The sequence below is a fragment of the Nyctibius grandis genome, chromosome 10, assembly GCF_013368605.1.
Source record: "Nyctibius grandis isolate bNycGra1 chromosome 10, bNycGra1.pri, whole genome shotgun sequence".
NCBI classification, from domain to species: Eukaryota; Metazoa; Chordata; class Aves; order Nyctibiiformes; family Nyctibiidae; genus Nyctibius; species Nyctibius grandis.
Window position 1 is genome coordinate 22,828,388 of NC_090667.1, and position 109,012 is coordinate 22,937,399.

The 109,012-nt window shown below is 45.5% G+C and overlaps 2 protein-coding genes and 2 long non-coding RNA genes across 10 annotated transcripts; 1 reads left to right on the top strand and 3 right to left on the bottom strand.

Annotated features, from left to right (window-relative positions):
- Positions 1-2,340: 2,340 nt before the first annotated feature.
- Positions 2,341-3,925, bottom strand: LOC137667887 (uncharacterized). The gene is made up of 3 exons (XR_011048858.1): positions 3,838-3,925; positions 2,855-2,947; positions 2,341-2,487 (listed from the first exon to the last, which is right to left on the bottom strand). It is a non-coding gene; the product is annotated as an uncharacterized lncRNA (long non-coding RNA).
- Positions 3,174-72,621, top strand: MGLL (monoglyceride lipase). 5 transcript variants are annotated; one of them, XM_068409062.1, is made up of 8 exons: positions 3,174-3,253; positions 4,916-5,054; positions 25,913-26,019; positions 52,850-52,986; positions 54,476-54,586; positions 61,130-61,219; positions 67,615-67,830; positions 68,809-72,621. In XM_068409062.1, exons 2-8 carry the CDS (start codon positions 4,930-4,932, stop codon positions 68,932-68,934), a joined length of 912 nt encoding a protein of 303 aa, XP_068265163.1. In that variant the 5' UTR covers positions 3,174-3,253; positions 4,916-4,929; the 3' UTR covers positions 68,935-72,621. The 5 variants fall into 5 exon arrangements, with proteins under 5 accessions (XP_068265163.1, XP_068265167.1, XP_068265166.1 ...); XM_068409066.1 differs by lacking the exon at positions 3,174-3,253 and adding an exon at positions 3,276-3,594; XM_068409065.1 differs by lacking the exon at positions 3,174-3,253 and adding an exon at positions 3,454-3,535.
- On the bottom strand, positions 29,419-76,242 carry LOC137667888 (uncharacterized). Its single transcript, XR_011048859.1, has 6 exons — positions 76,145-76,242; positions 75,797-75,880; positions 68,222-68,346; positions 66,105-66,181; positions 46,605-46,756; positions 29,419-29,599 (listed from the first exon to the last, which is right to left on the bottom strand). It is a non-coding gene; the product is annotated as an uncharacterized lncRNA (long non-coding RNA).
- Positions 76,243-78,167: 1,925 nt separating this feature from the next.
- Positions 78,168-106,190, bottom strand: ABTB1 (ankyrin repeat and BTB domain containing 1). 3 transcript variants are annotated; one of them, XR_011048857.1, is made up of 13 exons: positions 105,988-106,190; positions 104,105-104,167; positions 102,938-102,993; positions 101,797-101,941; positions 99,630-99,789; positions 98,656-98,701; positions 97,530-97,646; positions 92,965-93,080; positions 87,383-87,481; positions 86,614-86,781; positions 83,390-83,590; positions 80,911-81,567; positions 78,168-78,651 (listed from the first exon to the last, which is right to left on the bottom strand). XR_011048857.1 is itself a non-coding variant. In XM_068409060.1 (12 exons), exons 1-12 carry the CDS (start codon positions 106,041-106,043, stop codon positions 81,361-81,363), a joined length of 1,434 nt encoding a protein of 477 aa, XP_068265161.1. In that variant the 5' UTR covers positions 106,044-106,190; the 3' UTR covers positions 78,168-81,360. The 3 variants fall into 3 exon arrangements, 1 of the variants encoding a protein (XP_068265161.1); XR_011048856.1 differs by having other exon boundaries at positions 79,789-81,567; XM_068409060.1 differs by having other exon boundaries at positions 78,168-81,567.
- Positions 106,191-109,012: the final 2,822 nt, after the last annotated feature.

Below are 109,012 nucleotides of genomic sequence, written 5' to 3' on the forward strand. Positions count from 1 at the left end.
AATGCCAAGCTAGTTAAAATTCCTCCTGATATTGTTAAGCTTAACCTGATCAATAGAATATTGTCCTTTAACATTTTCTTCCTCAATCTGGTTTGCCTGCCACCAAGTTTATTTTTTTGGCTGCAAGGCATTAAAATTGTTATTTTACAGGAAAACAAAAGCAGTTTATCCCAACTCCCACTCCTGTCTCATCCCTGTACATGTCTTATTCAGGAATACCAACAGGCAAGCAAAGGCAGATTATACAAATAAGTAAAGCTGAATGACTGGACTCTGGCTAGGGATAAATAAAAAAATCACTGAAGAGAAGGGCAAATCCAAAATAATGACTCTAAACTGACAGCTTCAGTGGCATTGGCTTCTTTGCTTTTCACTGGATTTTAATTCTTCCTCTTCATGCTTCATCTCCCATTGTTCCCCATGTGCTCTCCTGTGTGCACTGTCTGTTGCTTTCTCCAGCTGCTCCCTGACTACTGTAACTTCCAGCATTTTTCTGTTGGAGCGGATTCTTCCATAACCACATACTTCTTAGATATTTTATTATTGCGTCCTCTTCCTCTGTTATTTTTTTTCTCCTTGTCAGCAAAAGTTATCTTTGCGGTCCTGGTGAGCAGAATCCCAAATGGTTTAGCATCCACACCCCATCAATTCCACTTCTCCAACTCTTTGCGATTTAAGAGCATGGTATCGTCAACCAGAGCAGAAGGATCTCATAAGGTCTATTTACTGTTGCATGCCAACAAGATAGGATCTATTAAAAATTCATTTTGTGAATGAAAGCCTAACGACAAAGAAAATCCTACCTCATTCCCTTACCCCACCATCAGAATTACATGCCAACCCGCCATGCTATCTCCCATCCATCCTACTCTCTCCCTTCCCTGTAGCCCGTTCTCTCTCTCCCCTTGCTGTGATAACAACATTTAATTACATGTGTTTTCTCTCTCATTCCAGTGATTGATTATTTTCCTAAAATTTGCTTTAATTGAGGGTGCAATCCTTTTCTCTATACTCCTGTGGGTACCTTGGGAGTCAATGGAGACACTTAAACTAAGCAGGGCTCAGCCGTTAATAAACCAAACAGCTTTTTCTACAAGGCTTAAGCAATTACTGAGCTAGTGTAAAGATTCACCAAGTGTATTTCTATTTTTTTTTAAGAAGTTGATTTAGCTTAAACTGTATTTCCGAAACATATTTCACTCCACCGAGACAAGAGAAGATGTTACAGTCTCATAAATACTGCATGCTCAGACATCCCTTTGATTTCTCACAGGGAGCCTAATATGCAATAATTGCTCTGCTAAAGCCCTGTATATTGTTTGGGTATCAGCTAGGTGAATTCTGCAACCCAATCCAATTTTCTCAGGTGGCTTTTCATTCACGGCTTAAACTCCATAAAATAATAAGGTAACTAGTCAGCAGTTGCTTCTTATTCATCTTTATGATGTTATCACAAGATGGGGGAGGGTGTGCTATCTAGGAGAAGAAATGTCCTCAAATCCCTGGGGGCCCAGGGAAGCTGGGGAGAAGGGAAGAAGGGGTCGCTTGATCCTCCACTCCTGTGCAACGGTGAGAATCTGGGCCTAGCAGAGAGTGTAGGCTGGACCACAGTCCTGCTGCCTCCAGTATTACCTACACGGGGGTTAACGGGGTACCAAGGGAATCGTATCTCTGGGCTGACCAGGGCAAGCTGTCAAAGACAGGATCTCACCCTTGTGTCCCAACAAAGGTCATTTTCTTTGAGGCACTATTTTTATCCTGAATTTTAGAAAGAGATTTTTTTCCTTGTCTCCTCCACCTCTCTGTGGCCCTGGGAACTCGGATATTCCCAGCATCACAGCAGGAGAGGAGCCTGTTCCTGGCATCAGGTTTCATGGATGGCCGCAGGGAAGCAGTGAAGTGTTCCTGGCAGATAAACTGTGTGAGCAGGGGAAGAGGCTCCTTTCCTTCTTTCTTTTCTTCTTAATCCAGTTATTATCTGATCTGTATCCTTTAAATAAATATATATGCCCTTGCTTCTCCCAGCTCTGGAGCTGGCTTGTGATGGCTCTTTAATTCTACCCATCCATGCTTAGACAGTAGCTGGCCTAACAAATCATACACCTCCAAGTACAGCTGCCAGGGCTCTGGTTAAGACCCCATCTGACCTAAATCTTGCTCATTATAAACAATCATAAATGTTGGTTTAGTGTTTTTTCTTTTTCCAAACAATAGCAGTTACAGGAATATGTAATTTTGCTTTTGCATTTTACAACTAAAAACCCCTCTAGGGCATTTAATATAAATGACACCGAAAGAGGAAGAAGTCTGCTTTTAATTTCCTTTTTTATTTTTATATGGGTCATCTCCAAGGTTTTGCATTTATTATAGTTAGCATACATTTCGTTCCTTTCCTCAGCCTTTGTTCCCAGGTTTGGAGTCAGTGAGCACATCGCCTGGCTTGAAAAAATGTTCATAGCTTCCTCTTCTTAACAAGGCCTGAGGCCTCTAGGTATATGTAAGGCGTGTAAAAATCAAAGTTTATAGTCTTATCCTGATTGAACATAAAAGGTCTGAATCTGTACCCTTAAGATAAACAATTTAAAAGTGCTCAATAAATGCTAAGCACTTGGTAAGTATTAAATGACAAAACTCAGTATCAGGATGTCTTAAGAGAAGCTATTTTAACTTCGGGGAACCTTGCTGTGACAAGTTTTATAAGCAAGTATCATATACCATCAAACAGATCTCAGGTTGCACAGTTGCAACAGATGTATTGCATATAATCTATGGTGATTAGGTGCACTATTAGATTACATGTGTATAAATTATATACTGTATTTATATATTTTTTTTCCACATTTACTTCATTTACCATGAATGGGGGTGCAAAGCAAGGGCCTTGGGTGCTCCTATCTGAAAGACTCAATCTTCCCGGCGTGGCTTCAAAGCCCGAAGAGCCGCACATCTAAACGCGAACAGTGAAGTTTGGCTTTGGGAGTACAAAGCGCGGTGCGGTCCGGGGAAGCCCAGCAGGCAGCACGGCTCCACAGCCTCCCCTCGCTGAATTCAGCCTGGAAACGCTGTCCACGCTGCCGGGGTGTCACCCGCGGCCCCCGGGCCGGCTGGCAGTCAGCTGAGCGGCCGCTCCCATGGCAGGAGCCCGGTATTTCGGGTCTGTCAGCCGGCACGGGCAGCGCTGCGGCTGCCGGCCCCCCCGCCGCTCGCCGGCAGCCGTGTGAAGCCAGCGGGGAGGCAGACGGAGGCTCAGCCGGTGAGGACCCGCCCGCGGGCCGGGCAGCCCCGCACCGCCACCGTGGGGAGGGGGGCGGCGGGTTCTCCCCTCCCTCCCTCCCCGCGGTTCGGGGCGCACCGGGGGGGCTCCTCCGCTCCCCGCCCTGCCCTGCCCGCCGCTCCACCCGCCCGCCGGGCACCGCCGCTCGCTCGGCCGGCGCCCAGCACAGCCCAGCCGGGCGGGCAGCAGCGACCGCGTCCCGGGCGCGGCACCCCCCGCCCTCCCGGCCACCGACCCACGGACCCTCCCTCCGTTCCGCCGGTGCGCAGCGTGCGGTGGAACCGACCCGGCTTCGGCTGCGCTTGGGGGAAGCGTGGAGGGTGCGTGCGCGGGGCTTGCGACCTGGGATCGCGTCGGTGCTTGGAGCCCTCCTCCTCCTCCCCTCCGCGCCGCTCCCCGCCTTGCAGCGAGGGGCTGGGGAAGTTGCGCTTACACGCGAGATGGCTTCGCAGCGGGGATCGCTCTGAGAAAAAGGTCTCCCCCTCCCTCCCTCCTTCGCCTCCCCCCCGTCGCCGTGGCCTCCAAACAGTAAGTGGCAGGAAGGAAGTAAAGTTGCAAACAACCTGCAGCGGCAGGAACTTTCGGAGCTGCTCCAGCTGCATGTGTTCAAGGTGCCTTTGATGTGCGTGCAGCAGCTTCTGGCAAGTGGACTGCAGCTTTCCCACCCGTCAGCCCTCCCTCTCCCCCACCCTTCCCAACCTCCCCTCCCACCACCGCCACTTCAACCCACACACGCAATTTGTTTGAGAAGGAGGATTAAAAAAAAAAAAAAAAAAAAAAAAAAAGTGATGAAATGAACAAGAAGTGGTGAATTACCCAAGCGACTTTCTTCAAAAGAGCGAGCGAGGCGGGCAGAGGAGCCGCGGCGAGCCCCGCGCAGCCCGCCCGGCGCCCCGGAGCTGCCCGGGAGGGACCCGCCGGGCGCCCAACGGGGACCCTGGGGGCTGCGCGGCTGCCGGAGTGTGAACGCGTCTCCGCAGCGAGATGCCAAAAGCCTTATCTGCTTGCTTTTGACTTGCGATGCCGGCTCCTCACTAGAATGCAAACCCTTGCACAGGATGAAAGCAGGTTTGTTGCAGATTCTCCTGGAAATGTTTCTTTCCCCACCGCCGCCACCTTCCCGTTCGAGTTGTCAGAGAAGATCTTCGTGTTGACACGGTGGCAGATACCTCTGCTGCGTACCCTCCGCTGTTCTTTGGAGATGTTAAGGCAGAGATAAATCTTTTATGCAGCTGTCTTCTCATATCTGTAGCGGTTGCTGCACAATCTGCACTTGATTGCAGCTAAAATATTCTTTTTAGGATCCGTTTCACAAAATGATGCAAAATAAACACAGATGGGAGAAGTGGGGGAGAGAAAGCTGTAATGAAGTAGTGATGATGGTGACAGTGGATTGATCTTCCCTATTTCCCCCCCCCTCCAATGCTCTCCCCCAAAATGTGAGCCTTTGCTGAACACAAAATGCTACATTTATGTTTTAAAGCAGTAAAGATTTTGGGGGCTCTTTGGCTGGGGTTTTGGAGGGAGACTCCCATCAGTGGTGCTTGACCTGCTGGAATGTCTGTGGCTACCAAGCCCATCAGCCTCTATCTTGCCCTCACCTGTTTTAATGTATGTCTTTTTTCTTCCAACACCTTGCAGGTCATTCTTCCAGAATGCCAGAGGAAAGTTCGCCAAAGAGGAGTCCTCAAAACATCCCATACAAGGACCTGCCCCATATTGTCAATGCTGATGGGCAGTATCTCTTCTGCAGGTATTGGAAGCCAGCAGCAACTCCCAGGTGAGCACTTTCCAGCAAATGTCCTTTTTTACTATCAGTAAATAAGACTCTATTCGTGTAATTATTATTTATAGCTTGACTGACATTACAGGGCTGTGTGCAGGGAGCTTTACAGAGCCACTAAGACAGATTTTTCTCATCTGAGAGAGCCCCTACTGTAAAGACTGTATTCTCCAAACCTTTACTCACTCAAGCCGAGATGTAAAACACGGAGTTACCGTCATTGCATGCACAGCTGGCTTGGTTGGCAGTTCGGTATGCTACCCAGCAGCACATGCAGGTGGCTGATGTGTATCAGCAATAAACAACTATCTTCAAACTAATAGCACAGGCAATCAGGGAGGCATGGGATACAGGCTTAGGGATGTCTACTCTTCCTGATTTTCTTGGTGTCAACAACTTAAACATCAGCAACTGACTTCAGTTTCAACAGTAGCAGCCAAAATCTCAGGGCAACAGGCAGAATATGGTTTGACTGCATTGCTTTTTGACTGTTGTTTGGGGTTTTTTTTAATTATTTACAGTTAGTAAATTATTTAGGGAGCTCTTTCACTGGCAACTGAGATTTCAAAACTGACCTCAGTAATAAACATGGACAAGGAACCAGAGAAATTTCTTTCATGTTTTTTTTTCATAATTTACATAATCGCTTTACTGTAATAGCTTTCTATGCTGATTGTGTGCTGTTTATGATCTGCTATAGAAAGCTCTCTCTGTTCCTCACATAATTAGGATCTTTCTTCTTCCTCCCACTATCTGCTGGCTTGGCATGTATTTATGCTACCACTAGTAATATAGGTAGCTACTTCATGAAAATCTGGATACTGTTTTGTTGTTTTCTTTTTCTGCAAGCCAACAGGAAAAGCTGTGTTGATTTTATACAGCTAGAAAACAGTCACAGGAAAAAGTTGTTCAAGCTGTAGTAGGGAGTTAAACTTTTTCCTTGAGCACCCAACAGGTTAGACATCATCCCATGTCCAAATCGTCTGAAAACTGTGCTGAGAGATGAATATGGAGCTGGCCTTGGGTTTTATGGCTGCCAAACTAAGGGGCAATGGGAATGACATATAGCTGGGAGGTGGGCAAGCACCTAAGTGCACTGTCCTCGAGGGGGGGACTGTGCAGCCACCCCACTATAGCTCCATTGCACTGGTTGGGCTGTAGGACATGGGTCTCAGTTTACGATCGCCTCTCCACAGAGCATTTTATAGTTATTTCTACTCACCGCCTTTCAGAAACAAGGAGGAAAGTTTTTGGCACTGATGCTTTTACAGTCTTTTACAACCTGAAGATTTCCTCTACAGAAAAAAAAAAATGCTATCAAAACAAGCTTGTACTGCCAAACCAGGCTGTCTTGTATTGTGATGCTAATTAATCATTAACTGCCCACATCGTTCTTCACCCAGTTGTGGAATTGTTTTCTTTTTTCATGTTTAATTTCTTAGCAAAGTAGTAGTGAGTGGATGGGTCATTGATTCAGAAATGAAAGGATGATAAAGAGCTGAGAGTTAAAACTTAGTGTCTAAGTCCTCTGGGTAGTTAATTGGTTTTTAGGGCTCTGTGCACCAAGCAGTTAATTGAGAGCGAGAGCTTGCCCTAGTTTTGTGACAACAAAAGTGGATGTGATCAGTGTTGCTCATTTACAAGTGGTTCCTAAGTGTGTGCGTGCATGTGTGTGTGTGTTTTTACATTTGCATGTTTGTGTATAGGAGGGGGCATACAGTTTATTATTAGCTCTTTTTGCATTGTTATATATGAGAGAGATGGTAAGTGACTGAATAACAAGTTAGTGCCTGGATCCTACAGTCAAGAATGCTCTTGAAGTGCTTTGATAGGCAAACCAAAAATACATCTTTTTCTTTCCGCTCTCACTTTTCATAAGTAGCTCAGCTTTTTCTGCTTCATATGTAGAAGCTCAGCAACTTTCATCTAATTTTAAATGTTCAGCAAAAGTGATCTATATATATATATGTATAGGGAGAGAAAGAGAGACACCTCAGGGGACTTTTACAGGCCTGTCACAATTTATTCTATTTCAAATACTGAAGGCTTCTTCTAACTCAATTGTTGATGCAGGTTCAAATCTTAACGCTAATGAATGACGCTATAACTGTCAAATGGTGGGATCTTTCATTGATCCATTATGCATCTAATCCCAGCTAGGGCTATAGAAATACTTCTTCACTGCAGATGCCCACAGGTTATCATTGACTTGTCTTCTGTTAGAATAGAACTTACCATCCTTGATCCCTCCCCCAGGGAAGGGAAAAAACAGGATATCTGCCAAAGGAAAAATTAAAAAGTAGCCCTATCCTGGGGTTGAAGAGCAAACAATGGCTGGGCAGTCTCTGAGAGAGGGGCCTACCGACAGACATCGCCCCTCGGAGCTGGTGCTTCTCTTTTATCTCCTCAAACAGATCCACAAAGGTGGATAAAGGCTGTGCCAGACTAATGTGCTGTAGCATATTTTTTGAAAAAATCTATTTGTCAGGAAGATGGGGAAATTTTGTGAGGCTCTTTTGCTTCGTGCTCACAAATATCCAGGCTCTGATCCTGTGTGGTGTTGATCTGACTGATCAGCCCATACGGGTGCACATATGGAAGCTTTGTTGTAAGTGCCACTGAGGCCAAGGTTGTCCTGTGAGTGAAAGGCACCTATTGTGAGTTCCTCAGCAGGGTCCGCTTTGTTTCGCAAGGGGATTTAGGTGATTACTTCACAGGAAGCTGACACGCAAAGGCACTCAGATGTCATAATGATTAGATGGGGTAGATAGAGTAGGTAGTAATGGGACTAAGAAAGGAGGGTGACAGTGTTTTCCACTTGTTTTTTGGGTGAGAAGTCACCCCCAAGAGCAGAGCTGGGACTGGCTGTCTTCTAATGCTGTCTGCTGGCAGCAATGCAGGTGCGACTTCCCCATCCCGCTGGCAGCCCTGCAAGCTGCCCAACTTGTTGAGCCAGTTTCATCTTGAGATATAATTAAGCAGTCTTATTGAATGCAGAAGGGAAGAAAAAGTGGTATGTTCTGGTGTCGTGTTCACGTATCATGCCAACAGCAGGATTTGTGGAGCACGAAAACAGGTAACTTTGGCACTGAGTGCTCACTAGTGAGGGCAAAGCTTAAGATCTGGGCAAGGCAGGGCATTTTCAGGACCATGAAATGTTGTTTGGAGGAAGTAAATCGTTAGTACCAAACCAGATTGATCTCGTGCCTATAGCATGTCCCAGTAGCCGAGGAAATCCTACTTAATGGAAAAGCAGTCTTTGTGTAAACAAAAACAATGACTCCATGCAAGGTTAAAACCTCTGCCACCACCCCAAGCAGCCTGAGTCAAAATATGAGGTAATAGGAGGTGAGGAATTAAGAAACCATGCTCTGTTCCCAGCTCTTAGACAAAGCTGCTAAGAATAGAGGTGGGATGAGGAAGGGGAAGGAAAGCTGGGAGGAGAAGTCAAGACGTTTCCTTTGAGGCCCCTAAAGGGCCTGGAGAAGTTCAGAGATGACCTTCTTTTCCTCTCTGTTCTTTACCGCCATAGCCTTTTCTCGATGCTTCAGCTGTTCCTGTCACTGCCTAGATAAGCACAGTTTGTTCTGGGGCACTTTCAGCCCCTCTGCTTGACCTCAAATAAACCCTCTGAGATTTATTGACCTTGAGTAGTTTTTTCAAAGGTACTAATGGCCTGCAGCCATCATTGACTTCGGATAGAGAAAGTGATGCTCAACTCTCTCCCTGTACATCAGCCACTCTAGGTTGGACACTTGAAGCTTGAGACACTTGTAGTTAGAGGATGCTTTTGAAAATGTGGGTTCCAGACATCCTTGTATCTGAGCTTCCTCATGTATTGAACAGAAATCATTATCTGGCTAGTTAGCATGAAGCTTGTGTGTCTCTCCACGTAGTGGTCTCTAGGTGCACTTAGATGATTGCCAGCAACTGAAGTGGTCTGCCTGAGGAGGCTGCCTGAAGCTGAGACACGTGTGGGTCACAGATGTTTCTGGTTTGTTGTTAATGTACACTAAAATGGGTTGGCTCAACTTTAGACATCGTGACCACAGTTTAAGTGAACAGAGTTGCAATTTTCTGGGTAAACAGTGTCTTTGTAGGAGTTCTTTCAGTTCCGCACCTGACAAGTGTGATTAAAAATACAAAATTAAACAAACAAAAAGCACACGCTTTTCTATTTACTTTTAAAATTTGTTTTACTCTTTGAAAAATGCCTGTCATTCATTCTGACTTGTTAGCAATGAAAGGCTAAGCCAATAAGGAGGAAATGTATTTCTCTCTTCCCCAAGGACTTAGCAGAAGTGCCTGTGGTGCAGAAATACAAACTGCCTTTATATTTGGACTGGCCCTTAAATTGTGAATATTGCTTGCTGATTTTGGCACCTCATTACTGGCATTTCCATGGCATTTCCAGAAGAACAGCACAGCTCCCAGCATGAGCAGATGACAAAGTTGAATTTGACTTTCAGACCCTTCCAAAAAGAATAAATAAATAAATAAACAAACCAAAGTGAAGTCAAAGCAAAGGGAATCAAATCGCTAATTATAATGTCTTTATACTGTATGGTCTCTAGAAATACTTAAAGGAATTTCTAATTCAGTGTCATTCTGGAAGAACACTTTTGTTTGTACTAATGAGGTCAACTTCAAACTAAGGCACAAGGGCCAAATCGGTATAGTGCAAAGTGACTTATGTCAGCACAGTTTGTCGTAGGATGAATTCAGCTCCCTCTGTGTCTGATCATGTCACACACAGTGCACAGGGGAAATAACAATTATCCTTGTGGAATCAACATTCCAGCCTTCGCTTGCTGTATTGCTATTGCCTGAGTTTCTAAAGCCTCCCTTCTATTCATCAGCCATGTATGCGTTCCTTTAATGCCTATGTTCACTTTGCTCCATGTGACTGTCTTATTCACTGGGAATGGGGACATCCTTTTATGATTTCTTATGCATTTCCAGAGGATGGGCAAATTAGCAAACCAGCATCACGTAAGAGGGGCTCTGACAGACAGGAGAGCGACTTTGGTTCTTGCTGTAGATATTTCCAACAGGCTTTTTTAGTAGGATAATTTTTTTCAGTCCCCACAGGAATGTTCAACAGAAGCAAACCTGCCTTTTATTCCACAGAACCCAAGGAAAAAGGCAAATAACAAAGGGAATAACAATCGTAATTAAACTGCCCCTGTTGCTCGTTGCCCTGTTAGGATCAGCTGCTGAGCACAAGTGTACAATGTTGTGACACTGGTGTGTGGGAACAAGGTGATTTTAGGAGTTCCCTGTTGTGAATCTCAAAGCAGCAAATTTTCATCCTGGTCCTGAGACAGCAGCAAAGGAAGCAAAATCAGTCTGGTTCTCAGTGTGCCACCTGATGAACTCTTGGAAACGGTGCTGTCCAACATGGTGAGTATCAGAGGTAGAGGTAGAAATAGGAGAAAAGAAGAAAAATGGTCTTGTGATTCTGTTGAAAAACTCAACTTCTGCTCATAATTCTGCCAGAGACGGAAGGCTGAGCAAACCTGGCTTCTCTCATGCAAATAGTTCATTTCCTTATAGTGGGATTACAAGTGTGATGATCAGTACTGGCTTTGTACCATGACCCTGATGGATCCCCTAGCTGGTGTCACTCAGCAGTTAGAGGCTTGCCGGTCCCTCCAGGTCTCTTTGTCCTGAGCAGACCCTGCACTGGCTCTCCTCTCAGGTTCTGGTGCAGAAGTGTTCTTCAGCTCATCAAAATGGAAGCGCTCTAAACGAGTTGTTTGTCGAGAGCGACACAATAGTTGAAGCAGACAAACTCATCGTCTTTATCAGGGTTCCAGATGCAAGAGCACTTTACTTCACTAGCACGAGAAACATGTAGGTTTAGACAAAATAATAAAACCAGCTGCACACAGTTCCTTGCCTCAATTTCTTCAGCACTCTTGAACATCCCTTGGGAACACACAGCAGCTCTTTTAGATCATCATGAATACATCTATAACAAGAGTTGGCTGGCATAGTTGTACTGGCTAGAAGAGGGTATTTTTTTCTAGATGCCTGTTGCAGAGGAGTTGGCCTGTGTTACCTTGCAAGTTCCCTTCAAGCTGCTGTGGCTTTGTGCTTTTCAGAGCCAGGGTGAACATCTGATCTCTTTGTTCTTCTAGGGAAATTGCATTGTTCTAAATGCTGTCCCTGCAGACACATTTGGCTGAGCTGCCTTGCCTAGGTTCAGGCATGCCATTGTCATAATGTGCTTCCACTTGAATGGAAGCCATCAGTGTTTAACAACCTTCTATTGTCCCTTATCCAAGAGATGTGACACAACCCTGATAGCAAATGGCTGATTCTCTTGAGTATCCAAGGAGATAGTATTTCATCCTGCGCTTGAGATTCTGCAAGATATGCTTAGGCAGGTCCCTTACCTCATCACACCCCAGTTACATCCCTAACTATACCCATACATCCCTGCCCTGAGTCCACCAGGACAGACATTCTGACACTGTATCAGTATGGCCAATTATCCTATAGGAAGGAAATTAACAGCATCAGGCTAAAGTTTTCTGGCATCATTAAAAATGTATCTCTCCTAGGGTTTCTTCTTGAAGACCAATAACATTTCACTCATGTTAACTGGAAGAGAAATACTGGTACAGCAATCCTGAATACCAACTGTGGGCTAGTCCTGACCACAAACATCTTCTGAAGCAACCAGACCTGGAGGAGTCACTGGGTGGTAGTGTCAGGAAGGCATCTCAAAAGCTGACCAAACTCACTGTCCAGACAGTGGTACCAAGGTGTGGCCTTAGGGACAGGCAGGGAGTGTCCAGTGGAAGCAGTCCTGGTGGCCAGAGCGCTCCAGTCATATTTGCTTACCTCCAAGCACACTCCTGCGGGCTGTCCGCAAACAGCTAGGAGCAGGAGAGGGGATGGGTCTTCGAGTGTGCTCTACTTGGGGATGCGTTTGTTTTTCCTAGACAGATGCAGTGTGTTTGTGGCCAAAGGGATTCTTTATTTTTGCGGTAGCAGCCATGTAGCCGTTTTCAGAATCCCAAGACCTTGAATAACACCAAACTTCATGAATACTTCTACCAGAATGAAAGAGACTCCCCTTAGTGCAACAGACACTTGCTCTCCAGCCAGGAGCTATCTTCATTTCTGCTTGGCAGGCACTCACTTGATGATGGGAACCTCTGAATCCTCCCATACTAACTGATGGCAAAGGCAGCTTGCTAGACCTAGAAAATTTAGTGTCAGAAAACAGAATGGAGGAGACAATGAGGAGCAGAGAACAGGCAAAACACATGGTCAAGACAGTCATTAGGCAGTGACACAATGACCAGTGATCAGACCCTTAATTTCTCTGTGCTTTTGTTTCCTCATCTAAAATTGGGTGTAATCATCCAGGCAAGCGATATAAATTGGGTCTGGAGGCCCTAGATGAAAGTTGCCAGAGAAAGTAAGTTATTCCTTGAGGGTTTGGTGGTTGAAGAGTGCTTGATGTTTGAAGAGAGATTTTTAAAAAAAAAAAAATCTACTAAGTGATGCATTAGTTGTTCTCTGTTCAGCTACAAGTAAATTGTCTCAGCAGCAATCAGTTAAAAGAAAGAAAAGAGAGAAAGAAAAAAAAAAGAAAACAAACTATTGACAACTGGGCATTCAGCGGTAATAGTGTAGTAATCATTTGCTGTGTATAGATGGGTAAGGAGAAAATGTACAAACTGCTATAGATTTGGTAGGCAAGAAAGATTACCGATCTTTTTCAGCCATCTATCTGACCTATGATAAAAAGGGCTTGCTCTATATGTTTTCTTTCTTCCTTGATCAAGCTTGAAGCTTGCAGTGTGAGGGAATAAAACTTAAATCTTTGGCTTTTTTCTAGAACAGAAAGTTGGTTTAATTTGCTGTAGGTGTCAGCAGGTTGGCTGGTTCACCAGCTGGCAAGATGAGCTTATTTTTATATTTTTTCAACATATTTTTTTACTTTTACTTTTCAAAACTATCTCAGTGGGGTTGCAAATTCAACTGTCAAATTCCAGAAGTCTGCAGTGGCTTAATTTGCTGGGCTAAAGGCATGAGTGGTGATGAGGAAGCAGTAAGTAATTAAATTGCTGTAGAGATAACATCTAGCTGACTTAATGGTTAAGCTTTTTCTTCATTTTTTTCAATTTTGTCTGAGAGCTAGTCTACAATATTTGGAGCATTAAAAACTGTATTCTGAGCAGCATTCGTAATCTCATTTTATTAAAAGGATATTCAAGCCATCAGAGTTCAGTCATCCTCTGGCCCTCCGCTAATGATTTTAGCAAGGAGCACCAAGTATCTCAACCCAGGTTGTCCTGAAAACACACAGGTCATCTCTCTGACATTATTAGCTGCCCACAAGTTCATTAGGACACAAAGCTTTTTGAAAATTGACTTTTTCTTTCTAGGTTCACTCTGGCCTTGTGCATGTAGCACAGGGCTGGAGCTCAGGGAAGCCATGGTGAGATGTTGACTCTGCTGTTAAACTCCCGCTGATTGCTGTAGGGTCAGGTTTTGCCTCACAGTGTGTGCCCATCCTTGCCTCTGGCATGCTGTGTTGCCATGGGCAAGGCTTTGCACCTCTTGTGCTTCAGCTTAGGTGGCAGTGAGAGGAAGGGCTGATCTCTACTTGGAGCAGGGTAATGGATCACAGGACCTCTTGAGGTCCCATTCATCTCTACATTATGACTCTACAAGCCTAGTTGTGCCCTATGTAAAGCATTTTGGGTTTTGTGAATGAGGATTGTTGTACAAAAGCCAGCTGTTATTATTTATGCTGTTTATTTACTGGTCACATTTCTCAGAGCTGGGAAATGGGGAAAAAAAAAAATCGATCAGCAGATTCACTTTGTTTATATTTAATTTCACTTTCAGTGTTTCGGGAATGTTGATTTGTCAAACACTACTCCTTCCTCTAAAATCCCTACTTTTACCTAGCTGGTGGAAACATTGTCTCATTCTTACCCATAGGTGTACATTTCCCTTTTGAAGCATCACTTAAGGGTCCTGACCATCAAAGGTTTGCTTCCTACTGTGCATGTTCTCCTGTTGCTTTAGGAGAGGTGGTCAGATCCCCCAGCTCAGCTAAATGTAGCATCAAGGCTGGTTTACATTTTGCTAAGCCCAAACGTTTCCAGCCATGCCCCTGCTCGAGCCACCCCACAGCTCTGTAGGCAGTTCGCAAACCTCTGCCGCCCCACACGCCCCCGCCAGCTCCCAGGCACCACGCAGGGTGCCGCGGGTGCTCCAGCGCTCCCGAGCCCCATCCCTATCTTGCAACTGCAGAACTGAGGTCTCTCTTCCTCCTCATGTCCCACCCAGCACATGCAATGGTTCAGCCCTCATCTGGGAGCTCTGTGTCTCCGACACCGCGAGCAGCCCCGGTGTTGCGCTGCAGTGACGTAGTTGATGAAGCCTCCCTGTTCCCATTGCAGGCTGTGACAGATGCACCCCTCACATGTGATCCAACAAATGGTGTCTTGCGAGTTGCCAAAAGAGAAACTCAGGAGGAAAGGCAAAACATCTTCCCTGCTGCTAGCTCAGACATCAGCTCTGACTCTTTGCTGGCGATTGGAGGAGTCGGAGCCAGCCTGGCAGTGGCAGGGTTAATAATTGTGGTATTGAAAGTATTTTGTCTTGATATTGCTGAGGCTTTTTAAAAATGGTCAGAAATAGGTGGTACTTCTCAACTGCTGGTGAAGCGCTCCACACAAAACACAGCGTTCCCGCAGCAGAATAACAGCTTGTGGTTTAAATAAATGTTGTTATTTCTGCTCTGCTGTAGGTGTACATGTATGTTTTGGTTCAGTGACTGCCAGATACTGTAAATGAGTATTGATTTCCTTTTCTATTTTAAGCTTTTCTGCAGAAAAGGCATCCCACATGCCTTTAGCTTTCTTCGCCTGTACCTGAAGTGATTGCAGCCAAGGATTTATCTAACTAAATACTTTAATTTTATTGTTACCACTCATCCTTATTTTAGTAGTTTTACCCCAGGTGGGTTAGGTACCCATTCACCTCTTGGAGTTTAGAGCTTTTACATCTAGCCCTTCTTGAGAGCAATTCAACAAGACAATGTTTAAAACTCACGGGCAAGTAGTTCCTTATTTGCATTAGCATGGCAGTTCTCTCTGCCATAGATGAAGCTGCCTTGGTGCTAGAAATGAAAGAGCATTTTAGGAAGCAAGCCTGCCTAGCTAATGTCTTTGGACAGCCAGATTAGCTCAGTGTGAGCAAGAAATAACACAGACCTGGATTTGGCAACTATAGGCAGAAGTCTCTATCCATTTGTTAACTAGTAAATCATCCGTAGGTAAACCATTGCACCTCAGCCGTGGTTCAGATTTACTTTGGTTCAAAACATGAATAAACATTTCAGCCTTTAAAGCACATGGTGCAGCAATCACTGTCTTAGCAGGATTCTTGCATCTCATGTTTAACTGCTTACATTCAACTTTCTCTCCTTCCTCGGGTCTACAGCAAATGTGGAATAGTAAATTAATTGGAACATGCTTGAAGCCTTGGCAAATGCTTTGCCTGTGACATTACTGATTTCCCGAAGGAATAGCTGCTGCTATTGATTTTGACAGAGCCTGTAAAGCCTCTTGCTGCAAAGATTCCTCTCATAGTTGGGCAGGGCTGAAGTGCAGCTCTGGGATGTGCTGAGATAGGATTATTCATTGGAAATTAATGTGCTTAATATCAAAATATGCTAAAATATACATAAGTGCTTTATGATTAAGAAATCAATCCTTGAGTTTCTGTCTCTAAGTTTATGGGATAATTCCACCCTGGCTTTTGGAAAATCACACAGAAAAAGACTGGCTATTTGGAGACTCATGTTATCTGTGACATCTGAACTTTTTATGAGTTAGTTTGTGAAAGATAACCAATTAAGATCTCTGCCAACAGAGAGGACCGCAGACCAAATTGGATCAGAAAGGTAAAAGTGAGGACGGGTAATTGACTCAGTGCAGGAAGTAATCAAGAGTTCTGCATTACTGGGGGAATTGCCTGGTTGCAAACTGTACTATCAGGTCTCAGTATTTCAGGGAATTGAGGTTTTATGTTTTGCTTTAAACCATTGCCATACAACTGGGAATTGCACAGTCAGTGCTTTATTAAGACATAATAATATCACCCTATCTCATGTTCACAGAACAGGTAAAGTGTCATCCCCTTGCTTGCTCCTTACTTATCCACAGGTCTCTTCCAAGCTAGTGAAGATTTGCCCACTTAAGCCCAAAATACCTGATCAAAGACTTTTAGTTGTGCAGTTTTTATAGCAAGGAATGGTTTGGAAATGCTCTGACCCCCTTGTGCCAGGTGTGCGCTTTTCAGCTTCTTCCCCACAGAGGTGGTAGGGTGATGAGCTGAATTCTTCCTTTAAGAACTTTTTCAGTGTTGCTTGTTATGAGTTGTCTGTACCATCCACTCCCTGAAATAACAGCTTGAGACTGGAGGTGATTAGAGCCATGGCTAGAGTCTAAAACATGGACAATCCCATTTTTAAGAACCATTAATTTTGTGGTGAGACTGACTATGCAGAACCCCTGGTGAGCCCAGGTTCAGACCACTAGCAATGTCCAGCTCCTGTGTGAAAAATACCTCGTGGAAAAAAATGAAGTCAGAAGAAGTCTGCAAACTTGTCTTAGAGGACTTTAGGAAACACTGCTTAACATTAGATGTAGTGTCCTCAGCACTACTTTGTGATTTGTCTCAAAACTATAAGCATTTCTTAGCAAACATTTGAAAATAACCAAGCATGTTGCTATGGACTTAAAAGTCAGCAGGTACTTGTGTGGATCTAACCGAAGGGATGGCTTTACTAAGTAAAGTAATTTCCATCGCTTGAAACCTACAGAGGCTCAGCTAGAACTCCTCACCAATTAGACACCAGGGATACTGCTGTCTAATTCCATCTTCTGTGCTATGCAGCAAGGCGAGATTAACTGGTCACAGTGGGGCTAGGATGCCATGCAGGGAGCATTCTTGCATGGCTCAAGCTGATCCCTTAATCAAGCACACCTTGTTCATTTCTAGGAAGCCTGCTTGGTCTTTTAGGGTTGAGTTGGGTTTGTCAAGCTATGAGTTTATAGCAGCAATAAGCAGTGACTTGTCACTGGAACGGTGCTCCGAATATGCCGACACTGAAAGTGAACTCAGTGAGAAGGAACAGGTTTTGCACAGCTACTTTGAAACAGAGACATACTTTTATATAAAATTATTTGTTCAGTGAATAGGTTTAGTCCTGAACTAGTGAGTAGTACCGAGTTTAAGCAATAGTGACTGTGCAGAAGAAAGTGTCTGGCCCTTTAATTGCAGCTTTCTCATGCTCTGAAAAGACAGTCAGTCTAATTACACAAGCCTTTCTCTTTCCAAGGCTTTGGCTCACCAGGCAGCGCCTGCATTTTGGTTTCAAGAAGAAACTGCTACACGACTGGCTAAACAGCAATTTTTGTCCCTTGGAAATCATCAGAGGTTCAGTGCCAGTCCATGAAAGAGGAGGGGGAGCTCTGCAAAAACCGTTCTTGCTCTTACTCCCTCTTTATTGGTTCCCCATTGAGAATCATGGTCCTGCAGCCATCTTCCATCTGCAGTGGCTTTGCTTCCAAGTGAAAATTAATATTTAATAAAATTAACAAGTAGTATCTTATTTTTCCTGATTTCCAAGGAGATCTATGCCAGAAATTCTTTTGCTTCTTCGGAAAGAGAAGTCGTAATTCTTCTTTCAAGGATTCCTGTGCTATGTAGAGGGGAAGCAGAAGGAAGAAAGCACAGCTCCAACCCCTGAGCTGCCGGTGTCTCCAGAGTGCTTGTCTGCCTTGCAGATTCAGAGCAGCAGGTCTGGCAGCCAGTTCTGCCAAGGAAAATCCCATCTCTGATATCAAAGTGGAGGAGTGTCTCCCTGAGGCAGTGCATGTAACCCTAGAATCCCTTCTCTTCAGTTTTACCCAAGAAAGGGGTGGGAAGATCTGGCCCATGATTTTTAAGCTGCACACCACACTTTTCACCTCTGATCTCAGCCTTGTATCCTCTAAAATACTACTTCAAATCTTCCTGGAAACAATATGAAGCTAGTCTCAAATGTTAACTTTGCAGAGATTTGTCTAGAGCTATGCAGTTGCCAGGTTCCAATAATTCCTTCCCTCCCACCCCCACATGAAGTTTCCTTCCTCTTTTCCCTATATGAGACCACTAGAGTTATTCTCAGCGAGGTCTTGCTTTTTTGAAGAGCTACAATAAATCAGCATAAGCTGTTTCTCCACATTGTTTTGTGCTGGCTCTGGCTAGATCCTGTTGAACCTTTTGTTTTGAAATATATCTCTACTACCCAGGTTCTGTCTCCGCCCCACTGATTAACAGTGTCTACACTTTCTGGTATTGTTGAATTACCTCCCGATGTTACTCCTTCTGGAGGTCGTGGCAGTTCTCAAATGTCCTCCTGACTCTATGCCAATAAGGGATTGCTGTCATTTTGGGATGTTTGATGAGATCAGGCTTGCAGACATGTTGCAAGAGAGTTGGTCATGGAAGCTAATGCAGGTTTTAAGATTAGGCCGTAAGTCTCTATCATGTTGGGCAGTAGGATGCTGCCCAAACAAACAGCAGCCCCTTTGGACAGGCTTGAATGGGAAATTCCAAGCCTAAGTAAATGGGGGAAGAAAGTAGGAAGCAGAGTTTGCTGGAGGAGTTTATTTTTTAATTACTGGTTTAGGATCTGGACAGAAATTAAGGTACGATTCTACTAGTCTAGACCAAACCACAAACACAAATGTGCAGAATTTAAATCCCCACAAGCCCTATAAAATCAAGCAGAAATTATGTAATGTGAGCATAGTGTACAGTCCTTTTTGGCATATTCTGTTCTGCTCAAAGGTTTTTCACAGGCTTAACTACTACAGTCTTGAACTACTACTTACCTCAGTCTATCTGGAAGAGGTGAATTCCTCCAGATGTGGAGCTCTGTGAGATATCCATGCTGGTGCTACACTGTCTGTGATATTGAGATAAGGTTGATAGAGACTCCACTCCAGGCTATTGCTACTCTGACTTGCTTTTTCTCCCGAGTTAAGAAAAGAAAGCCATAGAACTGCTAGTTTAACATAACATTATTGAACTTCAATGATAGCTGAAAAAAGAGGTGGCTAACCAGATTTTTACCTACATGGCAAAGCTGAGCATGTATAGGCCTGTGGAGCAGAGGCTAAGAATGCATTTCTCAAAAAAACTGAGCAAGAGACCAAAGCTCATTGAGATGTGGCTTGGAATTGGGAGCAAAATCATTGCTTCTTGTGCCTTCAGAGGGACATAACTCTGCATGTTTCCTTGAGACAGAGGGATGGCATGAAGGGACACACCTGACACCACCATAAATTTTCCTGTCTACCCAGAGTCACCAGGCTGAACTCTTGGCTAACTGCATAGGTCATGAGCATGCACAACGTGAGAGAAATCTCCATAACTATTTGTAATCCCTCCCCATGGCCCAAGTTTTGCCAGGGTTGCTTCAGGACACAAATCACCTCAGGAAAAAAAAAGTGCAAAAGCTGACTCAAAAAGCAGACACAGAGACATCCCTCTTCCAAACTTCAGGTCTTACACACAAAGCAAGAGGCTCAAGAACCCTCCAGAGAAAAGGTCACCAATGTCTGTTACAGTGAACAAAACAATTCATTCTTTATTACATGTTCTTAGAAATGATTAGCTGGAAAATTAAAAAAAAGGTAATCTTTAACCAAATACCAAGGGTAGGAAATTGGAGTGACAGTTAAAGCTTGACAAAGTTACAAGCAGCTTAACGTGTAATCTTATTATGTGAAAGATAACTAATCTTCATAATCAGCAAGGACCACTGTCCCAGCTGACACAAGAATGCATACCTTTAATGCATTTTCTATTATAATATACTTTGGAAGCAAAACATACATACATGACAAGTTAAAAAGGTTTGTCACCAACTATCCAGTTGCTTGTCCAAAAATGCCACCAGTGAAATGGTTTTGATAAATAAAGGTTAATTGTTCACTGTGGTTCTAAGACTCAGGCTGATGCCAGCTACAAAGGAACTGATAAATCAGCTCAAGCACCACAACAAAATGTAATACTTAATATCAGTAAGCAAGCCAGTCATTTTTCTGGCAGCCTAGCTACTTCAGAGCTTTCCTGTCAGTTTTTAAAAATTACTTTAGGAATTTAGTGTCAAGTATTCAAAACTGCTCAAGTCAGATGTTCTTTGTTAGAGTTGATTTGGTTACAACATATATAACACCAAATGAAAAGCATAGTTGCCTTAGATAGAACAACATGCTATTAGCATAAGTTGCAAGGGCTTGATCTAGGAAATCACTTCTGCATGTGATTAAATTAGTCCTTATTCAGGACAGCATTTATAAACCCTTTTAAAACTTTTATCTTGTACTTTCTAAGTCCTACTGACTTTCATGGGTTGAAGGAAGTTTCCTGAGGTTAAGTAAGTACTTAAATATTGTTCTGAATAGGTGTTTTTGAATGGAGTGGAAAAGACTGCATTTTTGTATATGCAGTCATAGGAAGCTTGTCTTCAATTCTTTGGTCTAGTCCCAGGGTTTTGGGTTATTCTCTAGCTATAAAAGAGCATGCACAGAGTCCCACAGAAATACCTCTGTCCCCAGAGGACAGAAGATGTTAAAAATCATACTATCCTGCTCACAACCTTATTTGTCTATTTTGGTTTTGTCTCCATTCAGCCCGCATCCAGGGCTAAATAATAACCAGTTGTTCTATCACCCAAGACCCCTCCCCGGCCAAGAAAGGGAATTGGGAAAAGGAGAGAGACTCCTAGGTTGAAGTTTAAACAAACTTAATAAAATAAGAAAGCCAATATCAATGCTAATCAAAAGACACAAAGTTCTACTTACCCCATAGAGTGGTGGCAAGTTCCTTCACGGGCAATAACCATTAAGAAGAAGAAAAGCAAAGCAAAGACACCCCAGCAGCTTTCCCATTTATAGTGAGCTTGATGTCAATGATATAGAACACACCTGTGGGCCAGCCAGGGTCAGCTGCCCTGGATTTAACTGCTAATGGCCTTGATCACCATCCCACAGCTGGCCACAGACTGAAACTAAATGTAACAGAAAATGGATTCTATAAATTTTATCCCTGCAAAACCAGGACAGGTTTCAACATGATTTTTGTTGAAAATAAAGCTAGAATATGGGTTTTATGCTCAGCAGGACCCAAGTCCTGAGTTGTGTTTCTGGCCTGCCGGATTTCATAGCACAGCAGCTTTCTGAGTGTTGTTTCAAGGTGTGTTTCTTCTAATGACAGAGCCCTGGTTTAAGAGGGCTCTTGCTCATTTGCATAAGCCCAGTACTGCAGTTTATTTTCCCTGCAATTCTTCTCCTGCAATTGATTGTGGAGTTGCATCTCTGAACAATTGTACTGGCATGGCAGAGGGGGCAACATGTGCCCAGCAATAAAGAAGGTGGGAACCTCTAAAACTGGTTCTGCTCTTGCACCTAAACCTGAATTCCTGCCCTACAAAGCTGCTCCCCACACAAGAAGTGAACTATTAGAGGATGTGAAGTTACAGTGAGAAATATGGAAGGCCTGTAGACAGCTAAAGCTTAGATCAGCTGGTAGCCTCTCCAAGAGGCAGAACAGGAAGCCACTGTGTTCACATGGGTTTGTGCACACCGACTTTGCGTTCCAGCCTGGCCTCTACCACTCCCAACCTCCCTGATTCAGGAAAGGATGTTTGCACATGCCTTGCACCAACTGCACATGCCACATCGCTGTGTATTGCTTACTTAGCGAGATGCAACTGCAACACAGGAGGGACTGATACCAGCTGTGGGTGACCAGCACAGTGGAGATGTGGGAGCAGGGACTGGTCACTGGTATACACCATCACCTCCTAATGGGAGATACATAAACAAAGCCAGTAGTTGATTTGAACAGTAAAGATAAATATTGTCCTGCCCTCTTGTTGTAATAAGTAACTGCATCTGTTTGCCAAGCTGTGCAATAGCAGGAGGCAGAAACCTGCAGTGGGGAGGGAGGAGGAGGTGGTGAAGGCTATGGGAAGGGCAGGGATCTGTGAAGACTGTCTGTTGCTTTTGCAAACAGCAGTCAATAAACTGGTTTCCTTTAATAGCGATAATTGTTGTTGCACTAGTTGGGTGAGAGCAAGCACATGGATGCTCAGCTCACACCTTGGCTTTGTGTGGAGACACTCCTGTTGAGTGTGGGGAGATGGTGCTGGTGCGTGATCTGGTGCTTTCTTGAGCAGATGCCAAAGCAATGCTATTTCGAGATGTTCCGCAATTACAGTTCCACCAGCCAAAGCCAGCTGAAGCATCCAGAGATACACCGGGTTTCCCTACCTGCAGTTAGAGAGCCCCGACTTAGCGTGGGTTCAGGCACAGGTCAGTCTCCACCAGAAAGCTTTGCAGGCTGTGCACAGTGTTTTCTACCTGAGATGTGCGAGTTTCCAAGGATTTCACCAGTGCAATTGCAAGAGCTGGAGGTGAAGAAATTTCTCCCCAGGATCAATTTGATACGTGGCCAATAGGCAAACCTTGTTTAAACAAAACTTCCATTGAAGTCGCGCACAGAGGCACTGCAGTCCTGCAAAAGCTTAAAGCCTGCAGAGTTTCCATATGAATTTTAAGCGACTCTGTTGAAAGCAGCCTCTGATATTCTGTTATTCCAGCCATTGTGGTAGGAAAGAGCAGGCTGTGATTCGAGAGCAGGGGTGTCTGCAAAAATGTTTATATACAGTAAAGAACTGCTGTCAGTCAATCTAATCACTCGTTGTATTTTCATGCCAGCTTGCTAGTGAAAAGATGTTGAACCATGTATTTGTTACGCCCTCAGGTATTATTTGCCAAATCTAAACTTGTTTTGTAATGGAAAATGGGAGATAAGGTGAAAGAGCCAAATCCTTCAATACTTGCTCAGATGATACTCATACTAATTTCAATTTTTCAAGCTGTTGTGTTTACTGTATGGCCCCTGTGCTTAGACCAGAAAGCTGGAGCTAAAGAGCTGTGTAGACATGACCTAGATTTTAGTAAAGCCACTCTCACTTTTGATTGAACAAAAAAAAGATCTACTTCTGTTTCGACATAACAATTTGGAAATTTTGCTCCTTGTTTATGACTATTCATAGAACAAAACTTCCAAAAGTATCTAAGTCTTCTCCACACCTACTGTCATTAGGGCTCTTAAAGCACAAACAGTCTCAGGAATTTTATTCAGTATTTTGCAGACAAATAATAACCCAGGTCTCTTCCCCATGGTGTCCAAAGGCTCGGTTCTGCAATGCCTGGCAGTTGCTGTGCTAGATGAGAGGAGAGGGTGCAGGAACACCTTGCCTCTCTGAAGCGGTGAGGTTTTTTTTCTTTTCTCACTGGCTTCACAGAAGATGAGGGGGCTGAGTATCTAGCAGGAGGCTGTCAGGCAAAGTCATGGTGCTGCATCAGTGTGAATGAAAGCAAAATTAGGGCTTTGCTGTCAGGGGGGATGAAATAACAGCAAGAATTTCCTGGCAGAGATGTCATTGCCAGCTTCCCGTTAGGCTTCATTCACTTGATGCATTTCAGTGCATACATTCAAATAATATTTCTCTGAGAAATGAAGGGCTGTATTCAGTCAGCCAAGTTGCACCTTAATCTCTGTGCCTAGTCAGCAGAAAAAAAACATAGGTCCTCTAAAGAGTAACTGGGGGATTAAGTAAGACACTGACCAGGAAAGCTGTCAAGAGCCAGGTAAGAGGCGGTACACAGCAGAGAGACTTAGCCTGGCTGAGTCTGTTGGGTATCAAGGTGATGGGCACACTGGGATTTTCTCTCACCTTTCCTTAGTTTCTGCTTCAGGGTCCTGTGCGTGCAGTGCCACTGCTCGCTGTACCGCAGAGTCCGGAGCCTGCGGGTTAACAGCCTGGCTTTGCCTCACCCCTCTCCTCCCCACTGCATTTCTGAATGTTTGGCAGATCTGCCAGCTCCAGACTTGGGGACTGTGATGTCTCTTCAGGTGACCCAGGACCAGGGCTGAGGTACCAGACCATTACACGTAGGTGGAGGCAGAAGCATTTGGATGGTGCCTCCAGTTTTCAGGGGCACATATAGAATAATGACTCGCTCTTCCAGCAGTGGCCGCAGCGTTTCTGCTGGGCTGCCTGCGTCTGGGAGAGGGGGGACATGTAAAGCCATGATGCCTCTGCTGCAGAAAGTAAAAATTCTCTGCTGTAGAATGAGCAGTGTCTCCATTTCTTCAGTATTTGGAGCTGTAATAACAGACCATGCACTCTGAAAATCAGACTGTCTGGCAAGTGCATTGATAACTTGACAAATCTATTGACCAGGGAAGATGACAAAGGAAGAAATGACTGCTCCACACTGATCGTTTTGAAACCTTCAGTGATACTGAAGAACATTTGTAAGGCACAGCAAGTTAAATATGCTACATGACCTAACCTCACCCTTGCTAATTAGTATTAGACAGATACCAGAGCATCTTTGCATTGCTGCTTTTGTGTTTGCAGTATGCTCTGTAAAATCCTTCTGGTTTCGATGGATGCTCTCTTCAGTTGTCTAGCATGAGCAAATACTTTGAAGCAGGTGCTAATCAAAGAGCTAGAGCGGGAGTTTCAACATCAGCCAACATCTTTGTTAAGTTTAAATATATTAAGATCAAAGCAGTTCATTGCAGTGAATACACTGTCTAAAAAGGTATTCAAAACTCCAATCAAAATAAAGTTGAGGAATTCACTAGCTGCAAACTGCTGTCATTATTTTATGTTGTCAGTTCATTTAATAATTCACTGTTATTGTACTGAACATATCTAACTTGTAGCCTTCAGACTGTTTTGTGGTTGCTGATGTTGCAATGACAGATGGTACTTTTAAATGAACAAGTTATGTTTATGTTGCTAAAGCTGGATTTTAAATAGTCACCTGTCAAATTCAGCAAAACTTCTGTAATTTCATTGCTGCTTCTGCTATAGTTCTGGTCTAATTCTGTACAAACTTTGTCCAGTAAAAACACTGGGAAGGTTCGTTCAACTTCAGTCACTCTCACGTGATGCCATCCCAGTAAAAAGAAAGCATCATTGGTAAAACTAGAATCTTTGAAGATAAGTATTTGTGTGTCTTTCAAAAAGAAGTGTCTATTAGACTGGGGTTTTTTTATCATCCATGTCTGTAGTTGTACAGTGGCTATGTAAGAGTCGCTTTAATCACCAAAGTGAAGCAACTGTTTTGGGGCAGAAACTGGAATGGTAAAATTACCAGAATTTGGGTCCAAAGATAAAAATTCCAAACTCCAACCAAAGCTCTGGACTCTGCTTAATATTCTTTAGCTGAAATTTCATCTGTAAGAGTGCTCTGTAGCATCAGACAATGTTGCAAGTTATAAAGTTATGGACAGTGTTTGTATTTGAAACCACGGAGAAATACCAATCCCAAAAGAAATCAATGGCAACACTTACACTGTCGGAGCAGTGTAGACGCCTCAAGCCCAAGACGGAGTTATCCAGCTCAAGGATTGATGCTGATGCCCATCTGCATCTTCAACTTGCAGCAGACCATGGTGGCAGACAAATGGAAAGAGCAGTCTCTGTCCCATGAGCAGCTGACTTCCATGTGGTCTGTCCTACTACCACCTGGTGAAGACCAGGTTGATGGTAGGCCAGGTTGGCAACTGTTTCCCCTCTGTTCAAACCCACCTCAGCCATTATATACTTGCCTTGTATTTGCTGATGTCTGAAATGCTGTTGCTAAATTGAATATGCTGGTTTTACTTGCAGCTCTGAAGCCTTTGTGGGTTGATTGCCAAGTTAATGATTTATACCTTAATGCTCCATTTAGGGCCCTCGTGTTTATCGCTCATGGCGCTGGGGAACACTGCGGCCGCTATGATGACTTGGCTCAGAGACTGACAGAACTTAACTTGTTTGTTTTTGCCCATGACCATGGTGAGTAGCCTAAAACAGTACTTGATTTACAGCAGCTCAGGACTTTACTGAAGTAAATGCCATTAAAGCTACTCAGCAGTAAGAGAAGAGTCAATAGAATATTTACACCTCGGCATAAATGAGAAAGGGATCATCTGTTGCTTTGTGAGGATCTGCATATTGAATGTAAAAAGCTATTTCTGTTTACCTTGAGTTTTCCTCAGCCTTGTTGTTGACATTACTGCTGGTGCTGTTTTAACCTCTCTGTAAGGGATTCTTTCTCTTTCACCTACCTCTTGGGGGGTGAAGAGGTATTGTCCGCTGTGGGATTCATTGTCAATGTCCTAAATGATCCCAGAGGGGAGACTGAAATGACAGCATAGCTTTCATATACCGATACAACTCGACAGCTGCACCCTTGGGACATGGAGAGGAATGGAGGCATCACAGACCTTTCTTTGGACACATCTACACAGTCCGGCAGAGACACCAGAGCTGGCTATATGCACATCAGCTCTGACGAGAAAGTAGCCTGAATGCATGCAAGGCTGTGATAACACAGCAACACCACTTCAGCCCTCAGCCGGTAGGTCTGGGCAGTGCTGTGCCAGGTAGACTTACTGTCCCAGCCTCTTCTGGCTTGAAGATCTCTGCTCTGTGCTCCATTCCGTGATGTAGATATGCTGGGTATCACCAGATCTCCTGCCACGCATGAACTGGGACATCCCAATAACATATTTGAACCATCTATCCTTGTTCTTTGTTAGCCTTCTGTCACACCTGACTCTTGCAACTTCATGATTTCCTTGTGCTTGGAAGTCTTTGCTTTGTTTTTATCATTGCAGATCGCTGCCTCCCTGCAAGAGTCGCTCTAGATATTAGCAAAATGAATCAATGGGATTAATGATGGCAGTAGACAAAAGGCAAGGCCAAATTCTGAGCTGACAGGTTGAAATGGGATTAATCTCGGTTAGTGTAAATCTGATCTCCTTCTAGCAGATTCTCCACTGACACTGTAAAGTATACTGCCATACATTGGACAGTATACGGCAATTTACTTGGCTGAAGCTGGGACTCAAACCTGCCCCTAGATCTCCTCAGAGACAGGACTGCTTAATTGGAGCTTGAAGATCCTGACTGCATGTGAGGCATTGAACCATTTAGTCTGCGAGAGGAAAGGCAAAACCTTACTGAATTCAGGTAGCCAAGGCTTCCCCTCGCACTTGCTCTCATGACTCCCTTTCAATCACAGCAATGAACTTGATGTGCAAAAACGAACCCTGTATTTTCCCTGAAAAAGAGAATACCTAGTCCTCAGGACAGCTTGCATGGAAAATAAATAAAACCCATGCGATTTTTCTGGACAACTGATCACATGCCATATTCAGCGCTGGCTTTACAAGGACAGCTGACCTGTGCAGAAGTATCATTGCTGACCACATACTGGTCTCTTTCTCCCTATATAGGCACAATATTTCTAAGTGTTGATTCAGTCATTTGGATATACTTCCTTCTGAGTCAGACGTAGGCTAGCAGAAGTCTGCAGTAATCCCAGCAGAAAGCATCTCCATTCCTCTCTGTTCATCTGTATGGCATAAAGTTCATGAGAAGGGCAGTGGAACAGGCCACATGGTGTCCACTCTGCAGCTGCTGTTAGTGGACAACAGACAATATATACAAAAAGTTACTGAACTCCAGGACACACAAACAATTTGTTCAGAGCCACCGTGGGCCTATGAGACTGCGTTTCTCACTGTGCATGCTTAAAGTCCTCATTCCCTTAAAACTTGATAAAGGTTTTAAGAAGTAGAGTTAAAATAACAATATTTGAAGCAACAAACCTAGAAGAAATGATAAAACATTGTATTTATCACATGGATTTGACATGGAGAATGCCTCTTCTGTTGATGGAGAAGGGCCTTTGGGGTGAAGGTTCCTGTCAGGCGTGTTTTGTGCTGTATGAGACAGTTATTTCCTCTCTTTTTCCTTGAATATCTTTTTGAGTAGAGAAGCATAAATATTTTGTGTTTTTTTTGTATAGACTGATGTTGCTGGATTAATTAGTTCATTTCAATTAGTACAAATCTGGTTGCTCAGGCCAGTCAACCTACAGTTAACCTGTCAAACCTACAGTTTTCTTTGTAAATTCAGTTTGGATTTCTTGATCAGCAATGGAGAGAGGGTAAAGAGGAACCTGAAAGCAGAACAATGGAAACACAGTTGTGTTACACAAAGAGCTTATTTAACTGCGCCTAGATTCACTGTAAGTTAGAGAGACAATTAACATATATTAGGCTCTGTAAAATAACCTTTACACCTAAAGAGGTGAGCACCGAGGGCAAACTTTGTTTGATGGAATACAGGTTACAGCTTGAGCTGAATGCCAGCGAGAGCTGAAGGACATAAACACCTCCATTGCCGTGTTTACTCAGATTAGACTGGGAATTGTTTAGCTTTCCTCCACCATTTTGTCCATTCCAAATCACTTCACCAGTGTGTTCCCCCTTTGCGTCCCATCCTTTTGATATCTTTGGGTCATATTACTTATTCAATTGTGTTAGCAAAATAATTGCTTTCTGTTCCCCATCACCTACAGTGGCTCTTAGTCTTATGAGCTTGGCGTAGATTTCCTGACCTGGACATTTATTCTGATTCTTGTATTCTCATGGATAAAATTCCCAATATAGGCACATTATCTGTGAGATTATTAATGCAGTTACACAGCATGGCTAGCGTGATTTCCCAAATGAGTTGGGAAGTTACTGGGACTGTAGTATGCATTGCTTGACTGTTTTATATTGTGTCTATTCTTCAGTCAAAAGAAGGAAAAATAATTTCCATTTATATTGCTGAGTCTGTAGGAGCTTACACACTGGCTCTAAATCTTGCCAAAGGCCATTTCCTCTTATGCAAGGCTTCACAGAGTAACGATATTCATCCGAATTTGCGTCTTAGTATTGCCCCGTATAAGGTAGCACTGGCTCAGTTCTCTCAGCATGTCAGGATTCATGCATTTACTCTTTCGGGTATTTCATAGTAATCCCAGACCACTGGACCTCATAGATATGTATTAGAAATTTTCCACAGTGGTGGTGAAAATTTAATTCCAGAAGACCGTTTAACCCTACTATACATCTAATATTATTAAATTGCTTTGTTTTATATAAATCCCATGAAAGAGGAAAATGGTATTTCTTTGTAATACAGCATGTTTTTCTGTGGTCTCTTATATGGTGTTTTTAATAGGCAGGTAACTGTTTCCCATGATTTCTGGGTTTACTTGGCATTCAGCTTCATGAAGGCAGAGTTAGGGCAGCTGGGATGACCTTGCTATGCATTTCTGCAAGCTTTAGGTATTTTGAAATGACATCTCACTTTTTCAATTTCCTTTCCATATTACTATTATTTTATTATGGCAACATTCTGATGACAGAAAAAAAGAGTCAGACAAACATATTAGGTTATTGGCAATCAATTTAGGAAAGCCCTCTTAGAAGGAATACCCATGAGAGATTCATCAAACTGGAGTGATATTGTAATTCATCAGTCAGTCACAGGCAAATTGCAGCTCCTTTACTTATAATGCAGTATTTTTAGGGATCTGTAAAGCAGAGAGACAAGGAAAATGAGAATAAAGGATAGAGAATGGGGCTTTGTTTTCTCATACCAAGCATTTTCAGTTGGTAAAGCACATAATGTTCCAGCTATCCTCATCTCTCTTCCCGTAACATCTCATTTGCTGCGATCTTATTCTCTGTGGTTGCATTACATGGCCAGAGGCCAGAACAACCTCAATTTCACCTTCAAAAAGTACATGTCAACTAATAGCAGTTACAAAAGAATTTCCAAGATGCAAGGGCCACAAAAATGTATTTACTTCTCTCTTAGACCTTTTAACAGTAGTGGCACTGGTCCTCTTTTTCACTTGGACTTGCTGGTTCTTCTTATGGGTAATGTGGCTGTCTTAAGTGAAGATGAGGAAGGTGAAATACTTAGCCCTAACCTGGCAGCAGTTCCTAGCCCTTAGATTTGCTTGAGGACAGCCCCTCCAACCTCCTTCTCTCTCCAACGGGAATAAATCCTCTACCTGTCCTGGTACATGAGACCTCCGACTCTTTGACCCTCTTTGAAGCTGTTGAATTTCCCACTCTCGAGTTATGTGTAAGATCAGATCAAAGTGAAGGGAAAGGTTGCAGCTAACAGCTTATTCATATTCCTTAGATGTTTCTAACTGAAGTTCAGCTTTCTTTTTCAGCCCCGCTGCTGCTTGGTGTGTGGTGAGCATTTCTGATGGGTTAGCGGGTCCCTCTCACACACCTACTGCTGCTTGTGCTCCCCATTAATTTTCTGTTTTCTCTATTTAACGAAGCACTTATTTCTAAAAAGTAGAAAATAGCTGGAGCAGAAATTTTTAAATGCATCAAATATTAGCTGGTTTTTATTTGTTTTTTTTCCAAGTGATTGCTATGTTGTTCTTGCAACTGTTAAAAGACCATTTTGTTGATGAGAAAAGAAGGCTTTTATTTATTCATAGCACTGGGAAGGATTGATCTACACAGAGAGGTTAAAAAGGACTAAACATGGTCAAACTGGGAGGAGGGAAATAATTAAGAAGGATATCAGCATTAATAAGAGCAAGAATTAGGGTAGCACTACGAGCACAGCAGCACGAGGGAATGTTCCTGGAGAGCAGCACTCCCTGATGATGTGATCAGGCAGACTTTGGGGCGATCTCCAGGGATGCAGTCAGGAAAGCCTTGGCAAGCGTTATTTGGAGCTGGTTTGCTCACAGAGCAGCACAACTGTTCCTTGGTGACTGTTAGCAAGGCTGGGTGTGGGCCTGCTTACCCATAGCAATCTGTTCTCTTTCTGCTTCCTCTGATTGAGTCTACCTCACTAGAGCAAGAAAAGTTTAAACTGCTTTTCTGCAGAGACATGGGGAAGAATGGCACTCATTGTTTGCATTACCTTTGACAGGAGGCTTACAGTGGGTTGTGGGCATTTTTATTTATTTTTTTTACCAGAGAAGGGCTCCTGGCCTTCAGCATAATATGTGAACATTGCTGGGAAATAAAATCTTCCGTATGCACTACTGGAAATAACAACGGGTGTGGATGGACACATTAGCATTTGCAGGAGTACAAAATGACTGTTCTCCCCATGAATCCTGCTCGCATTTATGCCCCCCGCAGCAGGAAGAACCTCACACAGAATTGGGATTTGCTTGTACACAGAGTTGCACTACCTGAACCATACCAGGAGCCATGCTCTGAGCAGCTGGATTGCTACTGATGCACTCATCCTTAGACAGATGCTCTCCTTGGCTAGGAAAGAGAATATAGCACTAGCTGTGTACCTGTATTAATGCATCCTCTTTCGGGCTTTTTCTGAAGTGATGAAAGCTGTTCTCCCAGGAGAAATTCATAGTGCTGCCCAGCCCCAGGCATAAATACAGGTCCTGAACCTACTGCATGCTGTAGGCAGAGTTCCCATAGTAGGGTAGCAAGGCTGGCAGGCAGTGAGATCGGTGGTCATGCAAAACCAGAGTGTTTCCCACACACAAGTGTCGTGGGAGGGTAGAAAATGCTGTTACAGTTCACAGACTGGAGTGGTGGTTGCAAGGGCAGGGGGAGAGTCAGAGCCCAGCTGGCAGGTTGAGTTCCCCTCTCTCCCTGTGTATTTCCTCTGCACAAAACCCCACTCTTCAAGAGTCAGGAAAACTCCTCCTTTTAATATTTTTACTAACATTTCCAATCTGAAGACTCCTAGCCCGTCTGTGTTTGTCAGATGAGGACTGCTGCGGGGGCATTTGCTGCTGATAGTTTGTTAGAATTGCCAAGCAAAGAAGGAAGTTCTTCAGTGCTTCAGAAGGAACTGAATGCAAGTACATTCTCTATGGGGAAATTAGCCCTTTTGTTCTTCAAATTATCTTGACTTGTTTTTCAGACTTTTCTGATAATTCATTTGGAGTGGAGAGAGAGCAGCTAAAGGGTGATTAATCTGTCCCACCATGATACAAGTGTATGGATGTAAATCTTTGTGCGTATAGCTCTGAAAACTGCTAGATTGAAAGCTCATGACAGAGCGAAAACAACAGGAATATAAGGGAACACTTAAATGATTCTTTGACCCTTGATCCATGTTAAGTGTCATATGGACCCACGAGCCCTGTCTGGAATTCATCTGTTCTCCCCTTTTAACCCGGGGGAAGACTGAGTCGTAAACACAGCTGCGACATCCAAAGCAGGCAGTGATGTTTGCTGCATGGTGTGCGGGCAGACAGAAACTGAGGGGATATACCAGAGAAGAGTCATGCTGCTCTGCCCCACCTCTCACATTCTCTCTTGTAAGCGCCCGCTGTAGGTTCCTCTTAGCAGGGGGATCCCGGAGGAGGTGGCTCTTTGGCCTGGCTGGCAGAGCACTGCCGGTGTCATTTTATCCCTGTTTTGACTCTGTATTCGGTACGGTCCCAAGCCAGCCTAGCTCTCCCTAGCCTTTCCTTCTCCAGATGTTGAACGAAGGCAGCAGTCAGGCTTATCTGCCTTCCAGGGCAGCGGCGAGGAATGCTTAGCATGTGCGGGGCATGCAGGAGGTGAAACCACAGTGCGTAGTTACAGGGTGAGAGTTCAGATACTGCAGTACACCGTGGAGTTCCTTAGGTGGTAAGAAAACTGTAAGACCCTGGAGCAAAGTCCTCCTATAAACCAAATAGCTAACGAGTAAACTTACTTCTGCCACCCTTTTCTAACTCTGTTTCGGTTGTGGGGATTCTCATGTCAAGTGGGCCTACAGCGTGTGCTTCTCCCGACACAGACGTGAATTATGAACTTGAAGACCAAAAAGCAAGATTAGTTCAAGATGAACAGGGAGACCAGCCTGCCCGCCACTGATGAGCTCCAGCCAAAGTGAAACCAGTCGCTTCTCGCCTCCAGCTCTTCTGGAGTGACGACTAGTCTTGTAGCACTGGATCTCAGAGCAGCAGTGACAGCTCACTAAGGAAAACAGGTCATTCAGCTTGAGCTTCTTTGAAATTATAGGCAAAATGATTCATACTGTTAAGATGCAACTTTCTGCATGCATTGGACAAGCTCTTGAACATACTCTTTTGACTGGATAGTGTATTTCTCTTGCTTTCTCCCAAATTGCTGCATGGAGTTGGGCTCTGTTGGCGGTTGTGAGATAGTACCTCCCAGAGGGGCCACAGCTCGTGTAGGAAAAAGTGGTCTGGGTACACCTCCTGCAACACAACAATGCTGAAATATGCCTGTAATCGTATCAGAGTACAGTGTAGCCCAAGGGGAGTATCATGTGGCACAACAAGCAATTCTAAGTACTTTGAGATGGGTTTTATTAAACTGAGGTGTGCACGCTATTACTGATATTTTTGAGAAGCTCATTACAGACTTCTACAGCCCAGTCTTGCTCTGGTGAAGCCATCTCAGCAGTGATTCTGTCGCTTTAGCGCTCACCCTTCGTTCACACTGGGATCATACAGTCCCGAATCTCTGCCTGCACCCCATGCATCTTTCAGGGTAGTAAGCACTGTTTCCATTTGAGGAGAGCAACTACACAACAGCAGGAAAACACGAGGTGAATCATGAAAGCAAATACCTACAGTGTCTCATGCTCTAGAGGAAGCCACAAGCTGGGACTTGGAAATGCAAGTGCAGCTTATATTTTTATTGTCTTGTGAAGGCAGATGAAACAATGCTGTCGAGCCAGGAAGCAGCTAGACCACAGCAAACTAAAAATAAAGAGACAGTGAGGCTGCACACAGCTGATGTGTCTGACAGTGCACACATAAGCCGCAGTGGAGTGTTCTACTTAAAACATTTGGGTTAGGAAAGGGGCAGGGGATACTCGGAGGTGTTTCCCCTCCACTCCACTCAGGGGATGAGACTTTCTTTGTTTCATGGACTTCCCAAGAGTAATACTGGAGCCATGCTGATGTAAAAGTGGGGAAAACATGGTCCTGCACCTATCTTTTAGGCAAGGGGGTTCAGAAATTGCAAGGACTGGATACGCCTTTAGCACAGACACATAGAGGCAAGAGCACCTGAAATCAGACATGTAGTGTCATCTAATGTGTGCTGTGAAAACATGCCAAACCAAACTTGGGCTGCTCAAAGCAATCTATTGGGTTATCTCACCAATTATTTTTTAAGTCAGATTTAATCGTGGTATAATCAGTGACATAAGATAGGCAGATAAGTTCTGAGCTATAAACCAGAGCTCGATGCAGGCATTGTTTGGATGAGGGGGAAGGCAATACAGATGCTCCTTCATCGCTGCCCCTCTATATGGACATCACTAGATGATAATGTTGGACTGCAGTAAAGATTGCAAAAGAATGGTTATGGTTTCCTTAGTTCTCCCAATAACTCTGCTCCTTCCAACCACTCAACCATTTCCTTACTGCTCTAGATCATTGAATAAACAACAACATATCCAGTCAGACAGGATCTTTGGCTCAGGTCCTGGCTGGGCTGAGCTTGCTCTTCCTGCAGCAGAGGTGTAGGTTTGAGCTCCAAGCATCCACCTTCTGGCACAAGCTGTTCTCTTTCCTTGCTCCATCGAGGTGATGAGAAGAAGGTGCTACAGAGCCAGCTGCCCTGGCTTTGCTGCAAGCCCGCTTTATGAGGGAATCCCTTTTGGGGCACACTGGGATCTGAGGAGCTGGCTTTTTACCCTGAAAGAAGTGGGCCGTGCAATCCGCCCTAGTTCTCCTAATTATTCTCTGCTTACTAATGAGCAGAGAGAGAAATGTCAGTGGGTCATGCCATGAGATAGTACATCTTCTCAGCAGCTGCCTCTTGAACAAAGCCTCGCTGTTGGCCTTCACACAAGGAGGCGTGAGGCTGTAACAACAGGCCCCAGTGAGAGGGGACACAGCAGTAGAAGGAACAGAGTGCTCCCTTTTGAGCATAACGACGTTGAGCGTGGAGCTGTTGGCACTGGCCACTTTCCAGACCATGCTTCTCAACCTGTCACTGTTAACTGTTAACAGACAGACTGCATGACAAAGGAAAGACATCATTCGTTCGGGAAACTTAAAAGGCTTCCTTCTTCCCATAAGGGTTGAGTCCTTCTGGCTTCCCTTCCATGATTCTGCCTCTCAGATGAGAGATACCCTCTGTGATAAAGAGGAGTGGGCCACTAAATTTGTGCGGAGTACCCATAATGTTGGGACTAAGTGACAGGAATTTTGGACGACTGGTCCTGATAATCAGGAATAAAACATCCTTTATTTGGACAAAGGGTTCGCTTTGGTGAATAAGAGAAACTGAAGAGGAAACAGCCTTGGCTGAACTAAGCTCATTTAATCTTACAACCCGTTGTTTTGCTTCTATTGTCTCAAAGATCTGTGCAATTGTCATCTGTACTCAGTTTTACGTATATAAATTTATCCCCACATCAGGGGTCAAATTCTGCTTTCATAGCTGCTCAGGTAAATCCAGGATAACCCTGTCACCATGTCAGAAAGCACGTTCAGGCATGTAACTTGTAACTGCATTTCCTGTTAGTGAAGGAGGGTTGGCAACCTCATGTAATGTTTTCAACAGCTTACTTGCTCTCCCATAACCAGCTTTGCTAGCTATAGGTGTATGTCTGCATGCAAGATGGTTGAGGGTGGAAGGACAAGGACCAGATGGTTATTAAATAGCTAAGGCTGAAAGAACAGATTTCATGTTGCTAGCTATGTCTGTTATCTGGGACTACTGGACAGACATCAAACTTGCTTCAAACTTTGTTCCAGGGGTCATTTCCTTTACTGACTTCCTTAGTAGGACATTAGTTCATATCAGCAAGGACTTTGGCCTCAAGAAGCATCAGAGGAATCTGTATTCTTCAAGGGAAAAAAAATAAATAGATGTTGCATATATTATCAGTGGACCTTTTTCATTAATGGTGTGGATGACGGGATGGAGAGCACTTGCGGCCAGTTTACAGGGGTGCCAAATTGTGAAAAGTGAGCATATGCTGGAAGGCTGCTATTCACAGGGACCTTGACAGGCTGAAGAAACAGACTGGCAGGGACCTCATGAAGTTTCAAAAAAGGCATTTGTGAAGTTCTGCATCTGGGGTGGAGTTACCCCATTCAGCATTAACGGTTGGGCACTGAATGAATAGAAAGCAGCTTTGCAGAAAAGGACGTGGGGATCCTTGCAGACAAGTTGAACATGGGTCAACAGTCTGACCTTGTGGTGAAGAAGGCCACACCATACTGAGCTGTATTGGAAAGATTATAGCCAGCAACTCAAGAGAAGTGATTATTCTCCTCCATTCAGCATTTTTGAGACCACATCTGAAGCACCGGATCCAATTCGCTCCCCAGTAAAAGGAAAACATTGACATATTGGAGCAAGGCCAGAGGAGGGATGTCAAAACAATTAGGGTACTGGAGAACAAGATATACGAGGAGAGGCTGATAAAACTGGGTTTATTTAGCCTTAGAAGAGAAGGCTAAGAGGGGGTCTTATTGCTGTCTATAAGTCCCCCGTGGGAGGGTGTGGAGACAGCAGAGCCAGACTCTTCTTGGAGGTGCACGGTGATGGAATGAGCAGGAACTGACACAAGTCACAAAATGAGAAATCCCAATTATGTACGAATGTATGCAAGGAATCCCAATTATGTACATGGTTTTCACCATGAGGGCAGTCAAATGCTGGAGCAGGACCGACAGAGGTGGGGAAATCTCTAGCCTTGGAGATATTTAAAGCTCAACTCAACAAGGCCCTGAACAACCTGATTGAATGGGAAACACTTTGAGTAGAGATTTGAACTAGATAATTTCCGTATGTCCCTTCCAGCCTCAATTATTCTTTATGAACTAAAGAGCATCCTAGCTGCTAGCATTTGGGATATTGCTTCCAAAATTAAAGCACAGAAGATTTTGAAATGGGTGAAGAAATGACCCTCTTAAAAGCAGACTTTAATGGTATCTATAATTAGGAACAGCTTCATCTTCCGGGAGATGCTTTTTGATGTCTTTTCACAATGAGAAAAAGGCAGCATGTTTATTTTCACCTTTACAGGGACAATTTTTTCCATAGCAACAGCATTTCATTAATGTGACTAGCTTTCCTATTGTTTATTTGTCAGATGTGTCTAATTTGGAGGCGGTTGTTTCAGAAGCTAATTACTGATGATTCCTCACCTATAAATGTATCTTCATGCAGATGTGGAGTTTGTCATCCTATTGAGTTACAAATGACTGTTCCAAGTTACTGAACGCCATTTGAAAAGTACAGAAGAAAGAATGTTTTGTGTATATAACTCCTGTTGGATTAAAACGTAGTCTGCTTTCCTTCAATACCTTTTTAAATAGATAACAGGAGTCAAAGGAGCACAGTCCATCTCAGGTTAGTGTTTAGTTCAGCACTAACCTGGAGGAAAAGCCTTATTAAGGAGTGCGGTACTCGAAGAGAGCTCTTATTTGCACCAAACAAAGGCAAAGGACAGGCAGCTTTACAAAGAGAAGTAAAATGTGTAACCAGATAATAAATGCCCTAAAACTGCCATTTCATCTTAATTTTTAGTGCACTTTGTGCCCTGCCTATACTGGAAACTACTGAATAAAATTACTCTTGCTGAACTGAACAGCTACAGTATCAGGGGAAATTACTCACTAAAGCAAGCAAAACTTTTCAAAACTTCTAAATGAGAGAATTGATTTTCCTTATAACATAAGTAGCCTTCTGCAGTCATGGGGAGGCTCACTTAACCTGCATGCATTTGTGTGTTTTGATCAAAACTGTGGCAGTCTCATTCTATTTTTCACCAAAAGTTGCTATTAACAGATTCCCTGGGCCTGCCCCAGGCAAACCTACTGCGCCGTGTTTGTTGGCGCAGTGTAACACGCCATGGGCTGATACAGGGTCTAAGCCAACAACGGGCTCCGTGTGAGTGAGGCATCAGCCCCCCACAGCTTCACAGTCCTTTCATGGCCCCTCAAGTTGAGGGCTGGGGCCAGTTTTGCTTGCCAAAATAAAGATGCAGAAGCAGCCCGTGTACTGCTTTTTGTACTTTGTAGTTCTCATGTTTGTTGTTTGATCATTTGTTTGCTCCATCATGAAGTGTGGCATGTTATAAAGTGTCTATGCCTGATTCAAAGTGGTGGATTTCCTCCATAAATAACTAGCCCTGTTGATTTTCCTGGTAGTAGCTCTATTTGTTACAGACCATGAGCCCTTTTAAGGGACTGTCTCACTAGTCCTAAAACTAATAGACGTCTTTCTTATTACAAGCGTTGCAGGGACTTTTTTAAAAAACAGAATGTTCTCTAGCAGTGACTGCAAATAAGACATTGAATATTGCAGCAACAAGCCCCAGAAGCAAAACAGACAATGAACGAAGAGAAAATTCATCCTTTTTCGATTCACATATTCGGATTCTTCCCTCTTTAATCAGTCTGAATGTTGCAGAGGAGCATATTTGGTTACAGTCTGTGGTGTGTTCAGTTAATCATGTTCCTCCTATTGCACATTCATTTTGAACGTGAAACAGGACATTTATTTGTTTATTAAAACACACTCTGATTAGCAGCACAGACAGGAAGACACTCCCTGGGTTATCTAGGCTTTTGCTCCTGCGGATAGCATCCCTCTGTCTTTTTCACAAATGGTCAAAGCTCAGTTTTTAACCAAGTTTGGTTGCTAGCGAACACTGTTCCAGCTAAGCAGGCTCTTCCAGGCTCTTGCTCCTCTGACTCTTAGAAACCTCTCACTTTTTGTCCCAGTGTATTTCTGCCCACCTTAGGGCTATGTATTTCAGTGCCAATGTTTTTCTCTTCACCATCTATTAGTTACCCACAACATGTTAGTTAGGAGCATTCCTCTTCTGGTCTCACAGAGCGTTCACATTAACTGACGTCTCTCACTTACATACCACATAGCCCATGGACCTTCCTGCTTCTGCCTCTCCTTCCCCCTTTGAGGCATTGGGCCGATCTCATGTGTACCAGACACCCTCAGCTTCGCCTCTTGCTCCTTCAGGGATGGTGCCAATGTGTGCACTTCCAGCTCAGCACTGCAGCTTCTACTTAATTTCAGAATGCCTTTAATTTAAAACCACATTTATAATGTGATTCTTACGTGGTTTGGGGGTTTCTTTCTTAATTGCTTGAGCTCTATGTCTCTACACACAGAATACATGTTTGCACTCTCTGAAGGTGGTAGCTAAATGTCACTAACTTCAGTGGGGCCAGGATTTGACCCATGGGTTTTAGGTTGTTTTTCCTGTTTTAGTAAGAAGCTAACATGTCTTGGACTATTGTTTTAGAGAAGAAAAGATCATTTTAGCTGATAAAGGGGTGTACAGGGAACTATGAGAATCATGGCTGGTGATTTGGGAAAATGACTTCAGAATTTTAAAAAATTAATCTTCATAATTGAAAGCCTCTGGCAGTGTGATCCTCTTTGTTTCTGAGCCTGTTAGTAAAAAGCAGAACATCTGGTTAGCCTCTGGTTCACTCTCCAACCCAGATGAGATTTTCCAGCATCACAATAACATTCCTTTCGGCCTTGAGCATCTTCCTTCTTTATAAAAACAAAACAAGGATTGCAAAAGATCTCACAAAAACCTATGGCTGGCTGGAAGAAGTCTTATCTGAAGGTGTGTGGAGCCCACTATGAAGCCTTCTGTGCAGTCTGGTGGTCAGGGAGCCAGTTGCAGTGGAGGTGTTTTGGTTTTGTAATGCACTAAGACATCAAATGAGAACTTGTCAACCCACTTCTGTAAGCAACAGCCAGTCCTCAGATGACAGCATATCTTGGTCTGGGCCAGATGTGGCCAAATTTTAGTGACCTGAACAAGAAAAGCTGTTTTGCTCTGTATTCTGAAGACTTCCCTGGATTTCACATAGCTTTAGGGCTGGCTTATGGTCTGTTCTGTTTCAACAGAGCAGCAGTTTTAGTAGTCACAGGTATCTCTTGCAGGTAGTCCTTCCCATTAATCATATGATGGAACCTGTAGGATTCAGATCAGGATGTGGCTCATTATGCACTGCAGTAGCAGACTATGCAAGAAGGTGTTTGGAAACCCCCACTCGGCTCTGCCACAGGTTCATTGTAGATCTCATGAAAAACCTCACCTCACTATATCTCAGGTTACTCATGGCAAAATCTGAACATGATACCAACCCACTTCCAGAGAGCTTGCAGATGAAAAGCCCTGAGCTCCAAGAATGTGAAACCGTTCCTGTGAATGGCTCATCAGAGGCTGAGAGGAAGATTCAGCCAGTAAAGAGGGCAGCTTAGAATAACATATCTCACCGATATTTAAAGGGATGAGGCAGAAAAATAAGAACAGTTAAACTGCAACTGTGTAGCGTTTTCTTATGTCCAGATGCTAAGCATTTGCTTTCAGAATGATAAGGAATGGGATTGTGGATGGAAAACAATCAATCATATGCCAGATAATTACATGCCAGTTGACTAGTTGGGTAGTTACATGTCCTTTGACTGAGTTTGTATTCAGGATTGCACCTGGAAACTTGACCCCTTCACAAACAATGCAGAAAAGTTATTCTGTACCAGCTAAGCCAGTGCTTTACTCCACCCTCCGCCAGCATTGCCCCATGAGTCGGAATAACCTGTTTTAATCACAAGGTGACATTTCCCAGGGCATTAAAACTGCTGCCACAGAGCTTGTCCTGTGGCACTCGGGGGTTAATGTCTCTGAAGGTACCGTCTGCAGATTCAGTTCGTGGGGAAAGCTGTTATACCCACAGCATCTCTAATGCTGGGATTTATTCAGGGCTTGGCAGTACTTTCCAATTTGAGAATCCTTGTTTAGCTTCAAAATTAAAAAGAAAGTGCTGAATTGTAGATTGTACAAAGACTAATGCTTTCAGCCCTGATCCCTTAAAATTCACATTCTCCACACTGCACTTATTTTCTGGTTCTGAATTTGTCAAAGACAAAGCCTGCTGGGAGACCCTGGCAGTTTGATGCTAAGGAGCGTGCAGCCTGATCCGTGGTGTGCCAAGTTCATGCTCAGTTCAGCAGAGGGCTGGGAGAGGAGGGTGGGGGCTTTTCTGAACTGAGACTGCCTCATACAACCTGTTATTTTAATTACAGTCCTGTGCCTTTTCACGAGCCTTGCACCTATTCTGCCCAGATTTTGAAGAGAGCTTTCTCTGAGCTGCAAATACGCCCTCACTGACTGATTGCAAAGTAGTTTTTACAGCCCAAAAGGAACGTACGGGTCCGTAACCTTCAACAGCTTGACACTCGTACCTGTGCATGGTTTACTGAAGTGCAGACCTGCCAGCTAGTATTCATTGGCTACTGCCAACCATCCATGGTTTGAAATGAGTAATAGAGCACAGAAAGCAATAACCTGCCCGTTTGATGCTGACCTGTTTGGTAAATATAGATGTAGTGAGGATTTCAGAGTTGCAAGGAGGAGAGTTACAGAGAAAAGGGTATCAGGTGCTAAAAAGCAGCTGAAACACTAACACTGAAATCAATCTCTACCAAGAAAGGACAACAAGCTTTTGCTGCAAGACAAATTTAGTAGAGCTATTTTCTGCCATGCTACTTTCCCCATGCACCATCTAAATACCACCCATCCTTGAGCCAACTGGCAGCCGTGGGACTCCGCTCTGGCACACTAGGCAGGGTTGTCCCACCCGGGAATGCTCCTTGCCAGACCTGCTTAATCAGAAGGTCTTTTCTTAATTGTGTTGCTCCTGGTCAGGTCTGGTTGGGTTTGAGTGAGCTATAGCTCTGTGCGGATGTACCCTGTTAAAAAAAAAAAAAAAACAACCAAAAAAAGCCTACCCTTATTTCAAATAATCCACCTGCTGCTCACCCATTGAGCTTGTGCAAAGTGGGTATAAAAAGCTGTCAGCTCTGGAAGAGTGGTATTTCCTTCATGCCTTGTCAGGAACAGGGACAAATCCAGTCTAATGAGGGTGGCACTGCCATGCGGCAATGCAAAGGAGCGAAGCAAAAAGCAAAAATCCCTTTAACTCTGTGGGAAAGCTCCCTTCGGCCAGGTTGATTGAGAACTGGAAGTGCAGCCCGTGGGGAGAACTGACCCTCAAAGCGGGAGTTTGGGAGCTCTGGTTTGCTAACGACCTTTTGGCAGATTAATTGGTAAAACACCTTGCCAATGTCTTAAAACATGATTCCCACTTTTTAGAAACATTATTATTATTCATTTGCCGGTTGCTGAAAAAATTGTATAACCAAAGAATCTGTGCCAAGATTGCTCTGAAGTAGAGAAATGCTGTACTCTGGTGCCAAGAATCTCACAGACTAAACAGAACCCACCGGGAGCCCTTGCTCTATATGGGATCTCGTGTTTATTTTAACATGTAAATATATTGGGTGAAAAATGATTTTTTTTTTCTTTTTGTTATCGATGTGGGTTCCCAATGGGTGGTCTGCATGGAGGGGAACCTTTTGAAGATAGCTTGAAAGGAAGTTGTGCCTGTCCCCCAAGACATTCATCAACAGCATGGAGGGAGTTGCTACACGATCCAGCTTTCATCTTCTTCTCTTCTTGATGCCTAATCTACTGTTAGCAGGGAAGAATTAGGACTGTCTTTCCTGAGATGAATTGATTTGATTGTTTTCTCAAGCATAAAAATATTCAAGGCCCACACATGGATTTTGCAATGTAACCAACTCGCTTGATGCTGCTGCAGTGTGCTGGGCAAGGCTTCCTGCTCTGAGATCAAGAGGTGGGTCATTAACTTGCAGTGCTCTTTGGAGGGGAACAATCAGGCGGGTTGTGCAAACGCTCAGGCAAGGCAAATGAAACCGTCTTTAAGCAAATAGAAGAGCAAGACATGAATGGCCTTTGTTAAGGAAAAAAATGGAAATGTTTTCTAGTTAAACAAGCTGTCATTTAGGACTTAATAGCATGTGCGTGTTGGAGAGCCAACCCACATGCCAGCCGTGCTTTGGAATAAATGGGCAGGGAAGGGGAGTGTGCAGTTCCACTCCAGCGCTGGCTTTTTCATTGAAAACCCTGACATTTTGAATTGGTGCCCCAGCTGTTTTAAAGCTGGAACTTGGATCAGAAAGTTAATGCAAGTGGACTTTCATCCTTGTTTTCATCTGGGGAAAAATAAAGCTTGCACTCTTTTTTTTTTTATGGTACTAAAACAAGTGAAAATTATATATATGTTTTTAAAGCTAAATTAAAATAGCAGGGAGATTGTCCTTGGCTGCTCTCCTCTTCCAGTGAGTGTGAAACTTTAGCTACCATTAGTGGTATCTTAAGTCATATGTGGAGAGCAGAAAAGAGGCTCTTCTCTGTTCTTAAAAGATCACCAGTATATAGGTCAAGTGAACTTGTGAGACCCTGGATTAATTCCAGCAAAGTCCATGCAATTTTTTTCTGCAGTATCTGAGCACTGATACTGGTTCTATGTCACAGCAGAATAAGTCTTTGAAGACCAACTCTTATGCTAAATAAAGTCACCTCAACGATACTTCAGGAAATTATCTGCTCCTCATGAGAGAGGGCAAAGTCTCAGTGCAACACTGCAAAAGTAACAGTTAAAAATTATTATAGGGCTTAAATAAAATCACTTAGTGCTGGACTATAAGACTCCTTAGAGGTACCATAAGTTGTTCCTCACTGATTATGTTTCTTACATTTATACTGGGATTTTCATCCCATGGGAAATGGGATCAGATGATAGGAATCATTTCACCCATCACCAAAAGAAAACTCTTTTGCAGAGGAACTCAACAGCTGCTCAACCATCTACGCTGGCTTTGTGCAGTATTTTAACATTGATCCCAGTAGCCTGGTGGACAAGGGCATTTCTTTCAGCTGTCTTTTGCTTTAATATTCTTGAGGGCTGGCTTGGGAGGTGGCATCGCAGAAGGGGCTGAAGAAGAAAGTGGAATACGGTTGTGTATGAGCTTTGCGGAGAAGGAACTGGGCTCCATATTCCTCTTTCATGGGCCTTAGCTTCCACCAGCCATGCCACAGCAGCATCCTGATTTTGTGATAGGCGTGACAAAGCTACCCTACTCCAGGCAGTGTGGCAAGTGACTATGGTATGTGCAGGTTTTCTTACTGTCTTGTCCCCTTTCATTACGTGATGTCCCAGGAGACACTTGTATTTCTAGTCTGGCCACAGTGACTGCTGTTTGTAAATGCGGCCTCTGAAGAGCTCGTTATTTTGCAACACAAACTCTCAGATGGGTTTTTTCTGCATGTTTTCACAAGCAGCATAACATTCTAGGAAGACTTTTAAGGAACTGCAATTCAGAGCCAAATTCAGCAACAGAATAAGAAAGGGGAAAGTCTTCTAAAGTCAGAAGAACTGTGCTTCTATCCATTAGAGATGAGTTGGCTCTTAACATTGACAGACACAGTTTGCCTTGCCGGACAGAATTAACGACTGCTCTGATATGTGCCAGGTCATTTTGTTTGTCATCTCTGGAGCACAGAAAAGATTTTAAATGGCTTCAGCAAGACCACTAGTTCTCTGCTCCCCAGCAATAAGGCACAAATAATTTTAGTATAGAAAATCTTGTTGCTTTTTTTTTTTTCCCCCCTAACCAAGACAACAAACAATATAACTCTGTGTGTGCACTATTCTAAAAATATCTCAGCTCTGCAAATGTGTCTCTGATGTGGGAGGAGAAGGCTTTCAGTTTGCTGCACTCTTTGTGTGAGGCAAGTGAATAAAAACTATCCAGCAAATGCTGAAAGAAAAATGATTTTCCTAGTCTTGAGAAGAAAGAGGGAAGCTGGCAGACTTGTGCGTTCAGGGCAAGGCTCCCTTTTGGTAAGAGAGAGGCAGAATCCATCTGTAATTCTTAGTTACGTGCGCTATATATAAAAACACCAAGGGTGGAGAGATACTTCTGTTGAGTACCATATCTAGTGGTTTTATAATATGCCTATTGTAATGGAAAACCCAGTGTACTCACCGTATCTATACGGGTGGTGTGAAAGAAGGGATGCTGAGGACTACCCAGACAGAGAAGAGCCGTCAAAAGTTACTAAGGAGATAAGCATGCGTTGAGCTATATTTCAGATTCTTGAGGAACATAAAGATGGAAGCAGGGGTGAGGGGGAACCCTCTCCTTGTAGTTCCTAATGCTTCCCATCCGACATGGAAGTAGTCCTCCTGGAAAAGCCTTAGACTGTAGGCTCACAGCAAATATTTACAGTGTAAAGCTTGTCGATACTGCATAGCAGGTTGCCCTATGCCCCACAGACCTGTCTCCTGGTGGTCCAGATCACAGACTTAGCTGGAGCACTCCACAGCTCCCTTCCAGCCTAAGCACTGCTGTTTCTTCTTGTGGAAACAAGAGCTGTCAGAGAGGATGAGAGAGATGGTGCACAGCTAAGCTACAAAATACACTGGAGCACAGCAGCTGACCTAGGTGGCAACTTGATCAGAGTCAAGGTAGCACAGCAAATCCTAGCACAGCTTACCCTGCTTCTCCTAGCTCAGGTGTCTCTGTCCTGCCTTTGCTCTCCACCTGCACGCAAAACAAAGAGTACATACATATGGAGGGCAGATGCTACTGAATGCTCTCCGTGCATCAGACTTGATTTGGTTGAGGAACAGAAAAAGATAGGGGGAATAAAGCCAGAACGGGCTCCCTTGCTGTGATAAGTCTGTTCTCAGGGCAAGGAAGCAGCTTTTTGAGTAGGAATCTGGGCGATGCACTCAGAGGTGCTTCCTGTGTGTATTTGTTCTGTGAGTGGAACATTTGCTTTACGTGTTACTGACAGTACGGGCACAGCCTGTTGACTTTTCCAGATGTTGATTGTCCTGCTTTGAAGCTTCTTCCTGTTGTTTTAGCTGTTTGTGTGTCTGAATGGTGGATTAGATGTACTGCTTGTTAAACAAGTAATTAAACATTGGGAGCTTTGAAATCCAGTATGTTTAATTAATGAGCTTTGCTCACATGGTGAAAAGGATGTGTACTTGATTCGTTACAAAACAAGTATACTTTTTTCAGTAGTGAACTATTATAACAATTTGAAGTGTTTACTAGTTCATTAATATTTTTCATTAAACCTTAAAAAAACACCCAAGCAGAAAATCAAGGCTTCACACAACATTTGCTATGTAAACCCATTATTAGTGTCGTCTTGTGTATTGTCTCACCCACATTCTCCATCTATGTGCTTTCTCCCATCTCCTCCTCTGCAAAACTGTGCTGCCTTACAGTCTGAGATTAGAGTTAATTATTACTTTTAGGTCTTGCAGTACCTTGGACCAAGGTCTGTGATGATGCCCTGTAGTGCTGGGTGCTGTACAAGTGCAAAAAAAAAAAAAAAAGCAGCCCTTGCTCAGACAAGTTTCAATAGATCTCTTAAGTACAAGCATCAGCCGTAATGCCTTGTGACACCACTTAATTAACTGCCGCACTGACTTCCAAGACTGAAACGCTCCTGAAAACTATATCTGCTTCATCTTGTGCTTTAAGTATAAGTTTTACCTCCAAGTCTGAATGCATTTCATATAGGGCAGAGAGAAAAGCAGAGGCAGACAAGGGTCACTGCCTCCCAGTCTGTGGGGTTTAGATATTAAAATGAGCTACTGCAGCAGTCCCTTCCCATAGCAGCGGGATCGCAAGGGAGGCTGTGGACCACCACAGCGAGGTCCTTACCTAAGCAAGCTGCCACAAACTCGGGAAGATCATGGGAGAGGGATTAGGTTGGCACATTTGCACCTTGCACACCAGAAGCCATCCAAGTTTCTGTCACCAGCATCTCTGTCCCATGGGGTCGAGACCCAGCATTGCTTCTCCATGTGGGCCACCTGCAGAGTGAAAGCATCCGTGAGATCTTTTAATTATGGGTTTTTTCATAACCCAGACAGTTTAGCAGCAGGAAGAACATACTATTTTCATTTCTCTCTCCAGCAGCATCACCTGCTAGAGGGTGAGAGCAAAAAAAGGGTGAGGTGGGCTCACCTTCCCACATGCTGCAGTGTCCAGCAGCAGTGAGGAGCCCATCCCGTCTCCAATTTGGGGCAGAAAACAGAGACAGAGGCCTTCAGGAATAAAACATATCTTTCAGAAAGCTGATAAACACATAATACTCATGTAGATACCTCCTTTTCCAAAACAAATTTAGGCATTTGCTTCAAATGGATTTGTCAGACTCCAATAAGCTTATCAATAGAGAAGGCAGTGAAAGAAGAGGGTCTTGTCTTTGTTTAGCCTGCATCCGGGGCTAAACAATAAACAGTTTTTCTCTCACCCAGTGTCCCTTCCCCGACCAAGGAAGGGAATTGGGAAAAGGAGGGAGACTGATGGGTTTAAAGTTAAACAGATTTAATAAAATAAAGAAACCAATATCAATGACAACACAAAACACACAAAATTATACTTACCTACAGAGCACTGGCAAGTTGCTCCAGGAATAGCAATTGTTGGGAATAAGGAACAGAGAGAAGGGAAGAAAGGAGAACAAAAAGAACCCTACTCCTCCCCAGCAGCTTTCCCTTTTGTAGTGAACTTGATGTTAATGACACGGAACACACCTGTGGGCCAGCCTGGGTCAGCTGCCCTGGGTTTAGCTGCTAACGGCCCCGATCACTCTGGCTGGCCACAAACTGAAACAAAAATCTAACAGAAACTTGATTCTATAAATTTTATCCCATGAAACCAGGACAGGTCTTCAGCTGAAGCTTCGTGTGGGCTCTAACAAAAACCCTTCCTTTGCACACCGCTGCCTGCGCTGCAATGTGCTGCTGCCTGCTGCTGCTGTGGAGCCAGTGCTGAAGCAGTAAAATCACCTTTTCTGGCCTCCAACAGCTCCTTTGGGAATTGAATCACACCCATGCTCCAGCTTATTAAATCAGACACTACAGTACCGAGCCTTGCTGGCGGCCCCTCTGACATAGTTAAGAAGTGTCCTTTCAATGTGGGACTCTGCGGTACAGGAGTGGCTCCTCAGCTGTGGCTGGTGAATCACTGACTTCGCAGTGGTGGCAGTTCTCACCTTTAACCACTTCTGAAAACTCCCGGCGCTCCTGTGTTAGTGCCATTGCAACTCAAAATGTATTTATGCTCAGAGCATGGTAAGCCTGGAGTGCCTGACCGTCTCCTAACCCTCCCTGCTCCTGGTTCTCCCACTTCAAAATCTTGGAGTTAGGTATCTAGTGAGGAAAACAAACACAGAGTGTGATGGATCCCAAGGCAAGAGTCAAGCCCTGCATTCCTCCTGATTGTTTCTACCACCAGTTGGTTAGAGAGCATGTCACCCCACAGATGCCTGTGATGGTGTCCTCACTACAATAAAAAAGGATCCAAACCACCTCCTTTCCCCCAAAGTTTGAAACCTCAAAATATGTGAAAAGTCAAGATCCAGATTATGCCTGGAGAATTACTGCTCCCCAGGCAGATTTCTCATGTCCTCTCTCTCTGTTTTATGGCTTTTCCATAATAAATAGGGAGCAAAGGCTGAAAAAACAACATAGCCCATAATTTCTTCTCTCCCATGCCTGTAAGCTTTACTGAAATCAGTAAATTTACAGCAGCATAGCTGAAGTCAGCATCTGACCCTGCATTTCTTCTCTAACCTCATCTTCCGTAGCAAAATGTTCCTGCTGAAGCTCTGAGGAGCGATTTGGTCCACACCTGAGCGTGCAGGGTCGGGCCGTGCCTTTGTCAGGAGGGTTTGGCACTAGGAAAGAGAAGGAAATATGTATAGTGTGTGGCTTATATGAAAGTTGGTGTTTAGAACAAAAATTGTGCCAATACCCGAGGGTGGACAAGGTGTGCTGCCAGTGCCTTGGAGGGCTGGGTGCTAATGCACCCTAGGCTGTGTGGAGACAGGCACTGCCAGGTGCTCTCTTTGCCTAATGCTCTGTTGGTCTTGTTAGTGTATTCACGGATGAATTTCTTCAGCTATAATGTGGTACCATAGCCCCAGCAAAAAAGCATCGTGCCGGTGGAGACCCAGCCCAGCTCCCCTTCCTTGTCTGAATGAATCTGCCCAGCAAGCCCAGAGCTGGGGTGCTCATTTCTTCAGGCAGCTCCCATTTGGCCATAACTAAAGGGAAAGGAGTGTTGAGTTGCACTGTGCTTTTTATTTACATTTCTTTCAGCATATCTCAAATCTGACCAGAGCGTAACATTTTTTGAGGTGCGTGAGCCAACATCAACTGAAGAGTCTGGCTGCTTTGGAGTGGTTTTCAAAGGCAAGCCCCCCAGCACAAGAGAATATGGGCTTTGAGGAATGGAGGGACTTGTAGAAGTATGCATTTGCAGGGCCACAGGATCCATTATGCAGGCAGTTATACCTATGTGGTGATAACTCACTCCCCAGAGCCCTCACACCCTCAAATATTTCATCGCTGAACCCTCAGCTTTGTCTTCCTGCGCAGCCAGTCAGTATTCTTCCATCCAAAGAGGTGTGTAGCTTTGGAGGCTCTATAATTATAGGTGAAGTCATGCTCTGAAGTCATGCTTTCCGACAGGACTGACTGATTACGAGTTACTGTTCTTGTCTCTACGGTGGCAGAGCTGCAATCTGAGCAAGCTCACGCAAAAAACACAGAGGGCGGAACTTAATAGCTATTACATATTGGGCCAGATCATTGCCGCCTTTATTCAGACTTTGCTCGAGCAGAGTATGTTCTGTTGCATATGTTGCAGTGGTGTGTTTGGTTGGAAATGAAGGCTGAGACCTACTAATCCTAGATTTGCATTTTGAAGTAAAAATGGTTTGGATTCTTGTTTTTAAAGTCTCACATCTAGGAAAGGGTGCCTGCAATTACCTCCATACACACAACCTGAAATGGTTGATTGCTGAGCCACTGCAGATACATGATACTAGCAGTGAACCTTGCAAGTTGGATATGAAGACAGCCGGATGCGAAACGTATTCGACAGGTTTTGAAAACCAAGTGTGTCACGTGGATGTGCGCTGGCAATCACAGCTCTTTACAGATGAGCATCTCGTGGTTACAGCCTCACATTGCCCTGTTGAAACCAGGGGCCCCAGGAGTGCTGTGGTGAGGAACTCATGGAGCTGTGATTCTCATGACACTTCTCTGTTGTCTCCCTTGGCTGTTGTGTCACTTGGGTGTGGAGCAGGCTCTGGTTAGTTCAAGTCCCTGGGTGCAGGCAGTTCCCCTCCTCTTGTACCTACTGTCTTGCCACTGGCACTGTGGAACCACTACATCAGATTCATTCCCAACAAAACCCAAAGCAAATAGCTTTACATCAAGGGTGAACTTGACCTTTCATTCTTAATAGCTCTAAAGGCAAAAGATCAAAGAAAAACATGTCAATATTCTTGACAGTATTGATGTTTGGTTGCGCACATCTTTCATCTAATAGAAGAGGTCTTAGTTCCTCACCCCGAAGGTTTCTCAGCTGGGCGATTCAAACTTGCAATAAACTCATTCTCTGGTGGAATAAGTTTGGTTTCTTGAAGGGGAAGAGCAAAAAAGAGCAAAATAAAAGAACACAACCTAGCAATGCCATCCGGCTAACCTTGCACAAGGGACAGGGGTAGTATCAAAGCAAAGACTTATATGGCCTTCCTTTACCATATATGCAGACAAACTGCTCCTCAAGCATTGCTCTATGCCATCTGAATGGGGAACAGTAGTTTAGTAGTTAAAAGCAGGGTCAAAAGGTGGGTTAAGTCATTAATAAAAAACCCCAAACCCTGCAGAAATCCAATGAGATGCTTTTGCAACAGCTATTGCACAGGTATTTCTTGGCTTCCACAACCATAACTGACTGTTATGAGCAGTATCATTGTTACATGGTAGGATTTTCTCCACGCTGAGGACCAAAGAGGCTTTCCAGACCTGTCTCTGTCTCATCCAAAACTAGAGCAAAGCCTCACAGCTCCACACCAGGGAATCATGGCCCATATACAGACCTGAATTACAGGGGTTTGCTATTTCTGCTTGCTCAGCTATCTTACACAGACACTGTAGAGAAAGATACTAGAAGCAAGTGCAAGCAGCACCAGAAAAAAAAAAAAGTAGTGGAAGTGCAGAGCTCTGCTAAGAGAAAATATTCCTCTCTCTGGACTATTCAACTCATATTAACCTGCTAAATTTGAAGTTTAAATAATAGGCAGATAGCACATTTGAGGTCCCCAAAGTGGTGGACTGGACATGTATAAAAGTTGGGAAAAGCTTGCTTTCCATCTGTAATAAAAATCAGTTTGAAGTTAATAGATCCACTAGCCATACACATGGATTCACTTCTGTAGATTATTGCAACTTGTATTTTAACTGGCTCTTTGATTGTTTCTGGTCACTGATCCATGGAGGATGCTCGCTGTATCATATTTTGGCAGGAAGTGGAGTGAATGCATGAAAAGCAGAACCGGTAATATGTTATTTATAATTGACCAGCATGAGGTATATGGGTTTATCTGGCAGACAGCATGGCTGATTGCAGTGTTCACTGCCAAGAGACCCAGCTCTGGAGAGCACCTGGCAGGACAAAAGAAGAGCAAGTCTGGGATTTGGTTGTCTTAAATGGAGTGTATTTAGTCCAGCTCTTTATTAGAAGTTCTGCCTAATTTGGAAGGTGATTTTTTGGATGCCTTGCAAGAAAATTAAGTGTAGACATACTGATTTCTTCTGGTATGACTATTGCCAGCAGATCTAACAGAAAAGCCTTTACCTTTCGGGCTGGGTAGGCAATGCTTTTCTTTGCTGCTTACTAGAAGGGGTACCATCCAGCATGTAAACAATTATCAGGCATGCCACATCCTTTGACAAGTCCCTTTGTGCCTTTAAGTATGCCTAAGTGCCCACTGGAGAAGGCCTAGGGAGATACACAGGAGGAGGGAGATGTTGTTTGAGACTCCCTATACCCTATCCCATATGGATGGGATGTGTTTTCACCTTCACAGTTTTCCTTAACAACCTGCATGGAACAGAAACAAGCAAGGAGACTGTTTTAGAGAAGCATCCTATTTGTGATAGATAATAACATGTATGCGTGGTCAGGTGAACATGCAAACTGCTTCCCCAAGGTGGCATTAATTTCAAGCCTTTGCAAGCTCAAAATTACCTGGGACTGTGTTTGTGGCGATGCCAGCTCCACCTCTGGCAGGGATGCCGCTGTTCCCATAGCAACTTACCATCTCCAGTTTTAGTCTCTCCCTTCCCTTTGATCAGATAATTCCCAGATACAGAACGAGCTAACAGCGTCCGGGTGCAGTACAGTTTGCATTAACACTTGGTTAGGAGGAGGATGTCGCTTGATACCTTCCCACTGCAGGCTGTTGCAACCACTGTCACTTGGCCTCCTCTGCTGAGAGCGCTTCACCTCGGAGCAGGGAAGGTTTCCAGCCCACACAGCGCTCCATGGTGGCAGTAAGAAAAGGCAGGACTCTGCAAAGCTCGTGCACACCCAGGCACTGGAAAGGGCTGTGTCCATGGCCCATTAAGTTTATAGCGACCGTATCTAGTCTTCAGAATTTTTCAGTTCCTTGCCAAGACTCTACACAGCAGTTGGCTCAGTACAGTGAGCCATCAGACCTGTGGCTATGATCCCTGGGGCAGAAACTGATTTCCCAGGATGCAGTGACTTCCCATCCCTACAGCAAGGCAAGACAGCCCTTCTGCCCTCCTCACTCTGATGTTGAAGGCTGCAAGAGATTAGATCAGTACTCTCAGTTTTGAAGAACAGGTAGAAACACAGGGGTATATAATTTTTTTTAACCCAATTATAGGCAGCATGGCACTTAAATGGTTCTGTGCAGCTTCCTTTGTATTTCTGCAGCACTCTTTCTGTTGAGCGATAACTGCAGGAGAAGGTCAAGTTAGGACAGTAACAGTCTAACATGCATGTTTCTGCTAAAGCCTTTCTCAGTTGCAACCACTGCTTCAAATGACTTGGATGCATGTTCTCCTCTTCCCCTACAGTTGGTCATGGGCAGAGCGAGGGTGATCGTATGGTTGTCTCAGATTTTCACGTCTTCATCAGGGACAGCTTGCAGCACATCGATCTCATGAAGAAAGAGCACCCTGAGCTGCCCATTCTCATTCTGGGGCACTCCATGGTAAGCACTATCCCCTACCCCTCCGGCAGCACCCAGGACATGTGCCACTGCACAGTGGTACTCTTGTGGATGACAGGAAATAATTCAGCCCAAAACAAAAGTACGAGCAACCTTCCATTCTGCTTCATTCACTGAGTTGCCAGCATGCCTTACCCCATGAGATCTGTCTTGACTATAGTCAGTCCATAACTTTTCTACCCAGAGCATGGCCCTAATTAGTACTATTTGCAACAGTGGGCCTATTTTTTAATAGGATCGTTCATTCACACCGAGTACATAAGTCCCACCACCTCCCTGCAGCATTGGGCTTCTCCTTTCATTTTAACCAGTAACCAGGAGGTTAAGCCCTCCAAAGCTTTGTGAGCAGCTAGAAGATGAAGCACAAAAATACCCTGTAGCCTCATTCTGTTAAACAACCTAACAGGAAAATGTACGAGGGATTAGGGCTGCAAAAACAAAGGCACTGATTTGGTGAACAGATCTGAAGTCTGATTCTGACAGCTCGGGCCAAATCCCTTTATTCAGGCGAGCAATATTCCCACTGATGTCATTGATCTGCTCTCCCTGCCTTCCCAGAGGAGATGAAAATGAATAAGTACTTTGGGATTCAGGCCGTGCTCAGATACACAAATGTTCTTGCATAAGAAAGCGTGGCATGCTCTGCAGCGCTCACTGCGCTCCAAAGCCGCTGTAACAAGGAGCTAATTTCCCAGTGAGGTCTTTGAGATGCTTCTCACTGCTGCTCCATTTAACAAGCCCCTGGTTCTTTGGCAGCGTGGAAGTTCACCAAGTATTTCCCTTGGCAACTAATCCTCTGCAAACTTTCCCGAGCAAGCCAGCCAGGTCCCTTCTGTCCCCCACCCCTCACGCCATCGGCCACTGTCCTCGTGCAGGAGGGCTCAGCCCGGCTGGCTTTAAGCTCAACACCATGGGCTGGGTGTTCGCTGCCAGGCCTCGGGCACAGCGCTGCGAGGCTGGAGGGGCTGGGGACACTGAAGAAGAGAATATTTAACTTCCAGTAATTAGTGAAGGTTTTCGCATGCCGGGTGGCAGCATTGCTGTTGCCCAGGTTACCAATGCCACAAGCTTCACAGCATCTTCCCGATGCAGCACCAGCCTGTCACGCTGACAGGGCCTCAACTCATTTTTCAAGTCCCACCTGAACTACCACTTCAGACATTTTCTTCTCAGTCCTTTTAACCGAGAAGGACACAATGCATCCTAAGGAGCTGACAGGCATTGCACAGAGAGTTGAGTTGATGTGAGGGTTTAGAGCATGAGAACAGAAACCAGACCTCTTCTCCCCCAACAAAAAACAGCCACTTCTAGTGACCCTGCTCCTCCAGCCTTCCTTTCAGATCACACTGCACTCTCACTGGGGCAGAAATAATTTGCTTGTTTGGACTAAAACCTTTCCAGTAACAGGACTGCTATATAAATGAGATGCTGGCACCTGTATTAAGCTGTGGGCTGTTATTTTGCATTGCAGGGGGGAGCCATCTCCATTCTGACAGCTAGTGAGAGACCCAGCGAGTTCTCAGGCATGCTGTTAATCTCTCCTTTAGTGGTAGCCAACCCAGAAGTCGCCACTCCCATCAAGGTAAGAGCAAACCCACATTGCACCTCATCACCTCACTCTTCCACTGAAGGAAGCACGTTAAGACCTCTAGCCTTAAAATGCAGAACGCCACTGAGATCTGCACCACCTGGATGCCAGTCAACGCTTCTCTTCTAAGTGCCTCCCCCACAGTCCCACCTACTTTTCAGAGGGGAAGTGAATCCTGAACTCGTCCAGAAAAACTTTTTTAAATGAGAGTTGGGTAACAATGCTACCTCAGGAGGTGGTAGCAGACTGTACTCTCTTCACCACACCCTGCAGCAGCCCTCACCGTGCTGTCCTTTCCCTTCCTCTCCTACAGTTTTCTTCCTGACTCATACAGAGTCTGGTGTAGTTGCTACACAGGCTGCTGGCTAGGTCAGACCAGGGTTATTTCTGGCATTTGGGTGATGACCAATTTCTAAACAAAACTAGAGCTCTTAAGTCCCATCAAAGGAGGCTTCCAGCTAAAGCATCACTGCCCCAGCAACATCCCATTTGGTTTGGTACTATAGCTGGTTGTCTCCATTCAGCCTGCACCCAGGGCAAAACAATAACCAGTGGTTCTATCACCAAATGTCCCCTCCAACCAAGAAAGGGAATTGGGAAAAGGAGGGAGAGTTGGGGGTTGAAATTTAAACAGATTTAATAAAATAAGAAAACCAATATCAATACTAATATAAAAGACACAAAATTGTACTTAGCTCATAGAGTGGTGGCAACTTCCTCCAGGAAGAGCAACCGTTGAGTAGAGCAGAACAAAGAAGCCACCCCATCCCCAGCAGCTTTCCCATTTATAGTGAACCTGAGGTTAATGTTACAGAACACACCTGTGGGCCAGCCTGGGGCAGTTGCCCTGGATTTAACTGCTAATGGCCTTGATCACCATAGCACAGCTGGCCACAGACTGAAACAAAATGTAACAGAAAAGTGATTCTATAGATTTTATCCCTGCATAACCATGACACTGGTTCTTGTCCAGACCATCTCCTTCAGTTTGCATTTAGGCTTTACCCCGCTCCCACTCTTATCTCCCTTTCAGAGCTGTTTCTGATCCAAATTTGCACTGCCCAGTTTGCCTTTCCCCAGGGAAGCTCTGCAAGGCAACTGACCCTCAGCTCTCTCCTCCTTTCTGATCTTTAAAAGAGTAAAAAACAATCCTAAAAGAAGCTGGAAGCAAAGGGAAGGACCAGTAGGAAGGACAGACCATCTAATTCCCACAGGACTCGTTCCTTTATCCTTTCTCCCTAGACTCTTCTCCTAGGGCTAGCTTCTTGTTTTAATCCACTTCTAAGCTATTTCTCCTGCCTTTTTTTTTCTCTGAGAGAAAGGAAACAGATTGCCTCAGCTTTCAGTATAATCCTGTCACACCTTCTGCTGCAGCCAAAGCCATCTACTGACCCCACAAATCATTACAAGCACCAAAGGGTGCTTTTTAATCACCTCACTTTTCCACTGAAGGAAATGCATTAAGACCTCTAGCCTTAAAATGCAAAACCCTGCTGAGATCTGCACCACCTGGATGCCAGTCAATATTTTCTTTCTAAGTGCCTCCCGCACAGTCCCGCCTACTTTTCAGAGGGGAAGTGAATCCTGAGGTCATCCAGTCTGGAAAAACTTATTTAAATAGGAGTAAGAGCACCAAAGCATGCTTTTAGAAGGCTGGCAGCTGATTCTGCACAGGTGAGGCTATACCTGACTCAGCATAAGGGTCTCATGAGTACCAGTGCCCCTGTTTTTTTCTTACTTTGGAAAAGGAGAAAGAATAAATACTAAGAAAAAAAATATTATAGGGTCTGAATCTGAGAGACACTGTTAGCCTTCTGTTTCTAGTCGAGTCATGGAAAGATTTTCCTTCTTCTAGAGCTATACATTTTGCTAGATGAAAACCCTTCCTGAAATAAGGACTCACCAGTTCTGTCGGAACTAGTATTATTGTAGTCTGGTTTCTTGCAGTTTGTTGCTTTATTTCAGTGTAGGAAGTCCTAATCTCTAACTGAAGTATTTTGGAGGTGTTTATATGGTCTCTTTCCTAGAGAGTCTCTCACATGCAGTAATACAAGTGCAGAGTGAGGTTCTTTCTCTTTCAAATCTATTGTTGTATCTCAAAACTGATAAAAAAAATAATTATTCCTGAAATATCTCTGCTCTGTCAAATTTAGCTGAAATCAGTCCTGGAGTTGAAAAGGTATTTTCAAGAGGAAGGAGTGAAAACAGGCAGAGTATTCCTGCATAAGCCACATTTTCCCATAAAGCTGAGCTGAAAACACTTCTGTGCCTTTTTTTTTTTTTTCCCTCTGAGAGCCAAAAAACATTTCATTGGTGTTTGTGTCTCTGAGGCACAAAGGCTTTGGTTTTCCCTTGGAACTGGTACGACTTCTCGGCCCTGGGCCATTTCCTGAGGACCATTGCATTCATCCCTTTGCTGGGTAAGTTTCCAGCTGAGCAAGAATTTACCTTGGCCTAAACAAGTGAGGGTTCAAGGCAACAATAACAGTGGGCCAGATTACACACTGGGTCCTTCAGTCTGTGCTAGAAATACCTTCCCTTGCTGCTGAACCAGCCTGGCAGCAGCGGAAACGCAGCGCATTTGCAGACTACGTGCAGGAAAATCTTTGCAGAAACAATCAATGCCCTATAAATCCTGCGTCCTGATAGAAGCATTGACCTACTTGTTGCGAATCCAGTGAAGAGGGAGGGATGTAGCTGCCTTCCCCCTTTTCTTCTCAACTCATCTCGACAAAATTCAGCTCTGAATCGTCAAGATTTCAAAGGATGCAGAGGGACGGGAGTCACATGTGCTAGCAAAGAGCAGAGTAAGTGTAAAAGAGTATCTCCCACTATATTTCTGCTATTGAATGCTTTGAAATCAGGTGGGCAGGACAACTCCTTAGGAAATATTCCCTGATGATTAATCCTATGCTAACCCTCAGCCTAGGCCTTGAAGACTAAGTACACAATATTCTCTCTTTGCTTTTCGTGTTTTCCATTTGGTCTCTTGCTGATCTATTACTTTCCAACCCAACTGGACATCACGTTGTTCCAGTACCTGAGCATCTCCCAGTCATTCAGGCTGAATCTGCACCCAGTAACAGTGCAGAGAACTGTTTTTAAAGATATAGCCAAACTAGAAGAAAGTATTATATTAAAAACTCTTATTTTGGCTTTGCTCTGGTCCATCCAGTTTAGCAGAGATGTTAGTCATCTGGTTCAGACAAACATATAAGGTGGCTTGGTATCCAGGTATGGAGACATCATATCTGATATCTCCTTGATCATATCATATCAAATCATATCCCTGATATAATATCTCCCTGATAAAAATGTTCAGTTGCTCTCAACCTGCTCTCTGTAGCTCTCATCACAGTGTTATGAGCTTCCAGAGACTTTTCAGCTCAGTCAAATGAGCCTGGCTAGCTTAACCAGTTCAAACACCACATTTTCGTTAATCCAGCTCATTTGTAGCTGAAATGAACTAAAGGGCATTCACACAAGCAGTTTGGCAAGTAGAGGTCATGGGAGAGAGAAATAAGCACGCCGAGGTGCGCAGGGAAGAGGGATTGCTCAATTCAGAACAGTGTCTACACCGTGAAGCACCCGTATAGTTAAACTAACGCAAAAAAACTGAAATCAGCTCTAAGTTACACTTCCAATCAAGAGGCAATGCTCAGGCATCTATTTCAATCTTATTCTGAGATCTTTCTCATAGAGAAGGAAGGGCTGAATTTGAACACTGTTAGTAATTCACACACCTATGGTGGCCTTGAGCAGCTCTAATACCCACTGCTCTGTAGTATCATCCTCAGCCCAACCAGTAATAGCCCCATCATTCCATTACCCGTTCTTGATCATTTGGGAGCTATTCTCTCAAGAACCTACATTGCCACTTTGAACCAACAGGGAGATAAACTTTCACATATCAAATACAGCCAGCATTTCAACAACACAATTTTTAATTAAAGCTGGGCATGTCACAAACTGTACCACAGTGCTCGCAAAATCAGTGAAGGCCCCGGAGAACCTTCTGAATTTTTCATTATAACATAAAACTTGATTTTTCTGGCCATGACCTTGCCTCCAAGAATCATCATAATTACATCTGAATTTTGAGGGTGTACTACATGTTGGAGGGAATGGAGCATTTCCTGCAGGATGGTGACAGAGCCCTTTCACGATCAATCCTATAGACCAAGGTTGGTTCTGTCTGTGCGTAAATAAGAGGTTTTATGCACACAGGGAGTATATATGTGTGTGTGTAAGTACATCTGAGGTGTCTATATACAGGGCCTTGTGGGTCTCTTGTGCAGCTGAACACCAGAAATGACTTCTCTGATATCACCAGCCCAGGACGGTATGTGCTTCTATACTTTTGGTCAGAAGCCAGCCCTATCTCTGTGGCAGTTTAGCAATCAGCTTGTGACTTGTTTGGCAAAACTCCAGATACGCACAAAAACTTCAAGAACATTTTCAAATCATGTCACGGAGACGAGGTCATCAGCAGGCTGTGGGGTTGGGATGATAAGCATATATTAGAACAGAAAAATGGCCATACTGAATCTGACAAAAGCCTGTCTAACCTGTCTCTGACAAGGAAGAGCCTGAGAAAGAGCATATATGTAGTTGTCCTTTCCTTGTCACACCTTCCCTGCCTTCAGCATATCATTAGGCTGGTTTATTGTTGTTCATGTGAGAGGAAGATTCAAATTCATGCTCCTTCTGCAAAATCCCTATTGCAGATCCTCGGGAATATAAATATTCACACACGTACTAAGCAGACATGGAGCAGAATCCCCATCAAAGTCATGGCTGCTTCTGGAATTTGAGAGTATGCCAACTAACTTCCTTCTTCAGCAAAATTTAAAAGTAAGCAAAGCCCTTATCTTCCAAAAAACGTGCCATCTTTTACTCTTTTATGTGTCATCTTGGACCTAAGTATCTGTGGCCTTAATACCAACATATTGATCTTGTGGCCAATACTCTAAATAGATAATGAGGGAGCATCAGCTAGCCTCTCATGCCAAGGTATTTCCTCTTGAATAAGCAATCATTAGGCATAAGAACTCACCCTAGCTCTTAACTCAGGCTCCAATTTTAGGGCAGCCTAATTGCCTTAGGTTGCCATGATCATCTTTGGAGACAGGCACTTCCAGACCACTGTTGGGATGTTAGAGGTGCTCCCCAGACTCTGTAAAGAAAGCCTAGGACAATTACACTTCTAAGTTAAATACCTCAGCTAGGTGTCCACAGTTACTTAGCATATACCTGGGTCATCATAAGTGGTTTCAGAGAAGCAAAATTTTACAGCGTTGTCAGCGCTGAGAGTCCATAACCTTGCCTAGGATTCATAAAGGTGCATTTGCCAAATCATCGCTGCCTGCAGTTAACACAAAACAAAGAAAACCCCATTCCTGCTTGTTTGCATCATAAGGTTGCATCGGTGTGGATATGTTAATTTACTAGTCTAACTCCAGAGACCTCAGTAGAAACTAATTTTGCTGACACAACGTCATAGGCAGTGAGGGGTTCAATATACTGGTAGGCAGTGACAGCGGTTCCTAGTCATATCCACCCCAAGGTGCACACATGTTCTCAAATCTGCTGTGAGTCTTTACTGCTTTTCAGTCCTGGATGACTTTGACTTCAACCTTGTGTTATTCCTCTAACATCATAATTACTCTGTCATGTATCATCTGTGATCCGAAATGCCAGGGAGTGCTTCAGAAGTGATTAGGTATCAGCAGAAACAGAGAACATAGGTGACAGCCTACCTACAAGTGTTAGCTGTGAACATGAAAGGGCCATAAAACAGACCAACAAACACTAACTGCATATTTTCTGACTTAAGTGGTGATGATTTAATTAAGATAGCTATCAAAGATCAGAGCAGAACCCTGGTATTAACATGCTTGTAGTGCTATTGAAATGAAAGATGTTTCCCTTTCTTCTGCCAGCGGTTTTGAGCCTGGGCTGCTGAATGCTTTTGTGTCTCGTTCCCAGGAGACAAGTGAGCAATGGGTTTCCTTAGCCAATGCATGCACATTTTGCTGTTGTTTATTTACAAGTTCTCCAGAGAATACGCTTATCACAAAGAGTGCAGCCTAGGCAAATTGCACCAAACATCACTTCTGCACTGCAGCCTGAAATCAGAGCTGTGGCAGCAAGGCAAGGGCAGTAAAACAGCAAAACCCAGCCCTTCCGAGGGCTAGAGATGGCTTTTTCCTATCAAAGTGCTTCACTGAGGCCTTTTTTAGAAGTTAACTTGAGAATGAGAAAAAGGCAAAGTACAATGAAGCTGTGATGTTGCATGTGGATAGACAGCTGATGGCATTTCAGACTAGCACACCCACTCCCTGATCCCAGGAGCAGTTTAAACACTTTCTCTTTAAGAGAAATGCTTGAAATATAGGACAGATCTTTTCCAGTGTCAGTTGGCATTTCTCAACTGTTTAACTTCAGCACTGACTCCCATCAGCTCAGGATTTGGCCCTGTATGTTCTCTCTCTTGCTCTAATTAGCTCTCTAACTGCTTACTTTCCTCTCCCACAGGTTTTTGCGGCGAAAGTGCTCAACTTTGTTCTCCCAAACCTGTCACTGGGATCAATAGATCCAAGTGCAATTTCCCGGAACAAGAAGGAGGTGAGAACCTTAATGCCATTTCTCTTTTTAAAACAAAATGTTTTGCTGAATCACAAGGGCAACATCTATGCTGGTGTAAAAAGGTGAAACATCTCTGAAGTCAGTGGAACAAACTTTACACACAGCAGAAACCTTAGTTCACCCTGGGAAATGAGCTGTTCTTCCCTTCGCAGCCACTGTGGGTACAAGACATAAGAGAGACCTGTGCTACGGTTGTGGTGGAAAGCACAGAGGAATGGTGTTTGTCTCTGCTGCACTGCCAACACTCGTTACAGCGGCAAAAAACAGCTCATACAGGTTGCAAACACACTGCTAAAGTCAACTTTTCCAACCCTGCTCTTTGCAGTGAAACCAGGCAAAACTCTACAGTCCCAGAGATTTGTTTTCCTGCTTACAAACCAGGGTCACGTTGTGCTGAGTGCATTCAAACAGAGGAATAGAGCATGCTTGCTCCAAAGAACAACGACATCTCCTGGATTACACGCTGGCTCTGCTACAGCCTTTCCAAACAAACGATGTGTTCTTGCTGTGCCTGATAATAGTACTTAAATGAGCTGCAATTGAAGCAGCTGCTGTAACAACCCAATTCCAGCTCCACCACCGCGACTGTGCATGGAGCTGTTCCAGGGTGAAGTTGCTGTAGTGTCACCATAGCTTGGGACTCCTCTGCCCTTCATACCCACTCCTGGTTACAACTGTTGCAGCCTGTTCATGCCATCGCTGGCAAAACCAGATGTTGTTGCAAATCCTGCAATAACACATAATGAGGTTTTTTCCTTCTCACTGTTGTGGGACAAGTGAAAGGAGGGAGACAAGAACTGTAAGGGAACGAAGTTGCCTTGTCTGGAGGGAGAAGTGACCCAGAACTTGGTGCCTTTTAGAAATCAACTTGAATGATAGAAGATGGCACCCAAGGTGTGTCAAAAGCAGGAGAGCTTTGCTGCTGTAGCAGTCAGTTGTTCCTGTGCTCCCACGTCAGCTCACATCTCACTGACACTCGCTGTCATTGTTCCTGCTGTTCATGCAATGGTTCATATCTTAAGTGGAAGTTAATAAATTGCCTTCCTCTGGGGAGGCAGCTCGACTGGCATTAGAATTGAAGCTGAAAGGATCAGGAGCAAAGACAATGTCAGTGTGAGTGCAGTGCATATCCTCAGCATATCCCACCTCTCCGACGTACCCATTCAGTAAACAGGAAAGCAAAGAGTCTCCCAGAACGGTCTCAAGGCGTTCAGGGTTGTTTCTCGGCTCTGCTAAAGAGGTTTTTGGTAAAACAACTTTCAGTTCACTTATCTGTGAACAGAGCATAACATTGCACTGGGCCGAAGGCGGAAAGATCCAAGGAGCTGAGAAAAGAAAGACAAAGTAGGTTCTAGGAAACTGTCAGGATGAGCATGGAGCGAGTTCATCTGCATCCACTGATGCACCGTCTGACATGTTCTTAAGTACCATATGAGGCTGTACAAAATAGATACTTGGGAAGCAGGATGATTGCAGTCAAGCTGTAGAAACCTGTTCTTAATTACATTCAGCTGCCATAACTTGTTGCATATAATTCAGAGAAAAGGTTTGAATTAGAGAACAAATTCACTAAAGTCACACGGAGGAAAGTTTTCACTTCTGCATTTGTATTTAGAGGATAAAAGCCATCAGTGCTCTGGAGGAGGGGAGGAATTTGAGAGTGTTACCCTGTACCTGAAGAGCGAGCGTGGCTAGGACACGTGGCTCTTTGCCTGCCTCTGCACTGATTTGTTGTGTGGCACTTGAACTCTGTGCCGCAGCTGGTCCTTAAGGGCAGCAGTTCTAAATACACCTCTGACAGCTGGATCCTCTGCTGGAAGATGCTAGTGCTGCACTAAATAGCTTTACAGGAGAGAAGTGCTGATGTGGGGACATCCCAAACTATAACGCATTCAGAAAAGAGTCAGTGAGGTCCCTTAATTTGGTGCACAATATTGGCTGAGCATTTCCATGTAGGCTGCTGGGGTGATGTCAGGAATCACCACAGCAACCACTGGACATAGTTTATAATCAATGCTCTTCTGTTCTCTTTCTACACAAATATTTGCTGCTGCTCCCTCTGCTCTATGATGCTCCAAGTCTCAAGAGCTTCCTTTGAGTGTTGTTGTTTTTCCTCTGCCCCTTCCTTTTCCATGGAGCAAGGGAAAGCCTTTTGCAATGGATAAAAATGTAGGTCTGCTTCATTAGAGTCTGCTTCTAATGGAGCAGTCTTCAAAACGAGACACGGAGCCCCTCCTTGCTGTGCTGCCTGCACACCTGCAAGTGAACACACAGCTGACATAGCAGCTGTGGATTGCGATGTAAAGCGCTTTCCTGACCATTTTCAAACACCAGTATTTGAGGCTCCAGGCACTTACTGAAGACAACACAGCATCTCAGTCCTCTGGCTACCTCTAATGCACACTCCACCTTCCTTCTGGACTCAAGACGCACAGCTTCAAAGCACACAATGTACTGGAAGCATCCATTATTTAGATGTTAAACATATTCTCCTGCCAGACCAACTTTCTATTCTCTAGAAATATTTTTGGGACACATCCAAGAATTTCCTGATGAGTTTGTGTTCCCAGCAGGCTGTCCTCAGGGTGTCGGGACTGAAACACAGGATGATACAGAGATGTTCGTTTGATCTGCTTGATATCAAATGCAAGAGACGCAAAACAGACCAAGAAGCAACCTCAAAAACCCAGCCCTGTTATTCCAAGGAGGAATAACATCACAGGGGCAGGCACCCCTTTACTCCATTAATCTTTTTTAGCTGCCTTTGAATTCAGTGGAATAGTCCCCCTCACTTCAGTCTTGTTCCTGCAGAGTCCACATAGGGTGAGGCTGTAATTGCCTTATAATGAATTTATTGCTCTGCAAAATGCAAAGGGAAGATACAGACCTCTAAGGAGGGGAACATAATGCAGCAGGAGCCCTAATGGTTGCTTCTGTCTTAGCATTATATAAAGAGAAAAAAAGTGCTGCTGTGATGGACTCTGCTGAACCTTCGCTGGACCGTGGCTGGAAGCTGTCGCAGGCTCTCCCAGGGTCACCCTCACTCGCTTGCCCCCACTGTCCCAGAGCTCGGTGTGCCAACAGGAGCCCTGGGCTTGCAGGGTTTTCAGTTTATAGCCTGTAGAATACACAGCCCATTCGCTATCTTTCTCTCTTTTCCCAGCAAGCTGCTGCTTTGCGCTCGCCCCGTGCACTGAACATCACCTCTGACAAGGATTCCTGTTCATTCACTGGGAGCAGGATCCTCCCTCTCCCCATCCTGATCAATCTGGGTTAAGATTGGGTTATTATTTTTTTCCCCTCCCATCATCTACACAAAAATATTTGTTGGCTGCTCAGTAGCTAAAAAATCCCTGTTCTTTCAGAAAAGAACAAGAGAAGAAAAGAAACCCATTAGGTCATTCTCTTAGCATTTATGGGGCTGGGGAAGGGGCCAGCTCACATGAATTCATCCACATTGTTTTATTCCATGGGAAGGAAACTTCTGTCAATCCATCCGCCCACCCCTCCTGATCCCACCCCCCGCAAAGTCCTTCATTTGCTGCCTTCAATTAAAAAAAAAAAAACAAAAACAAACCCTAAACAATAAAAAGAAACCCATGTCAAAGCTGTGTTGCTTTAGCGCAGCACTGTGACACGGATCCAGACAAGTAACTCCCAGATTAGGCTGAAGGCAGTTGCTAAGTAGCCAGTGCAACGCGGCGGTTCTCCTCAAAATGCTGATGAAAAGTCAACACGTTTGGCTGAAAATATCAGGGTACACCCAGCTGTCAACAGGAGAGCTAGCAATGCCACACCAGGCGGTTGGTGATGTGGAAGTCAAAGCTGAACTTTTTCCATGAGCACGTTCACAAGAGGATGCTGCTTTCTCAACACAGCAGCTCCTTGCTCTTTTGAAACCCTTTGCAGCGCAGGGAAGGTACAGCAGGCAGGCTGAGTGGGGTAGGGGATGGCGGGCACGAGTGAGGGTTTCTGCACCAACAAGCTGGTTGGGCACTGGGAGGGTCTGTGCAGAGCCAAGAGAGGACCACGTGCTGTTCAGCCTCTCTGCTTCCTAGGGCCTTCAGCAGGAGCAGAGGTTGCTCAACATGTCTTAAGAGTAGATCCATTTACCCTAACCATAATCTCAACTTTGCAGTGGTCTCTTACAAACAGTGTTTTCCAAACCCTCAGCGTGCATGGACACTTTCTTCTTTGAAAGGGAGATTAGAATACATAAGATCCTAATATTAGGAGCTGTGATGAGAGATCTCTGTCTTTGTCTCCCTGCCATAAACTACCCCTCTCACTCCAGAGTAGCCATGATCTCGCACAGAGGCCAAAACACAACAATGGCCTTAATGAAATACTGGAAATGTCTGCTGAATCCAAGGGTCCCTAAATGGGTGCCACAACAACTTGAATTTCTTTGGTCCAGCTCCAGTACAAGTTCAGAGTGGCTCTCCAGCTCTCACCTCCTTGACCATCTTCAGCATTGTGAGCTGGAACGGAAGGGTGCCAGCCACTAATAGTCCCAAATTCCCACCCACTCCTTCCCCTTGCTGCACTCAGGGATAGCAACCTGTCTCCGTTCAGCCTGCACCCAGGGCTAAACAACAAGCAGTTGTTCCCTCACCCAAGACCCCTCCCCACCTGAGAAACAGAATTGAGAAAAGGAGGGAGACTCCTGGGTTGACATTTAAGACAGATTTAATAAAATAAGAAAACCCATATCAATGCTAATACAAAAGACAAAAAATTATACTTAGCTCATAGAGTGGTAGCAAGTCTCTCCAGAGATAGTAACCATCAAGAAGAGCAGAGCAAAGAGCCTCAGCAGCTTTCCCATTTATAGTGAACCTGATGTTAATGTTACAGCACACACCTGTGGGCCAGCCTGGGGCAGCTGCCCTGGATTTAACTGCTGATTGCCTTGATCACCACACCACAGCTGGCCACAGACTGAAAAAAAATGTAACAGAAAAGTGATTCTATAAATTTTATCCCCACAAAGCCAGGACAGAACCATAGGTTCAAGCAGCATGAAACAGTGGGGACTGGAAGCAAGAAGGTGATGGGGAAAGTCTTGTGAGCACCAGCATGCCTTGCTGCCAGCGCCATTTCCACTGCTTTGTGCCCCCACACATTTGAGATAATGAGGAGGGAAACTGGCTTCACGTCCTCTGGCAGATTAATCCCCCCAGCTGGGAAAACCCCACCACATAGTGTCCTTCTGCGACCCTGATAATGTCCTCTCACAGGAAGATGAATGCAGAATCCACACGAAAGTCTTTCTGGCTTCTTGGTGGGGACCAGGCAGGCCACGCTGTCCTGCCACGGTGCGTGTCTGTGCCTACACCTACGCATAGCTGTATGTCCCTGGGGTGGCCTTATGGGTCACCTCCCACCCGTGGTCCCCTCAGGGCAGGCACATGCAGCAGCAAGAGGGCCTCACATCTCTGCAAAACGAGGGAGAATCTGAACAGACCCCACTGCCTGCAAGGGGAGGAGACTGTTTTCGGCTAACCTATAAATAACCATCGTTTCTATAAACATCTGCCAGGGCGGGGAGAAACTGGAGGCTGTGCCAGAGACTAGCCCATAATCAAAGCATTCTGGCAAATATTGAGGTGGCAGTGGCTGTGTGGGCCGCCTCCATGTACAGTATACAAATATTTACTGTAGATTTGCCTTCTGCAGTAACTACTCGTTCCTAGCAACTTTCTGCACCAGCTCTTGTACATTTTTATCCTCTCACAGTCTGGCTGAGCAAGTTGTTGACTTTTTTTTTTTTGGCCTACCACCTAATACCGTCATTTGCTGCCTTGTCTGTGCACACTTTGCACCCGGAGAGGACCCCTCCGAGTAAGAGTGATTTGCAGTCAGATGTGTCAGTTGTCTGTAGGTGTAGGTCACGATCTTCATTCCCAGAGAGGGAAGGTAAAAGAGAAGAACATCTGAGCCCTCAGCAGAGAGGAAAAGGACCTGGAGAACATCAGCTTTCAAGTAACGCAGTCTGAAGAACCCTCTGCAGAAGAGACTGTCACCTTTTGAGTGACAGGAGGATGTGGTAGAGCAGGAGAATGCAGGCAAGTGCCCCCATGGGAAGAGTCTTTGTCCAGCACTGGTTGTTTGCCTGCAGAAAGAGCTTTGGCTTGAATATTTTCTAGTGACATAAGAGAGAAACACACAGCATGGGGTAAGCCAGGTTGTGTGAGCCGTTCTGGGTGGTCACAGTGAAGACCTCGACCTTGACTCTGATGGCAGGATATCCTGACAGAGTAGGAAATGACTGTGCAAGCCAAGGGAAGAGACTCCTCACTGCCGGGCTGATCTGCTTTGTCTTTTCTGCATGAAATATTGCTAACCTTAAATTACCTCTTTCTTCCTGCCAGATGGAGTCTTACACATCTGATCCCTTGGTCTACCATGGTGGCATGAAGGTCTCCTTTGTCATCCAGCTGATGAATGCCATTGCCAGAATTGAGCGAGCTCTGCCCAAGCTGACTTTGCCCATCCTGGTGCTACACGGCTCTTCTGACAAGCTCTGTGATATCAAAGGGTCCTATTTACTGATGGACACAGTGCAGAGTCAGGACAAAACACTCAAGGTCATCTTGCTTTCTTGAATTTTAGGGTATAATCCTGTCAGTGTTGGCCTGCACATGAGTGACTGTGAGGGGTTGGGAGCCTGCTGAGCTCTGGGGAGCTGGAGGCAAAGCAGGGCTGATGCATTGGTGAGACCGAGCAGGTTACAGCCCCTTTCACCAGGAGGTAGCCCTCCTGAGGCACGGTGTGGTGGCCTTTCACCAGCTACAGCTGGGCTGTGGGCAAGGGGCGGCAAGTGATCTCAAGACCTGACGCAGGGATGGCTGTGTACCTAGAGGGACCCTTGGACTTGAAGCAACTTGGCGTAGAAGCAGAACGAGGCTCACAGGCAGGTAAAGTGCTGAGCCCAAAAGCTCTTCTGAACAACGCCAATTGTGTGAGCACCAACCTTACCTCATGCCCCAGCATGTAAAGGTGCAGGGGGCCTTTCCAAAGCACCGCACGACAAAAGCCACTTCACATCTGTTCATTTCAAGAGAGCCACAGCTGATTAACCAATTGTTAGCACATGAATGAGCCTGAAAGAGAGACAGGGAGACCAAGGGAAAGCTTTTGTCATTGGAAAAATAAGTGGATAGTCTGGGCATAAAAGGAGTAAAATTGCACAAGGCATGATGGGAACATCCCCCATTGTCCTTTAAACTCCAAGGGCATGATAAGTATTTCCCCCTTCTTAGTGGGATGGGAAGCAAGAAATGCATGGGGTTGGGACATGCATTATCTTCCTCAAGGGCAGCAGAGTGCTCAGGCCATGCGCAGATGTCGAGCTGCAATGCCAATGCCTTCTTGCTCACGGAGGGCCAGCACCACCAATAGCACCTCTTTGATTTCATAATCTGCCACATCTAGGAAAAAAAATGGACCAGGTGTGGGCAGGATGTATTGGACCTGGGGGTGTTGACGAGAGGGGACTGAAGGCTGTTTTGTTCATGCAAGTTTTTTTTTTCCTGTGCTAATCTCTGCTCTCTCCCTGGTTGCAGGTGTATGAGGAAGCCTATCACGCCCTCCACAAAGAGCTGCCCGAGGTCTCTACCTCTGTCTTCACAGAAATAATAACATGGATTGGCCAGAAGGTCTCAGCAGCTGGGGAAACCAGCCACACTTAAGAGAAATTGTTTTTGCAGTTCTTACTGGGGTCTTCTGGGAATAGATGCTTTTCTTAATAGAAGTCTCTCTGAAAAAGATCTAACGTGGAGGGACTGTTGGGGTATTTTATCATACACAGTGTAAGGGAGGATGGGGGGAGAGGCACAGGGTGGGGCATTATTTGCTGATGTAAATGGCCATTGCCCTAATCTTGGGAAGAACCCATAGCTGTGGGAGCAGCTGTCAAAGCTTTCCAGGTCGGGTGATTTTACCGAAATGCCCCTCACCCACCAAACTTCCCCCATCACTTCCCCTTCTCTGCTTTCGCTGGGGTGACAGGGGTGTATTTATACTGCAATAATTTTTGGTATGTTAAAGAAGTCAGTATCTTCCACTTCATGGGTTTGATTCCAGGTGCGTACAGTCCCTTCCCTGACCCCGCCATCCAGTACCTTAAAAGCCCTGGTCCTTGAGAGGAGAGCAGTAAAGAAGGTGCTGGGTAAGGAGGAGAGGCTAAAAATGGAGCTGAGAGCTCCCTGAAGGTGAAAGGCTGGTTTTCAAGGTCAGAGCCCTTTGGATATTACCTTTATAAGCAGGCCAGGCCAGGGGGAGCATCAAGAGAGCCTCCCCACCACCCCACACGTCCTCTGCGAGCCTGCGCTTGAGGAAAGCGCGTTGAACAGCTCTTTAATGTTCATCATCAGAGCAGGATCCCAGAGGGGAGAGGAGGAATGTGGAATCAAACCCACTTAGCACATTCAAAAACCATGCTTTTCCCAATGCCAAACCCCATCTCCTCTGCAAGATGAACTAGTCTGTAAATATTCCTAGGGGCTGCTTTTCGTCCTTCCTTTTATTTTCTTTTTTTTTTCTTTTGGAATTAATCACTTGCGCTACTGAAACTGAAAAAGCAAAGTCAAAGTTATAAGAGAATATAGTAATATAATATATGATGTATATAGAGGTGGCTGGGAGCTGGGGAAGAGATGGGAGGAGAGTCTAAAGAAGGGGTTAATTGTTCCTTCTCTTGGCAAGGAATAATGTTGTCCTACCGGGATCCAGTCCTCTCACCATAACTTTACAGTCATAATCTGTTGTTTTCCTTCATCAGTTGGAAACTGTCCTGAAAATAATGCTAGAGAGAAGCGCAGAGCATCTGGTGGGTGCGGATTAGCAGTGGGTGTCCTCATGGTCCACCAGTTTAGCAGGTGACCCACAGCGTGAACAGAGATCCCATCCAAGCTCATCCTAATCTCCTCCTAATCAGCACAGCCACCTCTGGGGCAGATCACAGAGCGCAGGGGCCGAGCTCACCCCTTTAAGCAGCATGGGGACCTGAAGGCAGCATATAAGGTGCAATCATCCATCCAACATCTACCTTGCTGCACTGGGGTCATCCAGGAGCACTGGTGTACAAGCTGCCATGGAGGAGCTCATGAACTGGTCCAGCGGTGCAGACAAGCCAGATCCTAGAGCTCCTGCGTCTCTGGTAGCAGCAGGGCTAAAGGAAAGATTTAAGACGCAGTTATGGAGCAGAGGCATTGTATCGATACAGCAAAAGCTGCATAGTGATCACGGCGTGGCTGTGCAGCTCAGTTTGCCCAGGGTGGTGGCCCTAATTACGAATACACTTCTTGGCACTAGCCAAAGGGAAGGGGTTTAACCTGTGCCTCTCCCTCCAATTTTGCAATAAGAAGACACCTGCAAATGTTGCACTATGAGAGAGTGGGGCATCTCCCCCAGTGGCAAACCAGCCCCCTTATTGCCTTCCCCAGCAGCAGTGGGAACCACCCCTGCGTCTTGTGCCGCTGCCCCAGGGCTGGATCCCGCCTGCGACAGTCACTGGTGGGGGGGGGGTCACCCACCTCTCCTCCCCTTGAAGACAGTTCCGGCAAGATTCAGGAAAGGGACCTTTGTGCAATAACAGTCAGAATCAGGGCTCGGTCCCACTCGGTCCCAGCAGTGTGGATGGATGAAGGATGTGTGAATGCAGGTTACGTCCTTGTAATGGCCCGAAGGGGCCTGAGTCAGGAAGGCTCTTTTATACAGGTTGATCCAGGCACTTTCATACTTGTATTTTCTTGCCTCTAAAGAGAGGAACGAGCTGTAGTTCTCCCAGCAACACCAGCTTTTGATTCATTATTACAGTGCAATCAGCTGTCCCCACAAACCCCTGCTAAGCTTCTGGTGACACTTGCTTTGGGAAGGAGGCGAGGCACAGGTCATCTGCTCTCTAGCTTCCAGCAGCCTGGCTTGTTGCAACTTCTTTTCCCCGAGCAAGATCCCTCCTTGCCAGATGCTGCTGGGGAAAGACAGCAAGAACAAAAACACTACAGCGGTGATAAACCTCACAGGCTTCTTCAGCTGGAAGGGGAATCAAGTAGGCGTGATCCAGTGGTGACAGACATTGCGGGGGTAGTAGCAAGATGATGATTTAAGGATGGGATTTCTGAAAGCACTTTTCCCGAGGAAGTCAGGAGGAACAAATCAATTCCCACGTTCTTTACATCCCTTCCCAAACTGACAAGCACTTTGCGGGGGGGAGGGAAGTGACCCTCCAGCAGGAAGGTCAGAGCCCGTCTGCTCCCTCCAACCTGGCTTCAGGCAGAGGAAGGTCCGTGGTCAGTGCCTTCGATAAAACCTGTCTTTTCACACAAGAAACATCTGCAGCTCAGCAGAAATAAAAGGAAACCAATTAGGTTGATCCGGGGAAGGCTTGTCCCTCTGTCTAGCTAAGCTCAGCAATGGCACGTGGCCTGGGGAAGCTGCATTCGAAAATCAGGTTAACAAACAGCTGAAAGAACAACAAAAAAACCCCCAAATAAGCCCCAAGCCCCTGGCACAGCAGGGGTTACTGCCACCCTCAGCCAGTTTTCTAAAGAATTATCTTCTGAGGAAATGAACACAAGGAAACCTACCCATAAAAAGCCCCGACCCACCTCCAGGCAGGCTGCTGAGCAGAGCCGGAGCAGCCCCTTTGCAGGTGGGGAGATGTGTGCGGAGGGAAGGAGCCAGGAGCAATTCAGCCTGGGCCAGCTGAGATGCTGACTGGCACCAGCTGCAGCTCAGCCTGCACGTTTCAGCTCTCACTGCTGTTGCTGATCCCTTACCCTGCCTGTAAGCTACTTTATAGTGACCCAGTTAGGTTTCACCATGCCCCGGAGGAATTCTTCCTTCGCTGACCAAATTAGTAATGAGCAGAGCTGCTGCCAAGGGAAGTGTAATTAAACTCTGTTTTCAAGTGGCAGGTCCCATGTGCAGGGAGCACAGCCGGCCTTACGAATGTTGCTGTGCAGAGCCGCACCAGAGACCGGTCTGCCTTTGGGAATAGGTGGCACTCATGACTGAGCAATAGCAACATGTAACTACTGTATATATCACCACCTGTAGCACTGAGAGACCGTTCCCCGCCACCTAAGCCATCACATTTTCTATTTAGCCTGTTCTTTTTACACCGCTCACCTTAGCACACTGCCAGCACAAACCCATTCAGATCACACTGACTTTCCCGAGTAATTTCTGAGCTTCTCTCTCTTGTTCCGTTGTGTTCCAGTTCAATAAAATACATTTTTATATATATATATATATATATAAAAACATATATACATACACATGTATTTTCAGTGGGAGAAACCATATACAAGTTTAGGATTCTTAAAGGAATACGATGTATATTGCAACTAATAATAAAAGTTATGTTTTCTGAACAGAGAGTGTTTGAGGGCATCATTGGTGACTGCCATCCATCTTGAGGGTGAGAAGGGAAAGGCAGAGAGATTTTAAATTGCCATTCAGCTTCTGGAGGCGGCAGCTGCAGCCCCCAGGCGCTGCTGAATTGTCAGCATGGCCAGCAACTGCTCTCCAGCAGCCCAGTCTCAGGGAGGCCTGAGGTTCCCTTTCGGCTTCAAGGTCAGCTTTTCGAAGAGCCCTGCAATCATGGCCTCACGCCACTATTTGCTATAGCCCAGAGCAGCACAATAAAAAATTAGGTAGGGGCACTGCGGGCGTAAGATGTCTTTACATCTAACTTCTACCTAGCAGGGCTGTCTGGGTAATCTCAGGGAAAACTAGCTCTACCCTCCCTAGAGCCAAAGATTTCTTTTTTTTTTTTAATTGTAGCAGAGGTGCTAACTTAAAAAAAAAATCCCCTGGCCCAAGTGCTTCCCTACCCCAGACAAAACAGCAGTGCGGAGCTGGTGGAGGAGCCTGGAGCAGCAGGCCAGCTCAGCCTGCTCCAAGGCCTGGCTCCCACGCTTTCACAACCCCGTTAATATTACGTTGGTCCTGAACCGCACCCAACTCAAACAGGAAGCATCTGCACCATGGCCAGGAGCAGCAGCCACTTAAATCCTACCTTTTGCCCCCAGCTGCGACTCCCAGAGAGGTTTGTTGCTCTCAGCTCCCAGGCAGTGCTGTAAGAGCGCCCAGTTCATCCAGACCCAGGGCTGGTGCTGTCAGGGTGCCCCGTGCTGTGGAAATGGCCCCCCGGCCCGGAAAGTGGGGCTGGGGCTCAGCCAGCCGCAGGGTCCCCTCCTGCCCCCCTCCCTGCACAGTCTTCAGAGCAAGCTGCTGCATTTGCGAGGGCTCCCCAGACACTCACACCTCAGAACAGGTGACGACTGCTGTGGCAGGGGACAGATGGGACGGCGTCCATATGCCGGCCCTCCAGCTGGAGTCATTGGCAGCACTGGACCCAACCCACAACCTCTGGCAACTCATTTCATCCTCCTCACACCTCTACTTGCTAAATCAAGAGAATTACACTCTCCTCCTGTGGCCCCGTGTGGGCTGTACACCTGATCACATTGCATTTTCTGCTGGCAAATGGCTAAGTGTGGGATTTATAGACCATCGGAGGAGGAGGGAGAAGGAGAAGAGAGAAGAGGGGCTGTAATTCACTCCAGAGCTGCTGGTGGGGGTGAGGGCAACTTGCACCTCTCCGGCTGCCACTGTCCCTGCCTGGCCTCGGGGAGATCTCCATCACAGGGAAAGGGGATGGAGCCGACAGGGCCGTGCGGGTCTCATCATACCATCAGAGACCACCGCTCCTGCACACTGTGCCGGCAGCCTGACACCCTGCTGCTGCTGCTCCTGCTCACTCCAGGCTCTCAAAGTGGGGTTTTCTGAGCAGTCGTTTGCTCTTCTCTCCATGTACAAGCAGAAGCAGTTCCCTTTGCACACAGAAACAGCAATGCTCTCCGTCCAGGATGCTCTCTTTCTCCATCCCATGGGGAAGCTGCTGATGTGGAGCTACCACTCACCTTCCTGCTGCTCTCCTAGCAACTGCCTTACTAAACCAAACAGCCACATCCACGAGCAAACACTGCAGAGCCCACACCTCCCAACAGGAGCAAGCCAAACAACCGGCCTGCCCAAAGCACAGCCACCACTCCTTGGGAAGGAGGGACACAGGATTAATTGCCCCTCCTTCCGGAGGAAGCTCTTCAGTGTCTCTAAACATTCCAGGAATTCAGATGAAAAAAATTCCTACGAGATCAATTAAGAGTTTGGATGGATCGCATGATATGCGCTGATGGCTAAACAGAGGAAACTTGGCAAAGCTGCTTGGCCTGGGTGGGGAGCAGAGGGGAGGGCAAGATGTCCAGCATGGAGAACGCTTGTCTTGTAAGAAAACACACAGCAACGAACAGCAGAGGCGAAGCAATGGCAGCTCGAGTGCAAAGGACGAGTGGTACCTTCCCTGCATCAGTTTAAGAAGGGTCCCTGACCAAAGGCAAGCAAAGCCCTGTCAGAACACAGTAAACCCTGCCGTGAGCCAGAGCCCCAGGACAAGCCGGGCTTTTCAGCCTCCCCCAGGTCAGCAGCCTTCGTATCACAGTCACGCTTCATCCAGATGAAAACCATGCAATGGCAACACCAGCAAAGCTCTCCTAAGGCCAAGACAGGAGCAGGTGACATCCATGTGCTAGAAACAAACACTTCTGGTTCCCCATCCAGCGAAAAAAAATCAGTTTTTGCCCTCACGCTGGACTGCAGGGTCAGCTTTGTGCCACAATGACAGCAACAATCCGCCTGCCTGCAGCACAGGGCAGCCCTTGGGTTTGCTGCTTCAAAAGCCCCGACAGCTCTGAGCTTCCAGGGCTCACCCCGTGCCCTTTTAACACCAAGTCCTCTCTTTCCCCGTGCTGAGTGTGTGTACATCCCACGCTGCGGCTGCTCTGCACCAAAACCCAGCCTGGGGGCACTTGCGTGACTGGCAAGTCCTGGATGCCCAGCAAACGCTGACCTTTGCACGCAAGACTGATCTGCCCTGTTACCGTAGCCAGCACTGCAGTCGGCAGAGCAAAAGTGCTTTCCCCTCGTGTGCTTTCAGACCTGTTTAATTGCACGCATGATTGGAAAAGGTCACATAAAATCAGGAAACGAGAAATACCCCATCTCCCCCAGCCCCAGGAAGGGAAGGAGCAGTCACCCCAGGAGCAGCGTGGCCAGAGCCAGTGCCTTGAACGGCTTTGAAGACGCTGTGCCCGACAGGCACTCAGCCCAGAGAAGCAGCACAACAGAAAAAGCTTTCTGGACAACTCGCCTGAAGCATTTTCAGCTTCTCAATGAGAGCCTTTGGGAAAGGGAAAGAGAATGAACTTGTTTTAAAACTCCTGGATAAAAGTTCAGTTTTAGATTCGGGGAGAAGGGAGGTGGAAAGAGCTCTAGAGAGCAGATTGCTGGCTCCCGTTATGGAAACAAGCTTAATAAAATTCATAGAAATATTGGTGGTTCTGCTATGCTGTGCCAAAAATGTGTTAGAATAAAACCTTCTGAGCAGAAGGGAGAGATATAATGTCATCATAGCCTTGATATGAAAGATCAGTCTTCATCTCCTAAAGTATATCTCAAGGAGCAGCAACTAACACATTTACTTGCCTTCCTCCAGAGCAGCTCTCTGCACAGCCTCGCTCACATGGTTCATCATTGTCGCAGCCTTGTACGAATGGTACTGGGATGACCCTGGCTCGTGAAGAAATGATAAAAGAATAACGAGGGAGGCATTTTTTCTTACTGGGGTTTTAATGACATCCCAGTGCAACACCGACCAGCTCAGTTTCCTCCATGGGAAAGCTACATCAAGTTACTTTAAATTTCTTTAAAAAGACCAACCCCACCCTACCCTGAGCCCATGAACTGATGCATCTGGCCATGCCACAGCACTCCCTTCACCTCCCTCTTTCCTAACCCACCATGCCAAAGCAATGGCCTTGTGTTTTGCCATACCAGCAAACAGAGCAGAGAGCAAAACAGACCCACTGGCAGAGAGCTGCAGTCAGGAGGGAGCAGATCTCACTTTCCAATCCTGCTCCCTTTCCCCTCGAGCTTGCTCTGCCGGTAACAGGAGGAGGGAGAGGAACGCTCTCACTCTCATTTCTCAGAGCTTATTTTGGGAACTGAGCAGCCAGAGCCTTGCATGGTACGGATCCTCTTCCAAGGCTTTCTTTAGTCTCCTGAAATGCCCTTCAAACTTTGCCCCAAACTTGTAGGCTTAAAGTTAACCACAACTAGGAAAAGCAAAAGGCACGTGCATGCTTGCCCCCTTCCCCAGATGCTGATTACAAGTTGCTTGAAGCTCGGCTTCAGCCTTAAGGGTCTGCATGTCTGTAGCTGCACCCAAATGTGGCTGCTGTTCCCTAACAGATACTCTGCCTCTCTGCAGCCCCTGCCTTGGTTATTGCCAATAACCCACCTCTGATTTCCACCCTAAAACCCTAGAAACCATTTGCAACCCTAGAAAACGAGTTCTCTGCCCTTCTCCCTCAGCACTTCTTCAGGGAAGGCAGCAACCCTGGCAGAGTCAGCACCTTTATTCAAAACAGGCCCCGACTCTGACAAATGGTTTGCCAGTGTGGCCTCTCTTATCTTAATAAATGTGTTATGTCAAATCTGTTTTAGCTTAGAAGGTAAAACAAAAACCTGCTCTGCCAGCATACCCACCTGCTGTGAGCAGAGCGCCAAGCCAAGCCTTTGTTTCCCATCACCAGCCCCAGCTAAGTTCGTTCATCCCTGGGAGCTGAGCACAGACGTGACCCAGCTCCCCAGGCTGTGACGGGCTTGGCCAGGCTGCCCACAGCAAGAGAGAGAAACCCCCAGTGTCACCCTGAGCAGGCGAGTCTGTCAGTGCACACCAACTGCGAGCGGTTACGTGGGAAGGTGCCATCTCCACACCTTGACCCTGACTGTACCATCATGAACAGCTCAAGCCTCTTAAAAGAAGCTCATTGTTTACTCCAGGCTCTCACAGCACGATACCCCTTGTAAGCATTGTTGGTTGAGTCCCAAAAGCCTGATCAGTGCTTGAGCTTTTCCAGTCTGGGTCCCTCCCTTCAACAGTGTTAGTCATTCAGATGCTATTAGTATCACCCCCCAAAAAATTGCACATTCTTAAATGGAGCCACGGGGACAGGCTTGGATCCTCATTCCTTGAATGCTGGTCACACTCCAAAGTCAACAGGGGCTGCACACAGGCAGCTCAGTGATTGCCACCAAAACTACTGCAGCCACCCAGACACACAAGGCGGCAAAATAGAAAATAAGCATCTGTGTCCTCAGGAGAGGAAGGACTGCCCAGGCACTTCAGCAGACTTGAGGTTTTGAAGAAAACACGTTTCAGAAGTTCCATGAGTGCACTGAACAAGCAGTTAAGCACAGAGGCTGAGAAATCTCCATCCTTGAATTTAACAGACAGTCAGCAATGACAGAGACACAGGGTGACAAGAAGAGAGCGAGAGACAACTTACCTGCCAGGGGCTGCCCAGAGCAACTTTCTGAGATAAACATCACCGCCTGAACACATCACCACCACGCTGACCAAGTCTGTGCCATGGTGCTGCTAATGAAACAAAATAATCCTGGGAGAAAGGAGCCAGTAAAAACAAGTCAGTGCTTTACACCCATGTTCTGGCAGGACTGTACAAACGGGTCACCAAGGGAGGAGAGCAGAGTCATGCTTTCCTCACTGCTTGGAAGCCAGGGTGCAGAGCCAGCCCTTGGAAAAATAAGCTGAAGGAGCCCACCGAGTCCCTTCGGAAATAAAGCCACGCTGACGTTGTCAGTTGGTAACAAAGAGGCCACAGCAGGAACAGATAGTGAAATATGCTATTTTATTGCTGCACACATGCTTACACATTTCTTCTTAAATATACTGTGTTGCTCTGATAAATTTTACAATCTTAAGTCACCAAGTGGCTAGTAGTAAATAAAAAGGAGAGGCAACAGAACACAAAAAGGACACTGGCAACAGAAGAAAAATCAAAAGGTTTTTATTTTGTGATAAAATTATTTGCAGCAAGAATAAAGTGAATTCAAATCTAAGTTTTGACCTGACTCATCTCAATTAGAGAGCTTGTGGCATGATGGCCATCTGCTTATGCATGCTTTTTGATAGCCCTATTTTGCCAAAAGGGATGGGAGGAGTTAAAGGACCCCGAGCAATTGCACAATCTGAAGGGCCTCACAGATGTGACCACAGAGTGCACGCAGACAGGTGAGGCATTTGCTTGGCAGCTCACGTGGAACTGCGCCACTGGGGAGGCAGATCAAAAGGCCACACTGACCTTTCCTCCCACGTGTACGACTGCAGGCTCACTTGCTCCACACTTAAGGACGCGGGAATGGAATTATTCCAGAGCAGCCATATGGAAAATGCTTCCGAGCACCGCTGCCCCTCCTCTGCCTTCCTCCTGCTTTGTGCACTACCAGTGTCCATTTTGCTTTAGCAGCTGAGGCATCTGCAGAGAAAAGCATTAGCACATTCCTCAGTAATCCTGTTTCTGCATCTCATTCAGCACAAGCAGAAGGCAAAGGCCACGTTCTGTCCTCTGGTGGCTCTGTGCAAGCCTTGTGCAGGGCTGTCACAACCACTGCAGTGCAAATCTGACTACGAAGATGTCAGATGCGGAATTTATGCAGTAGGAGCAGAGGGGATGTGATAAACTAAACATCCTGCTTATATGCTCAGTGTCATCTTCAGCCACATAGGGAGGAGAAACGCAGGGGAACTGAACCAGCTGGGTTAAGCTGTCAGTTGTTTCTGCAGCAGGCTTTCATGAGCCTGATGCTCCACTAAGCAAGAAAACATGCAGTTCTGTTTCCACCTTTCTTTCTCCAAAATATATGGGACTTCATATTAAAGCTTTCTCAATAGCTCTTCCCCTCCTCAAGTCCACTGAGATGCCTTTATCAGTTCAAGTTGTGCTGGGCTCTTTGGTGGTCCTGTCAAAGCCACACCAAGCTTAGAGATGGACACAGAGGTACATTCCACAAATCACACAACTAACACACAGCTCCTCTCCAGGTCACCACCCCAAACAGAAGCATGCTCCTGCTGCTCCCTGCTTCCATACAGCAACACACCCCTGCAGGGACACATCCTCTCCCCTCACCCTAATATGGCTGCAGAAAAACAACCACAAGAACTCCTTTCACTTCCTTACAAGAGTTTTGAAACAGAAGAACTGAAGCACACCCTGCTTGAATAGCCCTGCAGCCACCATCCCCTGCCCCAAAGAGACTTGTTCTGCAAGAGAAACCAGTTAAACACAGATGACAAGTGCACAAGCATCCAGGGTCCAGTTAAGTCAATGCACCTCATTTCTGCCCCACCAGCTCTGTCCCCCGCTTCTGCTGAGTGCAACTCAATCCTGACACACGATTTTGCCAAAGTCCAGCTTCTCTCGAGTACAGCAGCCAAACCCCAGTGCCCCCTCCTCATGGCAACCGAACCCAGCCTGCCTAGAGCAAGTGGTGCCCAAAGCCTGCCCACGTACATGCGAACAGCTTCGACGCATGCCAGATACAGGCAGATGCTCTGAGCAGGAGCAGTGAGGCTGCAGTTCTCCCATGGTGTGGGAGCATCAGTCTCTTACCTGATGAGATTAGCAAAGAAGAGAAAACCATCCTCCCAGTACATCCACACGTGAAGCAAGTCCCCGCTAAATGCTGGATCTCCAAACCCTTTCCTTATCCATGTGAAGCACCACTACCCTTACAGAAAACAGCATCCTGAAGCTGTGGGGGACCCGTGCCCAGTTCCCACCTCAAACACTAAAAGCACACCTGACATGGATTATTTCAAGCTCTTGCCTCACAAAGCGACAAAACCAACAACATGCATTAGTAATGGCAGCCCACTGCCCGTGCAAGATTCTCTGTGTGCTTCACACGCCTTTTCTCCCTCCCAACTCACAGCACAGCAAAGTATGCCTGGCCTGTGCCTTGGAGACCTGAGACTCTCATAACATGCCATTCTGGAGATGAACAGCTCTGAGGGCAGCCTATTTGGCAAGGCAAGCTTTATGCAGGGGTATCGCCTGCTGACTGGTGCCAAGGAGAAAGAACATCATTACCCTCATTAGGAGTCTAGCGAGACAACACGAGACAACAATGACCTACTGCAGAACACAGATTCAAAAACATTCATTAGTACAAACAGTGAATTTCCTGGAGAACAACGAAGCTACAAGGCTCAAGGCTGAGCAAAGCCAGAGGGTCGACGAGTGGGACAGCTGCCCTGTGAGAGACCCAAAAGGCCCTTTTTCCTTTTAAAAAAGATTTCCCATGACTCCTCTTCCCTGACCCACCAGCAAGTCAATTTTGCTCTACCACAACTGACAGAAAGGGAAAAGTGCTGTTTCCAAGAAGAAGGTGTTTCCTTCCCCTGTCAGGAAGAAAAGGGGTGCTCTCCCTTTTTTATGCACTGAAAGCTACTGCTTTGTAAGAATGGAAGGACTCTGGTCTTTACTGTATTCCCAAAGATGTTTGTTCAGAAAGCAAAGCTTTTAAATTCTGAGCACTTCAAAGCAATGAAAAGCTAGGGAAGACCTGAAATCACTTTGTTTTTTCCATCTGAGAACTAGAACAGCAGGTGAAGACAGTGCCTTCCGCAGAGCCAAGTACTCTCGTGTCCCTGTTAGGGAAGCGCTGCCTACGTTTGCCAATCTTACAATGCTGACAGTGAAGAACAGACACCTCCCTTCCAATATACTTACTTGGAGAGTTTAATTCAGTTTTCTTCCTCTGCTGATGGCAATTCAACAAATAACCTGGCATGAACCAGTTTCAGAACTGTTGTTGGGCAACAGAACAGGATGGGTCCTAACAGCAGGCAGTAGCAAGTCCCCCAGAGCAGCTCCCTTACCCACCCCAACAGCTTGCAGTCTCCTATGCACATTGTATTGTACAAAGGAGCAGCTACTGATTTGGGCTGAGCTTTGGAAGCTACTTCTGAAAGTAGAAACAAAAACGAAAATAAAACCAAACACAAACCAGACACGCAAGTGTCCAGACACAAATAAATTAAAAAGAAACCATGCCTGAAAGTGGATGGGAAAAAGGACAAAGCAGGGGAAGAGAAACATTCAGGGACTTGGATGTTCTTGCACTCTGAGCCAACTCAGTGGGGGCTACGCAGGCTGCATGACAGGCAGGGTTTGCACACATCAGCACTCAAGCCCTATACTGGCCAGGAGGTTTTCCAGAGCTTCAAGTTTCTGGTTGGCTTCCTCAATGGCACTGTAAGTCTGCACGTTGCTGGTGATGTGGAAGCGGATGTCATCGACCAGAGGAATGGAGTCAGTCTCCTGCCGTTCCTCCACAGCCTCTGCATTCTCCTTCACAGCAGCCACAAACTCCTCCAACTCCACCAGCTGGATGGGGTGGACAAGAGAACCATTAGGAAGACAAGACAGGTAAAGGGATGTAAAGGGTTGGGATAATGGGCTCAGCTACTGTTGAGGGATCCCACAGAAGAAAGAGGGAATGCTAAGGGTACACAGAGACACAGATCTTACTACGTCTCCTACAGATACCATTTGGAGATCCCGCCATTCATCCTAAGGAGGCAGTAATACCCCAACAGTAAATGGTCACAACTGTTAGCAATCTGCGCCTCAAACAGCTCACTGCACACCCACTAACTAGGCATCCATAGTTCTGGTATTGGGGCACATGAATATACACAATATTCCCTCCAGAAAGGCTCCTCAGCAGGAATGAGGAGATGTTGCCAGACACTTTTGGGAAATGTCTTGCAACAGCCTAGACAGCAGGTGCTTGTGGCCCAGTTCAGAACGAGAAGTCACAGATGACTCTATTCCCACCATGGCTCTCAGCCCCACCACCAAGAGCTGACCAGCAGATCACAGCAAGGCAGCTGCTCTGTTCTGCGCCCAACCTGACAGAACCAGGTCATCCATGAATGATTTTCCATCAAGTTCCGCAGGAACATGTGGTGTGCTGAAGGGTGAGAGGCAGCTTCCGTCTGTCTACGCTACCAAACTGTGCCTGGGCATGGCAGGTTGCTGAGCCCTGCTCTATGCTACACACACTGCCAAAATCTCTCCCTGCTGCCATCATCAGTGCACCTCCATGAGATGCTGGCAGCTGCTGATGTTTGAACAGCTGGAGTGGTTCCATTTGTGTGAACACCCTTAGGAAGGCACATTGCCAAGGCTGGGTCCGAGGGCTCCCACGCAGGCTAGAGAAGGGGAACACAAGGGGAACACACAAGCAAAGCCCATCTTGCCCAATTACTACCTGGGATATTCATTCAGCTTTCAAACCAAATCCCTTTTTTCCTAAGCCAGAATCTGGGTGCCTGCTGATGTGTTTATCATCCCCAAGCTATACACTGAACAAAGTAACAACCCCAGAATAATTTCCTTTGCTGTTTTCACATGCCAAGAAGAATTTCACACCTTTCAAGCTGCAGGTGAAAACGTTACCTTCCCACATGAACTATACAAGCCATTTATAAAGATCTGTCTCAGGGTAAGAACACCCCATAGATTCTAGCTTATCCTTCCATATGGCAACTTTCTCCATGAGTCTTGAAATTTCAAGCTATAATCACTCAGGATTACACTTAAATGGAGCCCCATAAAGAAAACTTCAGTGTTAGGTTCATTACTTCTGGCTGTTCAACAGCCAAATTTCCCCTGGGGAAACCCCTACTGTTATATTTGTCATCCTGGAGAGGAGCAGAGATCACATCGATTACTCATTTCTATAACATGATGCCAGGAAGAACTCCCTCCAGTGAACACTGAAAAACATTTTCTGCACACCCCATTGGGCTCTCCAGGCTGCAGCTGGTGTATTCAGGCAACACCGTTGTTGCTCTGGGCACAGTGGCTGAAAGCTCAGCGAAAGTCACCTGCTCATGGCACTTGCAGAACTTTTTGGGCAGGTTTTTCACCCCACAGTCCACAGGGATGTGTTAGACAGCCACCAGCATCTGGCTTACTGCAGCGAAATCAGGTACTGCTACACTCCTCACCCTCTGTCCTAACTCACCATGTGCTTTGCTACTTAACCGTTGCTCATTTTCAGGAAGCACATTAAACCAGAGAGGGCAACCAATTTATTACAGATCAAAGTACAACCATTAAATCTGTTGTATCTATGGCTCACTGTGCAGTTAGATTTACAGGCACATGTGGTAAGTGTAGTGGGGAGTGTTTCTGCTACCTTCTCGATGATCTTTGCCATGTACTCCGTGCACTGGTCCTCCAGCCGGGTCAGTTGGAACAGCTTTGCAATCCTCCAGATGCTGACAATGTTGTCCTCATCGAGGATCTGAGCCAAGGTCCTGCCACAAAGGCGCTTCAGCCCAGGCAGCAGGTACATGTCTGCCACACACAGCACGTCGTAGGCGTTTTCCGGGGACAGCTGGCAATGGAAAGAGGGGAATTACTGTCCAGTCCTACTCACTTCACTCATCTCTGGCAAACTGCCTTCTTCTCTTGTGTCTTAGCAGAGATTCCCTAAAGTGTTGTTTGGTCCATTACCAGACGAGAGTTAACAGTACTATGGAGAGACAGGAGCTCAATCTTTCAGGGCTAGGTCTTCCACTCAGTTACCACCGAGGAGTTCAAAATGCTGCAGAGGCAGCTTGCTCAGCACAAAGCAAGAAATTTGGCATGCTGCAGCTAACCCCTCTAGCTAAGCACAAAGCAATGCTGGAACACTGAAGTGCAGCTGAAGGCCGGCTGCTAAGAAATGTCCAATGTGGCAGTGGAAGGAGGTAGGTTTTACTAGAACTACTGAAAACCCTTCAAAGAGACAAACGGAACAGGCTGGCAGAAGAGTGCACCTTGTCCCCACTAGCACTCTTCTTCCCGTTTTGTACAGGACTTGCATTTTGTGAAAAACGTGCAAAATTCTCTTAAGTTCCTTCTTCAACCTGGCTCTGCTAACCCAGCCAGCACAACCTCCCTCCGTTTCCAAGGACAGAAATCTGCACCCTAAATAAACTGTAGGTGAGGCCCAATTAGGTAAGGAACAGACTCTGCACATCAAACACTATTGGAGCTTTAACAGGCATTCAAACTGAGTTAAATTCATGCATCAGATGCTCAAGCTTACACTGTTGTGAATGGCCTTTAACATTTTCAGGCTCTTGAGCTAGAGAACCACCCTATTTCCCTCTTGGGTACTTTTGTTCCTTGCAAGTTATTTGAGGATAAAAATGCTGTAGATAATGTTGGAGACACCACCTCCAGCTTCACTCAGTCTCTTCCCCCAGCTGGGCAAATCCTATTTTAGTCAGCCATCTGCGTCACTAACCTGGAACTAGAGCCTCTCTCTGTTCCTGCTAATGTGAAGTGCAAAGAGTGCAGTTACCCACATCCATTTTAACAGCAAATCTGCAGGATGAAGCATGCCCTGGCTGCGAAGGAGGCAAGATCATTTGTATCTAAAGACCAAGCCACGCTGGTGTAGATTGAGGAATGGTAACTCTGGTGCAGCGTGGTCCACTGCCCTGATGACTGCCCAGCAGCAAAACCACTGCTGTCCACATCTACACATGTGGTTTCTCACTCTGACAACTGTGAAAGGCTGATTATTTCTTCCCCTACAGCTGTCCACACCGGTGTTCGGAGAGACTACTTACAGCAAATGTCTCAGCTGTATAACACCCTGCAACAGCTGTGCAGAAGGATGCAAGATCTATTAGAGGCATGCCATGAATGCTATAGTGCCACAGGGGTTTAACAAAGCTCTTGGGGTTATTAATCAAGTGCTGCTTTGTCCTCTCATAGGCTCCAGGAACCTCACGAGTTGGATGCATTTGAGTCAGTAGTATTGATGGCAGCAGCTCCCAACTGCTCGATCAAGGACAAACCTGGCAAACGTTCCTCCAAAAGCTCCCCTTGAGCCCACACACTTATTCTGATCAGCAACTTCTCTTTCTGCCTGGAACCCTTTCTGTCCTCTGCACACACTCTCCCCTCCAACTGCAAACATTGTCACTACTACATGGTAGAGAGACATATAAATCCTTTGGAAAAATAAACATGGAATTGGGAGTGCTGAAACTTTGCTGGAGAAACTCAGGGCAGGGAGAACACTCCACATATAAGTGTGGAACTTGAGCTATATTCCTGTTTTCCTGACCATTTTTCCTGGTAGTTTTTCACAATAGATGAACTCTCTGCAGAAGCTCGTATCTTGGCTGCTCAGTTTGAAATTCAGGCTAGTTTCTGTGATGGCACCATTCTGCATAGAAAATATACAAGCAAGATCCTTTCAACTCCTACATGTTGTTGGTCTGTCCTCCTGCTCCAAGTCCAGACCAGGCAGCTGAGGCACCCCTTGGAAAGGGATGGCTGCTTGGGAAACATCCTTCCTGTGAGCCATCATGAGGAGAGCAGGCAGACTGGAGCGGTGCAAGAGAACAGGGTCATGCTGCAGTGCGGTCACAAGGTCAGGAGGGTTTTCACAACCCCAGCATCCATCTTTCCCTCTCTGCCTGCCCTTTCAGCACGTGGCTGAGCGAAGAGTGCAGACAAATGAAGCACCTGCTCTCTGGCATACCAATGGCAATCCTGCCCTCGCTGCCTGCAAAATACATCTCTCCCCTACCGCACATTCCCTGCTGCTACCCGGAGGTGAACAGATCAGCAGAAACAAGGTCACAGCTGCGTGCGCTCTCTGTATGTGGCACCTAACCCAGAGCACGAATACTGCTTGGGGGAAGTGACACTGGCAGGTGCAGCAGCGTCTCTGATCACTGCCCTAATGCCAGAATGTGTTCTGGCATCTTGTAGCTAGACCTGCTGAAAGCATTTGCCACAAAACCAAAGCAGGAAGCTGCTTCGACGCTGAGATTTGCTGCACCTTCCATTACTGAAAAACTAAGTGGGTTTGGGCCATTTTGTTACTGCTTGCAATACTGAGCACAGCAAGGCGTTGGTCTCCCAGTGGAACCTTTGCCCACCCCAGCAATAAATAACAGTGGAAATAATGACTTGCTACAAATGGAAAAGTGGGCTATGATGCCAAGAGTAAATAAGCAGAATCTCTCAACCTTTCCACATCTCCAAATGGGTTCAATCTGCCATCTACTGGTACCTGCTCATGGTATTGTTCCACAGAGCCCAAGAGGGAAATCTGCAAAGCCCTGCATTTATCACACCAACATACAACGTGCAACCTAATTTCCAAATTTTTGTAATGGAATGAAAGACTAGGGATTTGCTTCCTGAATGTTGTGCACATAAACTAGATCTCTGCCTGGCTAACAGCAAGTCCCAGTACATGGGTTCCTGAGACAGAAGTGAGGTGGTAGAGTAGGGCAGTGGGGTTTGAGAAACCACACACACTCCCCCTTCCAGTGCTGTAGGAAAACACTGCGTGAACACCTCCAGAATTAACCAGCACAAGAGGAAAGGCTCCATAGCTGGCCTCACCTCTGTGTCATCACTGTAGATGTAGTAGAGGACCCGGATGAAGATGTCTTCTGAGATGTTGTGGAGAGTCACCACAGGGATGCTGGGCTGTGTCTGCAGCTCCTCACTCTCACTGAAATGGTCTTCAAGAAGGGCTTTGAAATAATCACTGCGACCACAGAAAAATGCCTGGAGAGGGAAGAAAGGCCAAAACACTAGCATCTTTCTCACTGCAACAAACCAAACAGCACTACCAATCAGCTGTCAGAGCAGATCAAAGATATTTCAGAAGTTCAGACTCTGTAACTATGATTCTCCCTACGTTTTGAAGCTGCATCTCCAACATTTTTCCATACCTTATTTCTATCCATGCCTACACTCAGAACCAGAAAAACAGTTTGTAAACTTAAGAGATTTGAAAGTAGCATGGCATTAGGGCAGGAGTTTGAGTTGAGGTTGGATCTCAAAATCCGTTCTTACTGCTGTTTACTTGTTACATTCCCCTCTCCAGACACTGAACTCACAAGCCAGCAGTAGGAGATTTTGCAGCTGTGAAAGCTGTAGCTGAATCCATAAATTTACCTCCTCACCTCCACAAAAAAGGGAGGATTTGTTGTTTTGTTAAATGCTTTAAATATAGTTTCCAGCTGCAATAAGACTTTTGGTTTTCTAGCTGATGAGGCAATGCTGATTCTGCAGAGTGTGTCCAGCACTGGATGAGTGGGGGAAGACAGGTGGACTAGACTCATGGCAAAAAGGGAGGAGAATGAAGCACAGCACAAGCACATACCTTATGGCACAAAAAGTTGTACTCTGCCACCCGGAAACACACATCGGGACAACTGTTAAAGTTGTCGGTGCTGTCAAACGGCAACTCCCCAAAACCAACCTAGGAAGAGAAATGAGAAAATCCTACCTGTAACATCTGTGCTTTAAACATGCTCAGGGTCCCAAGTTTGGACTTCTTGGTCTTCCCAGAAGCAGCCATCCATCCGTTCCCTCAGCACAGTGCAGAGCACCAGAGATGCTCTGAACAGATTTCCATGTGAGGAACTGAAGTCCTTGCACTCCTGATAGAGAGATTCCTGGTACAAGTTACAGCTGCCTCCCTTATCCACAGAAACTCCCTGACCCTCCATACACCTCTGGAAAACATTTCTGTGCCACCTAACAAGGCAGAAAACCAAGTGGAGGTGAAGTTTACTTCACATAGTGGGTATCAGAAGCATACCAGAGCTTAGGACTAGCCCTTTACTGTGTAGATGTACAGGTAGATGTAGTAACGTATAGATTACACAGATGTACACACCAGTTTGAAATGGTTTGGCTACAATAACTGCCTCACTTGAATAATCCAACATTTCTAAAGCACATTTTAAATTCTCATTTGATTTGCAGCCAAATATAGTGTTGGTGCAGTATTAATACTCTAGTGAATTACTTTAACACCAACACACCTCTTCCCAGTCCCACATGCCAAAGACAGCACACACACACAAAAAAATTCTGTTGGCTTTATGTTATTTTAAAGTGATACTTCCAAATATTTTCCACCTTTACCTATTCCTATATACAGTGCAATTCAATTGTAAAAAAAAGTTTATATTCACAGTCATGCAACCAAGACAGTTAATCTCTGGAAACAAAAGTTTCCCCTGGTTCTTGCTTTCCACACACATGCCCCTGAGCTGCCTGGGCCAAGGAGTGTATTACCGTTGTCTCTCATCCAGGAAAGTTACATCCAAGTTTGCACCTGGGAAAACCCTGGGCTGACCATGAAGATCAGTCTCCCAGTTGCGGACTACCTAAGCACCATTTCCAACACGCCTGCCTCCATCCTAACTGAAAGCAACGGACTTTCAGCTTTACTAAGGAGCCAGATGACTCCACCTCCCGAACTAAACAAAGACACAGCCTGCAATACACTGGGCGGGTGCTCAGCCAAGCTCAGTGTGTGTGCAGCAAGGTTTCTCTCACAAAACAGGTTCTAGGATGTGGCAAGGCACCAAGCTAGCAAAAGCTCACCCCACCACTGAACATGGCGATCTGGCCCCATTTGCCAGACTCTTTGTCTGTCCACTGCAACATTTGGCAGCTCCTGGTTCCTAATCAGAGGAGGGTAAGCCCAGTGACATTCAAATTGTGCACATGGCTGTCACTGTAGTGCTGCCTCTCCATAGCACCTCTCCCCTGTGAGTCCTTCCCCATGCGAGAACTCCTGTCCCAGACGAGGTGCAGCCGTTCAAGGAACACTCCCCCACCTGATCTATTACCTGCTTTTCATACAGCTGTAACACAAAGGGCACCTCCAGCACTGGAGATGAGATCAGAGTGTCCCATTTGTAGATTCCTCAGGCTGCTATTTTGCCGTTATCTGTCCCTCATGTTTCAAAGCAACGAACAAACCGCGGTCTGGGCTCTGCAGCCACGCTCTCTGTGGCATCCCATTACAAGTGCTAGTAGTCATGATCCACCTGTCCCCTCTGTTTGCCTTGCTGCTATCCCCACCCTGTGCCCACAGCTTCTGTGTCTTCTCCTAGAAATTCCGACACGACTTTCAAGGCTACAACTTTGCAGGCACGTTACAGGTAAAATAAACCTAGAATTTGACAAGATGCCACTTTTTGTAGCACAAGAATTTTAATTGAAACATAAACTCCACATCTCCTATGTGCATCCCTTCTTTGCTCCCCTTTCATTGTCCAAAGGTAAGTCTTTAAAAGGAATCCATCCCTCTGGAATGGACATGGGAGTTTTATTTGTCTCAGAATTTGTCTCCTGAATTACAAACTCCTCCACGCTCACTTTCCTGCTTCTAGCCTTGCCTGGTCCCCGCTCTGATGTTCAGGTTTACAAGGTCATTTCCAATTCCTACTACAAAAGCAGTTTTGTGTCTTTGTCTCTCCTATTCAACATGAAGTGGCTTTACAGAATTTTCCCTTTTACTCCCCTTTTAAGTCTCTACTACTTCTACTCTCCTCCCTTGTCATGCTTGAGGAATTTAAACTCCCTTTCAGGGTCTCCCTGCAGAAAACTGGCTTATTCCTCCCACCTCCCCATTTATGCAACCTCCTTAGCATGCCTCTGTCCGGGCAAAGCACAGCTGCCAAAGTTAAGAGTGTTGCCCAGGAAGCACCAACCAGTCTAGCCTATGAGGTGCAAACACATTCACAGTAACTCATTCACCATATGGGAATATTCTCAACACCTCTGTAGCACAAGACTGCTTGAACATTCACAGGATCTTCCAGCCATCACATGTGGAAGACCAAGTCTTTGCTGCTATGAATCTGCTCTTAGCACTTAAATAGAAATGTTGTTGGAGGCAAAAACATACAAAACAAATCAGTGGCAGCAATTTGTACCTTGGCCAGATTATCCCATCAAGAAAATTGTAAATAAATTACAACACAAAATACAGGGGTTAGTGATCCAAGAGAAGATTACCAGCCCGTAACCAGATGCAAGTGGATTGGATTAAAAAAAAAAATTGGAAGCATGTTGTAAATAGTTCAGTTAATATGCCTCTGCCAAACGGGCAAAGCAAAGCACAGGAATAACTGCGATGGACAACCACACTACAGAGGTGCAGAGACAGACAAGATGGAACCCATCTACTTGTTTCCAACTGTTCGTTCTATGCATTACAAGACTTCAACTTTACCCCAAAAGTGACAAATGGTCACCTTTTTTTTGCAGCCACACCAAATCTCAATACAGATGGACAGAACAGTATTTATTTCATGGCAAACTCTGATCCTTTTAAGTCTGGTTTCGTCTTGGTTTAGAAAATAAGATTTCAGTTAAAAGGTAATGAAAAGCCAGCTACAAGGAAATGATGTGCCTACAGTCTCATATACTGGCAGCCCTGGAGCCTTTAACTCAGAGGTTACCTGGCAGACATGAGATGAAGAGCTAGGCAGACAAACAGTGGAAAGCCACATGGTTTCTGACAGTTGCCTGGCTTTTGATGGTTATTTTACTTAAATCTGTCACTGCTAGATTTTATTGCAACAAACCAAAGAAGCAGCTCTTGTGGTCAGAAAAATTCTGTCCATTACTAGTTTAAAACAAAATATAGACAACAATCACACTTTTAAAAACAAACACTGAAAGAGAAAAGGCTTTCAAGTATAAACAGGTATGAGAAACAAGATAGCAAGATTATAAACATGTTCAAAGAACAGATAGTTTTCACTCTAAAAACTAATCATGAACTGTGATTGGATATCAAATGTTAATTATTGTTTTAGTCATATAGTGTATTACTGAGCTATGAAATTGGGATGCATAGTTTTCTGCATCATTCAAGTATCAAAGACATTACATGCCAATTATTTGTTTATAGTGAAACAGAAAGTTGTATACAGCCCAATGTCATGTAAAATGGCATTACAGGACATGCAGCAGCTCAGAATGTCTCTTGCCAAATTCTAATCATTACCTGAAATGCCATCAAGAAATGCTGGCTTTTATCCAGAAGCCAAATACCTATTTTGTTCTGCATAGGCTGGAAAAAATGCACGTTTCTCTGAAGAACACAAATGTTTGCACGTGACTATTCAGTTGTCCCTGACTTTTTAGGTTACATAGTTTGCATACCATTCCTCGTATGGCATCAAACCCTGTAAGAATGAGGATGTGTGATTCCTCTGGCCCAGAACAAAGGTGCCTAATTCACAGAATTTAACAATTTGCAATCATTAGGATGAGATATATATGGCAATAGGACGAAGAGCTCTGTTCATATATTCTTTGTAAGTTAGCAAAAAAAGACGACCTAGAGAGAGAAAAATGGGAATCTTAGAATTTATCAGGCTTAAACAAAGCACGGCATACAAACCCTCTAGCAAACAGGTGTGTGCCCATGCCTTCACTTTTACAGACATAACAAGTCTAATGCTGCTGTAACTGCCTTCCTTCTGGTCTACAAACATGGCAAGAAAACCACAGCTGGGAGGCATTTACAGTGCTGTCAGATTATTATATTATTCTAAGTTTCATATTTTCCTTCCAGCTCCTATTCTGAATGAAAGCATTAAGAGGGAAGTGTTTCTAACCCTTGAGAAGAAAAGCTTAACCCACCAGGAGCATGCCATCAAGGTCTGGGAAGAAGCAATCAAACAGAAAGCATTCTCTTCATTCTTTTTATTTGTAAAGCGACTTAAAACTTATATAATAAATCTCACTGGGTTTTTTAATTCTTGGGGAGGTAAATCTGAGGCTTACTTATAGTACTACCTCCCTTTAAAGCCTGCAAACATACAGAAAAGCATATTGAAAGCCACAAATAAATACACAGTTATTTGGGGGAGGCAGGTTACAGAGGAAAGATTTCTGTGTTGGTAGGTGGAAACTGGGAGAAAAACTCCCTCTGTAAAGTGCTCAGTACTTAGAAAAATATGTCTGCCTAAAGCCAGCACAAAACACACTGGCTTATTACTGGGGAGAAACCTTATCCAGCAGGTCAGACACACAGACACACACACTCTCTCTCTCTCTGCACCAGGCAGGTCTATCTGGCAGTGGACAAAAAGAAAAAAAGGCAATATACTTTGCTACATCACTCAGTCACACAACCTCTGGGCACAGCAGCCACCTAAATGAGTTCATGTTATTAAATTCAGTGCTTGATATGACATAGAGTTAAAAAAGGACAATCATAAGAGCAAAGTGAATCTGCTGATATTACAGAAAACAACAGATGCAGGGAGAATGAAGACCACTAATATTTATCCTGTTCTCCTGCAATTGGGAGCAAAGATCCACACATCAGCCTAACTAATAATACTGACGGTATTTTAACACGGTGATCATCCACCTGTGGTCTGTGGGCTATTTCTAAGGGTCAACAAGACGTAGTTATAAAAAGCAAATCTATTACCAGTCAACTTAAATTTGCTTCAGAGGGACTCACATTTCTACTGGTAATATTTTCAGGGTTTGAAAGCACCACTTCACTGCAGAACGTCAGCAAGCAAGCCCAGCAAGCCATCTTCCATCTATATGTCCCTTTGGGTACCAATGTCCACTGATGAAACACTTCTGATACTCAAGAAGGATGGCAGAGAGAAGGAAAAAGAGCTGGGGGCCAACTCTCGTCCCACTGTAGTCAATGGAGAAACCCCCACCAACCACATGGTAAGTGTTTTGTTTACTGACATCTCTGCTGGGGGAAAAGTCCACAGGAAAGGACCAGCACGGACAGCCTCATTAAACAATTTTAAAGCATTTCCAAGCAATAAAAGGCCTCCAGCATCTGGAGCACCAGCAAACAAGCAAGCACTAAATGCAAATGGAGAGAGTGCAACTGAACACGTGAGCACATATCACAGCCCCACAGAGCCCAGAAGTAGCATAAATGCTCCGTACCCGCAGTTCAGCTGGCAGGGCGCAGTCTGCTAGAAGAGCCAGATCTTCCTGCAGCTGGCAGTTACCTGTGGGCTCAATCGTCAGCACTTTCACACAGGTCCCTGGCTTGGAAGAGACTAGAAGAGGCAAAAAACAAAAGAGCAGAGATGCCTAAATTCCTCTATAAACATTCTCTCCCATTTAGAGAAAAGAAAAGACACTCCAGGAAAAAAATCAGTATTATTGCTGTTTAGCTTTTACTGCAAAATCCATGATTCCTCTATGTAAACATGCATCAGCACCCCTCAGTACAGCTGGTGAGCAGGCTGGAAGGGGATGCATGTATTGTTGTCTCTCCTCAAACCTCCACTTAATTCCTTGTGCTGGAATATCAGCCGTGGCAAACACAAGGTTGCCGCAGGCATACTTCAAGCTCAACTTGCCCTCTGCAATCCTTGTCACCAATTATAGCTGAGGACTGTTGACCAGGCTGCCCCTGATCCCTGTAGGAGCCACTCATACAATGCCTTCCCCAGCTGACCACCCCTACCACTGACGGTGTCACCTAAGGGGAAGCCCATGCCAGGCAGTATTTAGTTTAAATAAAGCTGCTTCCATGCCTCTCTGCTCAGCCACGTGCTCTCATGAGTCCCGTTTCAGCTGTGCCATCCTAACTTCGCTCCAGGGAACAAGGGGATTTATTCTTGTTTAGGTAATAAGTTCTGTGCACCTGAGTCTATCCTCTACTCTCTACTTGTAGATCCCTAAAGCACAAAGACCCCCAAAACAACTTGGACTCCTGAGTGTGCCTGTGTTCTCTGCAAACGTTAAATGAGCATCACTACCACCAAAGAGATCAAATAAACCATACAGAGACGGCAACTTCATTTGCCTTTTTCAGACCTAGTGTCTCTTCCTGTCTTGCCTTACCAGCCTACACAATTAAACAGCCTCATAAAGGGGAAGCAAAATACACGATCATATTTTTGTGGTCTTGCTATGACCAAAGTTGCTGTGGAGCTCATTGAAGCCAACTCCCCTAACTTCAAACCAGTGGCAGCCCCAAGTATGCCCAGCTGTTGTCTACTGCCATCACAGCCTTTCCTCTTTCTGGCCACCTCCCTCCCGTGGTTCACTACCCTAGGTTTGTTTTCAGCTCAGCATGCTTTGGGGTGAGGACTGGAGCATGTGAGACATTCAAGAGTCCCTGGCATATAGGGAAGCATGTGAAAAAACATGGAGCATCACAGGAAAATGCAAAGTTGTGGTGAGGAAGATTTGAGATGCTGTTGGGAGCCAAAGATATGCAGAGTTAACTCTGAAGGACAGAAGAGTTAAGCGGCTCCACACTGAAGCATTCAGAAGAATTTCTGACAGGCGTGATTCACCACATTAAAACCCCTCACAGGTGAATCACGCCACCTTGAGACTTCATTTTTTCTGACATTTTGCACATCATTACATGAACTCCATCAGATGACTCCATTGGGTTGTGGGCGAAACAAGACCACGATGTGCCACAAAACAAGTTCTCCAGCCCTTCCTCCACGTTACTGCTGCACCCACCCTTCAGATATGCCACTGCTATACCTCAAATATGCTGAATATCCCATAAAGCTACTGGAAAGGGAAGGATAATCTACCAATACAAGACAGACAGGTACCATCATTGCTACACATGGAGCTACGCCACCAAGGAGACAGGCTGCTCTACTAGCACTAAACGCTGCCTTCAGATAGATGACTTCCAGGGTAAATAAGCCAAGAGGAGACCTGGCACCAACACAAACAAGACTGAGCACATTTTCTCGAAGAGCCCCGTCCACTTACAGACCAGCGTGAGAGAAGGAAATTTCTCACTGTGCAATTAGAAATTCTTTACGGCACAGAGAATCATTTCTTTTCGTGTAGTGCCTATTATAACAGTCGCCAAATCAATCAGGCTCTGTAAGCGCTAATGGACCCAGCAAGTTTTAAGCAGCAGTCAAGGGAAAGAGTTCTTCTCTTGGGATCTACAAAGCATCTGTGCACTTTCATAGCGACATGAAAGAACAGTGATTTGCCCGAGAAGCACATCTATCATGAGACATTTCAGACACTGCACCTCTCAAATCCAAGAGCACAGCATTTGGTATCACAAGCAACTCTCTCCTAATAGAAACAATAAAAATCAAAGTGAACAGGAAAATCAACAGGAATAAGCATTCACACTGAAGTCTGTCTGAGGTGCAACAGAAGGCACTGGGTCAGCCTCTTCAGGGTTTTCCTAAACTACAGTCTGTGCATGTCAAGACACTAAGTGCTTTTGAAATGCTGCTTAACTCTAGATAATGAGATTGCAGAGACTGCAATTATCCACCGGAGCTGCACAGGCTTGAGTTCATGTGTTTTATTAGGCACGTTTCAACTTCATAATACAGATGCAAGACATGACCTTGCTCTGCAGACCTGAATCAGCTGTCTATTCCACAGAAAGCAGAGATTTGAACAAGCAGAGATACCTAATGCACTAGAAGGAACAGCAATGCTTTGTCATGTGCCAGACATGATGTGATCTAAGATCTTACCAAATTTTTAACTTTTATAATTCTTATATGTATTACTTTCTGGAGAATCAAGTTTTCCTGGCTTCCACATGAGATCTGATATGAGAAACAAACATTTAACAGCTCTATCAGCAGTTCTGTCTATTCACTTGAATCCAACCTGTCATAAATAAAACCAAGCCTAGTATTTCCATCAGTGCTTTATACCACCCATTGATTATGTCTTCTGTCAGGCCTTAGAAATGATGAACAACTGTTCCCTCCCAAAGAACACAGAAATTAAATGATTTGTCTGGTGCCATCCAGGAAGTTCGTATCATCATGTTTGCAAGTGGACCTTGTATCCGAAACTCCCAACCAACCTGAAATGCTGCTTCACAATTTTCCATTTTTGAACCCCACCAAGAAGTCAGAATTTTTGTGGTTCACGAATTTAACCACTGGACTTCACGATCCTGAGGTTGCCAATTACATATTATGCAATGGCTTCAGACAGCTAGCAAACTCTCCACCTTATCTTCGTCCCACCATCTAATATGAGATTTTAACTTGATGTATTAAGGTGGAACGGTCATCTCCAGGGTCTCAGCTAGACTCTGGGAGAAAAAAAAAAATGAAAAAGAAAAAAGGAAAAAACAGGGGAAAAAAGGAGGGGAAAAAAAAACTTCCTGCAGTATCTCACTTGATTACTCTGATATCAAAAGATGCCACAGGATAATTCTGTTACCCAATTGTCTGAGTAGTTCTTATTTTCTAGTCATGGTATTCATCACCACTCCCCTTTTCCACCACTTATTAAATACACAAACTGATATCCTCCACCACTTGCAGCAAGAAACCAAGAAATACTTTTCTTATGTCTTCAGATGCATGCTTACATTTGTGCTTACACAGCTGAGGTAAGACTTATACAGCTTTCATGATATAAGGACTTCCACCCTGGTCTACATGGGAACAGCTGTACTGTGGTAACCTTCTACCCCACCACCATCAAACAATTGCACATGCTGAAGGGAAGACATACATATGGTAATATCTTCTATGTGATTTGCAGATGAGGAATTTCTTGAGCCAGAAGTATTGCCTCTACCTGTTAAGCCCTGCAACTTCAGGAGGTTGAATAATCAGAACTCATAATTCGAAAGGGAAAGGCAGAATAGCTACAGCCTTACCTCTCAGATCAGGGAAGAAGATGCTATTGACTTAAAAGCTACAGACTAGGTCCTTTTCTCAAACCAAAATTAACTTGACTGAAGGAAAGGAGTTAACTCAGAGCATGAAATGAGAATCAGATGTTTTCAGCCTGAAGGTTTTGTTACCAGAATATTGTTTTTTACTTAATGACTAATACTGCCTTGATCTACTTGTGTTGTTTTGATTCTTTTTCACGTGTCCTTTAGCTTGCACTAAGGAGATGAATGATAAACGCCAACTGCTGGTTTTCATGCAATAAGTTGATGTCATGATTAGATCACATGCTCTTTGGATAACAAAAAGCCCTTAAATAGAGACTGCATCATTTAAGGTTCAGCACATACGTGTGTTATAAATACATAAATGCTTTCAGAAATACTCCTCTGCTCTTAGAAGTATTATATCCCTCCCTGCATCCATTTTGAGCCAATTATCAAACGTTTTCCTTTGGTCAGGGGTCAGATAAATGCAGAAAAGGACTTTTAATTGCACATATTATATCTCCCCAGGGATTTAAACAAGCTCTCTGCTGAAAAGCACTTCCCAATATACACCACAGCACTCCACTGAATGTCTGGCAACCACAGCAAAGTCCTGCTGCCATGGCTGCTCTATTATAATGAAAACATTCAATATAAACGATAAACACGCATATGTCAGAAACCACTACAGCTGCCCTACAGAAAGCCCACAACTGAAAACTATCATGCAAACATGGGAATTCCACAACAGAATCATTTTCTGGAAGCCCGAAGAGCATCACAAAACATCCCCCATCACACTTTCCTCTTTCTCCCTGAAAGGACATAGAGGCACAGCAGAGACAACAGCAAGTAAAATGCTTACCAAATTCATAGACTTTTTTACATTTGGTCTCCAAATCGTCTATGAGGTCCTGCAGCCGACACTGCTTGGCTAACCTCTTGCAATCACTCACATATTCTACGTCGATATCAAGACGACCTGCCAAGAAGAAATGCAGCCAGCTCTTTTAACCCATACCACTTAGGTGTAAAAATGGCAAAAATTAAGGACTGAAGACTTGATGGCATAGAAATTCAATAATTAGACACACTGCCTCACTTTTCAGCATCCAGTTACAACTCAGTCCAAGAAACTAAGGCTTGGTACCCCACCACACACCCCTTCAATGAATCTCAGTTTTGCATCTAATTCACATTCCCAGTTTCCAGTGTCTACCCTAACAGCTCTGTTCAAGAGGCCAAAGACCAAACAGGCTTTTACAAAACATGTCCAGTTCCCTCAGAGAATAAAAAATAGCAGCACAACAGCAGCATGCATGATTGTCACCATTGGCTACCTGGCTTTGGGTAAGAAAAGACTTTAGGCTCATGAGCTGTCATCCCAGAATCTTTTACCATCACTGAAAACGTGGCAAGGAACACAATGAACTGTGGAAGGAGAGCTCTGAAGATAAAAGTTATTTTCTGGCACCACCTCCTGGCCTGAAATAGTTCAGCACTTAGTATGCCTACAATACAACATTTGGCATTTTCATAGGTTTAGGATCAACTTCTGTTCAGAAAAAATATTAGAAAGTAGTCAAATCATTCAGCACACACTGCTCAGGTTTGCCAGGCTGAAAATGCCCTGCGTGGGAACCTGGCTTTTCACCAGCTTAGGGGATTGTTATCCCAGACAACAGATTTACCTTCCTGAAGTTAAAGATACATTCTCCCCATCCATCCAACCAATCAACCTAAGCTGATTTTCTTTTTTAATTGACTGTACAGTTATTGGCAGGACAACAACTAGCAAAAGGTACAAACAACTTGGAAGAGCTTGGGATCACTCACATTCTCCCCTTCTGCCAGTAGAGAGGACGTGTTGGTGACTCACGCACTCAAACACGGCTGCCTGCACGCCTGTGGCACCCAAACAGTGCGACGGCAGAAGCACAGACAGCTGCCCACCAGCCACGAACACACACACTAGACAGTAAGTCATTTACCTGTGTATAGATACTGCAGAAGAGCACCAAAGGCTGCTGGATTAATCTAAAATAAAACATGAGAAAGCTACATTTAGAATTCCCAAGAACTTAATAACAAGCTTGAAATTTGCCTGGATACAAACATGATCCTGAACAAGTCAAAAAAACCCCACTTAAATAGGAACTCAGACACTGCACCCAATTTCCTCCCTCCTTGCGTAACTCATGCTGCCACTGCCCCTGGCTTACACAGCTGTTTAAATGTATCAACTGCTACTAATCCCTGTGCCTACGGGGACAGGACCTGACTAATGGAGGTGCTCCAAAGACACAGTTATAATACAGGCTCTGTAAAATCCAGCCTTTCACTGGTCGCAAACATTTCCAACTCTTCATAATTTGAGAGGAAAGATGTATTCTTGTACGAAGAGAACGGAAAGACATTAAGTAATGTCCTGAGAAACTGGAAGTATGTTTGTCATAAGAGGTTTTGCACAGCCACAATCAAGCTACAGAAACATATGCCAGAGTATTGGTGATTAATGGATGAAATGCACTTATGGCCTATTTAATTCTTGCTGCAAAAGCAACAAAAGGGACTCAATTAGTGCCAATTATGGAGGCGATGTCTTCACTACAGACCACCTGTCCACCAGGAATTAGACAGACTCAACTCATCCCACAGAGAAGCCGTGACGCAGCTGGCAGATGGTAACAGCTACCTGCTACTGCAATTAATTAAGTTACGTTTGAGCCCATGACAGAGGGAACAAACAGCAAGTACGCAGTCTACAGCCTTTTGTTATCAGAACAAGATGCTATTTTACTGCATAAAGTGCCTGCACAAGACCTTCTCCTTGACTAGGGTCATTCTGAGCTCCAGGAGCTATTCACTGTGGAAGTTAACCCTCAAACTGTCCCTCCTACTCACTTTTCTCACCCAGTTGAAACAGGAAAAGAAAGGAAAGAGCTGGAAGCACAGCCTTGCTCACCAGTGGATGCTTCAACACTATCATGTTCTTCCCCTTCCATTTGGTCTCAAACATTTCCGCAAAGTAGGCGCTGCGAGCGCTGAGAATGCAGCGGTGGGCACAGAAGGATTTGCCATGAACAATGAAAACGATGTCACTTTGGTAACCCTGCTCCAGCAATCTGTAAGGAACAAAGAGAGAGGAAATTTATTGCAGAATGAGAAAGAAAAGAATGGAGTAAAGCTAGTGGGGGACGTGGTACAATTAGGTCTAAATGAACAAATACCTCTGGACATTGCAGTCTCTCCCTGCCCAGTTACAAGGCCAGCACGGTGGCTGGTACTTCACATACTAGACTTGGATCTCTCACTCCCTCCAGTGACTCCACGAAGTTTTGTTAGTGCAAGACATAGGCTGGAGAATGAAACCCTCCTGCCTCAGGTGAACCCCTGAACACAGGGAACAGATTTTAAAGAGGAACTATTTGCCCCCAAACATATCTCTAAAAGTTAATCCTGCTTTTAAATTGTCAGGTGACAAAAAGCCCTACAGAAGCACACACTTTCAAAAAGAATTACCCCACTAGAAAGCAAGGTGCAGCTTTCCTGCTCTCTGGGCACTGTGCACACTTTAACCATGCAGCAAATAGGAGAGGACTTGATGTCACCCACCCTCAGAAGAAGGAAGGATGTTACAGGCATGAAATGCAGGCAATTACCACATCAGAGATGAAGCCTTCTTTATGACTGCATGCCCATACCCTCATTTTTTAAAAGTGAAAAAAACAAGATTGCTACTTCTAGAGTTTACAGCAACCATCACAGTGTTTCCCAATGCCCATCACCCCTTGCATATATATATCCTCACAAACATCCCCAAGAGGTCAAATCAGGCAGACATCAGGCATCATACTCCTCCTAGAGAGCAGGACTGGTGCACAGAAAGGTGTGGGGTCACACAAGGAGATGATGTCAGAGCAGGGTCTTGAATGTTCGATCTCAATCTCCTACCACTAGAACATCCTTCCTACTAGTGTCTTCCCCAAAACAACATAGCAGCAGTTAGGTGTTTGGTTTTTGCCCACTGCTGTTGCCCTTTGTTTCAATTTTAACACAAGGTTATTTGGAATGAGAAGCGCAAACCAGCACATTTTAGTTCTCATGTGCGCTCAACCCTGCATCATCTGAGCCACAAACTCACCAGGGGAGTGATAAATCACCCTGCAAAATTCTACTTCCCTAAAAGGCAGAATCTGATTTTACTCAGATAAATGAGTTTCCCTCCTCCCCTCTCTCCCCACAGCTTCAGAAATTAGGACCCTGTAGCAATGGGAAGACTGTCAGATCTTTCTAGGACTTATTTGCTCTCCCATTTTGAAGATACAGATGCTGAAACCTTGTTGTTTGTTGGGTTTTTTTAAGTCAGTCCAATGGGAAGGAAAAAAAAAACCCAACCCAAGTCTGTGTAATAACATCAAAACTACCATGGTAGAAAACTAGCAAGAATAAAAGATTGACACTATTCCTCTACCCCGCAAGCAAGTCAGCCTTCTTCTCGAGCTCTAGGCTAAGACTACAAGGTGTGACAGGCAACTTTGAGAAACGTCTTAAAATTAACATGTTTTAATGAACAAAAAGAAAGAACTGAGCACTGTCCCTGTAAGTCAGTTTGAGGCTTCTTAAGGTACTCTATCTCAGAAATGAGACACCTATTATCACTGCTGCAAAGCTCGGCTCACAGGCTATAGCACTTCAGGCCCAAAACTTAATTTCAGTTGACATCCTAAATCGCTGATGTGGTTTTAGTGATATGATTTTGGTTTGACAGTCAAGGATGACAGCCTAATGCTTCTGCATTAGAAAGACCAGCTTTCTGTTGGCTCTGGAGTCTGCACCTAAGTCACTGGAGGCTATATTTTAAACGCACACATACCTGGAAGGCATCCCTTGGGGCACAAAGGAACATCCACTAGGAAGCTCTACATGTGAGGAATGAGATAGGGTACTGACCAGCTGCCTTTCAAAACTGCCCTTAACAGAGAGCTTGAATATCCAGTTAAACAGCTAAGGAAGGACGACAGAATGCATTGCACATAGAATCAATCAATCAGGTTGGAAGAGACCTCTGGGATCATTGAGTCCAACCACTGAAACAATGGAGTCCAACATGGAGCTGCTCATCTGCTTACCGCTGTAGGAAGACATCATAGTAGTCTCTCTTCATGCACTTCGCCGTGATCTGCTTGTACTCCTTCAGCAGACGTCGGATGGCATCGCTCAAAGCTCCATACAAACAACGTTCCCCGTCAAAAGTGTTTGCCTCACATTTCGCTCCTGCAAAACGATCACAGGTACGTGCCAGCAGGCAGGGTTACATCCTTCTCAAGTGTCTGCGAACGGCGCTAAATAAGTATGACTTGGCAGACGACATGTTTCACTGTGATCCCCTATGCTAACAAGCATATTTACAAAAACTAAGCTCCCCTTACATGCGCATAACCTACAGCTGTTTTTCCACAACAAAATCCCTTTCTGAAGAAGTCACGACTCATTTAAACTGACCCCGGTAATGAGCCTCTCAGTATGGTTCCAGCAGTGTTCTGGGAAGAAGAATCTCGCTGTACAAAGAGTATCATCACTTATTGGACTTTTAACAGCTCCTCCTAAAAGGCGTTTCTGCCTTGCACAAGGCAAGAGATGCCTCTTTAGGTTAGACTCTGCTAGAAATTTGGAGGGCACTTGCATTTTGCTATTTTAGAATTACACAAGTGGTTGATTAAGATGCTCTGAATGCAGTGGAAGAGACAAACCTTTTGGGATCTGACTCTGCACTCCGATTCCTCTGCCAGAACACAGATCATCACTACTTAAGGGAATTTGGGTGCTGGCAACCAAACGGGTAGGCACTTTGACTTGCTCTGTTTGAGGTTAGTAAAAGCCCTTCATTTCACCTTTAAGTCCTCTTTACAAACCAAGGCTATCAGATGAATACAAGAAAATTTTACACAGACAGTTCAGATAAGTACAATCCTTACATCAGCACACTCCCAACAGCAATGCACACTCACAAAACATCAGCTGCGATTTCAGAAAGTCATGCTGCCTCGAGTCATCACAGAAAGCTTCCCTGTAGCAAATTCAAGCAGCAAACGGCCTGCAAAAGGGACCATGAAAGCGTGTCCAGGGCTTCCACTGCAGCCTGAGACTGCTGATCAGATGGTTGGTTGCAAGAGAAGTTGTTTCCACAAGGAACAGCTAGAAGGATATACAATCCCTATAGACCAGTATGGAGGAAGATACTGTACCCATAACCAGGACACTTTCGCTCACCATTGGCTAGAAGATAGCGTACAAGCTCCTCATGTCCACAGAGGCAAGCATAATACCTGACAATAACAAGAGAAAGAAAATCAGAGATACAGTAGGAAGCAAAGTTCAGTGTTTGAGCACACCACAGCATGCAGATCTCAGCACTGAGCTATCCCTGATAAGCTTAGATGATCATGGGAGTCAGGAATTGCTACTGAATAGCACAGAAGTCTAAACCCAACAACAGACTACGCAGGATCTGTTCCCAGCACTCCTAGGCACTGCAATCCTACAAGGACATCTCAAGGTCCCAATCTACTTTCAGCATCTTTTGTTCCACCACCAGCTGCCAAATCCATCCTCATTTTAATGGAGTTCATTTCATGAGTACTCAGCAATTTCACCGAATTCTCAAAAACACTCCCTGCTCCTTCTGTTGTCAGTCTGACTGCTGCACGCTATGATAACGAGGGAACAGCACCCACCCCTGATGCACAGCAAATCCACCCCTCCAAGTCCTACTTATGAGTTTCGTTTTCTCTTTCACAGCCTAAGCTTTTCACGATCCTCTTTCACAAGGACCTCAAATTGTCCTACAGACCAGGAGAATCCTGTAACCTGCATCGCAGCAGGCAAATGTTAGTCTACCTTTACTTTGAGAAGTTATTCTGTACTCTAAATATATTGCGGATGTCTAAATGCACTTTGGAATTGGTATGTGGGGAGGTAAAAAGCTCACACCACCCTCCTCAGCACCAGCATGGGGATTCCTCACTACCTACTGAATGTTCACAGCCTTGCCAGACAGACTGTGATCCCACAATCACTATGCATTTCATCAAGCTAAGTTTTCACCCAAAAAGACAGGCCAGAATACCATAGGCTTTGGGGGGTGGGGGGCAAGCCTAATCAGGCCAAGAACAGACTGCTTAATCCAGGCAATGTGGTCACAAAATTAGCCACCCTTTTGAGCACTACTACAGCAAGCATCAGTCAGATGGGGAGACAAAGACACATTTAGCACAGCACCCACAGAGAAGAGAAGCAGAAACATGTAGCCAAGTATCGCAAAAAGCAGAACCTGAGACGTTTTGTAACAGTGCTCCTAGCTGCTGATGCAGAGAGAGGAAAAGACCTCTGAAAGCCCTCCCCTCCCACCTAGCCAGCACTCGAGGCTGCAGGACTCACAGAGGTGTACTGTCCCATTTATCACGGACATTAATTTCCACATCACGTTGTTCAAGAAGGTATCTGGAAGAAAAGGGAGAGCAAAGTTACAACTTCATGCAGCTGCTCACTCAGTCACGTTCTCCTCTTTCAAAAGATGTAACTTTGAGTTCATACAGTAACTTCCAAAGGTATGACAAGACCTTGCATTCAACTTGGGGAGCTGTCAGCCATGGCTGAAGGGGCATCAGTCAAATCCTCAACCCAAAGAACAGCGTTCTGCAGCACAGCTTGACGGCCCTTCAATCTTAAGTGGTGCACATGGGGAAAGAGGGGAATTAAACCCACCTCCTGCTGACCACTAACAGGGCAGCAATCACTAAAGAAGCCTGAGCACTTCAGCAGAACCTTCCCATTCTCCTACAACGCTCACAGCTGGGATGCTTACAAATAAGTGGCCAAGTTTACAAGGCCAAGGCTGGACTCCCATCCTGCTTGTGGCTTTTCTTGACACAAGTAACAACAACAGTGTCACACCAGACTGCTCTTAATTGCCGCCGCTTCTTTGTCCTGCACATTTAGGCTATATCAAATGCTGCCAACGCTCCTTCTTTGGCACCTCTACAAGCCAGCCTTTGCCTTGCACACAGATCTCCTACACAGCATAACCTGTCCCTAACTACTGCAACAACGACCTCTCCTAACCACACGTAAACATCCCTCTCAGCCTTCACGAAGATTCTCAAATTGTTTTACTTATCAGTCACATCAGTCCCCCCTTTCACTTCCTCCGTCTTTCCTCTATCAAACTTCATCTTCCTCTGACCACATTCGAAATCCCAAGCAACTCAGCTCCTTTCGGCTCAGCCCCATGTGATCAACTTGTCCCCTCTGCTTTGACAGCATTCCCAGACTGATCATTTCTCCACTATCGCTTCTATGCTCTTAAACCTCTGCAAGGCCACCTGCAGGGCCTCTCTTTCTACAGTAAAGTTGCAATTTACTGCTTGCAATAAATTAATCTAACGTGAATACACAACTGATAACAATGTTCCCCATACCTCATATAGCTGCCTCAGCTACCCTAAGACAGAGAGGCTCTTCCTGATTATCTGGGATCCACATGTTGGGAGCTGGAAGACTCAAATATCAAAAGGTGAAGAACATTCTTAAACTCAAACCATGAGATGCAGCAGAAGAGCCTGTTGTAAACACATTAAGTGCATTACAACATCCATTCACCCTGCAGACAACGAGCCCGTCTGACTCCTGATCTGAAATCACTGCAGCTGAGCCATACTGCTTCAACATGAGCAAGGAGACTTGACCTGAAACTTAGCAGCTGATATTTCTCAGAGATACTACCGCAATCTACAGCGGAAGGTGTCTAAATATTTCCATGATGATTACTTTCCAGAGACCGATCTTCCTACCAGCGCAAATACAGTTTCCAACGGTAGAGAAAGATCAGCTAAAGAGAAGAGACTTTTACAAGGACATTTACCACAGGCAGCGTTTATAACGATGAAGTACGCAATAACGGCCTGGTACTCAGATGCCTGAATTTTAAGCAGGCAGGCAATCCTTACAGCAAACCTGAGAACACCAGCAAAGACCCAGCATACGCCCAGCTCCTTGGGGGGGAAAAGCAAAGTGCTCTTATTTATAAAGAAACGAACTCTCCTTCCCGCACCCCAGCTCTCTGCTGGCAGCGCGGCTGCGGCCAGAGACACCCAAGGCTGCGAGACGGGAAGGGCTTCTGCTAAACGCGGCCCCGCCAGGCCCGGCCCCGCTCGTGACTAAAGCGGTTCAAGGCAGCGGCTGACGCGGGGGGACGCCGGGCACTGCCCCCTCCCCGCCCCGGGCCTGGCGGCTCGGCCCCGGCCCGGCCCGGCCCGGCTCACCGCACGCGGCTCACGTCCCCCTTCTTGCAGCTGGTGAAGAGGTCGCTGGTGTCCATGGCCGGGGCAGGCCGCGGGGCAGCGGCGCCGCATTGACGCGGAGAGCAGAGGGCAGCCGCAAGGGACCGGGCCGAGCCGGGGGTAGGGGAAGGGGCCGAAGCGGCGGCGGCGGCGGGACGGAAGCGGCGGCGGATGTAAACACGGCGGCGGGCGGGGCGGGGCGGCGGGAGCGGAGCGGCCCCACGGCCCACCTGACCCAGCGGCGCGAGGTGCAGCGCCCCCCTGCGGTCTGGAGGAGCAACCACCGCCCGGAGCGCGGGGTGGGAGCGGGGCGGGGCGGGGTGGGAGCGGGGCGGGGCGGGGCGGGCTGCTCCGGGACACGCGTGGGACGCGGGTGCGTGTGCTCCGGGGCACGTGCATGGGGGGTCTGCTCTGGAACACACCTGAGGGGGGACCCGGTCCGGAACGTGGCGGGGGGCGGGTCTGGAGCACACGGAGGGGCTCTGGACCGCGGGCAGGTGCGTGGGGTCCAGCTGTGGAGCAGGTGTGGGACGGGGGGAGCTGGCTGGGGCACCCGCTCTGGGGCACACGTGGCACAGGGGGGTGCAGGCACGCAGGGGCTCTGCTCTGGAACAGAGCCTGGTGCTCAGCCACCCTAGCAGGGAACAGGGCTCCTGGGCTGGTCCTGCGGGGATGGGGCAGGGGGCACCCCACGGAGGGAGCCAGCTTCCAGAGCCCAGGCACCTGGCACGGCTCAGGGCTTCTGCAGCAGCCTGGGACGGGAGAATTAAGGGGTGCTCTGTGGGGCAGGGGGGGCAAGGCTGACCACCGCCCCTCCCAGCAGAGGGACCCTGGCCACCATCACATTAACAGATGCAGCAGGCGCAAAGGACTCCGCTCAGGTCAGTGTTCAGACACCCAGGAGGTGCGTTTTATTGCAAAGAAAACAAAACCACAACCCTGTCGTTTCCAGGGCCAGACGCAAATGTTTCTACGTGTTCTCCGGCAGCGGTGCCGAGCAGTGGCCAGGGCCTGCAGACAGTTTAGGTCCAGCAGGAACAAGGGCATTGAGAAGAACAGCTGGGAGCCTGGCGGGCAGCTGAGAGGAACCCAGGAGGCTCTCGTGAGCCAGCACTGATGAAGGCGGTTGTTGGCTCTGACTGTTCAAGCTGCCCCAAACCTGCTGTGAAGGAGAGATGTGCTCCTGGGTGGCTGCGAAGGTGGACGGGAACAGACGAGCTGCTGACAGCACTGGCTGCAGTAGGATCCTGCTGTGATGCTCCAATTGCATACTGCAACCATCCATATGATTAAGTACCTCCATTTCATGCTGCATCCTTTGCCCGGAGGGATCCTTAAGGTGGTATGTTGAACTGTATTCTCAACCTGCATTACACACTCCACAGCACAGTTACCGGGTCACTTCTCATTGTCTCTTCACACCCCACATATCATGAGGCTGCCTGCAGGATGCAAAGTCCTGGCATGTGTTGGACTCCACATTATAGATGCTGTTCTAGACAACTGGGCAACATCTGGGAGAAATCTGCAGCTTGGCCATCCCAGACCATATCTGGCCACCATCCCACAGAGATGGAGAGCCACTCGGATCTTGGCCGTGCATCCAGCCGATGCCATTGCCGGCGTTCCACGGGGTGCAGAGCTCCTCACTCCAGGGCATGTCCCATCTCATTGCTTTGCAGACGGGGATGTCCTCACACAAACCTCCCTGACATGCCTGGTGTGAGCCCCCCTGCTCACAGGCGAGTCCAGCAGCCCCTGTGAATCAAGCAGGTGGCTGTCCTATGCAGGTCACAGGAAACAGATAACCAGAGCTCAGAGAGAGGGGAAAAAAAAGTCCTTTTTTTTTTTTTTTAAGTTTTCGTCTCCAATGCCCTGCAGCCACCAGGTGTCAGTGCAGTCAGACGTTTGGCAGAGGGGACTACAATGAAGTTGAGTAGGTGGAAACTTTTCCGGGAATCACTTTGTCTCCTGCATCTGCTCTGTCACCTGCCACACCGCTCTAAGAAGTCCAGCTTTGACAGTTTTTGTTAAAAAGTTTAACTACATTAAGGTGATAGAAAAAGCTTCCTGTTACAAATGCTAAGACAAAGTTTCTCTTCCTCTTGAAATCCTCCCTGTGCAGAGCTGGAAACCCAGGCACTGAACAACAGAGTAAGTGGGCTGTCAACAGCCTCTCTACATCACTCCCCAGCCCACAGGTCCCCAGAGGTGACAGGTCTCTGCAAGGATGGCGGGAGAGGGACAACAGTGCAATCGACTTAACAAGATCAGCCTAGTGCAAAAAAATTACACAGAGAAAAAACAAACGGTGAAGGTATAAAAAGTATCACCAGACTAAAGTGAAATGCTGTTAACCAATAGATTTCTGGAGCTAAAATGAGATCATACAGCCAAGTGCACCCTGTCAGAGACAGCAGAAAATTGTTCTCAGCCTCATGACGGCCACCCTTAGACACTCTCAAGATCACCTGGATGCTCCACCCACAGAAGAGCACTCTATAGTGTCTGGAAAACCTTCAGGCCACAAGAAGCCAGAAGAGCCAAGCAGGAGCCCTTGCTAGCTTATTAACAAGCCTGCATAGCCCCCCTGGTTTCTTTAAAGTCTGAAGACTTCACACCAGGTCAGCAGGTGCTGAGCCCAGCCAGAAGCATTGCTTTATCAGCACCTTGTTGTTTCTCTGAATTAGTAAAGCAGAGAGAAAACAGGGCAGCAAGGCAGCTCCTAGCAATGAAGTGCAACAAGGAAGTGTTTTGTGGGTGAACTGATTCACATCTGATTGGTGGCATTATCTTTTTCATAGCCACTGGGCATTAAAAACATATTTAATAAGGATTATTGGACTTAGAAACATTTATATGGTGAAACCGCCTAAAGGCCACGGCCATGCCAGGCCCCGTTATGCTAAGTGCTATACAAACTCAACTTTTAATTCCATGCTTTAATTTACTCACCATATCATTAACAACAACTTGCATTTAATCCTGTGAGTCCCAAAAGTGCCAT

Excerpts from the sequence above, each read along its gene's own strand:
- MGLL (XM_068409061.1), top strand. Across the intron at positions 61,220-67,614 it reads TTTCCCGGAACAAGAAGGAG|ATGGAGTCTTACACATCTGA; the intron begins GTGAGAACCTTA and ends TCTTCCTGCCAG. Across the intron at positions 67,831-68,808 it reads GTCAGGACAAAACACTCAAG|GTGTATGAGGAAGCCTATCA; the intron begins GTCATCTTGCTT and ends CCCTGGTTGCAG.
- ABTB1 (XM_068409060.1), bottom strand. The coding sequence starts at position 106,043 with ATGGACACCAGCGACCTCTTCACCAGCTGCAAGAAGGGGGACGTGAGC. Across the intron at positions 102,994-104,104 it reads AAATGGGACAGTACACCTCT|GTATTATGCTTGCCTCTGTG; the intron begins GTGAGTCCTGCA and ends TGTTATTGTCAG. Across the intron at positions 87,482-92,964 it reads CCCTGCCAGCTGAACTGCGG|GTTGGTTTTGGGGAGTTGCC; the intron begins GTACGGAGCATT and ends TTCTCTTCCTAG.